General features: G+C 41.4%; 2 protein-coding genes across 6 annotated transcripts; one reads left to right on the forward strand and one right to left on the reverse strand.

Moving 5' to 3' along the window:
- The first annotated feature begins 19,054 nt into the window (after nucleotides 1–19,054).
- Nucleotides 19,055–91,176, forward strand: FAF2 (Fas associated factor family member 2). The gene is made up of 11 exons (XM_063085895.1): nucleotides 19,055–19,142; nucleotides 67,294–67,362; nucleotides 75,371–75,505; nucleotides 77,027–77,103; nucleotides 79,594–79,732; nucleotides 81,311–81,396; nucleotides 81,496–81,587; nucleotides 82,949–83,126; nucleotides 85,081–85,252; nucleotides 85,773–85,916; nucleotides 90,360–91,176. The coding sequence occupies exons 1-11, from the start codon at nucleotides 19,080–19,082 to the stop codon at nucleotides 90,540–90,542; spliced, it is 1,338 nt and encodes a 445-aa protein (XP_062941965.1). The 5' UTR covers nucleotides 19,055–19,079; the 3' UTR covers nucleotides 90,543–91,176.
- A 14,772-nt stretch (nucleotides 91,177–105,948) lies between these two features.
- On the reverse strand, nucleotides 105,949–122,300 carry RNF44 (ring finger protein 44). Of its 5 annotated transcripts, none has more exons than XM_063087124.1 (11): nucleotides 122,167–122,300; nucleotides 111,380–111,531; nucleotides 110,999–111,188; nucleotides 110,420–110,587; nucleotides 109,763–109,891; nucleotides 109,494–109,655; nucleotides 109,278–109,402; nucleotides 108,890–108,977; nucleotides 108,681–108,802; nucleotides 108,471–108,570; nucleotides 105,949–108,281 (listed from the first exon to the last, which is right to left on the reverse strand). In XM_063087124.1, the coding sequence occupies exons 2-11, from the start codon at nucleotides 111,484–111,486 to the stop codon at nucleotides 108,219–108,221; spliced, it is 1,254 nt and encodes a 417-aa protein (XP_062943194.1). In that variant the 5' UTR covers nucleotides 111,487–111,531; nucleotides 122,167–122,300; the 3' UTR covers nucleotides 105,949–108,218. The 5 variants fall into 5 exon arrangements, with proteins under 5 accessions (XP_062943194.1, XP_062943190.1, XP_062943192.1 ...); XM_063087120.1 differs by having other exon boundaries at nucleotides 109,763–109,936; XM_063087122.1 differs by lacking the exon at nucleotides 122,167–122,300 and adding an exon at nucleotides 116,779–116,869 and having other exon boundaries at nucleotides 109,763–109,936.
- Between the last annotated feature and the right edge of the window lie 8,853 nt (nucleotides 122,301–131,153).

Raw genomic sequence — 131,153 nt, forward strand, 5'->3', positions numbered from 1 at the left:
ATAAGGCTGCGCTCTAATCAACTGAGATAACCGGCTGGCCAAGATAATGTGTTTGTAATTTATTATTTAGAATTTTGTTGGTTCTCTATTTTAGAGTTTTGTTTCCCAGATTTAAGAAAATTGTTTTCTTAAGCTATCTATAGATTACAGCAATTCTTTATAAAAGCATACTTTTATAAACAAAATTGAAACATTTATTTTTTATTGCTACCTGATCCCACCAGAATTTGGAAGCTATTTGTGCATATTCTTATTTTATGGCAATATAGTTATCTGCATATGTTCGATAAGAATCTGTTCTCTTTAGATCAGGATACAATTTAAAACATCGGTTGTATTACCAGGGTTTTTACTGGGATATCATATTTAAATTGTCTACAGGTACTGCAGGCAAATTCTGAAGTCTGCCTTGGTTTGAATTTCTAGATTCCAGAGGTTTTAAAATCTAAGGTCCCTGTGTAGTCAGTCACAATTCTTGCTGCACTTATATAAATAATTAGACCATGTTTGATGAGACTAAATTTATTGCACAAACCTATTGGTCTTATTTTTATTATCTTTGGTAAAAATAGAGATAACTAAAGAGAAAAATTATGTTTCAGAAGAAAACTATACTACCCTTCTTATTAGATTGTAGCCCTACCTATTGTTTTTGAGTTTTTATTGTTTTCCTGCAATCTAAAGTGAATCCTTCTAGTTTCCTATAACATCTGGCTGCAACAGGTCTCACTCAATCTCCCATGGTATTTTGATTTGTTTAATTTGTTTCCTTCAGGCTTGGGTTTGTGATTTAAAACTATCACGCACATTGGGTTTGTCATATCACTGTCATTTTTACTCTGTATTATGATTTTTAAACTTTGTACTTGTTACCTGTCAAATTTCTGCAGAAGTACAACTGCCAACGGGATAATGCTGGCCCAGCATTTCAAAATGATAGCCAATACCTATGAAATTGACAAAATTGAACTTAACTATTAACTCTGGGCTGACTTAGCCTGACAACCACTCCTCCCAAACCTTGTTGCTTAAATGTAGCTAAAAGTTTCTTAACACTGACTTCCAGTTGCTAACCACTTCCCTCTGAAGTGGGACCAGATCAACTGGGACAAGTCCATCCCAGCACCAATGAAGAATCAAAACCTAACTAAAGGATAATTGATCAGTGATGCTTTCAGAGAAAGATCTTGATCAAAAGGGGAAAATGTGAAAGTTTTCAGGTCAAACTGGAGTCACTTAGGCCAAACCCTAACAAAATGAAGTCAGGAGGCCATAACAGAGGGTCTCTCATGGACATATGTCTATGATAAACTATTACAAAGACTCTCTGGAAACCACCACAATCTCACACAAAGGCAAAAAAATACTTGCCCAAAAAATACTCCTTCAAGGATGCCTGTCCAGCAACTAACTAACTGCCTGCCTGTTCAAGCTTGGACAGATGCCACCCTTGTTATTGATCCTTGTAGCCAAGGATAGTTATTTTGAACCAATCTATGTAACCTAACTCATTTTGCCTTTAAAAACCCTTACTTTCCTTTGCTTCCTTGGGTATGCCTATGGGTTCCCACGGTTTGCTGTGGCTCGTGTATTCCCAGATTGCAATCTCTCATTTAATCCGGAATAAACTTATTTTTTTGTAGAGTCACTCTCTCTGTTGTTATGTTGGGTTGACACTTGCCTTGTTCTTGATCTTAGAGAAAAGGCTTTCAGTCTTCCACCATTGAGTATGATGTTCATTTTGGATTTTTCATACGTAGCTTTTATTATGTTAATGTAGTTACCTTCTATTATTCCTAGTTTGTTGGGTGTTTTTACCATGAAACAATGTTAAATTTTCCAAATGCTTTGTATGCATCAATTGAGATGATCATGTGGTGGTTTTTTTCCTTAATTCTGTTAATGTAGTATATAACTGTGATTGATTTTTGTATGTTGAACTATCTTTGCATTCCAGGAATAAACCCCACTTGGTCATGGTGTATAATAATTTCATTGTGCTGCTAATTCTCTTTGCTAGTATTTTGTTGAGGATTTTTGCATCAGTATTCACAAAGTATATGGGTCTGTAGTTTTCTCGTAGTATCTGTACCTTTGGTATCAGGGTAACGCTGGTCTCACAGAATGAGTAAGAAAGTATTCCCTCCTCCTCAATTATTTTGAAAAGTTTTAGAAGGATTGATATTAGTTATTCTTTAAGTAATTTGTAGAATTCACCAGTGTAGTCACAAGGTTCTGAGTTTTTCTTTACTGGGAAGTTTTTGGTTACTGATTTAATCTCCTTATAGGTTTATTCAGCTTTTCTATTCCTTCATGGTTTACTCTTGATAGGTTTTGTGTTTGGGGGAATTTGTCCATTTCATCTGGGCTGGCATGCAATTTCTCTTATAATCCTTTTTATTTCTGAAGAATTGGCAGTAATGTCCCCACTTTTATTTCTGATTTTAGTAATTTGAGTATTCTCTCTTTCTAAAAGTTTGTCCATTTTGTTGATCTTTTCAAATGATCAACTTTCTATCCTCATAAATTATTTTTGCCCAGACTAGTGGGTTTTCGTTCTATGCATGCACAGATTATTATTTGGCCAATGACTCAAAAGCAATCCCTATGTATATTTCTGTAATTCTTACCCCGCCTAGCTCCCTCCTCTCCAGTACTTACTCTGCAAATCCTAGCCACTTTAACCTCCCCAAACTCCCATCTCTGTCCCTTTGATCCTGTGAGACTATTGGCTCTGTTTGGGTTCCCCTTCCCCACTTAGCAGTTTAGAGATTTCATCAGGCAAAAGGCCTAGAAGATCATAGTTCTCACCTTGTTTGTTTCTTTTCTCTCAGGGATCACAGCCCTGTGCTGCTTATTATCGATGTCTTGAAACAGTTATATCATATATTTTATCCAGTTTCTAGTTGTTTACAGTGGGAGAGTAATTCTGAACCATGTTACTGCTTCATGGTCAGAATAGAAAAATAGAAATTTCCTCTTAAGTCTCTCTTTTTCCCCCCCTGAAAAAAATATGTTCATGAAGGATAAATATTATTGGTTACAAAAAGCAAAGTTTATCCCCATCAGAAGATGTGCTCCTATGAGAATTAATGGAGTTGCTAAAACTGGACAGAGACATTTCTTTGAACAAAATTTTCTTTCCAGAAGGGATTGAAAAAGGACTTTCTGGCTAACAATGAAACACACATCTCCAAAGAGGGAGATGGTGTTCAGAATTTCCTAGCACCCTTGATATATCCCAGTTGGTGCTGAACGGGGCAGAGTCTCCCTGTGATGCGTGGAAGGAGGGTGCTTCCACCATCGTTGTTGATCCTGGAATTTCACAACTTTCCTAGTATGTCTGTCTCTGTCTCTGATCTGCCCGTCTCTGCCTAGAACATTTGGGCCCTCTGAGGCCACATGAAGGTTGCCAGGAAATCCAACTAAAACTCCTACTGTGCCTCGACTCTCTCCTTCTCCCAACCTGATACCCAATCATGAAGTTAACATTTTCTTCTCTAAGATCTACTTGTGTTAGGGTTCTCCAGAGAGACAGAATCAATAGGCTATGTTATAATTATGTGAAAGGGATTTATTAGGGGAATTAACTCACGTAACTATGAAGAAAAGTGCCACTATAGGCTGTCTGTAAACAGGATGCCAGTAGCATAGCTCAGTCCAAGTCCAAAGGCCTCAAAACCAGGGAGGTCAATGGTGTCCTTGGTGTAAGTCCTGGAACCCAAAAGCTGAAGAGTCTCGAGTTCTGATGTCCATGGACAGGAGAGAAGAGTGTATCCCAGCTCCAGTAGATCGAGAGAACTTCTCCTCTTTTCTCTGTCTTTTGTTCTCTCCGGACCCCCAGCGAATTGGATGGTTCCCACCCACATTGAGGGGTGGGTCTTTCTCACCCAGGCTATTCAGACTGTCATACTAATCTCTGCTGGAAACACCCTCATGGACACACCTAAAAAGATAGCTTTACCAGGTTTCTCAGCATTCCTGCGTCTAACCAAATTGACACCTAGAATTAACCTTCACACTACTTAATGGCTTTCTTCTCCTTACTTTCAGCACCTTTACTGCCCATAAAGGTAGTCCTGCTAACTGGGCCTATGCTAGACCTGCACTGTTTGTACAAGTTACCCTGACATGCCTTATAGCAGGGGATTTCCTGCCCTTTGATAGGGTTAAAGCCAGTGAGACTGAAAGGACGAGTTGACACCAGTTGATGATCCACCGGAGAGAGCTCGTTTATTAGGCGGCACACACACATATATATAGGGCTTTTAGGGAAGGCTGATTGGCTTAAAATACAATCCCTACTTAGAGGGCAACCAGCGCCACGATGGGGTGTGGCCGAGACGGACTTATGTGATCAGGGTGTGATCCCTTGGGGCATTTGGGTTCTTACATTCCTCGGTGTGATCCCTTGGGGCATTTGGGTTCTTACAGAGACAAACTCTGAATCCTAGTTCTAAATTAGATTTTCAGAGAAGCCTGTCCTTCTGTGGGAACTGGGGTGTTACCCTCACAGTGGTCTCTGTTAATCCCTGTCCTGGGCAGGTAGCTGGTCCTTATGGTATGGAAGGTCCCCAATCTTACTTCCCCTTTTTAAAGTTCTTCTGGTTTAGAGTCTCTTGAGCCCTTACTCTCCACAGACAGGGTGAAAGTTCATTTCAGAGAGTTTCCCAGCTTACGGGCTTTCAGACTAATCCTTTCTTAAATCTTCTTTAATTGACATTTTCCTCTTCTTTTTCCTTGCAATTTATTACTGCTTTTGAAGAAACCATATTGTCTGTAAATTGATCTCAGTGTGGATCTTTCTGTTCACATTCTTGTGGTGGCATTTAACATAGTCTTCTGAACTTTCAATTTCCTGCAAATATGCAGTCAGATCTCGAATGGTGGTTCTCAACCAGATTTTGCCACCCAGGAACCATTTGGCAATATCTACAGAACTTTTTTATTGTCATGACTTTCAGGGGTGCTACTAACATCCAGCAGGTAGAGAGGCTAGGGATACTTCCAAACATCTTACAATACACAGGACAACCTCTGACAAAAAAGAATCAACCACCCCAAAATGTCAGCAGTGCCCAGGTTGAAAAACCCTGTTATAGAGGCTTGATCAGAGTCCTGATTAGCTTTTTTGCAAGAATATTTGACACATGGTGTTCATCATATATCACACGATGTCTTGTTTCCTCTGAATGACATTAAGATAGATCAGCAGGTTTAGGTGTTGTCAACTTGATCCATCTATACTAAGTTTCCAGGTCAGCCTTTCACTCAGGTTTTAACAGCCTTTGTGATCATTATCTAAATCATTTACTTTGTTTGGGGTTGAAAAATTGTGGTGATTTTATTTCTTTCAATCTTTCTGCATTAGCTGGAAATCCTTAAAGAACTTTCACTTGTCTATTTGGTTACCCAGAGGTGGAATTGATAGGTAAGGTAAATGTTTGTTATTCTTCATTCCCCAGCTTTCAGAAAAATGGATTGATGTGCTGGCAATCTCCAAAAGTGATTATCAGCACCGTGCTCTAACGAGCTGAGCTAACCAACCAGTCATCCAAAAGTGATTAATCAGCCATTTGTTTGTGGGGTGCTTTCTTTCTGATATTACAATGAACCCCTGGATTTATATGTATTTGATGTATTTCAGTTCTCTGTGGACATTGTACTTTTTAAGGATCTTTATTTAGGTATAATTGACATGCAATAAACCACACATATTTAAAGTTTACAACCAAATTAATTTTGACTTATGTGTACACCCAGGAAATCATCATCACAATAAAGTAATGAACATGTCCACTACCTTGAAAATTTTGTGCCCTTCGGAATTCTTCTTTTACCTCCCAGCCTCCATACAATCCCTAGGCAACCACTGATTGGCTTTATGCATTTTATTCAGTTTTATATAAATGAAATTATACATTATTTACTCTTTTTTGTCTGGCTTTTTTTATTCAGCATAATTATTTTGAGATTTATCTATGTTGTTGCATATAACTATAGTTTATTTCTTTTTATTGCTGAGTATCACGCAATTTCTTTTTCTTTTTCTTTCTTTTTTTTTTTTTTTTTTTTGCAGCTCCTCAGTAGTGGGCTTGAACCCTGGACCTTGGTGTTATCAGCACCATGCTCTAGCCAACTGAGCTAACCAGCCAGCCTGAGCAACACAATTTGTTCATCGATTCACCTGTTGATAGACATTTGGGCTGTTTCCAGTTTCTGGATATTACAAATAAAGCTGCTATGCTCTGGACATTTGTATACAATTCTTTGTATGGATATGTATTTCCCTTTTTCTTGGGTAAATACCTAGGAGAGGAATGACTGGATCTTGGGGCAGGTGCAGATGAAGAGTTTTAGATATACAAAAAAATTATGAAGGTTGTACAGAGAGTTCCCATATACCCCATACCTGGTTTCTCCTGTTAACATTTTACATTAGTTTGGTATATTTGTCACAATTAATAAACCAATACTGATATATTATTAACTAAGGTTAGTATAGTATTATATTATATTTTGATTGGTAAAGTATCTGTTTAAATCTTTTACCCAGTTTTTTATTGGATTGTTTGTTTTCTTATTATTGAGTTTTGATAGTTCCTTATATTTGCTGACTAAAGTCACTTATCAGATATATAATTTGCAAATATTTTCTCCCAGCCTGTCTTTATATCTCGTAAAAGTCTTTTAAAGAGCAGAAGTTTTAATAAATATGCAAACAAATGATGGGGGGGGGCAGAGAAGAAGACACAACAATCACAATTCCTTGAGCTTGTTAAGACAAATGAACAGATATGATGTAGTTGGGGGGGAGGGAAGAAAGGGAGGAAGGAAAGAGGAACGGGTAAAGGGACACGAAAATCAGCTACAATGTATACTGAGAAGTTAAAATAAAATAAATAAATAAAGATCAGAAGTTTTGAATTTTGATGAAGTATAAGAATATTTACCAATTTGTTCTTTTATGGATCATGCTTTTATATCATATCCAAGACATTTTTGCCTAACCCAAAGTCACAAAGATTTTTTGCTTAATGTTTCTCCCAGAAATTTTATAGTTTTATGTTTTACATTTAGGTCTATGATCTGTTTCCTTGAAAGACACAAACTACCTGAAAACCCATGTATCTATTAAAGAAATAGAATTTGTAGTTAAAGGCCTTCTTATACAAGAATGCTCGCTTTTGCCACTTCTCTTCAAAATCATACTGGGAATTCTAATCAGAGCCATAGGCAAGAAAGAGAATAAAAGGCAGTCAAATTGGAAAAGAGGAAGTAAAGTTATCTCTATTCACAGATGAAATGATCTCATATATAGAAAGTCCTCAAAAATACACACACACACACGCACACAAAATCAGAGCTAATAAATTTATCAAAGTTGTGGGATAGAAGATCAACACAAAAATTAGTTGTATTTCCATATACTAGCAATGAACAATCCAAAAATCAAATTAAAAAACACTTTCATTTACAATAGGATCAAAAAGAGTAAAGTACTTTGGAAAAAATTAATAAAAGAAGTGTAGGACTTGTACACTGAAAACTATAAAACATTGCTGAAAGAAAGAAGGCCTACATAAGTAGAAAAAAAAATCTCATGTCTATGGATTAAAAGACTTAATATTGTTCAGATGGCAAAAACCCAAAGAGGTCTACAGATTCAATGCAACCCCTATTAAAATGCCAATGACTATATTTGCAGAAATGAAAATAATGATCCTAAAATCCATATGGAATCACAAGGAACCTCAAATACCCAAATCATCTTGAAAAAGAAAAAAAAAGCTAGAGGACTAACACTTCCCAATTTTAAAACTTATTACAAAGCTACAGTAATCAAGACAGTGTGGTACATGCATAAGGACAGACATAGATTAATGGAATAGTACTGAGAGTCAGCAAGAAACCCATATATCTATGGTTGATTGATTTTTGACAGGGATGTCACAGAATATTCAATGAGGAAAAGACTAGTCTCTTCAAAAAATGGTGCTGGAAAAATTGGATATCCATATACAAAAGAATGAAGCTGGACACTTACTTCACACCATATACAAAATTAAAATCAAAATAAATAGTGCTGATAACACCAAGGTCAAGGGTTTGGATCCCTGTACTGGCCAACCACAAAAAATAAAAATAAAAAAAGATCAAAGATTTATTTATTTATTTATTTATTTTTTCGTGACCGGCACTCAGCCAGTGAGTGCACCGGTCAGTCCCATATAGGATCCGAACCCGCGGCGGGAGCGCCGCCGCGCTCCCAGCGCAGCACTCTACCAAGTGCGCCACGGGCTCGGCCCAGATCAAAGATTTAAATGTAAGACCTAAAACTACAAAACACTTAAAACATATGTGACCTTGGATTTGGCAATAGACTCCGAGATGATAGCAAAAGCACAAGAAACAATAACAAAAAATAGATAAATTAGGCTTCATTAAAATTAAAAAATTTGTAGGGCCGGCCTGTGGCTCACTCAGGAGAGTGTGGTGCTGATAACACTAAGGCCACGGGTTCGGATCCTATATAGGGATGGCCAGTTAGCTCACTGGCTGAGCATGGTCCTGACAACACCAAGCCAAGGGTTAAGATCCCCTTACTGGTCATCTTAAAAAAAAATAAAATTAAAAAATTTGTGTCTCAAAGGACATTATCAAGAAGGTGAAAACAGAAGAAAAAAGACAGAAAGAAAAAAAGTGAAAAGACAACCTGCAGAATGGGAGAAAACATTTGCAAATTATATGTCTGATAAGGGTCTGGAATCCAGAATATACAAAGAACCCTTACAACTCAACAACAAAAAGACAAACAATCCAATAAAAAAATGAGCAAAGGACTTGAATAGATATTTTTCTAAAGAAGATATACAGATGGCCAGCAATCACATGAAAAGATGCTCAACATCATTAGTCATTAGGGAAATGCATATCAAAACCACAATGACACCACTGCCCCACATCTGGGCCAGGGACAGAGCCAGCCCAGCCAGGCCAGCTCCGCCCCCCTCTGCAGCCAGATCTTAGAATGTACTTATTAACCACCCGTGTTTCTCTGGAGTGTATGACTTATCTGCTCATGTCCTTCACCAACTTTCTGCTTAGATTTTTCTAATTCATTTTTAAGAGTTTTTCTTGCAATAAGGATGTTAATCTTTATGTGTTTTGTTTTGTTTTGTTAAGGTATAGAGTAGAATAATGGTTGGGCCGGCCCGTGGCTCACTCGGGAGAGTGCGGTGCTGATGACACCAAGGCCCCGGGTTCGGATCCCATATAGGGATGGCTGGTTGGCTCACTGGCTGAGCATGGTGCTGACAACACCAAGTCAAGGGTTAAGATCCCCTTACCGGTCATCTTTTTAAAAAAAAAAAAAAAAAAAAAGAGTAGAATAATGGTTACCAGAGGCTGGGAGGGGTTGGGGGGAAGAATAAGGGGTGAACTAAGGAGGACAAAACTATGCTCTCTATCCTAAGTGAATCATTGTGCAAGATATGCATGTATTGAAACAACACACTATACCTCACAAAAATATAAATAAAAATTTTTTTAAAAAACCACACAAACAATGAGATATCAAGATACTAATTTTCACCCAATAAGGTTGGCTATAATTTTTTTTTTTTTTTTTTTTTTTTTTTTTTTTTTTTTTTTTTGTGACTGGCCAGTACAGGGATTGAACCCTGGACACCTTGGTATTATCAGCACTAAGCTCTAACCAACTGAACTAACTGGTTATAATTTTTTAAAAGAAAAAATAAGTGTTGACCAGAATGTTGAAAATCGGAACCCTTGTACCTTGCTGGTAGATTGTAAAATGGTAACACTGTTGTGGAAAACAGTTTAGTGTTTATTCAAAAAGTTAAAAATAGAATTACCATATGACCCAAATATTCCACTTTTAGATATATATTCATAGAGACAGAACACAGATTAGTGGTTGCTTGTGGTTGGGGAAGGAAAAATGGGGAGTAACTACTTACGGGTACAGGGTTTCCTTTTGAGGTGATATAAATGTTTTGGAACTAGATAGTGGTGATGATTGCATAGCATTGAACTAAATGCCACTGAATCGTACAGTATAAAATGATTAAAATGGTAAATTTTATGTTATATATATTACTACAATATTTAAAGAATCGATAAATATAATTCCCCATGTTGGCAAACCAAAAGAGAAAATCATGTGATCATCTCAATAACGCAGAAAAAGCATTTGACTAAATCCGACATTGATTCCTAATAAAAACTCTCAGCAAACTAAAAATTGATAGCAACTTCCTCGACCTGATAAAGGACAGCTATGAAAAAGTTTCAGGTAACATTAAATTTAATGGTGAAAGAGTGAATGCTTTCCTTCTAAGATCAGGAATGAGACAAGGATGTCTGCTTTCACCACTTCTATTTAACATTGTACTGGAGGTCCTAGCCAGTGCAATAAGAAAAGGGAAGGAAGGGAGGGAGGAAGGAAGGAAGGTGGGGATGGAAGGAAAGAGGGAGGAAGAAAGGAAGATAAGAAAAAGATGGAACCCAGATTTGAAAGGAAGAAGTAAAACTATATGCACACTACATGATCATCTATGTAGAAAAAGTGAATTCTACAAGAAAGCTACTAGAACTAATGTGCATTTAGCAAGGTGGCAAGATACAAGATCAACAGATGAATGGTATCTTTATATACTAGCGATGACCAAGAAGAAATTGAAAATTTTTAAATACCATTAGCAATAGCATCAAAAATATTAAATATTTAGAAGTAAATCTAACAAATGATATGAAAGACCTGTACTACAAAATATTGCTGAGAGAAGTTAGAGCAGATCTAAGTAAATGGAAAGATATACCCTTTATGGATCAGAAGTCTCAATATGAAGATGTAAATCCTCCTCATATCGATGTATAGATTCAATGCAATCGCAATAAAACTCCCAACAGGTTTTTGTTTTTTTTTTTAAAGAAATTGACAGACCGATCCTAAAGTTTTCATGAAAATGCAAAGGACCTAAAATAGCCAAAAGAACTTCAGAAGAGAACAAAGTTGGAGAACTAACACTATCTGATTTCAAGATTTCTTATATAGCTACAGTAATCAAGACAGTGGTATTGGCATCAAGATAAACAAATAGATAAATAGAAGAAAATGGAGTCTAGAAGAAGACAACAAATGTACAGACAACTGATTCCTGACAAGGCTGCAAAGGCAATTCAGTGAAGGGATCATTGCTATATTTTTGATGCTTAAATTTTCCCATCTTTGGCCAGTGGGAGCCTCTTCAGATTTGTTCCTGAGTCTTAATGTTTGATGTAACAATTTGATTGCCTTCTGGTACAGCAAGGAGTTCCTGGCTCATCCTGTACATTTCCTGCTCCAGACTGGAATCAGTCATTTCTTCAAAGAGTTCTGGAACATATTAGTGGGAAATGATACTTAGAAACCATTATGTGTGTGTTTCAGGAGTTATTTCCCTTCAGTCTACAGAATTAGGAAATACATTTTCTGTTTCAAGGAGAAAAACATTGTGTTCTTACTGATATTTCTAATTCAAATTTAAGATAACAATGTTTTTACTTAATCTCTTTGATTTTAGAAGTATATATTTTCCCTTTCACTGAAAACCTTGGTTTTAATGCATAACATAGTTACTCTTTTTTACTCTATAATAACAATATCAATATTGTTATTGACACTATGATTACTGAAAACCGTTTAAGATTTCTTTGCTGTTCTTTTTATTCTTAGATTATAACCTATAGGGAATATATAGACATTATGGTGTTTTAAATTCACTTGAATTTGTTATCTTCTCTGTGGTTGAGCCACTAACTTGATACACAGTGTCATAGCTTAGGTTCCATAGAAAATATAGCCTGGCACAAAAGCATACATGTTTATAATTTACTGGGGAGTGTGGTCGCAGGAAATCAGGCATGAGGGAACAGGAGTGAGGCAGGGAAAAGAGGAGGGCAAACACAAGGGGCTAGCTACTGCTTGGTAGTAAGTGCATTGATTGGTCCCATAGGACCGTCCTCAGAGAGGCCATATGAACTACTGCATCTCTGCGTCTCAAGACATCTCATCATGAGGCAGGAAATGAGAAGATTTCATTTGGTGGCTCCCATGTCTTATTGGGCAAGGGTTTGCCCTATGGGGTATTAATTCCCTTGCACTTGTGGGTTACGTATGTGTACACATTGTGCTGGTCCATGGTGTCTCATGCTTCAGTAGCAATAGTGATACAGGACATGCTCAGTTTCCCTGGGCTTGGGTTTCAGGACGTGCCTCTAGATTTCCACCTACTTCTTAAGGTCTCAGGCTCCCTCCTCTGAGATCTCCCCTGGAGGAAAGCTACTGTTGCCTGTTAGACCTATTTTTAGCACCAACATGGGGAAAATGAGACAACAGGGGCCTGACATCAATAGGAAAGCTCGAGGGTGGGAGGCAGGAGGCTTGCCGTGCATGCATGAGGTGAGGTGCTGTTGCATTGGGTCTGTGTAAGTTGGTCACCATGATGGTGGATAGGCAGAACCCATCCACGTAGAGCGGTCACCATAGAAGTAGCTGGGGGTGAAATAAATGTTGAAGGGCCTTGGAGATAGGTAAGACTGCAAAGATCTGAGGCAAAACATAAGGCATGTTTGATACAGTACCTCCATTGCGCTGTTCAGTGGTGCTCATTCCTTCCCGTTATATCTGGTTCCATACTGTAAGGTGGGTCCTCCATTATTGTGGGAACAAAATGCCCTCAGTCCTTCCAAGAGAGAACGTACAAGTCTGATCATTCACAAAAATTCCCTTTAATGTCGCAGTCAGCCACAATTTCTGTAAAGACAAGTGAGTTAGTGAAACAAGCTACAGTTCTCTGCAGCTGCAACTAGTCCCAAGGCTATAAGTGATAATCACATCATCTCCTTCCTCCACTACTCATTCTAGATTTCCCTCACCTGTGGCTAATACTTTGGTTGTCCTGTTTGCTTTCCGACAGGGTGATCCAGATTTTCACTTCTGAAGGGTCTGAGCCTTTAGGTACCTTGCCCTTGACGGGTTGTGGTTGTTGCAATTGCTTACTTTCTGTTTTCATTGGGTATGGAAGCATCAAGAGATGTCCCAGTGAGTTCTCTGGGCTCCAGACATACTCCCCCTGACTCTGCGGTGTGAAACCAGCAACCCTGACCCCTCGTTGTCATCAGGGGGATTTCCCTGCCAGTATGGTAACCCTCCCACCTACAGATTCACTGGCATAAGGAGTCCAAAGTGTCCAGATGTAAGTACAGCACCCACTTTAGTGGAATCCATAATACATCCCCTGGGAAACATGCCCCCCCCAACCAGGCAGTGTCTAAGATAGTGGGGACAAGTTAAATGCAAATGGGTTACTTAAATCATCCATAAATAGGTCTCCTGCTTTTCCTTCCTTTCCCATTCTGCCAAGGTGTTGTTTAAACTTGTTCTGGGCTGGCTTGTTAGCTCACTTGGGAGAGCAGGGGTCTGGTAACACCAAGGTCGTGGGTTCAGATCCCATGTATTGGCCAGCTGCCAAAAACCAGACAAAATAAACTTTTTTACAAATCACGTAATTTTTATGAATAGGATTTTTCTTTTTTAAAGAGCAATAAAATACCTGTACCTTAAAGGTCACCTATATCAGCAATCCTTGCCCCATCACCCAAAATTAAGGTGGTTCTTTTTTTATCTTCTGAGTTGAGATGCTCTAATTAAAGCCCATTTCTCTGTCTCCCCCAGGCAATAGCTTTATTTCCTGATTCAGTTCCCACGGCTTTGTTCCCATAAGTCACCCATGTTCATGAGGCACTTCCTCTAAGGATCTAGCCTGAGCCAAATACTTATAGGCCTTGTTCTCTGTGCCCATCACAGTCCTAGGCACTGTGAATTTAGTGGCAGCTAAAGCCAACTTGGTCTCTGTAACTCTCATGAAATACAAAGTGGGGAGATGAACGATAAATGGGTGAGCAAGATAATGTCATCTAGGGATAAGTGCTTTGTAGAAAACACAACATGTTTAGGTCCTCTGTGAAAATGCATCGTTCTTGTGCTAAGATCTAAATGTCAAAAAGGGCCAGCTGTGTGAGGACTCGGGGAAAGAGTGCTCCAGGCAGAGGGTACTGCAAACACAAAGTCCCTGAGGTATGAATGAGAATAACGGGGTGAAGGCTTGAAAGGAATGAGTTAGCACTAATGGGGTCAGAAAAGCAGTAGGGGCCAGATCACATAGAGCATTTTAGGCCATGGTAAGGAGCTTGGTTTCTATTCTAAGGACGATGGGAAGCCAATAGAGGGTTTTGAGCAGAGGCATAATGATCTGATTCACTTTCTGGCAGGTGCAATGAGACAGAACTAGAGAGGGACAAGAGTAAAATCAGGGAGATCAGTAGCAGGTAACTGCAATGACCCAGGTGTTCCTTGGCTATCTGACTCTAGTATAAAGGACAATGGCTCTGACCTACTGGGGGGGCTGAGCTCGCATCCAAATAAAGCATGTTAACCTTGCCAACGGCTCCCAGGATCTTTCCAATTACCTAGCTCACGACCTGCATATGAGGGATCTTGACCCAGTCCGTACAATGCGTTTGAAGTGTCTGTGACCCAACCCAACAAACGGGGAGCTAAGGGACCTGTGTTACTGACACAGTCTATTACTGACATACCTCTGTGTCTGTCACTTTCTTCCTGGTACTACAGGTGACTTTCTGATAAAGTAGGTGATTCCTGAGGCTTAGTCACCTCCAGAATAAATTAGTGGATAGTAACAAACACATGTTGAATGATTCTATAGCAAAAGCTAACTTCTGTAAAGGGCTTTAGCCCTTTTTTTTTTTGCAGCTGGCCGGTACAGGAATTGAATTGAACCCTAGACCTCAGTGTTATTAGCACCATGCTCTAACCAACTAGGCTAACTGGCCAGACCCAGGGCTTTGGCCTTTTTAATTAAGAAAATTAAGAAAAACCAAATGAAGAAAACTTGTTTTTTAAATATTTAACAAAGAAAATTAAGAAAAGACAGAGCCTTCCTTAATTCGTTATTTCATTTGACCCTCCCAATAAGTCTGAAAGGTAGCTATGATTAGGACATAATCTTTTTGTATCTTCTCTGATTTAATCCTTGCCATGATCTTGTGAGATAGGTATAATCTTAGGACATTTACAGCTGAGAGATGAGCAAACAAAACTTAGAAACTTAGAAACGAACTTGCTAAAGTCACACAGTCAGTTAAAGGTAGCATCAGCATTTGTACTCCAGTCTCCCTGAAGAGCATGAGATATACTTTATGACTCAAATAAAGCAAACCTTTGCCTCCAAGCCTAACTTGTTTCATCAATCCAAATACCCTTAATAGAAGCCTGAGGATCTATAATCAACTACTGAGTACAGGCATTCCTTTTATCACTCCTTCTCTTACTTTTTGACTAAATCTAGTTGAGATTCCTATTGGTTCCACTCAATCTATAATGAATAATTTGATGGGGCAGGAGGTCAAAAACAAACAAATAAACAAAAACTGTTGCTGACATCTCAATGGTATGCTTTACTCAGCAGTCAAGATACTGTGTTCCCAACTGGTAGAAAAGATAGTATTTCCAGCTACTCAGTAATTGAGGCCTTGTTCTAGGATTTGCATGACTCAGCAGAACAGAATTTGTCCTTTATCAGAAACAAAACAGTAAGACATCAGCAAAACCTTATTACTAGGATTAGGAAACATCACTTATTAGCTCTGTGAGAGAAAAAAAGAGAGAGGGAGAAACAAATACTCATTAGGTTCTCTGAGATAGCTCTCAGTCATAAGTCCCAGTGTCTTATAGGCATAAGATTGGGACTCAAAAACCTATCATACACACACACACACACACACACACACACACACACACACACACACACACACAAATCCTTCCAGAGAAGTGATGAAATCCATTTAATTTTTCATTAAACTTTGTGTTCTTAGAGGGCAGCAGCTGTGTATTGTTTATCTTAGTAGCATTTGGTCTAGAGCACAGCTCAGAATAAGCACTCAAATCTGTAGACAAATAGAATTAACAAATCTATTAAAAAGATCTCCAGAATGCCTTAGAACTGCATCATCAAATACAAGCGGTCTTCAAAAAATTCATGGATATATTTATATTGTCTTTTAATTCTATTTTTCCACAAAATTTTTGAAGTAGCTTCATATAATTGCCATTATCCACATGTGACAATTGGGCTCTTGAAATGGGGCTAGTCCAAATTGAATGTAGTGTAAGTGTAAAATTCACAACAGATTTGGAAGACTTAATATGAAAATAGTAATCATTAATATTTTGGATGTACAAATATTGGGTTAAATAAATTATATTACTAAAATTAATTTCACCTATTTTCAATGTGGCTACTAGAGTATTTAAAATTCTACATGTTGCTCACAGTATATTTTGATTGAACAATGCTGTTCTAGGAGACAAAATAAAGATCAGGAAAAAAGCCGTTTTTAAAGGAAAGGTCAAACCAATAAATAATGACACTTTCCACACTCTTCCCCTTGAATTTATCAAGAAAAAGCTTAAGTTTCTTCCAAGATCTGCTTCTCATGGCAAACAGAGGCCATGAGAATTCTGCCTAGGTCAGAGTGGGCAGAGTCGCAGCTCATGAGCTGAAATGTGGTTTGCAATTGTGGTTGACTAGCAGAGTAACAAGCACATTTGATTTATTTTTTAAGGTGTTGTGAGGAAAATGGAGACAGAATAGTCAGGCTCCCTCACCTCATATCCAGCTGAGCATGATTCAGCTTGTCTGTTGTAAATACATTATATGAGTAATATAACTGTGCATGTGCACCCTTGTGTTCCTTGGCTATCTGATTCTACTATAAAAGACAATGGCTCTGATCCACTGGGGATGGGGTGGGGGGCTGAGCTCACATCCAAATAAAGCATGCCAACCTTGCCAACAGATCCCAGAACCTTTTTCCAACTACCTAGCTCATGACCTGCACAGGACGAGTGTGAAGGGTCTGCTACCCAGCCCGACAGGTGTACAACGTGATTTTTTTTTTTTTTGCAAATAAAAATTGTATATATTTATTGCATACAACATGGTGTTTCGAAATATGTATACATTGTCAAATGGCTAAATCAAGCTAATTAACATATACATTATCTCACACATCTTTTTTTGTGGTGAATGTAGGTGCTCTTAAAAAAAAAAAAAGCAAAGTTCTGGCAATGCTGATCTTACATGGAAGCCATCAGCTACAGTTAAAAAGCAGAAACCACCTTTGGACAGGGAATGGACTCTGACAGTTTGCCATATTGTATCCCTGCACTGAGGGAAATTCATATGATAGAGTTAAAAAAAAAAAGTGGAATATTTCTTGTAACCAAATCTTCATTGAAAGAAGAAAACAGGAACAATAGATGAAGAGGATGTATGTTTCTCTGAAGAAGTGAAGAACATTCAGTGCTGTTTAATATAACTACAAAGGATGTCTATAGAAAGAATAAATGAGAATTATGCAACGACTTCAGAGGACATTTGACTTTGCAATCCCTCTCCTGGTTCATCTGGACCCAACATTATAGGTGATGTTGAACAGCCTGAGTCTCCTTTAAGCTTTGAGTTACTGTAATAAACTCTCTGTAGTTGCAGCTGTTTGCTCCCAATTTTACCTTAGGGATCTAAGAAAAATTCCAGGACATGTTATGAAGTTTGTGCAGACCTGGTAAGATTTGATAAAGGCCTGAAAGAAAATTCCCAAAATTTAAGTCCTTCCATCCCTTAATGTACTCTTCAGAGAACGTCAGCTTTCAAAGCACTTCCTGTCTTGTGTCTCACCTGATCAACACTAGGAAGTGGTCAGGGGTGGGATTCCATAGATGGAGACTACACTGGATAGTGGGGACAAGGAATCCAAGTGCCTTGCTGGGAATCACACACAGAGTCGGTGAGAAAGTGTGTACCAGACCCAGACCGCTCTGCCTCCCCAAGATCTTCTGGAGGGTGGATAGAGGAGGCAGATGGCGGGAGAAAAAAAAGTGGAAATGAAAAAGGGAGATCTAAAGAGAAGGAGCAGACTAGAAGGGGAAGTGAAGTGCAGAGGAAGGTAGAGATTGAGGGGTGGGGATAAGACAGTGGAAATAGCATAAGGGAAATGTGAGGGTCTTGTCTCCAAGTGGGATAAGCAGAGGCGGCATGTCAGAGGCTCTTGAGGAATCTCATTCAACCGAAGGCAAAATGAAGCCCAAGTAGTTTGCCCGCGATGTCCAGCACTAGTGGTAACTAGAGCCAGAACCTCAGTCTCTTGATCCCAACCCAGGGATCTTTCTTTGGCCTGACCCAGGGACTAGGAGCCAGTGGGATAGGCACGCGGTGCGAAGGGCCGAGAGACAGACACGAAAAGGCTTGAGGCAGGGAAGAGCAGAGGCCAACCACCGTACAACGCGGGTGGACGGAAGCTATGCCGAAGGCTGGGAGCGCCATGAACTGTCAACGACTCAAAGCCGGGTCCAAGCACTCCTGACAAATGACATTGAAAGGCAACTTAACCGTTTCCAAACTCATCCCACAGCTTCCGGTTCGAAGGCGGTGTCGGAAATGCCCCTCCAATACTCGGGGCATGGCATGGACGTCAAGGCATGGATCAAACATCAAATGGCCGATGTAACGGAAGGGCCACAATTTGCTGAGGAATTTCAGAAATAGCGGAGATTACCGGAAAATGGTTAGGGAGCAGCCGAAATCAGCCGAGTGCCATTCGGGACTTTCCGGACCTTTTCGAGGCACATTCGGGGCCTCTCGGCTGTCTGCGATCTATTCAGGGGTCTTAGGTTTCTAGCAGATCCGTTCGTCGCCTAAATCATAAGGGCGACTCGTACGGACAGTCCCTCGGCAGTTTCCGGAAGTTCTCGGAACGAGCCCGAGAGTGGCGCCCTCTGGCGGCAGGCTTTGGTGGGGGGGGAAACGGTGTGGGACCGGGCGCGCAGATGCAGTTGTGTGCCAGCGGCCGTTCAGACCGGATGTGGTTACGGCTGAGGTCATTTCCGGCGGGTGACGGTGCGGACGGGTCAGGAGCGTAGAGGCGGCGGCAAAATGGCGGCGCCTGAGGAGCGGGATCTAACCCAGGAGCAGACAGAGAAGCTGCTACAGTTTCAGGTAGCAGCGAGTACTCGGTGCAGCAAATGCCGCCGTGGGATAGGGAATGGGCCCCTAGAGAAGCGTAGAAGCCTCCTCAGATTGAGCCCGGGATTCCTCTTAGACCAGCTTGCGGCCCCCTCCCCCCAGACGCCAACTGCTCTGATTCCCTCAGACCCTGAGATTCTGTCAGTCCCCGGCCTTCCAGCCATCGCTGCGGCCAAACCCGCCTCTTCTTTGCCCCTCAGCGGGTCAGCATTCATGGTTTCCCTAGCAGCGCCAGCCGTCAACCATTTTTCCCAGCCATGTAACCTACCGGTCGGACCCTTTCCGCGCAGCCACTGTAGGTCTGTCTGAGACGCTTAATACCCAACGCGGAATTGGCTTCAGTTCAGGTCTCTGGAAAATCTTCTACCAGCATCCCATGCCATTTCCACAAACATTTTTTGAGGGTCTCTTGGGTCCCAGGTGTTGTCTTGGGGTCTGGTGGGGCAGGGGCCACCTACACACAGGCCTGGCCCACGCCCTAGAGGTATGGGAGGACACCACGTAAGGAAACAATGCAGTAGTATAAGTATCATCAATGGCTTGTGACGGGTTTATTATTTTGGGCTTATTCTTGGACTCTTGTGATTAACTATACTTGAGGAGGATGGTAACTTGCAGGAATCTGCCTCCTTTTAGTGGATGTTGTGTTAAGAACATTTGGCACTAAGTACTTACCTCTGCGCTGGTGATTCTGTTGGAGGAGACCGCTAGGGTGGGTAACCTTGGCTTTTTGTTATCAGTTTCCTTATTTCTAAAATGCACATCTTAAAAATGTTTACCCCCCGAGGATGTTGTGGAGATCAGATGAGCTTATGGATGATAAAAGGGTTTTTGTGAACTGTAAAGTGCTCCCAAACAGTATTGCTGCTATTAATCATTATTTAACTTACGTAGAACTAAAGTTAGTGATACATTTATTTTTTAATATAAAATGTGCTTACTATTCATTTATTCACCAGTATTTATAAAGAACCTTAGTGCTCAGGCACTGGTAGCTAGAATACCATTTACTGAGTATTTAAGATGTTGTAAGTACTTTAATAAACACTTAGTATACATTATCATTTAATACAACTACTCTACGAGGCTCATACTGTTACAGTCCCTATTTTACAGATGAAGGATATGAGACTTAAATAACATACTCATGTTACCCGGCTAGTAAGTGATGGTGTCCTTTAAAGCTGGGTCCACCTTTCCATAACCTTTCTCAGGGTTTTGACTTCTGTGCTGTACAACTGATATAAGTATCAGTTGTACAGCTGAGAGTGGGAAGCAAATGCTGCAATATTAAATCTTTTTTTGTGTGTGTGAATTCTCACTTTTCTATAATTTCCTTGATTAGATTTCACTATAATTAATTTTGAAGTGTTTACTTTCCCTCAAATTGAGCAATAGGTTGGAAGTTTAAATGGGAAAATGCTATCACAGACGTAGTTGACATTTGGTTGGAGTTTTTAGTGGAGAAACTGATAGCACAGCAGATTAGAGTTAGAGATTGAATAAACAGCAGACAAGCAGCTTCCACTTACTGGCAGACCACCAATTTCAGAGTTTTGTTTAACTTCAGCAGAGAATTTTACACCTTACAACTCTTCAGGAATAGGCCCCCATGTTGTTTAAGTGTAATAATGAGGTGATACGAGTTAGAAATCATGACGTACTTAATTTGGTACTGAAAGAACATGAACATGAATATATGGTAGCATTTCTGAGGTAAAGTGCATAAGAGTCTCCATTTTGTCTTCATTGGACATCTATATCAGAGGAGAGGTGGGTAGCAGGTTAAAGTTATATTAAGATTGTTTTATGAAGTTGGATTTATGGAGGAGAATGCATTTTACATTTATGTGTTCTATAAGCAGTCACTGGATCAGATTTATTATCCAGATTGCCATTAAATGTTCTTTGAACCTTTCTAGTGTCAAGCATTATACCAGGTAGATGATGTACGTTAACCCTTTGAAACCTCTTTTTTTTTTCTTTTTTTTTTTTTGGTGGCTGGCCAGATATGGGGATCTGAACCCTTGACCTTGGTGCAGTTCCACCTCATTCTAACCAATTAGCCAACTGGCCAGCCCCTTAAACCTCTTAATAACACTGCAAAGGTTAGCCCCAATTCATTGTATTAATGAAGAAGCAGGTTCTGAGAGGTCAAATAACTTGCATAAGTAATAAGTGGCAGAGAGTTAGAAATTCATATTTATAAGAATCTTGTCATATTTATAACCATCTTCTCCATTAACCCAATGGTGAAGCCAGGTACATATATGAATAATAATTATCCTGCAAGGTGTTAGTGCTCATAGTGTAATATGATATAACAAAAAGTGCTGTGGGAGCTTAGAGAAGGGTAGGAGTATTGGTGGGGATGGCTTAGTAGTTACCATTTATTAAGTATCTACTATGCCTTGGCCATGGTATTAGATAATTTATAACCACGATTCTTAATCCTCATAGTAGCCTTGTAAAAGTACTATAAGTTGTATGCTCCCAGGTGAGGAAACAGATCTATTGATGTATTTGCTCAAAGTCATTAAGCGGCTAACTAGTGGAATTCTGGTAGGCCTGAATCTGGACTTAAAGGCTGGTCTGTTACCGCTGCACCTTGCTACTTTGAAGGAGAAATAGAATTTCAACAGGTGGTGGGCAGGAGGATGTTCAAAGCTGAGGAAACATCTAGCACAAGATATGGAGATGAAGATGGAAAAGTGTGGAGTGTGTCTGTTGTGGTGGATTTAGAGAATTCGGAGTGGAAAATGAGGCTGGAAAGGTAAATTAGAGTCAGATTTTGGAGGCCTTTCAAAGCTGTGCCCAATGGTTTAAGCTTTAATCTGTAGGCATGAGGAGCCATCAAAGGATTTTTCAACTAGGGAGTGACACAACACTAGGTTTCAAGTTTGCTTCACTAACAGAATGAAGCATGTGCTTGGAAATCTCCATAGGGGTCAAGACAGAATGAGGTGATACTGCTAGAAGCTGGTTCTTATTATTTTTCCTCATTCAATATATCAAAATTAGTGAAAGTAAAATATTTTGGAAATCTTAAGTTTCCTCTGTTTCAGTTTTTTTGGTGATGTGATTTGACTGGAACTCCTGAAGGCATACTTACCATGTTTCTCAGTCCATTTGATGTCTTCTAAGATTTTTCTATAGATATTTATTTCTTTTGTTTATTTTGGAACCAGTTGAGTATGAATAACTAATACAGACATTTGTTTTAAGCTATTTCAAATAAGAAAGAATAGGGATATAGGTTTTAAGAAGACCTAATGCAGGTATGTGGAAGGTTACTTTTATTGGAGTCTTGTTTTTCCAAATTTCCAAATTCAGTAGACTCTAGTGCCTTGGTTTACTCTCACTAGGTTGCTGTTTGAACACCTGGAGAAGGATGACATAGACAGAGAATGTGGGGACTAAAGGAGCTAGTCACAGCCAGTGGAGGAGCAAAATTATCCCTTTTCTGCTTATACAGGACTAAGAGATTTCTTTCCTTTTAAATGGGTGTTAGGGTATGACCCTCATTCTCTTAAATTATGGAAACTAAAGTATGAACTATAGGCTGTAGAATCAAGTTTATAACTCATTTTGAAAATCTTCCTTTTGACTGTTACCTAAAGGAAAAAAAAAAATACATGGTGCTTTAAGTTCAGGTTGCTTTTTTTTTAAATCGTAGAGTGATCTGTTTGAGTTTTTTTGCCAGGAAATTTGGCACTGTAGAGAAAACATGAACTTTGAAACTCCGGGCAAACATGAATGAGCTTTTCAGCTTCTGGTGAGCATCTGCAGTCTTGGGGCAAGTTCTCACTTCTTTGAATCTCTTTGTCTTCTATAAAATGGAGATACTATTATCTAATTCACAGCATTCTTTTCTTTTTACTTTTTAAAAAATCTACCAAGTAATATGTGCTTGTTGCAAATCAGCAGCATACAATTGTATTTTTAAAAAGCAATTAAACCTCATTTTATTTCTCTCATCCTAATTCCAAGCTTGTTGTGTTTCTTTGTATACTTTTTTCCTGCATATACATATTAAAAAACGCTTTAAGTAGAAGCTCTCTTACTCTAATTTCCACTTGACTGATTAGTTGGAACAGATATTCTCCATTTCCTAAGGTCCACTCTCTAATATGCTCAAGTGCTGCTCTCACCAGTTGAGTTGTGCTCTTCACAAGAGTCAATTATTTTTGCCCCAAACCAGTGTGTGCTGGTTATGTTTGTCATATAAATTTAATTGTTACATAAATCAATAAAATACCAGTTCTAAAAGAGTGTTCATTTACATGAAAACTAAATGAAATGCTTTACAGAGGTTCTAGAGAGTCAAATTGTTGGGGGAAAAAATGCCACTCGGGTGTGGGCAAGATAACTGTAAATGACTTTGGGAAAAATCATTGAGATATAGGATTGTACACTTACTGCTTGGCAAGTGTTTAAGGTTGCACTTCACTTAAAGAAATAGAATTAGTGTGGTTTATGATAGATCTAAGGAATGCCAGTGGACCTATTCCTAAAGAAAAGAGTAGGCTTTTATCAAAAGATTGCTGCATAAATGTGTATACTTTATGTTAAAATAAAATATTGAAGTAATGTATAGAATATTTTTATTCTGTACTTTGTCACTTTAATTAATTGGCTACTTACAGGTCTCATTCTCATTAGGTAAGAGAACTTCTGCTGTATTTGTCTTATAGAAATATGATCATATTATAATTATGTAAGTCAGCATAGCATAGTAAGTGATTATGAAGATTGACTCGGGAGTACGACTGCCTGCATTTGAATCCTGACTTCTCAGGGCTGGCCAGTTACCTCAGCTGGTTAGAGTATGGTGTTATAACACCAAGGTCAAGGGTTTGGATCCCCATACTAGCCAACCACCAAAAAAAAAGGACTGAATCCTGGATTCTCAAGTTACTAACTTTGTAACTTTGGGCATAATTAAGCTTCTCTGTGCCTTATTTTCTTTATCTATGGACTAATAATATTACCCACTTCATGGGTAGTTTCAGTGATTAAATGAAACTTCATTGTTTCAACAATTAAATGTTAATATACCTAAAGCACTAGCAAATATTAAGCACTTGAGTTTTAAACATTATTATTATTCCTTTGTAGCCTTTTAAAACTGATGGATAATCAGGTTGTTTTCATTTTTTGCTTTCATACAAATAATGATGCAGTTAATATTCTTGTACATATAGATTTATCCATTCTCAGTCAACTCTTATTTATTTGGCATCTGCTATGTGCTAAAGTTCTGTTCACTGGAATAGAAGTCCATTAAACATAATTTCCACCCTGGAGGAGCTCACATTCTAGTGGGAGGAGAGAGAGAAGAGTTAAAATAAGTAATTGAAAAGTATATGTTAGGTGGTGGTTAGTGCTGTGGAGAAAAATAAATAAGGAATTTTGAGGAGGGGGTTTAATTTTAAATAGGGTAATTAAAGGAAGGTCTCACTGAGAAAGTATCATTTGTGTGAAAACCTGAAGGAGGTATGGAAACAAACCATGTAGATAGCTGAGAGAAGAGGATTCCAGATACAGGGAATAAGGCCTATAAAAGCCTTAAGGCATGGTGTTGTCCATGGTCTCAAAGGACCTCTCCAGGAATGGCAAGGAGGCCAGTGTAGCTAGAATCCGGAGAGGAAGGAGGAAGACAGTAGAAGATGAAGTCAAAGACATGGCTGTAGGACCAGATCATGATTTTGACTTGAACTCTGAAGTAAGGTGGATAGCCTTGGGAGGGTTTTGAGTAGAATGATAACAGGATTTTATGATTTAACAGGGTCACTGTGGCTGTTCTCCAAGATAGCCTGAGAGGAAGGTAAAGGAGGAAGTAGAGACCAATTAGAAGGTTTTCGCAATGATCCGGGAACTCTTGGACCAGGATGAAGGAGGTAGTAAAGATGAGTTGTTAAATTCCAAATCTATTTTGGAGGTAAAGTGAATGGGATTTTCTAAGGAATTGTATGTGGGGTGAGAAAGAAAGGGAGAAATTAAGGCTATCTAAGATTTTTGACCTAAGTAACAGAAAAAAATGTCATTAACTGAAATAAGGAAGGCTACTGGAAGGAACAAATTTGGGTATGGGGGTGGGGTAGAGATGAGGAACTGAGTTTTGGTACTGTAAAGTATGAGATTTCAATTAGACATCCAATTAGAAGCTATTAAGTGGACAGTTGGAATCTTGAGTGCAGGAGAATTATCTGGGCTGGCAGTTCAAATTTGGGAACCATCTGCCTATAGATAATATTTAAAGGCAGGAAACTGTTTCAGATCACCTGGGGAGCCAGTATAAGATAAAAAGAGAAAAGATTAGGTCTAAGCCCTGGGGCACTTAATCTTCAGCATTCTGAGGATGTGTGGAGTACCTAGCAAAGGAGAATTAAGTGGCAAGTGAGGTAGGAGGAAACCAGTGTAGTGTCTTAGAAGTCAAGTGAAGTAACTTGAGGAATGAGAACAGATTTTGAATTTACATTGTGGGGGTCTTTGATGACCTTGACTAGAAGTGTTGTTGGAATGTTGCAGGGTGAAGGCTTGAGTGGAGTGAGACAAAGAGGGAATGGCATGGGTTTTGCTCTAAAGAGGAAAGAGAATAGGCAGAAGCTGAAGTAGGAAAGAGGGTTTCTCTTTTTGTTTGTTTGTTCGTTTGTTTGTTTTTTAATTGGGAAGAAAAATCAGCATATTTGTATGCTGGTGAGGAAGATACATCAGAAAGAGAAAACTTGATGTGCAGAAAGAACAGTTGCTATTGTGATATCAATGAGTAGGTAAGGGGGATAGAATCAGGCACAAAAGAGGAGGAATTGGCCTTTGTCAGGAACATGGATAAATTTGTCCATAGTAGAAGGAGAAAAGATGAATGTATTTGCAGGTTAAGTAGGTTGATGTGTTGATTGGAGCTTGTGATTATTTTCTCTGTGATATAGAAAACAAGGTCATGAACCAAGAATAAGGGTGGAAGAAGTGGTGTTGGAGGTTTGAGGAGAGAGAAGGTGTGCTCATGTAGGAGAGTGGGAGAGTGAATGGACTAGGCAACTGATATATAGGCAAGGCAGTATTACAGGTCCGTTCGAGGTTAGTGATCATAAATTGATTTAAAGTAAGACCAGTCAGTCTTGTTCAACTGTGAGGGTACAGGTGCAGAGCAGTCAGAGATTTGGAATTTTTAGAAAATTGTGGTTTAGCCAACGGAATATGATTGTGCTGGGGGGGGCAAAAGAGTTGATATGTGCAAGAGAGTGATTATGATATTTGACTATGGAATTTATGATGGGTAAAATGGGGAAGAAGGGCATTGAGATACAGTGGAAAGGTAGTAGTGTTACTGGGCAGCATATCCAGGTTCTTGGTCCATGAAAGAAGAATCTTTAGTGGGACCAGCAAAAGGAAAGGAAGAGAAAGAGAAATGGTACAAGATAGGGCTTTATCACCAAGCGAAGATACACGCTAAGGAATTGCGCAGTTATCTCCACCAGAGGGAGACACATGCACACACACACACACCCCCCCCCCCCCCCCGACCTCCTTCCTCTCTGTTCCCTGTGGAAACTCCTATTCCCCAGTTCTCTGCCCCTCCTGTTCTGCCTACTGCACAGGCGCTGGCGGATCCAGTCTGAGTATTAATGAACACCCTCCCTGGGGCATGTCCCTACTCTATTTCCTGCCTCAATTACCCCCTGAGAGAGTTTGCTCCCATAAATTTTGTAGGGGTTGCTGAAGGCCATAGAGCCTGTCAGTTTCCTACCACTGCTTCCTGCTGGGTCAGAGCAGTTGTCCCTACCTGTCCCTGGGAGCACAACTCTCTACCTAGATTGTGGAGCGTCCATAGAGAAGGCTCACATTTGTAAAAGTGCAAGAGTTTGTATCCTTGAAGCACCATGATTATTTTTTTGGATGGCAGTCACTCTTTGAGAACTCGGAGAAGGAGAGCTAATGCCCCCTCAGAGACTGAGCCTGAACCACTTGGCTCTGGTGCAAGGTCTTGCCAAGACTATTTGGTGCTTGCTCCCATCCTTGTTGTCACCTCAGGGTCTTGCTGGAGGGGTGAAATCAGCATAGCTTTATTGATGTCTTCCTTGGTTTCCCAGAGTCTGCAAGTCTGCAGCCTCAGGCTGGCTGGAAAACAACTTTACATTCATGTAAATAATGTCATCTTGCCACAGGAAAGACGGAACTCGGAACTCGGAGAAATGCACGCTAAGATAAAAAGAAACTGTATCCTTTTAATATTTTTCCTACAGCCCATATGGTTTTAGGTTCCAACATGGCTTCAGTCCTGCCCACTGCAGCAATTTCTTGCTGTCAATACTTAGAGTTAACAAGCTGTATATTAATTGGTACATCGACAGTCTCAAGAATTTACATCAGTCCTTTTGCTTAAGAACAGGATGTCTCATCCAAGCCATGATCCTCCCCCCTTTCAAGACTGTGATTACTTTTCAAGAACTGCTTGGGTAGAGACCCTTTTTTGATCAACGCATTCCTCATGAAAGCGTTGATTATCAATTTTCTGATTGAAAAGGTCTTACTTTTCTTTGTATTTGTCCCTTGGTGCTGGGAAGGCTCACTCCAAGGTACACTGATCCCTCAGAGGTGGGAAAGCTTATTCCCAGGAACTTATGGCCCACGTTGCGGGGAAAGATGAGACAGCAGTTAGACCAACTTAGGGCAACATGAAGTGCGGTCAGGAACTTAGAAGAGACATGCTATATTATAACCAGTGTTTCCAATTATATCTTGTTATAAAGCGAAAATAGGTTCCATTGATTCTATGCAAATAACTATATTGCCATAAAAATCATAAATATACTCACAAAAAGTTTTTAAATTTTAGAGGAATCAAATAAGGAAAAAGCAAATGCTTCCATCTTTGTTCATAAATTATATTTTACCAAATTGCTTTAAATTATAGATAGCTTAAGAGAAGTTTCCTTAAATCTGGAACACAAAACTTTTAAGTAAAGAGCCAAAAAATGAAATGTACAAAACATTATGTTTATCAGTTACTCAACTTCATGTGATTACTTTTTGCTTTGTTTGATCTTGTTAGCAGTTTCATAAACTGATTGGATTTCTTAGTAAAATTCTGAAAAACTTTTATTCTGTCCATTGATCTTAAATGAAACCTGTGTTTAAGAGTTTTTTTCGTTTTCACTGACTATGGGCAATGAGACCTAAAATGACCGTGACAACAAAATTTGGTTATTTCTGTGGCATAGAACTGAAAGGAAAAAAACCTGGCCTGAGCGCAAAAGAAACACACCGGGAGACAGGGACTCAACCAAAGTGTATTAGGCAGGCAAAGTGAACAAGCAGGCTGCCCTCTCGGAAGTGGGAGCAGCAGCTGCCAGGGTCGGGCTGGGCCTTTTATATCCAGTTAGGCTGAGTTGGACTGTTCCTATTGGCTAAGAAGGAAGGGGAGGGAAGCAAGCAGGGTTTAAGCTGAGTTGGGGTTTTTCTATAGGTGGAGAAATTCACGCGCAGGGGAAGGGGATGTGGTGGTGAAGAAGGGGGAGGGTTTTTTTTGTGATTCTGGGAAAACGTGCTGTTCTAGGGACCTGAAACTCTCTGCAGCCATTTTGGGTGTTCCCTTCATCCGCCCGCCACCATCTTAGACATCAGCTAAAACATAATTGCCTAACAAGAACAATTTCAGATTACCAAAATTATGACTTATAGCATTTATACCTAGACACACCAATTTTCTAGGAACCTTATATGATTTTGGAACACATATTAATAACATCTTCATATAACACAAAGAAGGCCAAACATTATTTCTTGTTCTGACAGTGCTTCCCATGTAGTTTAATCTATCAAATAAGCCCACTGCTTTTAATACCTCTCTTTTATACATATCCTTTGAGAAGTTCCAGGGCCCTAGGAACCGTTCAAAGTTAGTTCAAGTCAAAAGACTGAATTTTCAGAATTTGGTTTTGGGAAGTTTGTCAAATAACAAAGAATTGAAACACTTAAACAATTAAACAGGATCATAAATTACTGTAAGATAAAACCAAAGTGGCAAAGGATTTCAAAGACACAGAGCACAAGAAATTTTCTTGACTAACATGTTTCCTATACTCGTTTCCTAAAAGATTTTTTAAAAAAACCTTTCATAGTTTTCTATTAAGTGCAGTTCGGTGCTACCAGAAAACCTTTTTGGTCCAACATAGGAGAGCAAAGTCTAGCCTTGCATCCGAGTATTTTTGATGTTAATGCCCAATTTTTAGAAAAACTTATACATAATTCACTTTTAATTATAGCCAATTTTAAAATTTCTTTTATAAATCTACCCTTCACAAATCATTATTGTGACTTACTCAGACTTTCTGTTTTTGTCCTATACTTTCTACTTCCTAAATAGCCGGTCATTTTACTCCAGGACAAAAATTCGTTGCACCAGATGCTTTCTCACACAAAACTATTCTCTTTTCTTTTTAACCTTCCTGACCATAACTACATCTTCATATTCATAGCTTTCTTCATATCTCCTCTTCTCCTACATACTTGTTTCTTTTCTTATCAATACTAAATTAACATCATTTACCTAAAAATTGCGTACAGAATGATCTTTCTGTTTTAGGCTGGGTTCACAACTTTAACCTTAAAAGTGCCTAGCAAAGACAATGTAATTCTCTGTCTGATTGGTAAACCCAGACAAAGATGTATGCTGATAATTCTAGAAACATTTTTTATAGCAGTCTGATTTTAAACTTTTTACTCTTTTTTTAGTTTCTTTAGTTTTAAACAGCATGATTCTTTCCTTAACAGGTTTCTGCTTTAACACTTGCAGAACTTTGTGTACAGACAGGTGTATTTTGTCCAGAGACATAGCCAATTGTAACAATTTCTTTTTCTCTAAAGAAGCTCAGAGAAACTAAAGAAACTCAGAAAGAGAGAGAAAAAAAATTTTTTTTTTCTTTTTGATCATCACTAAGGCACAAACCTTAGTTACTCAAACCCAAGCATGCAGAGCTTTCTCAAACATACAAAATGCTGGCTTTTTTTCATCCTTGAGTCATTTTTCATACCCAAATGCTACTTTTTAACAAGGAAACAGCATAGAAAGAATGTTATAGAAAAGATACATGAAAAGGTTTAGGACAGAAAAAGTGAGGAAGGCTGCAAAGCACATGAGATTCAGTATACGAGGAGGTGAACATATAGCAAGGGAACGTAGAAAGGACAGGCCATCCCTCATGTCCCCATCAATTTGCCGTTGTTACTCTTTCAAGCAATTAGACTGTGTCTTAGCTACTGAGTTTCATTGTAGGTTGTAAGTTGATACTGTTTCAGTCACTGCAAGAAATATTCCACCTTTCATCTTTAGCTCAGAATGCTAAACAACGTTTCTAAATGAGCCCTGCAGCTCTGTTTAGGAGTGTGGTCATCAAGGATGTCAGTGTTAGGGGGAGGCTTTGCTTTGATTCCCGCCTAGCAAATCAGACAGTTTCCTTTTAGTTTTGGATCCTGATGTAAGGCTGTAAAGGCCTGGATATATGGGACCTCAGCCCACTTATGGGCCCTGTGACATACGAGATCCAGTTGTAGGATGGTGGTGTAATTTAGAGAACCATTTTGGGGCCATTGTTCTCCATTTATCGAACTTACATTGGGGCCAAGCCACAATAGAAAAATGTGAACTTTTTCCTTTTCAAACCATCTAGTTTGAAGTAGCCACAGTTCTTTAATATGCACCAAAAGGGTTACTGTTCAAGGATTGTTGGAATATTTCCCATCTTGTCTCTATGGGCACGAGAAAAAGAGACTTGGGTGGAAAAAAAGAAAGAAAAATCACTCACCAAGCAAGTGTCCTTCTGGTGCTCTCCACTCAAGTAGCTGGGCAGGCATCCCTCTGCCCTCTACTACTGGGGCCCATTGGAAGGCGTCCCTCTCCGATAAGGCCATTTGTATTTGGACGTCTCCAAGTCAAGGAGTTTGATGCTCTGTCCCCTCATACCAAAAGGGGTATCCCTCCCTGTAAACTCTTTTTTTCTCACAATAAAGCTGGTGCCCAACAATAAGATTAGGTGTGGGACTAGGATGCAGACCATTTGACTGGGCATCTGCCTAGAAGACAAAATGGGCTAACTGCCAGTTGGCTCTTTTACCAAAGATTTCAGGACAGTATTGAAAGTAAGAGGAACGAGTGGTGGGTGGGCCAGTTTGTCAGAGTAGATTACACAAGGCTTCTATTGTGGCTTGGCCCCAATGTAAGTTCGATAAATGGAGAACAATGGCCCCAAAGTGGTTCTCTAAATTACATCACCATCCTACAACTGGATCTCTTATGTCACAGGGCCCCCACCATTTCTACCAAATATATGTATGGTTTCACAACTAAGAAACTTCTACTTCCTCTCTGTTCCACATAGAAACTCCTAATCCCATCTAGTGTGCAGGTGCTGGCTGATGCAGTCTGAATATTTATGAGCATCCTCCCTGGGTCATGTCCCTATCTTTTCCTGCCTCAGTAGGATCAATGGATTGTAGGTTCCAGGAGGTTGAAAAATTGTTAGAGACAAGGCATTAGGAGGAAGGAAGCTGAAAAGGTAGGAGTGTGGTAGGAGACTGTTGGGGGCTTGCTGTTATTGATAATGGGGAAGTCTAGGGTTTGACCCCAGGATTGAATGGCTGAGGTAGAGTAGAGATCACTGGAAGAGCTATAGATAAGGAATGGAGAGACCAAAGTTTTCGAACAATTATGCAAATAGTAAAATCACCAGGACGCTAATAGAGTTGGAGAGAATGACCGAGATCCAGGAGCTAAAATTTTAGAAAACTAAAGGCAGTGATTTGGAGTGAGCAAATTACCCCAACATGGGACGGATATTGAATGGTGTAGTCTGATGAAACTTTGAGATTTGAAGTTTTTTTGTGATGTTGTTTAAACATGTATTGAGCACTTACTTTGACCCAGGTGCTCTAGATCCATTGTATCAGTGAATCCTCCCAATAAACTAATTGGCTAAACCACAGTTTTTTAGATATTCCAAGTCTCTGTCTCCTCTGTACCTATACCCTCACAGCTGAACAAGACTGGTCTTTAAATCAATTTATGATCGCTAACCTCACATGAACTTGTAATACTGCCTTTCCTTCATACTAGTTGCCTAGTCCATTCACTCTTTCCCTCTCCTGGTACTGGTTAGTTAACTAGCATCAGTAGGTAACTTACTCAAGTTTAGTAATGAACTGAGAGTTGATCGAGAACTCTGGATTCCCTTTCGTCCTTTTTCCTACCGCCTAACACCACCTCTCTGGCTCTAAGTGTTAATTTGTTTTCAGCTACAGGTACGTAAGTAGGACCAATAGAAACAGCTATGTGGTAATTTAAAGAAAGAGAACACAGCAAAGGAAGTCCAAAAGTGTGTTCTTATCATGGACATCATCACTCATGGTTAGTTCTCTCAATCTCTACATGAGGGTGGACTTCTTAAGGAGAAGGGAAGAAGTAGTACCCAAAAATGGGAATGAACAATAAGCAGGGCAGTTATCTTGCTTCCATGCATGGGAGAGAAAATGTGGGAGAGAGAGGACTTCAAGAGAAGGAGTGTCCTCAGGGAAAAGCCAAGTTTCAGTTAAACCAGGAATATGAAGGAAGTGTTCAGAGAAGTTAAGAATAGAGGGAATGTTGTTAATATAGTAGGGCTTTTATTTTTGTGGTGTTACTGAGTCAAAACAAATGTACTTCATTTTTTTTTTTTTCTTTTTTTTTTGTGGCTGGCCCTTATGTGGATCTGAACCCTTGACCTTGGTGTTATCAACACTGTGCTCTAACCAGCTGAGGTAACGGACCAGCTCTGTACTTGATAATTTTAACAGCTACTGTTAGACTACTTTCCAGAAGGGTTTTGGTAGCTTACACTCCCACTAAGAGAACCTATTTACCTGTACCCTTGCTAGCACTGGATAATCTTTTTCAATTTTTATCAATCTGATGGAATAAAAAAGATCCCATTTTAATTTGCATTTCTGGTGGTGGTGGTCATAGTTTTTGGTTTTGTTTTGCAATCAATTGAGTTTAAAGAGCAATTGCAGACACTTTTTAAGCTACTTCATATAGGAAAGAATAGAGACATAAGAGTTAGAGATAGCTTATCGGCTTCCAGCTTATCGGCTTCCATTTTTTAAGACATGATACAGGTGTCCCATGGTGTATGGAAGGTTTGCTTTCTAGCCAAGTATGTTGCAGAATAAAGGTGTGCTAATTTTGCATCTCATTATTCCATAAATTTACAACTACAGATGATATTGTGCTTCTTTTGGCTATTTATGGTTAGTTATTGTGTAAATTTCCAGTCTGTCCTCTTCATTTTCTGTGGGGTTGTTTGACATTTTCTTACCTTTTTGAGGGGAGATCCAAACCCTTGACGTTAGTGCTAGCAGCACCTTGCTCTGCAGAGTGAGCTAACCTGCCAGTCCTCTTACCAATTTTAGTTCTTTTTATAAAGAGGGATATTGATTAGGTATAGCAAATATTTTCTCCTGTGATATCATTTATCTTTAACTTTATCTTTTCTCATATTTTTTTACAATTTTTATATCATATAAAATTGGTACTTTTTTTCTTTTTGGCTCTTGGATTTTCTGTTTTGTCTAAGAAGCCTTTGACTTAATGAGTCTATACATAACATGTTCTCTTTTGTTTTCTTCAAATATTTTATAGTTTTCTTTTTTCGTTTAGTTTTTTGTGGGTTTTTTGGTGGCTAGCCAGTATAGGAATCCAAACCCTTGCCTTGAGTGTTATTACACTGCGCTCTAACCAACTGAGCTAACCAGACAGCCCTATAGTTTTTCTTTTTGAAATCAGATCTTTAATTCATGTAGCATTTTATTTTTTGTGTAGCATATGATAAGAACCTAACTTCACCTTTTCCAGGAAAAAAAACTCTAAAGGTTTGCTGATTTTGAGTAGGCCTCTTTTATCCTACTTTATTCCATTTCATTAACCTGTCTGCTGGTACCAATACTGATTTAATAACTTTAATTTTATACTAAGTTTTTGTCTGATAGAACATACCTCTTTCACTATTCTGTTTTTTTCTTCTTGAAAAATTTTTGGTAATTCTTATAAGTTCTTTCATTTACATTTAAAAATCATTTTGTGCAATTGTGGGATCATTGAAATTGCATAAAATACGTACAGTTGGCCTTCTGTATCCACAGGTTCTGCCTCTGTGGATTTGCCCAACCACGGATTGAAACTATTTGGAGGGGGAAGAAAGCAGTAAAAAATAACAATACAACAATAAGAAAACAAATTTAAAAAACAATACAGTATAACAACTATTTACATAGCATTTACTATTAGGTATTATAAGTAATCTAGAGATGATTTAAAGTATACAGAGGATGTGCATAGATTATATGCAAATACCACATACTGTTTTATATAAAGGACTTTAAGCATCAGTGAATGTATGGGATGGGGATGTCATGCTGGAACTAATCCTCTGTAAAGTATGTTAATTTGGGACTGGTTGAAGTTCAGAAACATGTACATCTCTTTTTATTCAGCTATGTCATATTCCCTTTAAAATGTTTTATAACTTCACCTAGATTTTTTACCTTCCTTATTAAACTTATTCCCAGGTATTTTGTAGTTTTGGTCACCCTTGTGAATGGGATATTTCTTTATTTCTAAACGGTTACTATTAGAAATGCTGTTGATTTTTGTACATTTAACTTGATTCTTGACTACGTTCTAACCAGTTTCTTATCATATTTGCTGATTATTACTAATAGTTTTCTAGCTTGGTATCTTGGTTTTTTAAAATAACTGTTGAGATATTATTAATATCCCATAACATTAATTAAGTAATCCTTTTGACATATACAATTCAGTGTTTTTTAGTATATTTACTGAATAATTACAGAGTTATGCAGCCATCACCACTATTTAATTCCAGAATATTTTCATTACTCCCAAAAGAAACTAGGTTTCTAGCAGTCACTCCCCATTCTCCTTTCCCTCAACCTTTATATCTATATTCTGTCTCTATGGATTTGCCTATTCTGAGCATTTCATATGAATGAAATCATTATTTCATATGAATGGAATCATACACTCCATGTGTCTTCTTTCACTCAACATCATGTTTTCAAGGTTCATCTGTATTGTAGTGTGTACTAATACTTCATTTCTTTTTATAGTCAAGTAATATATTCAATTGTGTGGGTAAACTATATTTGTTTCTCTCTTCATCAGTTGGTGGCCATTTGGGTTGTTTCTGCTTTTTGGTTATTAATAATGCTGATATAAATATTTGTGTACAAACTTTTGTGTGGATATATTTTTATTTCTCCTGGGTATATACTGAGGAGCAGGATTGCGGGGTCACATGGTAATCCTGTTTAACTTCTTGAGAAATTGCCAACTTTTCCAAAGTAGCTGCAACATTTAACATTCCTGTCAGTAGTGTATGCAGGTTCCAGTTTTTCCATGTCCTTGCCAAAGTTTATTGTCATTCATCTTTAGTTGTAGCCATCCCAGTGAGTGTGAGGTTGTATCTCATTGTGGTTTTGATTTGCATTTCCCTAAAACCAAAATGATGTTGAGCATCTTTTTTCTCCCATTCTTCAGTTTGTCTTTTCACTTTCTTGACAGTATCCTTTGAAGTTTTAAATTCTTTTGAAGTCCAGTTTATCTGTTTTATCTTTTGTTGCTTGTGCTTTTGGTGTCATATCTAAGAAACCATGACCTAATCCAAGGTTACAAAGATTTACTATGCTTTATTTTAAGAGTTTTGTAGTTTTAGCTCTTATATTTAGATCTGTCATCCATTTTTAGTTTAATGAATGAATGTGAGTTAGGGGTCTGACTTCTTTTTGCATGTGGATGTACATTTTCCCCAGCACTGTTGAAAAGATGATTCTTACCCCACTGAATGACTTTGGAACTGTTGTCAAAAATCAGTTGGCCATAACTAAGGGTTTATTTCTGGATTCTCATTTCTATTCCACTGATATGTTTTTATCCTTGTGCCAGTATCACACTATCTGACTATTGCAGCTGTGTAATAAGTTTGAAATCAGAAAGTGTGAGTCCTCCAACTTTGTTCTGTTTTCAAAATTGTTTTGGCTATTCTGGGTACCTTACATCTCCAAATGAATTTTAGGATCACCTGTTGTTTTCTTTCTTTTCTTTTCTTTTCTTTTTTTTTTTGGCAACTGGCCAGTATGGGGATCTGAACCGTTGACCTTGGTGCTATTAACACCATGCTGTAACCAACTGAGCTAACTGGCCAACCCCTAGAATCACCTTTTCAATTTCTGGGAGTGAAGGGGAAAAAGCCAGCTGGGATTGACTCTGTAGATCAATATGGGGAGTATTGCCATCTTAACGATATAGTCTTCCATTCCATTAACATGGGAAGTCTTTTCATTTATTTAAGTCATCTGTAACCTCTTTTATTATGTTTTGCAGCTTTCAGTGTATAGGTCTTGCACTTCTTTTGTTAAATTTATTCCTAAAATTTTCATTCTTTTTGATGGTGTTGTGAATGTAATTGTTTTCTTAATTTTATTTTCAAATTTTTCATTGCTTGTACATAGAAATACAACTGATTTTTGTATATTGCTCTTGTACCCTGCAGCCTTACTGAATTCGTTTGTTAGTTCCAATGGTTTGCGGGGGGGCTCTATCACAAAGTGGGCAGTACTGGAGAATGTTCAATTGTACACGTTTTCTTATATTTCTCTTTATTTTTCTGAGGAATGTTTAACAGAGGGTGAAACCGAGAATTTGTACAAAAATATTGCCCCCCTCCTTTTTTTGGCTGCTGGCCAGGGATCTGAAGGGCTCCTCCCCACCCACCTTTTTAATTGCGATTTGGGAGATAAACATGTACCACATAGCCTAAAATATACTTGAGAGAATGCAAGTTCTTTTCAAAAAGGATGTGTAAAAGATTTTACATGTGGAAGACTTACCTAATATTGTTCACGCATACAGAATTAAACCTGTGATCTGAGAATTAAAAGTGTGGACAATTATAGAGTTTTTTCACATAAAAATTCAAATATAATTTAACACATTTCCCACAAGCTTAATATTAATACATTATGCTTCATTAGCTTCTACACATAACATATGTGGCTTGCCTTTCATGTAACATTACCTTCTTAGTGGCTCATAGGTAACTCTGAGGGTATTTCAACACACCATTTTATTTATTTGTCTACTTTTATTTACTTATTCTTCTTTCAACACCCCATTTTAGTAGGTAAGGAAACAGCAGGTATAGGAGTAGTTATGAGCAGTATAATGTAGTGATGAGAGCATAAACTTTGGAGTCAGAGTACTCCCAGTTCAAATTCCCGACTCTACAACTTGCCTTCCATTTGCTAATGGGAATGTTAGTTCATTCTCTAAGTCTTAGGTTTCATATCTATAAAAATAAAAAGATACTACTTATGTCATAGGGTTGGTAGAATTAGATAGCATATTTTGAACTGTCCAGTGGGTGTGTATCCTGATACATAATAATTATTGGGTAAATGTAAATTATTGAAGAATCCTTATCATCTTACTTTTAGTATATTTGTCCTCTGCCCCAAGGGAGACAGAGGACATGCTACCTCTGTAAAATCTGTGTATCTTGACAAGTGCTAAATGAGTGAATGCCCAAGTATTTACTTTGAATAAAACTTTTAAATTGGTATTATTTTATTGATAGATAAAGATGAATTTTGTTTTAATTAATAAACTTTATTTTTTAGAGCAGTTCTAGTTTCACTGCAAAATTAAGTGAAAGGTACAGAGAATTCCCATATATGCTCTGTCACCACACAGACACACAGCCTCCCCCACTATCAATATCCTGTACATGAGTGGTACGTTTGTTATAATTGATCAACCTATTTTGACATATCATCACTCAAAATCCATAGTTAACATTAGGGTTCGCTCTTGGTGTTGTATATTCTGTGGGTTTTGATAAATGTATAATGACGTGTATACACTATTATGGTATCATACAGAGTAGTTTCATCGCCCCAGAAATCCTCTATGCTCTGCCTATTTATCCCTCCCCTCAATCCCTGGCAGCCACTTATCTTTTTACTGTTTCCTTAATTTTCCCTTTTCCAGAATGTCACATGGTTGGAATCATATACTGTGTTGCCTTTTTATTTTTTATTTTATTTTATTATTTTGGGGGGGGGGGTTTGGCTTTTTTTTTTTTTTTTTTTTAATTTTTATTTTGTCGATATACATTGTGGCTGATTATTGCTCCCCATCACCAAAACCAACCTCCCTTCTCCCTCCCCCCCTCCCCCCGAACAATGTCCTTTCTGTTTGCTTGTTGTATCAACTTCAAATAATTGTGGTTGTTATATCTTCTTCCCCCCCCCCCGGTTTTGTGTGTGTGTGTGTGTGTGTGTGTGTGAATTTATATATTAATTTTTAGCTCCCACCCATAAGTGAGAACATGTGGTATTTCTCTTTCTGTGCCTGACTTGTTTCACTTAATATAATTCTCTCGAGGTCCATCCATGTTGTTGCAAATGGCAGTATTTCATTCGTTTTTATAGCTGAGTAGTATTCCATTGTGTAGATGTACCACATTTTCCATATCCACTCATCTGATGATGGACATTTGGGCTGGTTCCAACTCTTGGCTATTGTAAAGAGTGCTGCGATGAACATTGGGGAACAGGTATACCTTCGACTTGATGATTTCCATTCCTCTGGGTATATTCCCAACAGTGGGATAGCTGGGTTGTATGGTAGATCTATCTGCAATTGTTTGAGGAACCTCCATACCATTTTCCATAGAGGCTGCACCATTTTGCAGTCCCACCAACAATGTATGAGAGTTCCCTTTTCTCCGCAGCCTCGCCAGCATTTATCGTTCAGAGTCTTTTGGATTTTAGCCATCCTAACTGGGGTTAGATGGTATCTCGATGTGGTTTTGATTTGCATTTCCCGGATGCTGAGTGATGTGGAGCATTTTTTCATATGTCTGTTGGCCATTTGTATATCTTCCTTAGAGAAATGCCTACTTAGCTCTTTTGCCCATTTTTTAATTGGGTTGCTTGTTTTCTTCTTGTAAAGTTGTTTGAGTTCCTTATATATTCTGGATATTAATCCTTTGTCAGATGTATATTTTGCAAATATTTTGTCCCACTCTGTTGGTTGTCTTTTAACTCTTTTAATTGTTTCTTTTGCTGTGCAGAAGCTTTTTAGTTTGATATAATCCCATTTGTTTATTTTTCCTTTGGTTGCCCGTGCTTTTGGGGTCGTATTCATGAAGTCTGTGCTCAGTCCTATTTCCTGAAGTGTTTCTCCTATGTTTTCTTTAAGAAGTTTTATTGTTTCAGGGTGTATATTTAAATCCTTAATCCATTTTGAGTTGATTTTAGTATATGGTGAGAGGTATGGATCTAGTTTCATTCTCCTGCATATGGATATCCAGTTATCCCAGCACCATTTGCTGAAGAGGCAGCCCCTTCGCCAGTGAATAGGCTTGGTGCCTTTGTCAAAGATCAGCTGGCAGTAAGTGTGTGGGTTGATTTCTGGATTCTCTGTTCTATTCCATTGGTCATTGTGTCTGTTTTTATGCCAGTACCATACTGTTTTGGTTATTATAGCTTTGTAGTAGAGCTTAAAGTCAGGTAGTGTTATGCCTCCAGCTTTATTTTTTTTGCTCAGCATTGCTTTGGCTATGCGTGGTCTTTTATTGTTCCATATAAATGTCTGAATAGTTTTTTCCATTTCTGAGAAAAATGTCTTTGGAATTTTGATGGGGATTGCATTGAATTTGTATATCACTTTGGGTAGTATGGACATTTTCACTATGTTGAGTCTTCCAATCCAAGAGCATGGGATATCTTTCCATCTTCTTGTATCCTCTCTAATTTCTCTCAGCAGTGGTTTGTAGTTCACGTTATAGAGATTTTTCACCTCCTTGGTTAACTCAATTCCTAAGTATTTTAATTTTTTGGTGGCTATTGTAAATGGGCAGGCTTTCTTGATTTCTCTTTCTGCATGTTCACTATTGGAGAAAAGAAATGCTACTGATTTTTGTGTGTTGATTTTGTATCCTGCTACTGTGCTGAAATCATTTATCAATTCCAACAGTTTTTTTGTAGAGGCTTTAGGCTGTTCGATATATAGGATCATGTCATCTGCAAACAGGGACAGTTTGACTTCATCTTTTCCAATCTGGATGCCCTTTATTTCCTTCTCTTCTCTGATTGCTCTGGCTAGTACTTCCAACACTATGTTGAATAGGAGTGGTGAGAGTGGGCATCCTTGTCTAGTTCCTGTTCTTAAAGGAAAAGCTTTCAGCTTTTCCCCATTCAGGATGACATTGGCAGTGGGCTTGGCATATATGGCTTTAATTATGTTGAGATACTTTCCCTCTATACCTAACTTATTGAGGATCTTTGTCATGAATGAGTGCTGAACTTTATCAAATGCTTTTTCAGCATCTATAGAGATGATCATATGGTCCTTGTGTTTGAGTTTATTAATATGGTGTATCACATTTATTGATTTGCGTATGTTGAACCAACCTTGCATCCCTGGGATGAATCCCACTTGATCGTGATGAATAATTTTACGTATGTGTTGCTGTATTCTGTTTGCTAGTATTTTAGTGAGGATTTTTGCATCTATATTCATCAAGGATATCGGCCTGTAGTTTTCTTTTTTGGTTATATCTTTACCTGGTTTTGGTATCAGGATAATGTTTGCTTCATAGAATGAGTTTGGGAGATTTGCGTCCGTTTCAATCTTTTGGAATAGTTTGTAAAGAATCGGTGTCAATTGCTCTTTGAATGTTTGGTAAAATTCTGCTGTGAATCCATCTGGTCCTGGGCTTTTCTTTGTTGGGAGCCTTCTGATAACAGCTTCAATCTCCTTTATTGTTATTGGTCTGTTCAAATTTTCTACGTCTTCATGGTTCAGTTTTGGGAGCTTGTGTGTGTCCAGAAATTTATCCATTTCCTCCAGATTTTCAAATTTGTTGGCGTATAGTTGTTTATAGTAGTCTCGAATGATTCCTTGTATTTCAGATGAATCAGTTGTAATATCGCCTTTTTCATTTCTAATTTTGGTTATTTGAGTCTTCTCTCTTCTTTTTTTTGTTAGCCATGCTAATGGTTTGTCAATTTTATTTATCTTTTCAAAAAACCAACTTTTTGATTCGTTGATCTTTTGAATTGTTTTTTGGTTTTCAATTTCATTCAGTTCTGCTCTGATCTTAATGATTTCTTTCCGTCTGCTAACTTTAGGTTTGGATTGTTCTTGTTTTTCTAGTTCTTTAAGGTGAAGTGTTAGGTTGTTCACTTGCCATCTTTCCATTCTTCTGAAGTGAGCGTTTAATGCAATAAATTTCCCCCTCAATACTGCTTTTGCAGTATCCCACAGGTTTTGGTATGATGTATCATTGTTTTCATTAGTTTCAATAAACTTTTTGATTTCCTGCTTGATTTCTTCTTGGACCCATATGTCATTAAGTAGAATGCTGTTTAATTTCCATGTGTTTGTATAGTTTCCAGAGTTTTGCTTGTTATTAATTTCTAGTTTTAATCCATTGTGGTCTCAGAAGATACATGGGATAATTCCAATTTTTTTGAATTTGTTGAGACTTGTTTTGTGACCTAATATGTGATCTATCCTGGAGAATGATCCATGTGCTGATGAGAAGAATGAATATTCTGAGGTTGTTGGGTGGAATGTTCTGTAGATATCTGCCAATTCCAATTGGTCTAGAGTCTTGTTTAGATCTTGTGTTTCTCTACTGATTCTTTGCCTAGATGATCTGTCTAATATTGACAGTGGGGTGTTCAGGTCCCCTGCTATTATGGTATTAGTGTCTATTTCCTTCTTTAGGTCTAATAGAGTTTGTTTTATAAATCTGGCTGCTCCAACATTGGGTGTGTACATATTTATGATTGTTATGTCTTCTTGATGGATCAGTCCTTTTATCATTAAGTAGTGTCCCTCATTGTCTCTTTTTATGGTTTTTAGTTTAAAGTCTATTTTGTCAGATATAAGAATAGCTACTCCAGCTCGTTTTTCTTTTCTGTTTGCATGGTAAATCTTTTTCCATCCTTTCACTCTTAGTCTGTGTGAATCTTTATGGGTGAGGTGGGTCTCTTGTAGGCAGCAAATAGTTGGGTCCTGCTTTTTGATCCATTCAGCCAGTCTGTGTCTTTTAATTGGGGAATTTAAGCCTTTTACATTAAGAGTTGCTATTGAAAGGTGTTGATTTATTCCTAGCATTTTATTGGTTGTTTGGTTGTCTTAGGTGTCTTTTGTTCCTTGCTTTCTGATTTACTTTTTGGTTTCTGTGTTTGTTGGTTCCTTGGGTTGTAGATAGTGTTTTTGTTAGCTTGTTTTCTCTTCATGAATGCCATTTTTATTATACTAGCAGGTTTAGATTTTTCTTGGGTTTTTATGGCAGTGGTAGTTATTTTTCAGGAACCAAACCCAGTACTCCCTTGAGGATTTCTTGTAAGGGTGGTCGTGTGGTAGTGAACTCCCACAGTTTTTGTATGTCTGAGAAATATACTATTTGCCCCTCATTTCGGAAGGATAGCCTTGCAGGGTAGAGTGTTCTTGGCTGGCAATCTTTGTCTTTTAGTATTTTGAAAATATCATCCCATTCCTTTCTAGCTTTTTAGGGTTTGTGATGAAAAGTCTGATGTTAACCTGATTGGGGCTCCCTTATAGGTGATTTGACGCTTCTCTCTTGCAGCTGTTAAGATTCTCTCTTTGTCTCTGAGTTTTGCCAATTTGACTATGACATGTCTTGGAGAAGGTCTTTTTGGGTTGAATACATTTGGAGATCGTTGAGCTTCCTGGATCTGAAGATCTGCGATTTTTCCTATACCTGGGAAGTTTTCTGCCACTATTTTGTTGAATATGTTTTCAATGGAATCTCCATTTTCCTCCCCTTCTGGAATACCCATGACTCGGATATTTGATCGCTTAAGGTTGTCTGATATCTCTCTCAGATTTTCTTCCATGTCCTTGTTTCTTTTTTCTTTCTTTTTGTCTGCTTGTGTTATTTCAAACAGCCCATCTTCAAGTTCAGAGGTTCTCTCTTCAACTTCGACAAGCCTGCTGGTTAAACTCTCCATTGTGTTTTTTATTTCGTTGAATAACTTCTTCAGTTCAGCAAGTTCTGCTACATTTTTTTTCAGGACATTGATTTCCTTGTACATTTCCTCTTTTAGAACCTGTATACTTTTCCTCATTTCATCATGATGTCTAGCTGAGTTTTCTTGTATCTCATTCAGTTTCCTTAGAATTATCACTCGAAATTTCTTGTCAGTCATTTCAAGGGCTTCTTGTTCTATAGGATCTAGAGTTTGAGATTTATTAACTTTTGGTGGTGTACTTTCTTGATTTTTTGTATTTCTGGTATCTTTTTTTTGATGTTTATTCATTGTGGCTGGGGGTTTCACAGTCCACTGGTTTGAGACTAATGACTAACTAGGATGTTGCTGTGGTTGCCAATTTCATATGGCTGCCTCCGTGACTGCTCAGTTGGCCTCTAGTGCCTTGTGTGTGTGATTGCCTCGGGTCTTGGGCTTCTCCAGGGAGCCACTTTTCTGGTCAGCTTGGACTCTGCTGGGCTGGTGGATCACATACCACAGGGTGTGTGATCTCTGTTGAGCTTTCACTTCCTGTGCAGGACTTCTCCCTGTTCCGTGTGCTCTGGCCCAGGCTGTTAGATCGTGCAGTGGCGACCCCACAGGGTGTGTGGTTTCTGTCGAGTCTCCGCCTCCCTGGCCACACGTCTCCCCACTCTGTGCGCACTGTGCTGGGCTGGGGTGTGTCTTCTGCACCCCTCGTCTATCAGCTGGGCCTTCAAGACCTTGCTCGGCACCGCCTCGCCCAGGAAGTCTACCAGGTTTCTGCTAGGCACAGACGACCGGTCTCTCTGGGTGCCTTTGTAGCACTATGTAGATCTTTCTCGGGTCTTGTTCACCTTTGTATCACTGCCGGTATAAACCGAGTCTAGCGCCCACCTGCAGCCTGCTCTCCAGCACGTTCAAGCGGACCTGGGAACGCTCCTACCACACTATTCCCAACCAGAAATTCGTTAGGCTTTTTTCCAAACTGGTGGCCGCAGAGATGGTATCTGCCTCCCAGTAACAGGGAGTTTACCTGGGGCCAGAGTCCAGGGTGTGGTGGAGTGACAGTCAGCCCGCCCGTACTTCCTTGCCCTCCCGACACTGGTCTGGGATGCCCCCCGCCACCAGCCCCGCCAGAGAACCGCGGAGGGAGTAGGAGGGGAGGCTGGTCCGCAGGCTCCAGAAAGCCCCGCGCCAGGCCAAGCAAGTGGGAAGGCTCAGTGATGGCCGAGCCGGGCGGGGCTGCCCGCACCTGGGAAAATGGAGGCAGCCCTGGGGCGGTGAGTGGCCTGGTGGTGCAGGCGGGAGCCTGGTGGGCATCCGCCCCCCGAACAGAGCTGTGCCAGGGGTCACTCACAGTGCTGTGCCAGGTCGGGCGCTCACTCTGTCTCTGGTTTGCCGCCTTCCCCGATCTCGGCCGCTGCCGCCTCGGGCTGTTCAGTCACGGCGCGGCTCGGGCGCTCCCAGGAATCTTCTTTAATGCCGGCCTGAAACCTCGAATCCTGAATAGGGCCGCTGGCCTCCTTCAGCGCGGCCCCGGCCTCCGGGATCCTGGCTGCACCCACAGCAGCCCTGGCGCCGTGTTCCCTGTTTCGAGACTCGCTTTTGCAGCTAAGAAACAGTTCTTTTCCTGCTCCACACTTCAAAGCTGTTGCCTGTAAGTGAGGCAGCCTCTCCTGCCGGGGGCAAAGTGGTGGTCACCCCCCACGACCGGCCAGCAGCAGCAGTCCTCCCCTAAGAGATGGCGAGAGGAATGTCAACAAGTTTCCCGGCTGCCTGAGGCCCAGTGGCCACCTTTTCCACCTCAGCTACTCCGCGCCAGCCGCCGCCGCCATCTTGAACCGCCCTCAATCAGATGTCTTATTTTTTAAAAAGATGACCGGTGAGGGGATCTTAACCCTTAACTTGGTGTTGTCAGCACCACACGCTCCCAAGTGAGCCAACCGGCCATCCCTATATAGGGATCCGAACCTGTGGCCTTGGTGTTACCAGCACCACACTCTCCCAAGTGAGCCGAGGGGCGGCCCCATATGTTGCCTTTTTAGATAGGCATCTTTTGCTTAGTAATACTCATTTAAGTTTCCTCCATGTCTTTTTATAGCTTGATAGCTCATTTCTTACTAGCTTTGAATAATATTTCATTTTCTAGATGTGCCATAGTTTATCCATTCACTTACTGAAGGACAGCTTAGTTGCTTCCAAGCTTTGGCAGTTATGAATAAAGCTGCTATAATCATCTATGTACAGGTTTTGTGTGAAATAAGTTTTCCCTTTTTTTTTTTTTTTTAAAGATGACTGGTAAGGGGATCTCAACCCTTGACTTGGTGCTGTCAGCACCACGCTCTCCTAAGTGAGCTAATCGGCCATCCCTATATAGTGAGTAATCTGAACCCACGGCCTTGGTGTTATCAGCACCACACTCTTCCAAGTGAGCCACGGGCCAGCCCATCTCTTATGTTATCTTGTAAGAATTTTATAGTTTTGTGTTTTACATTTATGTCCGTGACCCATTTTGAGTTAATTTTTCTGAAGGGTGTAAGGTCTGTCAAGAATCCCTTTTTTTTTTTTTTTTTTTGCATGTGGATGATCATTTATTCCAGCATCATTAGTTGTTTTGTTTTGGGTTTTGTTTGTTTGTTTTGGGTTTTTTGTTTGTTTGACTGCTGGCCAGTAAGGGGAACTGAACCCTTGACTTTTGTGTTATAGGTCTGTGGTCTAACGAGCTGAGCTAATCAGCCATCCCATCATTTGTTGAAAAGATTATCTTTTTGTGTTGCTTTTTTGCTCCTTTGTCCACAATCAGTTGACTATATGGGTCTATTTTTGTGCTCTCTATGATTTTGTTCTCCTTTAATACTGAGTTGGCTATTCTGTCTCTCCATGTAAACTTTAGAATCAGTTTGTTAATATCCACAGAATAACTTGCTGGGTTTTTAATTGGGATTGCCTTGAATCAGTAGATCAAGTTGGGAAGAACTGATGTCTTGACAATATTGATTCTTCATATCCATGAACGTGGAATCTTTCCATTTGTTTCTTTGATATCTTTCATCAGAGTTTTGTAGTTTTCCTTATATAGATCTTGTGTATATTTTGTTAGATTTATACCTAAATATTTTATTTTGGGGATGCTATTGTAAATGGTTATACATTTTTTATTTCAAATTTCACTTTTTTATGGCTGGTATATAGGAAAGTGATTAACTTTTGTATATTAACCTTATTCCTTGTAACCATGCTATACTTGCTTATTAGTTCTAGGAGGTTTTTTTGGTCAGTTCTTTCCGATTTTCGACATGGATGATCATGTCATCTACTGTTTTCTTCTCAATCTGTATACTTCTTGTTCCTTTTCTTGTCTTAATCACATTAGTTATGACTTCAGGTATGGTGTTTTTTGTGGTTTTTTTGGTGGCTGGACAGTAAGGGGATTTGAACGCTTGACCTTAGTGTTTTAAGGTTGCACTCTAACCAACTGAGCTAACTAGCCAGCCATCCTGTACAATGTTGAAAAGCATTGATGAGAGAGGATACATCCTTACATTGTTCCTGATCTTAGCAGGAAAATTTTTTAAAAGTTTCTAACCATTAAGTGTGATATTAGCTGTAGGTTTTTTGTAGATGTTCTTTATCAAGTTGAGGAATGTCCTCCCTATTCCTAGTTTGTTGAGAATTTTTATCATGAATGGGTGTTGTGTTTTGTCAAATGTTTCTTCATCATATATTGATATAATCATGTGATTTTTCTTCGTTAGCCTGTTGATGTGATGAATTACATTTATTGATTTTTGAATGTTGAAACAGCCTTGCATACCTGGTATAAATCCCACTGGTTGTGGTGTATAATTCTTTTTTATGTTTTTGAATTTGATTTTGTAATATCTTGTTGAGGATTTTTTCATCTATGTTTATGAGAGATGTTGGTCTGTAGTTTTTTCTTGTAATGTCTTTGTCTGGTTTTAGTATTAGGGTAATGCTGGCCTCATAGAATGAGGAAGTAGTTCTGTCTTCTGTAAGAGACTGTAGAGAATTGACATAATTTCTTCCTTAAATGTTTGATAAAACTTGCCAGAGAATCCATCTGGGCCTAGTGCTTTCTGTTTTATGAGGTTATAAATTATTGATTCAGTTTCTTTAATAAATATAGGCCTATTCAGATTGTTTCGGTGAATTTTTTTTTTAATTCCTTCAATTTATTACTAGATGGAAGCTCCACAAAGGCAGAAATTTTCTGTTTTGCTTATTAGGAACTTCAGTGTCTATCTTGGTGCCTATTACATACAAATTTAATAGACACTTGTTGGGTGAATAGATTATAGTTTAAGTTTTTAGAAAAAGTCTGTAAAGGGGGGAAGCCAAATTTTATTTATCACTGAAACAGTTTTTGATTGGGGCTAAGGTTTCTTATCCAGGGCTTGATGCCCATTATAACACTTGAGGCCCATTCTCAGCCAGTATAACTTTATTTTATTTTATTAATATTATTTTCTTACATTCTGTGATGTTGCTGCAGAGCAGTTGGGAGGGAGGGGGAGAGGGGAAAGGGGAAGGAAATGTGATGGAAGGAGGAGGGGCGGGATTGAGGCCTGTGGCAGCCCCCACATTCCCACAGTGGAGGAGGGGGGGCTTCCAGCAGTGGTTTGGTTATTGCCGGGCTGGGTGCAGGTGTCAGGGGTGTGTGGCAAAAACCTTCACCTCATACCTCCTCAGCTTGGGAACCCAGGGTCCTTCTTGCTGCAGCTTGGTGGTCGTCACTGGGCTGGTTGCTTGTGTTGTGGGGGCATGACTGAGGCCTGAGGCCCCCCACCACCCCAGCTCGGGAGAGCCTGGGGCACTTCCTGCAGCAGCTCAGTGGTCATAGCTGGGGTGGTTGCACTTGGTGGAGTGTGGCTGAGACCTGAGGCCCCCACCCTCAGGACTGGTTGCAGGTGTGTATGGGGGGGGGGCATGGCTGAGGCCCCCGACCCTCCCTACTTTCTGGTTTGGTAGCCCAGGGGACTTCCTGTCCTTCTAGATGTTACAGGTGTTCTTTGGTGAAATGAGATCTTTACTAGTTAATATCAAACTTTGTCTCTGGTTGTAGGTACTTTGTTTTTTCTTTCAGTTCTGTGTTGTATTATTTGCTGTTCCCACCACTCTAACTCTGTGCTGGAACTAATTTGCTGTCCTTTGCTTACTTCTAAAATGGGGGAACTTCCTGTGAGGACCAGTACTTGAGCTCTGTGGTTGAGCTAAATTGCTGTTTTGCTGCTGATGCCCTAGGGAAAGCTTTTTGTGCAGCTCAGGTTTTAATGGTTGACTTTATAGGTGTTTCTGGTTCTAGTGAAATCCAGTGCACCTGGGTTGTGTAGAAACACTTGTCTGGGCCTGAGTCTTTTCATCAAACTGCACCCCATGCAATTCTGTATTCTTGACCAGTCTCCTCTGAGTGATCCTACACTGATTGGGGAACAGATCAGCTGTCCTTGCTGTGCTCCAGTGTTCCCCTGGTAGGCCCATTTCCCCCACTGCCCATGCTCCAAACACTTCCCATGGGATGGGCCGTGCTCTGGTCCCTTGCAATGACTCACTGGCCTCTGAGTGCCTCCTTTTTTTCAGTTGTTGTGGCTCCTTGGTCCTATGTGGGTCCACAGAAACCTTATTAGTGGTATTGCTGGCCTGGGGGCCACCAAGGCCCTCTTTTCCCCTGCTGCCTCCAAGCAACTTCATCCGAAAGACACAACGGTGGGTTTTTGCCAGCAGGAGCTCCAGCCTGGAAACAGACAGGATTTGAAAGGGTCAGAAGGGTTTTTTCTTTGTCTCATCATGGCTTCTCCCTCCCACCTTTGTGCATTCCATAGGTCTCTCCTCCTCTTCCCTTGAGCTCTAGTGGCCCCAGCTTGGCTGTGGTTGCTTTTTTATAGTTGTAAATTGGTTGATTTGTGGGAGAGAGTGACGTTGGGGACCGTCTATTCCACTGTCTTGACGGGAACTCCCAGTATAACTTTAAACTATCTGTTAAAGTCAAATAGTACAGAATTCAGACTGGCCAGTTAGCTCAGCTGGTTAGAGTACAGTATTATAACACCAAGGTCAAGGGTTCGGATCCCAATACTGGCCAGCCGCTGGGGGAAAAATAGTACAGAATTAAAATTCAGGTAAAGTCCATAAATTGAAATTAGTTGATGTGTCTCTTAAATATTTTTTCATCCATTGTTTCTCCCTCTTTTTCACCTTCCGATTTGTTTTTTGAAGAAATGGGTTGTTTATGTCACAGTTTTTCCACAGACTGGATATGAGGGATTGCATCCCAAAGATGGTGTGTACTTTATTTCTTTTTCGCTTTGTGTTTCTCCTAAATTGGCAATTGATCAAGAGGCTTGATTCAATTCAGGGCTTTTGTTGTTTGGTGTGGGGAAGGAGGTGAGAATGCTTTATATGTGCAGTGTTTTGTTCATCTCCTAAGAGGTGCAAACTGCCTTTTTTTGCACTGTTAACACTGCCTATGGTTAGCACTGGTGACCATTACCTAGACCTGTGGTTTTATTAGGCATTGCAAAATGATGGCATTCTAATTCTCTCATTCCTTCTGTATTTATGAAAAAGGATTCCTCCAGAAAATGTTCCGTCACATGTTTAGTTACACTGTATAGTATGTACGGGAAAGGTGGGATAAACTGTTAATTCTTTCAGTATTTACTAGTATTTAAATAACGAGTTGGTTTCCCAGCATCCTCTGAAGTGACCAGTGAGGTTTTTAAAAGTTTGAGTATTGCTGTGAACTCATGAATTTAAATATATTAATGTTTTGCAATTCATTACTATTATGCTTATTGAGGCTCAGCTTGTGCCATCTTTGACAACTGTCTCTTTAGATTGGCTCCTAAGGATTTTTTTGAAAAGAAATCCAGTTGTTACACAATTAATTTTTTAGAGATATAGAAAAGATTTTTCTTTTAAATTTATAAAAGCCTTACATTATTGATCCTCAAGGCTTTTGTTGTATTGTCATGGCCCCAGTAATCTTTGATAGCTTTTTAGCTTTCTGATAATGACGAGGTGTTTTAAACTCATCTCATACATTTTTACCTAGATCCAGAAAGCCATTTCTCCAAGGAACCTTGTTTCTTTTTGGTGAAAAATGATTATTTCGAGGCCACAGGTATGGGAGCTATGAGAGCTAGTTGCTCCTGTATTGTTCTAGAACTTTTTAGTTGTCAGAGGTAGGAAATACATGTATACACAGACACACATATATTTGTATTTATTTTCATTATATATCAATTCAATATTTTCATTTCAAATTCATGACTACCAATTCAAATTTAGTAGTGCATCTTTTAATCTCTATCTTCTTTCTCTTATGCCAAAAACTTGGTTCTTAATAAAGCTAACATAATTATTCATTTGCTTTATCATGTAATTAACACATAGCTGTCTCAAAACAGCAATACCCATACTGTTATCAACAATACAATTATTTAATACAATTTAAGCCCCCTTTTTTGCAGGGTGTATAATCAATTCACCATGTTTTAAAGTAATTTGGGAAATCATTTCTCTGTGTTGATATGCCACAAACTCATTTATATATTATTTATACATTTATTTGACTTTTGCTTCTGATGGTTAGGAATTGCCCGTGTTGCTTTTTTTTGAATTTTGTTTTATAAAATGATCACATGATTCCAAAGTTAAATCTACATGCAACAGGATATTTAGAGAAATGTAGCTTCTAAAAATTCCTCTCCCCTATATTCTGTTCCCTCTCTTCCCCTACAGATGAGCTGAAAATTTTTTTAAATTTGCCCTTTCATTTTTAAATATAATTAATATGTATATATATTTATGGCCCTCTTCCTTTTTAAAAGAGAAACAGTACTAATATATACCATACTTTTTTCCAACTTATTTTTATACCTAATATCTCCTGGTGGTCATTCCATAGTAGCATAGGTTGAGTATTTCTTATCCTAAATGCTTGAGACCAGAAGTATTTCAGATTTTGGATTTTTTTCAGATTTTGTGATACATACTTAACGGTTCAGCGTCCCTAATTTGATACCTGAAATGCTCCAATAAGCATTTCCTTTGAGTGTCATGTTGGTACTCAAAATGTTTTGGATTTTGGAGCATTTCAGATTTCAGATTTTCACATTAGGGATGCTAAAACTGTATAAAGAATTATTCCTCTTTCATTTTTATAGCTGTATAATTCCCATTGTATGAATGTACCATAATTCCCCATTGATGGACATTTGTGTTATTTGTTATCTTTTTGCTGTAACAAATAGATTAGCAATAAGTAGAATTGTGCATATGTCTTTTTTATTTTTTGCTAGTATACCTTTGAGACAGATTCCTAGAAGGATTTCTGGTTCAAAGAATTAAATACTTATGTATATGCATATGAATATGTAACTTTGCTAGATTTCCAGGGATTGTACCATTTTGTATTCCCACAGTCACCAAAAGTGTGTTTTCAAATTCATTATAGTTTTAATTTACTTTTTAATCTTGAGTTAAGTTGATCAATTTCTTATATATTTAAGGACCACTGAAGTTTATGTTTCTATGAATTAACTGTTTTTCTTGCCCACTTTTCTGTTAGATTAGTGGCCTTTTTCTCTATCCTAGAAATTCTTTATAAAGAATATTCAAGAGTTTTTTTGTAGAGGCTTTAGGCTGTTCGATATATAGGATCATGTCATCTGCAAACAGGGACAGTTTGAATTCATCTTTTCCAATCCAGATGCCTTTTATTTCCTTCTCTTCTCTGATTGCTCTGACTAGCACTTCCAACACTATGTTGAATAGGAGTGGTGAGAGTGGGCATCCTTGTCTAGTTCCTGTTCTTAAAGGAAGAGCTTTCAGCTTTTCCCCATTCAGGATGATATCGGCAATGCAACTTTACAACAAAAAAACAAGTAACCCAATTAAAAAATGGGCAAAAGAGCTAAATAGGCATTTCTCAAAGGAAGATATACGAATGGCCAACAGACACATGAAAAAAATGCTCAACATCACTCAGCATTCGGGAAATGCAAATCAAAACCACACTGAGATACCATCTCACCCCAGTTAGGATGGCTAATATCCAAAAGACTCTGAAAAATAAATGCTGGCGAGGTTGCGGAGGAAAAGGAACTCTCATAAATTGTTGGTGGGACTGCAAAATGGTGCAGCCTCTATGGAAAATGGTATGGAGGTTCCTCAAACAATTGCAGATAGATCTACCATATGATCCAGCTATCCCACTGCTGGGAATATACCCAGAGGAATGGAAATCATCAAGTTGAAGGTATATCTGTTTGTTCTCCAATGTAGCAGCACTCTTTACAATAGCTAAGAGTTGGAACCAGCCCAAATGTCCATCATCAGATGAGTGGATACAGAAAATGTGGTATATCCACACAATGGAATACTACTCAGCTATGAAAAAGAATGAAATACTGCCATTTGCAACAACATGGATGGACCTCGAGAGAATTATATTACGTGAAACAAGTCAGGCACAGAAAGAGAAATATCACATGTTCTCACTTATTTGTGGGAGCCAAAAATAAATAAATAAATACACAGATAAACGGGGGGGGAGAAGACACAATAATTACAATTCCTTGAAGTTGATACGACAAGCAAACAGATATGAGGTTGTTGGGAGGGAGGGGGGAGAGGGAGGGGGAGGGAGGTTTCGGTAATGGGCCACAATAATCAACCACATTGTATATTGACAAAATAAAATTTAAATTAAAAAAAAAAAAAAGGAATATTAACCCTTTGTCTTTGAAGTAAGTTCTGAATATTATTCCCAGGTCTTTTACTTTGCATGTGTTTGTTTGTTTGCCTTTCAAAAGTGTTTTTTTTTAAACTTTTATATGCTCAGAATTTTATTTGTATATGATAAAATCTTTTTCTTTATTGCTTATGAATTTTGAGTCATGGTTAAAATCTTTCCAATTTCCAGGTTATAGAAGAATTCACCTGTTTTATTCTAATATCTGTATGCTTTCTTTCTTTCTTTTTTCTTTTTTTTTTAAAAAATATTTAAACCTCTGATCCATTTGAAATTTATCTTGGTATAAGAAGAGATAGATTCCATTTTTTTCTTAGTGACTATCCAGTTGTCCCAACACCACTTATTAAAAAGCCTGTTAAGAGAATGAAAAGACGAGCCCCAAGACTGGGAGAAAATACTTGCAAAACACATATTTGGAAAAGGACTGGTATCCAAACTGTTGACAAAAACTCTTAAAACTCAACAATAAAGAAACAACCCAATTAAAAAGTGGGCAAAAGGTCTGAACAGACAACTCACCAAAGAAGATATACAGATGGCAAATAAAAGCATGTGAAAATAAGCCCAAATCATCTGTCATTAGGGAATTGCAAATTAAAACAACAGTGAAATACCACCACACACCTATTGGAATGGCTAAGATCCAAAACACTGACAATACCAAATGCTGACAAGAATATGGAATAACAGAAACTCTCATCCATTGGTGGTGGGAGTGCAAAATGGTACAGCCATTTTGGGATAGGTTAGCAAACATAGCTTTACTGTACGATCTAACATGTCGTGTTCCTAGGTATTTAAATGAGTTGAAAACTTGCATCCACACAAAAACCTGCACACAAATATTTATAGCAGCTTTAGTCATAATTGCCAAAACTTGGAAGCAACCAAAATGTCTTTCTTCAGGTGAACAGGTAAACAAACTGGTATGTCCATGCAATGGAAAATTATTTAGCAAAAAAAGAAATGACCCATTAAGCCATAAAAAGTCATGGAGGAACCTTAAATGCCTCTTGTTGAGTGAAAGAAGCCAGTCTGTGTGACATTCTGAAAAAGGCAGAACTATAGAGAGTGTAAAGATCAGTGGTTGCCAGGGATGGGGTCCCAAGGGAAGGAGGAAGAGATGGAGCACAGAGGATTTTTAGGCAGTGGAACTATGCCCTGTAACTGTTTATGACACCGTAATGGTAGAAGCATGACATGCATTTGGCAAAATGCACAGAATGTATAACACGAAGAATAAACCCTAATGTAAACTATGGACTTTAAGTTAATACTAGTGTATAATTGTAACACATGTACCATAGAAATGCAAGAAATTAATAGTGGATACTGGGGGTGGGGAGTGGACAAAGGACTAAACAGGACCTCTGTGTACTTGCTGTTGAATTTTTCTGTAAACCTAAAATTGCTCTAAGAAATAGTCCATTAATTAAAAAAAACAAATGAACACACACCTTTTCCCCATTGCTTTGAGATGCTTCCTGTATCAATACTAGCTTTCTATAGGTAGTTAGTTGGGTCTGTTTATATATATTTTTTTCTGTTCCATTGGTCTTTCCATATATATGCCAATATTACTCTTAATTATAGAGGCTTATATTTTAATCTGGAGGCCTGCTCCCCCTCATTACTCTTTTTCAGGGTTTTCCTGGATTTTCTTGCTTATTTGCTCTTCCAAAAGAACTTTATAATCAACTATTTAAAATTGAAATTTTATGAAATTTGTAAAAGAACTTCAGGGGTGTGATCGACATCTTTGTGTTGTTGAATATTCCCGTCCAAAGACATGATTATATCTTCTTTTTTTTTTTTTTTTTTTTTTTTAAAGATGACCGGTAAGGGGATCTTAACCCTTGACTTGGTGTTGTGAGCACCACACTCAGCCAGTGAGCGAACCGGCCATCCGTATATGGGATCCGAACCTGGGGCCTTGGTGTTCTCAGCACCACACTCTCCCGAGTGAGCCACGGGCCGGCCCGATTATATCTTCTTAGAAACTTTTTCACATACATACTGATTCAATATCGCTTGCTGGCCTTTTTTTTTTTTTTTTTTTTGGTACATCTTTATGTCTTTATGTGACAATTATGTACAGACATTTATGATGGAGTTGGTTCAAGATTTTCCTCTAAGTATTTTTAGGAAAATTTCTGTATTTGGCAGAGTAATATAAATTCAAATTACTTTGAATGGGGGATTACTTGTACCACAGATATTCTTTTAGAAGTAGGTCGTTGAGATGGGTATTAATAAAGGTTTATTTACTTTTGTCAGTTTTCTATTGGGTCATCTGAGTATCATTTCACTTTAATTGTCATTTCTCCAACATTATATTTTTGCTCAAAATGAGTAGCAAAAAATGAAATAACAAAGTAATAAAACTGAAGATTTAATGTTAACTGCTTTCAGTTGTGTGTATATGTCTTTAATACTACCTTTGCCAAGAGTGCCAGAAGTGATAAATAGCAGAAATCACTATGAACACCTCAGGGGACTGTGGGCTTTGGACTTTGAAAATCTGAAAATTTTCTCATAGTCCTGGAATATATTTAGAAGAGAAAAACTTTTCGTGCCAAGTATCTGGGAAATTTTTTAGAGGTGTTTTGTAAGTTCTTATTGGGGTTAAAGAAATAAAAGTCAAAAAATCCACTACCCTCAATTAACTCTCCTCTGTCTGCAGTACCACTGCTCTAGTTTATACTTCATTTCTCCTCTGGACTATTCCAATAACTTTTAGTCCTAGTGCTCCAACTTAAAAGTCTCTCTCCTCTTCAGTTACAGCCTTCCTACTTTTCCCAGAATAATCTTTCTAACAAAAATGATAGGAATGGCATTGATTAGAGCAGCATGTAACTTTTCTTTGACCCTCATGATCTGATCCATACTTCACTGTCAAACCCCCTACTTCTAACCTTTCCATTTTTAGTCCAGTGATACTTTTTGGTTCCCCTAACATGTCATTCTCTCTCATGCCTCCATACATGCTCTTCCTTTTTCCCCAAACATCTCCTTCTATTAGTTTTCAGCTCAGAACCTTGATATCTTCCATGAAAAATTCCCTGAAAGACTTATTTATTGCTGACGTATGGTGCTTGTCATAATAATATAATTATTTACATGTCTTTTTACTTCACAGAGTTATTGGGGATCTGTACTGTGATTTCTTTGTTTTGTACTTGGTGCACAATAGATACTCAGTCAGTTTTTGTTGAATGAATTGAACAATTCACTAGAAATCTCACTTTACCAGAGGGTTGTTATTGTATTATTAATTTTTTTTCTCTCTTGCTTTGTTAAAAGTTTCCAACAACCTTAAGTATCCCATTTTTAGGAGAAAGGGGAAAGCAAAAATGCAGTTAACCATAATCTCATCTTTGCAGCATGATATATGGGAAACAGCTCCATGTTAGGAACTTGGCAATTTAAGATCTGTGAAAGTTGCTTAATCTTTCTAGGCCTCAGTTTCCATATTTGCAAAAAGGATGATACTTTTAACTTTACAAAGTTGTATGAATGGATGAGAAAGTATATATATACAACTGTGCTTAGCTCATAGACGTTTTATAAATAGTTGAATCTAAATCCTAGATCATTCTATAATATCAAGTTTTGAGATTAAAAAGTGATAATTATTAATATTTTGCAACTTGACATTAAATTATGCTCATATACATCTTATGCATGTCAAATTTTAGGGATATGATTTCAAGCTTTTTTGAAACATATACTAGTATAGTGGCAGATTTTGTCAAGCTGGGGGGGGTAGGGGGTGGGATGAGAAGGCCAAATTCTGGAATTACTTCTGGAAGACCAGTAAGATTTGCTGCCCTGTAGTATTTTTTATAAAGAGGAAAACAAAAATACCTTAATATCTCCCTAAATGAGTTTTCTGCTTGGTTCTGAGCAGTGAAGTCACATTTAGGAAAAGTTTAATAAGGCCACAGTGTTTTTTGTTTTTGTTGTAGTGGAATAAGTGTTAAATCAAAGAATAGATACTGGAACATGAATTTAATGAAAGATAATTTATTTGATTACTAGAAAATAATTGTAGTACTTCAGAACCTTTTAAGCAAGCTCAAGCTCATCTCATTTATACTTTGCAAATGTCTTTTTAATACATCCTTCATGTTTCTAAATAATAGCTAACCTGTATTGAGACTGTACGCTTAACCTTCACAACCCAAGGGATTAAGCGTTATTTTTATTTCGAACTTTCCAGCAAAGCTCATCCACTTATTTCATCTATTCTTAACTGCTTGGATAAAAAATATTGTGGGTTTGGGCCGGCCCCATGGCTCACTCGGGAGAGTGTGGCGCTGGTACTGCCAAGGCCGCGGGTTTGGATCCTATACAGGGATGGCTGGTGCACTCACTGGCTGAGCGTGGTGCTGACAACACCAAGCCGGGGGTTGTGATCCCCTTACCGGTCAAAAAAAAAAATATATTGTGGGTTTCATTTTGGAAATGTTCATTCATGTGGTCTTTTAATGTAAGTTCAAATATTTGCACATAAAATATCCACACCTTGTGTACTATCATTTGGGTCCACATAGTCATCAAATATTTAAGAATTTACTATGTGGGTATGGTTCTGTCTTGATTCACACAGGCCTTTTGGTTTGACATCCAGTAATGGTCTAAACCATTGGTTTCTAAGCTGATTCTAAATGAAAACTCTTCAAGGCATGTTAATAGTGTTCTTTTTAAAAAGTCCTTCCCCTATATGAAATTGTGAGGTTAAGATTTCTTTTTTTCTAAAAGTAGGATCTTACAGAGCTTTTAAAAGATTGTATTGCAAATTTCCAAAAAAAAGGGTTTGGTGTGTAACATTTTCCAGTCTTATTTGACCCCAAACGCTTTGTCCATAGAACAAAACTCAATGGAATGAGGGTTTTAATACTTAGTAAATGGTAAGTGCTGGTATTTAATTTTGAAATCAGTAATTAAATGTGAATAGTAGAGAACTGAATGTAAGAGTTTTAGTTACAGATCAGAGCCTAGCCTTAACTTCCTGAACAGACTTCAAATTCCATTTCTCCTGCCACTGTCAGAAAAGGCATACTGCCTATTGCATAAAGCAAAGCAAAACTGTGTGTGTGGTAGGAAGGAAAGAACAAAGATCCCCTAGTTTTTATTGGGTTTCTCCCTGGGAATAACTGAAAACAATACTTAAAACATTTATCCTCCATAAGCTAGAACCAACAAGCCAGTTGGAATTTAGAGAGTACGTATTTAGCTCTCAACTAAGATTTTATACCAACCCCCTGCAGCGTTTGTTAGTATAAACATGAGATATGTAAAGAGAAATACTTCTCAGGAAAGCAAAGTAATTACATCCTAGTTACCCAGTACCTATCTAAATAGTTGGATGAGACATCTGGTTGAAATACTATACTCCATCTATTGTTTGTGATACCTTCCTTAAGTCATACGTTAGCAAGAGATAGATCAGGGATCACAATATTTCAAAAGCTGGTTACACAAGTGATCAACATCCTCTTGTTTTCTGATTTAGAAGAGGAGGAAGTTAGACCAAGGCTGGAGTGGAAGAGGAGTATAGAATAGTTCACACACTCTCCCAATCTCCCCTATGTATTTTACTAGAGATTGATTGGGATTGGGGTATTTTTTTGCCGCAAAGGTAAATACTACCCTTCTCCCACTAATGCTGTCAGTCAATTACACTTTTGTGTAAATTGCAGTACTCTCCTAAATCTTTGGGAGGTCAATTCATGGTAGGGGAGTTATCTCTGAGGGGACAAGGAAGGAGGCAAAAGATGGAGCAAGGAATATTTCTCAGTAAGACAGATTTGGATGGACCTGCTCAGTGGGCCATTTGTGGTAGCAGTTGATGACATGAGACACTTGGTCCTGAGAGGTTAGAGGGAGAAGGAGGTGCCAAAGTTAATCTTTATATCCATTGCATCTATTTTGTCCAGTGCCATTTTAAGTCGCTTCAGATATCAGTAGCTCTGAATGTAAACTAGAGTTCTAAAGAGCAAGCCAGGACTGGCCGGTTATTAGCTCAGTTGGTTAGAGTGCTGCCTTATAACCCCAAGTTCATGGATTCAGATCCTTATACCAGCTGCTGAAAAAAAATTTTTTTAAATGCCTGTTTAAAGAGCAAGCTAGTTAGGAGAGATTGCAGATTTTGCTAACCTTTATTAATAAACACTGTGTACCTGAATTGGTGTGGGGGGCTTTCACATAATTCTTTTAAAGACTCAATATTCTCAACTGATAAATGGGTATGATGGCAATACCTGTCTCACGGGATTGTTGAAGAAAGTGCAGTGAAGATAGTTAGCATAGTTCTTGACACAGTGTAGGAATAAATGAGTAATAAACAGAAGTTGATTGTTAAGGTAAGGAGGAGCTAATTTATTCATTCAAAAGTTTCCTTCTGTATGCCAAGGCATTGCACTGGGTATTGGGAATATAGAAGTAAATAGGTTCTCTCCTCAAAAGAAAGTTGTTTTCTTTTAAAAAGAATTACAACCAGTTGAGTGCTAAAGAAATTACTTTGTGAGGAGCCTGAAACCTGACTGAGGTTGTTAAGGCTAACATTTTGTCTACTTCTCTGTTTTACCTCTTTCAGAAGTGCTGAGAGCCAAACATCATGTTATTGCTGAGGAAAAAATTAGTAGCAAAGCTAATGGAGTGTTTCCAGCCAAAAACTGCAATATTCTTTTTTTCTGCACAAAGCTGGCATTGCAGAACTCACACTGGCAATGAAATGGGAATGAACATTGGCTTGAGACATGCTTAGCTTTTGACTCACATTGAAACTACCCCTATCCAATGTAAATTGGAATAGTCCTTCCAAAATGCATTTTGGCACTAAGTATCGTTTGGCACTTTAAAAATATGCATATTCCTTGGCCCAGAATTTTAACTGAATCCTAAGGAAAAAATCCTAAATACAGAGATGCTCTATAAACAGAGAGATGTTCATCAAAATACTGTTTTACAACAATCACAATAGTACGTTGAACTTTAAAAAAAAAAAGAACTGGGGTTATTAGAGGTGGGAAATGGGGAGGGAGAGGGGAGTTATGGAGAAATCGGTCAGGAGTCACAAAGATTGATTATGTCTTGTAAACACAAGTATACTAATTATCCTGATTGATCACATGTTGTACACAGGTATTGATATTCAAATCTATACCCCACAAATGTGTATAATCAATTGTTTCAATTTTTAAAAACTGTCAAAAAATAAAAATATTTTTAAAATTACTATTTTAATAGTGAAAAATTGGAAAAATTTTTCCAGTCTCCAATTGGGATATTGTATGACCATTGAAATGGTTATGAAGACTAATGCATAAAGGAATATTTGATAATAAGGGTACAAAATTGTACATATCTAGGAGAGAGGAGTCTCACAGAGAAAATAGAGAATTTTCCCCAAACCTTGACTGTATGTAGTGATGTGGGAGGTGGGGTGGAAAAATTGTTTCCCAAGCTAGGAAAGAAAACACTAGAAGAGTCCTACAGAGATCAAAAGGCAAAGATGAATGGATTCTTCTCAAGATGCTTACAGTCTAGAAAAGAAAAGCAAAGACCATTAACCAGTTCCCCCTGTAATTAAAAAAAAAATTTTTTTTTAAGTATTTGGAAAGGAGATTGAATCTAAACCCTAAACCTTTCATGGAGTAGGGAATTGGAAGGACATATACTAAAGTGTAAACCATTTGTATTAATAATGATTGGGACCACAGAGAAGCACACACACACACCCCTGCACCACCACAACCCAATTCCCATTCATACAAAAACATGAGAGAAAACCCAAATAGTCAACCCTGTGTGGGTTACAAATGCAACTGTTTTCAGACAGTGCTCAATGAGTTCAGCATACTAGTCCATTTGACCATTTGGACAGATCACTAGAAGCCATCCTGCTGACTAGCACTGAGGTCAGGCAGTCTGTTTTCACATGATACATTTCACATGATGAAATAAATAAGAGTGTATTTGCTTGGCAGTGTTTCCACTTTTTCCCTGTTCTTTTTAAACACTTTTATTTTACCATAAATAAATTTTTCTCACAAAGATAAATAAAATAATTTCAACGGTTCTTCTCATTCTTAGTAAGTGACATTATCATCCCATTTGCTTAAGCTTGTGAGTTTACCTTAATATTTCTCTTCCACCCCACATATTTAATCTATCATCCATTCCTTTGGTTCTACCTCTCTCTAAAACATATGCCAAATGTATCTACTTCTTTACTTCTTCACTGCTATTACCCTAATCTAAGCCACGATTCTTTTCCCCTTAGACTTCTATATGGTCTCCTTGCTGGTGTCTTGCACTCTTTCATGCCCTCCACAATTAATTCTTCATATGCAGCTAGAATGACTTTTTAAAAAATGTACATATGGTCATGTCACTCTCACTGAATTTAGAATTAATGCTGTGATTTAGTGATTCTTAGCCCTTAGCTGTACATTAGAGTCACCTGGAAGTTCCTCTCCCCTACAGGAAAAAAATTACCACCTTCAGAGAATCTGATTAAATTGTAGGGGTGGAGGTCTAGATATCTGTAGGGTTGTTTTTGTTTTGTTTTGTTTTGTTTTTAAGTCCCCTCAAGTGCATCTGATACGCAGGTAAGATTGAGAAACACTGCTCTAGATGAATGATCTGTCCCCTGTGTACTTCTCAGACATGATCTGCCAACTTGCCAAGCTTGTTCTGCCTCAGAGGTTTCCTTCCTCCCCCAGTTATGTTTTGTTTTACTTTTTAAATAAACTTTTTATTTTAGAATAGATTTAGATTTAAAGAAAGTTGTGAATATAGTACAGAAAATTCCCGTATACCTCACACTCAGTCTTCCCAATAAACACCTTATGTTATTAGTATGGTACATTTGTCACAATTAATGAACCAATATTGATACATTACTATTAACTGAAGTCCATGCTTTATTTTGATTTTTTTAGTTTTTACCTAATGTCCTTTTTCTGTTCCAGGATCTCATGTAGGATACCACTTTACATTTAGTAGTCATGTCTTAGGTTCCTCTTGGCTATGGCAGTTTCTCAGACATTCCTTTTATTTATTTATTTATTTATTTTTTGGTGGCTGGCTGGTAAGGGGAACCAAACCTTTGACTTTTTTGTTACAATACTGCACTCTAACCAACTGAGCTAACCAGCCAGTCTCTTTTCCTTCATTTTGATGACCTTGACAGTTGTCAGGAATACTAGTCAGGTATTTTGTAGACCATCCCTCAATTGAGATTTGCCTGATGTTTTTCTCATGATTGGGCTAGGGTTATGAGTTTTTAGGAGGAAGACCACAGAGGCAAAGCACTGTTTTTATTCATGTGAAGGGTAAATAATGTTGACGTGATTTTTATCACTGTTGATGTTGACCTTGATCACCTGGCTGAGGTAGTGTTTGTGAAGTTTCTCCACTATAAAGTTAATCTTCCCCCACTCCCTTTTCCATACCATATTCTTTGGGAGAAAATCACTATGCCTAGCCCACATCAGAAAGAAGTAGGGAGTTATGCTCCACTTCCTTTAAGGTAAAGTGTCTACATAAATTATTTTGAATTCTTCTACACAGGATATTGGTCTGTTCTCCCCCTTTTACATATTCTATAATATATTTATATCATGGATGTTTGTTTTGTACTTTGGTTCATTACTACTTTATTTCTCAAATTGTTCCAGCTTTGGCCACTGGGATCTTTTTCAGTTGACTCTTGTATCTCTTTGCCATATTCCCATCATCATGAGGTTTTTTACTTTGCTTTTTTAGCACTTCCTTCTTGGCACTACAAGATTCTCATGCTCATTTTGTATATTTCCTGTCCCAGTCATAGAATCAGCTGTTTCTCCGGGAAGCCCTGGTTCCTTTTATTGGAGAGTGGTATTAGAAACCAAGATCTGGGGCTGAGCCCGTGGCGCACTCGGTAGCGTGCTGCGCTAGCAGCGCGGCGACGCTCCCGCCGCCGCGGGTTCAGATCCTATATAAGGATGATCAGTGCACTCCCTGGCTGAGCGCCGGTCACCGGAAAAAAAAAAAAAAAAAAAAAAAAAAAAAAAAAAGAAACCAAGATCTGGGCGTTAGGTGTGCTTGCTACTGGGATGTTGTTCCTTGTAGGCCCTCTTAGCTGACAGAGCATGGACCTATATGTGTGTATACTAAACTAAATTTTTCTTTATGTAACATCTGTGTCTATAGTAAGCTAAACATGAGGTGATATACATATCTTCAACTCTAATCTACTGTCACATGGATCATTCTAGCTTTCTTGGTTATCTGTAACCACCCATTTCAACAGTGGGAAAACTAGCTTCCACCATCTATGAGGGTACTTCAAAAAAGTTCATGGAAAAATAGAGTTAAAAGATAACATGAATCTTTCCGTGAACTTTTGAAGTACCTTCGTATTTACTTAATTGCTCAATTTCAGTATACAAATACAGCTATAGTGGCTTCAAAATTAACATATACTCCCATGAGAAGCAATTTTGTCAGCTAGAGGACAGTGCTTATGTGCACTTCCTTTTAGTCTTACAGACTACTCATTTCCAGTTATGTAGGTCATCACCTTTTTCCCCCCACTTCCTTCAGTGAGGTTGTTTCATATATTTGTAATACAATTGGATTTTTTCATCGTAGTCTGTATTCCCCCCAGGGATCCTCTGACCTTCTAAATAATATTTAAAATTTACATACATTAAGGTTCACTCTGCTATAAAGTTCTGTGGGCTTTGATAAATGCATAATGTCACGTATCCACCTATCTCACAGTTTTTGCATTCCTTTCTGCCTGGAATCACATTTTGAGAATACTCATGGTTGGTCCCTTATCTTTCATTCAGATCTCTGCTCAAATGTTATCTCCTTGGGGTGGCCTTCCTTGAGCACCCAATCTAAAGGAATCTCCTAGAATAAAATGAAAATTTTGTTCATTTATTTTCAGTGGGGTATGGGGGTGTGGTCAGTCTCCCTCTCTTAGCATATAGATTTAATGAAAGCAGGGACTATATCTTTATCCTGGATATCTAGAATACTGGGTCAATGAATATATGTTGATGTATGAATGTATAATCCTGTCCTGGGTGTGTCCCGCATTGCATTTCCTTGTGCATGGTTTTAACACTGATCAGTAGTGATTGCAAGCAGACTTGTTTAGTTGAGATTCCAGCTCCCCCTGCTTCATGCTTTGCAAAAGGGTTTTGCTTGCAAATTAGGTTAAGTATTTCAGTATATTGAAGATGTGCAAATACTCTGATTGTTTTCTCCTATAATATTTATAAGCCTTCTTAAAGAAGTTATTTTAATAAGGGTCTTACAAGTTCTGTTTCTACTTAGAACTGTACATTAATACCATGGATTTCCCAGCCTGGCTGTACATTAAAATTAGCTGAAGATCTTTTAAAAAAAAATTCTACTAATTTGTATTTTAACAACCAGCCTGGCTTGTGGTCAGAATATTTGGAGTTTAAAAACTGCACTGTATTTATGTATAGTGAGGTTTTGTGATAATGTATAGAAGCTTATACAAAAAGTCTTTTTTACTTGGGCTAACTTTCTACAACTGTCTAAGCCCTTAGTATGTGCTAGGTACTAGCGAATAATGTAGATACCACAGACACTGTTCTCAAGGAACGTACACATTCTCAGAAAGCAATAAAATGAATGTAAATAATAATAATAGAAGTTAGAAAACAAGGCTGGCTGGTTAGCTCAGTTGGTCACAGCGTAGTGCTGATATCACCAAAGTCCAGGGTTTGATTCCTGTACTGGCCAGTCACCAGAAAAAAAAAAAGAAGAAGAAGGTAGAAAACAATAGGCACATAAGAGAGGTAGAAAACAATTTTGACATTTAAAGGAGGGAGTGGTCACTGGTACCTGAGAAGAAGGTAAGATTAGAGGCCAGTTCTTAAAGAGAATCCACAGTAAGAAAGAGGAACCTGGATATCACAGTCCCCTAGTGGGCTGTAATGTAGGAAATTGAAAGTTAATTGGGGACTATTACAAGCCAAAAGGCAATAGTCAAAATGAGAACAGGCCTGGAACGGTCAGGAACTAAAATCCAGATTGTCCGAGCTGTCAAAGCAAATGGTTCTTAACAGTTATAGAGTTCTTAACAGAGCTTTTCAACTTCAGTATTGACAATTTTACAGTATTTTATTTATATGTTCTTTTGGGTTTTTTGCTGCTGGCTGGTATGAGAATTTGAACCCAGGACCTTAGTGTTAAAAAGCTGAACTCTAACCAACTGAGCTGACCAGCCAGCCTTTAAACTATTTTAAACATTGAAAAAATTTTATTAGAAAGTTTATGTACTACTTGTGTAATTTTTAAAAATAAACAATTGCATACCTAAAAAATCCAAACTTCAGCTTTTGGATTTTGTTTTTTAAGCTCTGGAAAGGATAGCCAGTCCAAATTAAACCCCTCATGTTGCACATAAGAGAAGTTAAATTCGGAGTTAAAATGTCCCTCTCCATGGTCACAGGGTGCAGAATTAAGGCAAGAATTTCAGTCTTCTGACTCATGAATTTATACTACCACATTCTTGTCACGTTGAGATCAATCTCTTTGTCTCAGCAGCTTGCTAGCTGTTTGTTGAGAGGAGTTTCTTGAGGATAGGGACTATATCTTATTCATCTTTATATTCCTTATATAGACATAGTAAGTAATATACAGAATAGGCATGCAATAGACATTTGTTGAATGAGAGGATGAGTGGATTTGGCTTTTGTATTGAGCCTTGAAGGAAGGCTAAGGTTTAGCTCTGTAGAAATTTTGGTCATGAAATGTACACATGAACTGTTAGATTTGCTGAGTATTAGACACTTGAAGGGAGATAATAAGAAAATAACCTAGAAAGCCAGGTTGAGGCCACCTACCTTATAGAAACACTTGAATGCCAGGCTAAGGATTTTGGAATTTGCTATCCAGTCAACTGAAAGGTTTTGAGCAGAGGAGTAACTCACACAAAAAAATAAATGGAGGAAGAGTCAAAATAAGGGAGAGAAATTAAATTATTAACAGTTTACTCGAGGCGTTATGAAAGCTCGATTAAAGATTCTGGCTGTGGGAATGGAAGTGTGGTTACAGATGTAAGGTAAAATAGAAAATGAACTATCAGCACTTGATTACTGATGAAGTGTGGAGTTCCAGGGGTAGAGTACTCAAAGATGAGGTTGATATTTTGGAGGGTGGTGGTGGTGGTAACAGATACAGTGTTTTTAAATGATGGCCTTGAAATACTGGTGGCACATCTAGGTGGAAATGCTGAATAGGCTATTGGAAATGTGCTGCTAAACTTTAGAAGAGGTGGCAGGTCCAGAGATTAAATTAGGAGTCGTATGCAGAAAGGGTAAATTGAAGGTTGAGGATGGAATGAGATTTCCAGGGAGGTAGCTGGAGAGAGACAAAAATCAAATACACATCCTTAGGGAAATTCCTGCACTTAAAGGGATGGAAGATCCTCTTCTGGTTTAAAACTCTTGTAGAAGAGGCAGAGAACGAGCTTTGGTCAGAGACAAGGTGAAAACTGAGAACAATCTGAGGAGAAAGGGATGGGAAAAATACTTGTCATAGGAAAATATCTGAATTATAGACTCTTAATTTTTTAAAAATAATTTTATTTGGTTTCTTAATTCTTTTGCTTTTAATTTAATTTAATTTTATTTTATTTTTTGGCAGTTGGCCTGTACAGGGATCTGAACCCTTGACCGTGGTGTTATCAGCACCATGCTCTACCGAGAGAGCTAACCAGCCAGCCCCAGACTCTTAATAAAAAGTGTTCATGTTATAAGCTAAGTTATATACCAATAGATAAAATGACATGTTAATGAAAGACATGACATTAAAGACATGATACTTTACAGAAAAGTGACATTATGTCATTATGTATTATGAACAGAATAGTTTAACATTAAAGAATATTTTGCTAGACCCAAAGGTTGAAGAAATCTTTAACTTTAAACTTGACAGGAGAATATGACTTTTAATCAATATTCCTCTTAATTAAAAGCCTTTGAGTTTTAAAAGGAATTATTTATTCTATTAGTCTAGAATAGTTAGCTGACCTAATAAATTCTGAGTCAGTGAAGTTTTACCATACTTTAACATCTACCTTCAACACTTTTTAGTGTATTTTTCTACAAGTATTCATTACTTAATGAATTAGAGGTAAAAATACCCACATATGTACTATTGGTTTTTCCCTAAGTAACTTTTTGTTTTTATCCTTCTTTTCAGGATCTGACTGGCATAGAATCTATGGATCAATGTCGCCATACCTTGGAACAGCATAACTGGAACATAGAGGTACAATAGGATTCATCCTGAGCTTATTTGCTGTGGTCTATTAAAGAATGAAAATCATATTTTTCCATAGGAAGAATCTTTTTCCTCAATAAGTATTTTTTTTTTTTTCCCCATAATTACAAGTCTTTAGTCTTTAAAAATAAAGGTGTGGGAAAGGTAGAGAATGTGATGAAAGTTTATAAAATCAGGAAAACTGCTGACCAAATCCCTCAGTGTAGTGCCCCCACCCTTTATTTTTCCTTAATGACTCTTTGGGAAAATTATTGGGTTTTGTATAATTAGTTTTTAACCAGATAACTAATGTGAACCTTCTTATTACATGTTTTATAGTTTATTCTTTTGCGTTTTCTAGGTAGTCATGTCATCTGTAGTTACATGATTTTTTTCAGTATATGCATCTTTTGTTTCTTTTACTTGACCATTGAATTATCTAAAACTTTAGAACAGTGTTAGTTAATAACGGTAATAGCCAACATCTTGTCCTCACTGTAATGCCTCTGATGTTTTATTATCAAGTATGATGTTGGTTGTTGCTTTAAAATAGATCTACTAGTATGTAAGCTCCATGAGAGCAGAGGATTGTTTGTTTTTTTTTTTCTGTTTTGTTAACTGCTGTATCCCCAGCATGTAACACTGCATCTGGTACCATCATAAACTCTAAAAAAAGATCTGTTGTCTTTTCTTCTGTTCTTAGTTTATATCAAGATTGAATGTTGAATTTTATCAAATGCTCTTTTGATCTCTCAAATAACTATGTTTTAATTATGGTATGTTATTTGAATAGGGTGCTGGATTTCTGAAAACATATTTCTATGTGATGCTTAGTTGTTCAGCACATAGTTTTGCCATATTTCTATGTGATGCTTAGTTAGTTGTTCAGCACATAGTTTTGAGCAATTAAATTCAAGACTCTGGCATTATACCAGTGAACAAGAGTAAGTCCTGACTCTTTCTGGAGCTTAATTTAGATAATTTCAGTTTGTAATAAATGACAAGTAAGATGAGTGTTGGAAATGTAACAGAGGATCTGGGGAATTATTGTAAATAGGGTGGTTGGTAATGTTGCTTTTGCCTCCCACGGATTTGTCATTCCTTTTTCCCTGGGTGACGGAGCCACAAAGAATTACTCAAAGCCCATGTCTTCTGAGCAGTGAGAAGCCCCGAAGGGGTTAATCTCCCAGAACCCTCAAGAGAGGCATTCCTTCCATTTGGGAAATTAACCACGAATTGGTGTTCTCTTCCCACATTTACTCTCCAGACCGGGAAGTTACAGGAAGAGAACACAGATGGGGTTATAGTTTAACAATATAGGCTGGTAACATTCAGTAAAACAAGCAAGGTGACATTCCATAATGCAGTTTGCAAGAGTCGATCCACCAACAAAAGCTTGATCTTAGCAAGCATCGTCTCTCCCCACACAATTTCCCAGTATCTTTACATATCAGTCAGTAAATTGTCCTTTAGCCAGAAACCTTGCTGTGTTACAATTCTTTATCTTACAACAGGGACGATAGCCTGGGGAAAATTTCCTGTCTTTTGCAAGGTCAACATTTTAAATGTACTTTTAAGAAGTTAGGCTAAACCTGAAACTACAGGGAACTAGACTCTGTGAAATATATTTGCTTTATAAATGTAAGTATACTCCACAAGGGTAAGACCTCTCTGAGAAGGTTACATTTGAGCCAGCACCTGAATGATGAAGAGGAATGATGAATGTGAACATTTTGGGAGAAATGCATTTTGGACAGAAGGAATGGTGTTGCTCTGCATGATATTGTGCTTTCCTTGTTAGATTTTGATTTCAAGCATTTGTTGCCTTCATAAAATGATGCACTTGATAAAATGAATTGAGAAGCTTAAAAAACATAGGAATTCCTTAAAGATTTTAAACAAAGCATCTGAAAACATGTTTCTGCCCGTTCTTTCTTAACTTTTTCCAGTTTCCCCCCATAATTTATAATGTTTTCTATGACTTTCTTGATATGTTTTCTTAGAAAATGCTCTTTTCTTTGAGATTTCAAGTTTTTTAGCATAGAGCTATACAAAGCATATCTTGAGCTCTCTGTATCTGAGCTATTCTAATTATTATAATATTTATTTTCTCTTTTTACAATTGAGATTTGCTGGAGACTGGTTTATTTAATTGTTTTGCTTATAAAAATCTCTTATATTTGTCTTTTTCTGTTTTCTTAGAAAATAACTTTAATACATTTTCACACTTTTTTAGATTTATGTTCATTTCTTTAACATCTCAATTTCTTACACCTTGATCAATTTATTTGTACTCTTTCTTGCCCTTAAGACTGTGAATTTTCTTCTGAAAACATTTTAAAATTTGATTTTCTTCTTTGGCCCAAGAGTTATTTAGAAACATATTTAGAATTCCTAGTAGTTTGCTTTTTGTTTTTGTTTATCCTTTTCATATTAATCTTTCATTTTATTTCATATAGGTATCTATTAAAGTCTCGGTGATTTAATGTTTCATTAACATTGTAAAATGTATGTACATATATAAGGGTACTTCAAAAAGTTCATGGAAAAATATTTTTGTGTTTCTTTTGTTGTTGTTTTGGCAGCTGGCCAGTAAGGGGATCTGAACCAATGACATACAACTCCATGTTTTAACCAACTAAGCTAACTGGCCAGCCCCATAACCTGGTATTTTTTTAATTAAATATTTCAACATATGGAAAAATATTGAGATAGAGGGGACAACGAGGTACCTGTCATCCAGTTCCTGAAAGCCAAACATTTTGCAATACTTATTTCAAATTGTTTTTAAAAACGTGGGTAAGATGGAAACCTCCTATGAAGTTGCTTGCCTGTCGTTTCCCCCACCTTCTCTCTCTCTTTTCCTTCTTTCCTGGAAGTGACCTCTGTTGACACTTAAGTGTTTGTCAGGGTGTGTTCTTTGTGGGATAAAGGTTTGGTGTCTGTATTGAATAAACTCATTAAACCTGCAATTAAAATTTGCTATTTTTTTTTTTCTGTTTATTTGATGAGCCTACTTGACATAATGACTTGGATGCGGTTTTACTTTATTTCCCAGTGGTAATTTCTTTATTTTTTTCTGATTACAAAAACAATGTATGTCTGTGAAAAAATTTAAAACACAAGAGTTTATGAAATTGGAAATGAAAGTTCTTGACAATCAATACTTTCTTGAAATAACCAGATTTGATATTTTAGTATATTACACTTCCTTCCAGACTTTCTTACATATATAACCCTGCTTAGGTAGTTGTCAGTAATATTTATACACCTTTCTGATATTATTAACAAGCACATCAAGAGAACATTTTTTGTACATGCTGTGGAAAAAGCAGTACATGATGCAAATGAAATACACTAGTAAATTCTGTGTCTATTTTGGGAGGCGTCACTTTCTTTTATATAGTTTGACACACTTTTATTTGACACATACAGACAGCTGGCTGTTAGAACTTTCTTATAATAATACCTTTTGTTAATATCAGATGATGTTATTTGCTTAGAATTCTAATTTGGTTTCTTAATATTGCTGCCCCTACCTTACTTATTTTTGGTTTGGAATTATCTGGTATAATGCATCAACATCCTTTAACATGAAATAACTTATAGTATTACAAGTATTGTAAGTATTACAAGCTTGGTTGCAAAAATACCCATGCACACACGCACCTGCATAGGCAAAGGATTCCAAGAAGAATAAAGAAGAAAATGATCACCTTTAATCCTACCACCTCATGGATAGTTAGTGTTATATTTTGGTGTGTGTCTTTTTGGACTTTTTCTGCTTGTTTATATGACTATATAGATTTATATAGAAATTTCTTCTTATACAAATGTGATTATGCTGTATTTATAGTTTTTTTCACCTTAGTCTATGTTAGTAACTCATGAAAATAATACATAAAGTATGTAAAAATTATTTTAGTTTTAAGAAACTTCAAAGAAAGCCTAAAATGAAATATGAAAAAAATCCCACCCAAATCACTTTGCTACTATTATCTCTCAGTACTACTCCCCCAATGTAGCCATATTAACTTTCTTTTAGTTCCTTCCACATTTTTTTATGCCTATCTAAAAAATATATGTATGTATATTTTCTCCCATATACACCAGAGGCTTCTCCCAAATAAACCAGATGTTCTCAAACTTTTTGATCTTAGAATTTCTTTGTACTCCTAAGAATTATTGATGCCTTCCAAAGAGCTTCTATTTATATGGGTTATAATCTATTGATATTTATTATCATATTACAAATTAAAACTGATAAAAATTCTTAAAGTTTATTCATTTTAAAAATGTATTGCATGTTAACAAAAATAACATTTTTATGAAAAATAACTGTGAATCTCTGTAATGTCTGACTTAATAGAAGACAACTGGACTTTCACATCTGCTTTTGCCTTTAGTTTATTTTGATATGTATGTAGTTTTTTGATTATTTTTTGGCAACTGGCCAGTGCAGGGATCCAGACCCGTGACCTTGGTGTTACAAGGCTGTGCTCTAACCAACTTAGCTAACCTGCCAGCCCCCGATATGTAGTTTTAGTTGAAGTATGTGAAGAAAATCCAGCTTCATTCAGATATGTAGTTGGAAATGGGAGAAGTATTTCAACAGCTTTTTTTTTAGGTAACTCTGGATATTCTTTGATACTATGGTAGTTTCTTAAAAGTTAGTTGTAATATGGAATTTAAAACTATATCAGTGAACTTTTCATTTTCTATTATATTAAAATCTATTGGTCTGTCTTGCACTTTGAAAGAATCTTCTACCAATGCATGATTTTGTAACTTCATGCATTGGTTATTTGGAAAATATTGGTTCACTGAAACAATACTGGTCATACAAATGTTGACACATTTTACTATATGATATAATTTTCTAGTAGCACCATCAAATGCATCAGAGAAGCCTTTAAGTATTGGGAAGCTGTTAAGCTTACAGTGGCAAATACAAGTTTAACAAAATTCTAATTTTTGCTTGAAAGCTCTAATTTTATAATTGGCACCAAGCACTATCAGATGTGGTTTTCAAATAACAACTTTCTTGATACATAATTCACGTACTAAGCAATTCACCCATTTAAAATGTGAAATTCAATGGTTTTTAATATATTCAGTTTAGTATGTTCAGTGGTTTTTAGTATATTTGCACAGCCATCACTACAATCAATTTTAAAACATTTTCCCCAAAATATTGTAGAATGTTTAGAACATTACCCCACCAAGAAACCCTATACCCTTTAGCTATTACCCTTCTACTTCTACATCTCCCACCTCTAAACACAACCATTAGTCTACCTTCTGATTTCCTTATCCCGGACTTTCATATGAATGGAATCATATAGCATGTAGTCTTTTGTGACTAGCTTCCTTTCATTAACTTAATGTTTTCAAGGTTCATCATGTTATGGCATGTATCAATACTTCATTCCTTTTTATTATCAAATAATATTCCCTTGTATGGATATACCATATCTTATTCTATTCAGGCTGCTGTAACAAAATACCATTAACAGGATGGCAACAAATTCATTTCTCACTGTTCTGGAGGCTGGGAAGTCCAAGATCAAGGTGCCAGCAGATTCAGTTTCTAGTGAGGGCCCACTCTCTGGTTTATGGATGGTGCCTTTTAGTTGTGTCCTCACATGATGGAAGAGAGAAAGCAGCTCTCTGCAGCCTCTTTTATAAGGGCACTAATCCCATTCATGAAGGTTTTGCCCACAAGACCTAATCACTTCCCAAAGGCTTGACTTTCTAACACCATCACATTGATGATTAGGTTTCAACATAGGAATTTTGGGGGGACACAAACATGCAGACCATAGCACCCCACAGTGTCTTTAGCCATCCATCAGTTGAGAGACATTTAGATTGTTTCCACTTTGGGCTATTATCAGTAATGTCACAATGAACATTAGTGTCCTCATTTTTGTGTGGATGTATCTTTTCATTTCTCTTGGGTATATACCTAGCAGTGGATTATATACCTAGTAGTGCTGAGTCTATGATTAACCTTTTGAAGAACTGTCAGACTGTTTTCAAAGTGATTACACCATTTTACATTCCCTACAGTAGTGTATGAAGATCCCAATTCTCCATGCCCTTGCCAACATTTGTTAATATCTCTCTTTTCAATTATAGCCATCTTGTTGGATGTGAATTATTTCATTATGGTTTTGACGTGCATTTCCCTAATGACTGAAATGATGTTGAGCATCTTTTCCATTTCTTTTGTGTTCTTTTTATATGCTGGACTAGACCTCCATCAGATATATATTTGCAAATATTTTTTCCCATTTGGTGAGTTGTATTTTTACTTTCTTGATAGTATCCTTTGATACACCAACTTTTTCATTTTGATGAAGTCCGGTCTATCTGTTTTTTAAATTTGTTGCTTGTGCTTTTGGTGTCATATCCAAGACACCATTGCCTAGTCCAAGGTCATGAAGGTTTACACCCTTGTTTCCTTTTTAAGAGTTTTATAATTTCAGCTCTTACGTCTAGGTCTTTGATGTGTTTTGAGTTAATTTTTGTGTATAGTGCGATTTAGGAGTTTAACTTTTGTTTTTGCATCTGGATATCCAGTTATCCCAGCACCATTTGTTGAAAGATTATTCTTTCTTCATTGAATTTTAAAACTAGGGGACTACCTGGAATTAGTCCCCTAGTTTTAAAAACCGCAAAGTTTAGAGCCAGCTATGAAGTTTAAAGGGCATGTAACCCTTCCAAAAACCACATTCACTTCTGACACCAACTTTAAGTACAAAGAGTTCTAAAAACGACCCTCAGATCTGATAGTTCACTTGAAGAACTCACTGAAAGCTGTTATACTCATGGTTACAGTTTATTACAGGGAACAGATACAGATTAAAACCAACTAAAGGAAGAGACACATAGAGCAAAGTCTCTCACAAGTTTCCAAACATGAAGCTTGTTTATTCCTCTCCCGTAGAGTCAGGACACATTATGCTCCTGGCACATCTGTGTGACAAGTATGGATGAAGTATTGCCAACCAGAGAAGCTCTGGTTGAAGCACTGAAACCTGAGTTTCACTGTCCAGAATTTTTATTCAGGCTTCATTACATAGACATGATTGATTTCATTAGTTGCCCACATGGCTGAACTCAGTCTCCAAGTCAACTGAGACTGAGTTACCCAAAGTCCCTATCATAAATCACATAGCTGATCTATCTGGCAAGGCCAGCCTTCACCCTAAGACTATTGGGTATGGCAGCTCCTAAACCTTGTAACAAAGACACTCCTATCAGGTATGACATAGATTTAACTCCCAGATGCCAAAGGCAAAAGGCCAGACATCTCTTTGGGTAAGGCTAAATGTTTTACTGCACTGGGACAAATGTCCATTTTCAGGGGCAGAGTTAAGGGAATAAGGTTTTTTGTTTTTTTGTTTTTCTGAAAATCAGCTGTCTTCCAATAATCATATTAGGATATTTATGTATGGCCATCGCTTTAAATTTTCAGATTAACTCTGAGAAATATTATTCTTTCATTTTGCACATGAGGAAACTGAGACTCATAAGTTAAGCAGCTTTTTGAGTGATGGAGCTAAGATTGAGATGGCAGTTTCTCTACTCCAGTGCCCTCTATCAGACACCACTCATCAAGACTGCTCCATTGCACAACTCCAGGGGCACTGTCCATGTTGTATTCTCTGTGGACGACTTTTCTTGGGATTATACCAGTGAAGCACCTTATATCCCAGCCACCCTAAATAATATATACCATCTAAATAAAAAGCAGTATGTTTGCTGCATAAATGAAGCTTCCAGGCAGGTTCCCTGGTCTCCTCTACCATGCATGAATTCTCGAGCCATCACCCCACATTGCCTCCCAGTACAGCAGGGTAAAGGGTCCTTGAAGATACACTCCTTGGATGACCTTTTAGTGTATTAATGATCATCCTGTTTTGAAACACCAAGCAATAATTGCCTCATCTCTTCTTCTGGGTTGATTTGAGCATCACTGAAACTCTTGCTACTATATTTTCCTTCTCAGGCTGCTGTACAGGACAGACTAAATGAGCAAGAGGGTGTACCAAGTGTTTTCAACCCGCCTCCATCCCGACCCCTGCAGGTTAATACAGCTGACCACAGGATCTACAGCTATGTCGTCTCAAGACCGCAACCAAGGGCAAGTTATTTTGTACTGAAATTTCCCCCTTTTTTATTTTATAAGTGTATTCACTTGGTTATATTGATCTCTGTATAATAGAAGCAAAGGAAATATTCAGAATGTAAACCTGTTAGGTAGACCTGGCTCCTTGGTAGATTTAGTCTATATTATCATTTTGCCTTGATTTCTTAATGAATTGATATAGAAACTATCCATTTTCTGTTCTTTACTAGTTTGGAGAGTGTTTTCTATGCCTTGTTTTGAGTACATGGGTAGGTTTATTTACACGACTAAATGTTTAAGAAGTCTCCCACTTTTAAGTTAGAATTTATTTACCGAGTTCTTTGTTGCTACAATTTACTTAATTTTAATCTACTTTTGAGGAAGTACTTGGAATCTTTGTGGGGGCCTTGACCGCATCTTTGAAATTGGTCTTAAAGTTCTGTAGCAAGGTGATTAACTGAGATTTAACAAGCATTTAAGAGTGTTCAGATAACCTGGTATTTTGCTGTTGGGGATTCAGAGATGAATAAAAAGCCAGTCTTCTCATTTCACATTCAGTTTCTCGCAGTCCAGTTAGAGAAATCAGATTTGTATACTAATAATGAACTCTGAAGGACTTCTTGGAGTTTTCCTTTCTTATCCTTGGGGTTGTATTCACCTCTTATATTTGCATTTAGAATCCTAAGAGAGCACTTTCTTTAACCATGCAGCAGTTACAATTTACTCCATCATAATACCTTTTTGTGCAGTACTTGTTATTTTAGAAATGGGGTTTCTAATTAGTCATTTTGGGGCATTCTGAAGGAGAAGGGCACAGATTTCTAGAGCAATTGTACAGCTCAAAGAGTAGTTCTGTATATGCCCAGTGTTTCCTCAGCTTGCTTTGGTCTTGACTTGGTGTTTGGGACCCTAATGTCAGCCATGAGGCTCCAGAGCTCCCTGGCCATAGACACAGAAAGGGTCCCAGGTTAACACAATATAATGTCTAAGAAATGCTTTGTAAACTGTAAAGTCCTGTATGTATACTAGTTAATAATTAATAACAGCAGTAATAATCAATATTGTTAATAAATAGCATTATTACTAAGATTAGCAGCTACATGGGGATTTATCATTGTGGTTAAATTTATTATTTATATACAGATGTCCAAGGTAGTAATAATGGTTATCTTTCTTGCTATTTTTATATACTGTATTTTGATGTAGAAATCTGAAAAGGAAAGAATGAATATTTATCATCTGGGGATATGAACTTCCAATTGAATTTGGCAACTAATATAAGTTAGCTGCAGAAAAAGTATTAAAGCAGATTTAATACAAAAATTACGTGAGAAAAAGAAAAACAATAATATTAGATGAAATGAGATCAAAGGCAGTATCATTTAAGAAGGATGAGGTGGCCAGGAAGAGGAAACTGTATTACAGAGGGAGAAGTTACGTGGAAGGACAGAAAAGAGTGTAAAAATCTTAACTAGCCATTTTGTAAAGTACTAGAGATTGAGAGAATGGTCTCTAACTTTGTTTTTGGAATTTCAGGGACTGCTTGGATGGGGTTATTACTTGATAATGCTTCCATTCCGGTTTACCTATTACACAATACTTGATATATTTAGGTATGTACCTCTGTGTTTATGTATTAGTAGCAACAGGGTAGACTTTGGTGCTGAAACTTGAATCAGAATAAGTTTTGTGCTCTATCAATTTTGACTTGCCAGTTTGTTATCAGATTGAATACTCTTCCTGAACTATCTTTTAATATAGTATAAAAGTATTTTGAATTGTTCAGACTTAAGGGCAGGAGTTATGAAATGAAATTGTTTTAAATTAGTCTTGCCTATTGTTTGCAAGGATCAATCTGCCTACATTTATTGTTCCCCACCACCATGTTTGTCACCTCTACATTCCCTAGTTAATCTCCACACCCTTTCCTTTCTAACCACCATTATCTCCTAGCTTCACACTCCTTAGAACTTTTACCCTAAACCACTTCTCCATCTGACTACTGACAATCTCAACAAATTCCCTTGCTCTAAGATTACCCACTTTGTGCTAGATTCCTCCCACAATAATTGTACCTGTCTAGACACTCCTTCTGTACATTTTACTCTTCCCTGGCAACCCCGAGGTTGCTGACACTGGAACTCTTTTATATATACACCCACTTGCTTCTTACCTTCACCTGCTAGCTTTGTTCATGTACCATTCAAAGAGCTCATCATTGGAAACTACATAGGCTCTAAGACTAGAAAATGTTGAGTGGGGCCCAACTTCCTCACACATCAGGTTTGGGTTATCTAGTCTAGAGCCACACTTAGGCTTGGTTAGAAACTAAAATGTTTATGGGCATCCAGGTCAGCAGATGGAGCTAGATTATGTGGTCTGGGCCTTACATACAAGGCAACCTGTACCTCCCTTCAAATATGGTGGGGCAGGGAGCAAGGCTGGAGGTGAGGACCCAGCTGCAGAAGTGCAAGTATCGGATAATACTTTTTTTTACCTTGGCACCTTGGTGTTTTATGAGACTGCCTGCTTAATGGCTTCCTTGCTTTAGCAAAGTTCTTAATGGTTACCAATTAACTATTTTAGTACTCTTTCCATCCCTATTTTATTTACAAATGGGCATGTGAAAACTTTAAAAATCATAATGTAGACTGAGTTGACCTTTCTATTTTTTAAAAAAGCTGATTGCCCAGAGTTGTGTAGGCCATGGGAATATGTTGTAATGAGAAACAAAAAAGTTAAAGCCTTTATCCATTCATCAAAATTTGAAAACTTTAAGGAGATAATCCTAAAATACTTCAGAGAAAGTAGTCAAAGCATCAGTCTTCTGAAGGACTTCTAATCACTGCCCCACACACATAACTTCTTACATTTTGTGTTTTTAATTTGCTCTGGAATGATAGTGCCGGTGAATTTTATTTGATTACTCAGGAGAAATTCCAAGTGGAGTTGTATATACACAGGGAATTTGTTGAGGGGGTAAGGTATTGGCTCAAGATTTGGTAAGGAAAGTGTCCTAACCTAGTCACCTTTTCTGTGCTGAAAATTCTTCAAGAAAATGAATATTGTTTGCTTTTCTTAGGAAAATATGCATGGCATGTGTTACTAATTTTAATGCAGCTGTATCATCCAAGCAACTTGTTTAATGTTATGTACCACGTTGGCCTCTGCCCCATTGCCTTCTGTGGAAATCCAAGGGAAAAATAAATGGTGCTATACAAATATAATAGGATGGATTCTTTAGAAACAGATGTGTGGTAGCATCAGGTAATGCATCCTTAACTTTACAATAGCTACCAGTACTCCACATCTGCCCATGTACTCTGGGTTACTCTTAATAACTTCCTGCATGGATGCCATCAACCATAAATCATCAAGTGAAATGTACTTGCCCCCCCTTTGAAAAGCATGTAAATCATGACTACAAGTTCAGGTTTGAAGTTCCTATCTATAATTTGAATAGCTTGCGAGTAAGAACTAAAACTTTGAAATCCCAGGAGAACAAAAAGGAGAGGGAGAGGCAAGTAGGACAACCAGAAAGAGATCTCTGTTTGAGAGCAGTGCTGTCTAATAGAACTTCCTGTGATGATGGAAATGTTCTGTATCTGCACTGTTCAATATGGAAGCCACTAACCAAAAGTGTCTAGTGTGACTAAGGAACTGAATTTTTAATTGTATTTCATTTAATAAAATTAAATTTAGAATAGCCACATGTGGCTAGTGGCAGCTGTATTACACAGTGACATTCTAGAGAGTCTTGGGGCATAGCCTGACCCATGATCTTTTTGAGTATTGTGTCTTCCTTTTCCAACCCTTCTAGCCCTAAATTTTTCTTTAAGAAGCACTCAGGATATGTTTAGGCCAGTGTTAGAAAGTATAATCCTAGTAGTTTGCATTCTTCTCAAACAGGCACTGGAACAACACTGCTGCTTTGCAGCTGTTGAGCCAGACTCTACTCTCAGGTTTGATGGTCTGCTCGTAGACCATTTGACTCCTTTTGCTGCCATGCCTCTGGCTCTGTTATAGGAATATGTACAAAATGGCCCACTCCATGTGCACTACAGTAAGCTGGATTTATGTAATATTTATTCCTTCTTCCCCAGGTTTGCTCTTCGTTTTATACGGCCTGACCCTCGCAGCCGGGTCACTGACCCTGTTGGGGACATTGTTTCATTTATGCACTCTTTTGAAGAGAAATATGGGAGGGCACACCCTGTCTTCTACCAGGGAACGTACAGCCAGGTCAGTGCCACAAACAATATAGGTACCAAATTACATCTGATATGATTCTATCCTCAAAGGAAAGTGTAGCCTAGCACTGAACATGTCATTCTTTTTCTTAAAAACCTCAAATCGTTCTTTACTGCTTACAAAAAAAAAGACCAAACTCTTTAGCAGGGCCCCTCTTGATCTAACCCCAACCTTCTTTTGAGGCCTTTTCTGCATAACTTGTTTCCCCATACTATAGGTTCCAGCTAAACCATTTCCCTGAACATGCTCTGTACTTTCCTACTCCTGTGCCTTTGCTTTTGCTGGAATGCCTTCCTCATATTTTTGCTAATTGTAATCTTGCCCATCCTTCAACCAACTCATGTCACCCCCCTCTTATAACAATTTCTGATTGTTGTGCCCTATCCTGCTCTACCTTGCGATCTAAACTATTAATCTTTCCTTGTGTTCTTTCATAGTTTTTTTTAAGTTTATATTTATTTCACATTCTTTCTTATATTATAGTTATTTGTGTTCATTTCTCATCTTCTCTATTAGACTGTAAGCCTCTTGAAAGCAAAGCCTAAATCTTCTTTGATTCCTCACAGAGTTGAATAAGGGAATTGACCATAGACTCAATCACACATCTCATTCAACCTAAGGCACACAGACTTTTGACTGTCTCCTCTCGGGGGAGGAAAAATTAGAGTTCTGTGGGTACTAGGCATATCTCTAGTTTGCCAGAGAAAAATATAGAATGAACACCGTATCAAAATGCAAAAGGGTGGTTCTATTCTGCAACTTCCAGGATTCCTGAATATATCTGGAGAAAGAAAAATGCTTACTGTTGCTTCCTGCTTTGATTTTCCCACATCTGCTTTTTCTCATAGTCAGTCTCCTCACTGGCTGCTGCCACCTTACTCAACAAACATTGCTGTACACCTGGAACTGTGCTCAGTGCTAGAGATACAGAAATGAATAAGATGAGCACCTCTCATATACCCTTTTTGCTATGATCCTGAGGGTGGACCACCATTGGCCTTTCAGGAAATCTTAAGTGAAGTGTGCTCAGGAGCATGCACATGCAACAGCACACATAGAAGTCTTGGACACTAGCCTTGTCTTTGAAAATCTTGAGAATGCCTTTAGGTCCCACAGTCCCTCACTCCTGCTTGGAATGTAGCCTGGGAGCAGGCTCATCTTCGCAGTTATTTTTTAGTTACAAGGATGTTGTAGCTGTGAAGTTGCAAAATTCTCACCTCACTTTCTACATGGTCAGATTCTCCTGTTTTTTCTTCCTTTAGACTGTGGGAACAGCTGACTTTCCTCTGATTCGTTGGGAGCCTGTATTTGTCAGCCTGTTTACTCTCATGTGCCTGATTCAATTTAAATTCTAACAACACTAAAACCTTTTCATTAAAGCTTGTTAGCATGGACTAATGCCAGGGGTGTGAAGGTAGGATGTTAGGAATTTTCTAGTTTCTTGCTCACCTTTTTTCCTTATTTCTCTTGTTATTCCTAAATATGTAGCTGTATCTATAGGACCCTTAGCCTGATTAAAATCTCAATGCACAGTATTCATAATAATTAGTGATCTTCTGTTTCTCACAGGCACTTAACGATGCAAAGCGGGAGCTTCGCTTTCTTTTGGTGTATCTTCATGGAGATGATCACCAGGACTCTGATGAGTTCTGTCGGTAGGTAGATTGATAGTTTTCTTTCTCTTTTCTGACCCTTTGTGCTGACAATTTGTAGTCAGTGAGTAGTTCTCATGTCCTTTTCATCCCTTTCCACAGCAACACACTCTGTGCGCCAGAAGTTATTTCACTAATAAATACTAGAATGCTCTTCTGGGCATGCTCTACAAACAAACCTGAGGGATATAGGGGTAAGTTGTGTTTCTTTTGCCTCATTGAGATTGTCAGAGTATCTTTGGAATGGTCTGGAAAAACATGCTACGCCATTTGTTACATGACTATTCCGCAGTAGACAGAATTCCAGTTGCTGGTTTTTATATTTTCTTGTTTAATCCTCTCAGCAGTCCTGAGAGATGAGGGTTTTATTATCTCTACTTTATGTTTTAGGAAACAGGCTCAAAGATTTGTCAGTGGCCCATGATCACCCATTTAGCAAGTTTTGGAGTGAGATCAGATCTGTCAGAATATAAGGCCCATTCTTTATAGCTTAACCATTGCCAGAGCCTGTTTTATTTTTTTAAATCCCCAGTCCTGGCCAGCAGCTTGCCTTTAATTTAATGGGCTTTTTACTGAAGAGTGTATTCTCTTCCTCAGCAATTTTAACAGAGGTTCTTGAGCAAGGACTTAGTTGTCTGAATACCTTGAGTGTTAATATGGATTCTGAAAGTTTAGAAGTTGAAGACATGAAGTAGTAGAAGATATGAAGGCATCCAGTGAAGAAAAGTGCAGTCATTTTGCAGCTGCTTCTATCCAGCTACCTTTGAGTGTATACTAACATGCCAGGCACTACAACAGATCTTGAGAACCAAAGATGCAGCAGATGTTTTTCCTGCATCCTGGATCTGAATCTTTATTCCTAATTGTTTTTTAAACATCTTTCAAGTACCTGCACCATGCATTTTGCTCCTCTAGTATGGCAGGTCAGGGTGGGGGAAGCAATGAATAGGAGGAGACTAAAGATAAAATCTTTTCATTCAGACCATAAGGAAAACATAGGTGTAAAACTCCATTATGGTAAAATGTTGGTTATTTGGAGACCAACTTTCTAAACTTCTTTGGAGCAGGAAAGCTAACTTTTTTAGGGGTGGAAAAAAAAGACATGGGAAAAGGGGAAAAGGAAAAGATTAGTCAAGAGGAAGAAAAGACATAGAGAAGATGATGATGAAGATTATCACCAGTAGCATTATGCTGAGACTTATCACCTTATAGGTTTCTCCCCCTCACACAGGGAAGAACTGTGCTAAGCAGAAACCAGATTCTTTAATAGACCCCTTTTCTACCATCAAGTAAGCATTATCCTTGAACTCTGCAGCCTTCTCCAGCATCATCACAACAGCCTCACCTCCACCAGAAAAGCCTGTTCTATTCTAATCAAGCACCTAGGGATAGGGACACAAATGTATAACAAAAATAAAAGATTAAGAAACTAGGAGGAAAAAAAGGTAGGCAGAGAATAGATGACATTTAAGTTAAAACAGCTCATTGTGGAAAGTCTGAGTTGATCTGCTTCATCCCCAAGTCCTGCCTTTGATCTGCTGGGTTTTGCTGTCAGTCTCGCAGGCTTTACGAGAGAACACCTATCCATTCTTGGCCATGATTATGCTGAAGGATCGGAGGATGACTGTAGTGGGACGGCTAGAAGGCCTCATTCAACCTGATGACCTTATTAACCAACTGACATTTATTATGGACGCGAACCAGACTTACCTGGTGTCAGAACGCCTAGAAAGGTACAAGGGAGTTCCGTTCTGGAAGAGAGAGACCAGTAGTAAATCTGGAGGGCTGACCTGGGGCTCCGTAAATCCTGATTTCCTCCCTGTCTTAAGCAACTTTAAAAGCCGTACTCATTTAGCGTCAAAATATTTATGTACTTTGACCTAAAATCCTCAACATCAGATCATCCATTTTTAGAGATATGATTCAAAATAAAGACAGGTCTTTATGTTCAAACATGTCATTTAAATAGCAGAACATGATATAAAAAACTTAAATGTAAAAAATGTGGAATGGTACATTTTTCTTCCCCCCAGCCCATTACCTAAGTTTGGTACATTATAGAAAATTTGAAAAACACAGAAAAGCACAAGAAGAAATTAATAATCACTCATAATCCTACCACCACTTTTAACATTCTGGTATACTTCCTTTTAATTTTATAGACACTACACACACCCCTATATACATACGCATTTTTTGTAAAATTGGGATAATACTATCTTATAAGTCTTTTCATGCAATAATATATCACAGCATTTTCCCTCATCATTAGATATTATTCTGCCACATTTTAAAAATTACTCCATAGCTTTCCCATTGTCTAAATGCATTATAATTTAACCAGGCCACTCTTGCTGGATTTATAGATTATTTTCAGTTTTTTACTAATATAAATAGCATACTGGAAGATAATTTTTTACAATTTGTGATGATTTCCTTAGATTAGAATTTAAATTCCTGAAAGTGTAATTTGGGATCAGACAATATAAATGTATTTAAGGTTTTTAATTTGTAATGCCAAAATGCCCTCAAGAAAGTTATACAAACTTAAATTTATGGAAAGCTTTTAATAACATGGGGGAAAGCTTGTTAGAAAAATGTTAGCAAAATGCAGGACTAAAAACTTTACAATATAGTATGATTTTAACCATATAAAAAATAAAATGTATAGGAGAGGAAACAGGGGTGATGGAAATGTTCTGTCTTGGAGTGGTGGTTACATGGTTACATTTATCTAAATTTATTGAATTGTACATTTAAGATCTGTGCATTTCGATGCCTGTAGATTTTATCTTTTTTTTTTTGGTCTTTTTTGTAACCTGTAAGGGGATTGCAACCCTTGGCTTGGTGTCGCCTGCACCGCGCTCAGCCAGTGAGCACACCAGCCATCCCTATATAGGATCCGAACCCACAGCGGGAGCACCGCTGCACTCCCAGTGCTGCACTCTCCCGAGTGAGCCATGGGGTCGGCCCAATTTTATCTTAATTTTTAAGGAAGTATAAAACAAGAATGTCTGTTCAACCATTTCGATCAACTAAATATTGTTCTTGCTAAGATAAAACAAAACTGTAGGAGAGAAAATAGGAAATACATCAAAATGTTAGTGTTTTGCCTTTTTTTAGTGGAATTCTGAATAACATGTTTTTTATATTTTTCAAATCTTCTACAACATGTGTGTGAATGTGGATGTGTAGTTTTTTGGTTTTATGAAAGCAACATACAAGGCTGGCCAGTTAGCTCAGTTAACGTTTATAGTGTGGTACTGATAACACTAAGGTCCAGGGTTCAATCCCTGTACTGGCCAGCTGCCAAAAAAGAAAGAAAGCAAAATACAAAAATGCAGTAACCCAGAAGGATATTTACCTATAAAATAGGATGTTGATGATCACTTCATAACAATAATACTCCGTTAATTTTGTTAGAATTGGGGGGAAAAGACAGTTTTATTTTAAAAGTTAAAAGAGGAGAGGAAAGCTTGCCATTTCTTTTTCTACCTAATTAAACTGGGAAAAGAGATGACTCTTTCAGATTCTGCCATGCTCTGCTGTTGGAATTTCTTAGGGTAGTGTGAAATAGTCATCTGCCAAGATTATCAACATTTTTACACACGATCCCCCCCATTTCAGTATAAGAAAACAGCTTTGTGAGATTGCTGTTTTCTTTCTTTGCTTTTGATCTGTCCACAGAGAAGAAAGAAACCAGACCCAGGTGCTGAGACAACAGCAGGATGAGGCCTACCTGGCCTCTCTCAGGGCTGACCAAGAGAAAGAAAGAAAGAAACGAGAGGAGCGGGAGCGGAAACGGAGGAAGGAGGAAGAGGTGCAACAGCAAAAGCTGGCAGAGGAGAGACGACGACGGGTAATGTACTTGTGTCTTGGCTCCCTGTGATTCCCAAGTTGCCGAGACTGTATCATCTTGGTTTTTTCTTTAGTGTTAAAGGAAAAAAACTAGACAATGTTGGGATTGTGGGTGATTTAAATTTTTATTAGCATTTAAATATTCATTTTTAGTGTTAGCTGATTTGGCTTTTCATTCATGATCTTGTTTCATTATGTGTTACCACTTGCTTATATCCAGTGTCTTTTAGCCATTCCTTTTTTCTTTTTTCGGCAGCTGGCCAGTGCAGGGATCCAATCTTTTTCCTCAAATAGTTAAATACCTAAACACAGCCAATAAATAATGCATGTGGTGCGATAGTACTTTGAATTAGGTTGTTTCTGACTCTTGCCAAGAGGATTTCCTTATAATTAGTAATATATAATTAGTAATTAGTCATTAATATTTCTTATGACTGCACAATAAGCCTACACAGTCATTGTATTTGTTTTCTGTTTCCCTGTTTGAGCCCTAGCCTCACCTGTGCTTTGTGTCTTTGCAGAATTTACAGGAGGAAAAGGAAAGGAAGTTGGAGTGCCTGCCCCCTGAACCTTCCCCAGATGACCCTGAAAGTGTCAAGATCATTTTCAAATTACCCAATGATTCTCGAGTAGAGAGACGATTCCACTTTTCACAGTCTCTAACAGTAAGGACTACCTAAGTTGTGTGAAGTGTATGTAGGCTGTAGATTTGGAAACTTTTATGGACTCTTGAGAGTGCTATTGGTGAATCTCCTGCTCTTATGAGCAGGAGAGGAACAGAGAGAGAGATGGATATGACATCAGTGGATGCCAGGTAGAGTGCTATGATATTGTAGGTTCCTTCAGTGCCAGCTGCCAACTCGAAGCAATTTTTAAGATTTTCTGTCATCATAATGTTTGAGCTTTGCTAAGAAAAAAGTCTCTCACAAGACATGTGTGAGGGTGGGCGGTACTTTCATGCTCTCTTCTTATATTGGCTTCAGAATCCCATCAAAATGCCTTGCTCTGTAGAGAAAGCTCTGTCTCCAATGACCTAGAAGCCCTGGAATTACAAATCTGAATATAAGTGCATGTGCAGTTTGGATGCAGTTGTCTCTCCCTTTCTACCCACTTAGCCCATAAGAAGTCCCACTTACTGAGGCTACCTTGTATGTTTGGTATCCACACAGTGGTGTTTGTCATTTCCATAGAGAAGTAGTTAAAGCAGAGACTCTTAGAGGATCAAGTACTCATTCTTCCAGAATTATTAGATGTGTTTCCTTGGTCAGTTTACTTAATCTCTAAGCCTCAATTTCTTCATCTGTAAAATGGTTGTAATAATAGACGCTCCCTAATAGGATTATTGTTAGGATAAAATTCATAGAAACAGTTCAACATTGTGCCTGGCTTATGGTAAACACTCAAATAGTAACTATTGTTTTTTGATTTATAACCAAAAGAAAATTTCTGTTGAGATTAGTATGTTGCCTTCAGAAATTTACAGCTATTGTAGATTCTGCCATTTTCTCAATCACTCAGAATAATCAAGAATAAACTTCATAATAGGAATGAGGATGCACTGTAGTCAAGTGAGGTAGGGTAGTACATTCATTGCTTCTTCTTATTTAACTGGAGAACATTGGATAAGTTACAGAATCTTACAGAGCCTCAGATTTCCCATCTGTAAAATGGAAATATAATCTGCTCTCTAATAACTTTAAACTGAAGATATGTCATGCACTGAGCTAGACAGTCTAGGGATGATACAGATGAGTGAGATGTGGTTGTGGAATTCATGGAGCTTACTGCCAGCAGGGAACGTTAAGACTGAAAGAACTAGTACTTAATAAACATTATGAGCCATACTGGTGAGAAAGACACAAATGGCTTCCTCATTTTATTTGTGTATCTCATGTTTGTGCATTTATTTATATTGGGGGAAGCACTCACATCTCTAACTTTGGATTTTTAAATTGAGATAACATGAATGTGTCTCACACAGTACCTACCATGTAGTAGGTCATTACTAAGTATTAATTCCTTTCCCTTGGATTCCCCTGTGTATGCTAACTATGCAGATTTGCATATGGATTTTAGTTTGCATGTTTACCAGGAATTTTGCTGATGTACCCTTGACCTCTGGAACTTCAAGAAGTTTCTACCTCCAAAACTCTGATAGATAAAACTGTATGTGAAAAACCTAACCAAAATTTACTTTCCTGAGAGTTTCGGAGGTAAAATCTATTCAAATTTTGGAACAGAATAGTCTTGTAGCCAAGGGGGAACCAATCATTCATTAACTACTTAATCCTTGAAGTCTTAAATAGTTTCCTCCCTCAAAGCTATTTTTTAAAAAAAAGAATATCATGACCACCTGATGCAGAAAAAAAAGCTTGGTCATAAATTGGGCTTGAGGTGAGAAAAAAGTGTGAAGGAGGAAAAGTGCAGTGGTAGTGCAAGCCTGGATTCAACATCCACAGAGACAATAACATGTAGCCAAGTAATGGTTTAGTGTTTAAATGTACATAAGAGACATCCAAATTATACTCAACCCAGAACTAATTTTTCGGTCCATTACAAACCAAAAAGGATCTCTAATCGTGATGTAATCTGTTTCCTGATGGTGTCAGCCCTTTGTTAATAGTAAACAAAAAATGCCAGTTTTGTACCAATGTCAGGTATTCTTAAGCAGGGATTGAAAAGGAAACAGTGTTATTTCATCTTTGTATAAAATCATGTAAGAATTATTTTATACAAGATTTCATACTTTATATAAAGTCATATAAGAGTGATTTATACAATGATGGGTTCATACAAGAATAGTTGGTGCAAGTCTAATGATGCATCTCAATAAAAAAAAGAGTGAACATTAATGGAAATTGCAAAGAGAGAAGGGAACTGAAAATGATTAAGGTTGACAGACTAAAATATGAGAAGTTTATAAAATCATGAATGGATTAGATAAAAGGAACATGGATTTACTCTTCAAGTTCTAGAACTGTAGCGCTTTAAAAATCTCTGACGGAAGGACTGCTTCACACAGGGGAATAAACCCAAAGAACTCATGGTTCTGAGAAGTGAACAAAAAGAAAATAAAATTAGATTCACCCAGAACAGAAGGAGAACTTCAGTGGTGTGTTCCTCATCTTTTGGGTTGACCTGAAAGCGGTCCCTTAGAATCCCTGTTGGAAGTAGAATGCTACCAGGGCCATAGAGTGTGTTTGTTTCTTATCATGTGGCATTAAGAAACAGGGAGAGATACTAGTGACCTGTTTCACTAGTATCTCACTCACATTTTAAGTTTTAGCAATATGAGTTCTTCTGATGTTGCCTCACTTCTTGCTAAGAATTTCCCTGTACCTTGTCAGAGCCACAGCAGGGGGAGGAGGGCATTCCCACAGAGGGGTGGTCTTTGTAATGGTGGTAGGTCTTGATCAGCTTAAAGAATGTGTCCAAATGTGGGGGCAGCCCAGTACAGGAATGTCAGAGCCCAAGTGCCCCAGGGAAGGGTGTCAAAGCCAGAGCAGGGTGAGGAGGGTATACATAGGAAGGCGGGAGTTTGCATAGGGTAGGGGAATGAAGACAACCAGTTATATACGTATGGTTTTATATATATATGTGTATATATATATGTGTGTATTAGATTGGGGGGCGTGTATACACACACACACACCCATATTCTCTAGCTCTATCCATAAAGAGTACCTAGGAGCAACAATTTCCCAGTAGCAATGAGCATACTAGCACCTTGGCTTTTAAATACCAGTGTTCATTAAGAACAACATGAGTTCCTTGGAGAAATGGCTAATTCCAGAGCTGGGGCAGAGACAATACAAGATCAGACTGGAACACCTTGTGCCAGAAAGCAAGGAATTGTTCAGAGAATGATGGGAACATGTCAGAAAGCCATTCAGGCTGACTCCATCTGGAACAGTTTGAACATTAAATAATGATTATAAAATTATAACTTATTGAATAAAATACGAAATCTTGAATCTATATTGGTATAAATAAATTAGAAAAGTTTGAGGAACAGAATATCTCCATAGTTTAAGTACCTCCCACAAAATACTCATCAATTACAAAGAGAAAAAGAATAACTTAGAGTGAAGAGGCCTGGCAGGCACCACCTTAATCAAGTGATCAAATTGAATATTGTAGATAATTAAGCAAATTGAAATTGTGCTCCACGTGAATAGGATGCATTACATGAATAGGATGCATTGAGTAGAACGCAGCGTCATTTCTGTAACATTCCTACCAGTGATGCAGAACCTGAATCTAATCATGAGTAAACAAGCATCAAACAAATTGAGAGACATTCTACAAAATAAAAGTGTCAAGGTCATGAAAGTGAAGGAGAGGCTGAGGATTTGTTCCAGACTAAAGGAGGAGACTTACAAGAGGTGACAGATAGGTCTGGCCAGTTAGCTCAGCTACTTAGAGCATGGTGTTACAACACCAAGGTCAAGGATGTGGATCCCCATACTGGCCAGTTGCCAAAAAAAACCAAAAAACAACCAGTAGATGAGACAAATAAATGCAACACATTTATTTAAATAGTTTTAATTTAAAACTTGATTCTTTTGCCATAAAAGACAACTGGCAAAATTGAATGGGGCCTGAATAATAATGTAATATATATTATATTCTGGTAATAATGTATCAATTAAATTTCCTGATTTTGAGGGCCATGTTGTGATTAGGTAGAAGATTTTCTTGTTTGTAAGACATACACCCTCAAGTATTCTGGGGTGATGGGACATCAGGTTGGCAGCTTACTCTCAACTGGTTCAAAGAAAAATATTCTATATCCTATACTTTCAACTTTTCTGTAACTTTGTGATTACTTCTAAGTAAAAATATTTTAGCTTTTTATCAAGACAAGTTGTCAGAGAAGAAACAGGTAAATCAGTTCAGAGAAGGGCTAGCGTTGGGCTTGTGTAATTTCTTTTAAAAGGACTGCCCCATGTATTTGCCCTGGGAGATGGAAAAGTCCTCTAAGTAAAACTCCAATGTAATATGATTACTTCATATCTCAGAATCATCCTGGGGATAGTTGGGAGACATTTGACTTCATTGTGTGTGTCTCTTTTTCTCACTGCCCTTTTCCTATATGACCTCTGCAGGTAATCCATGACTTCTTATTCTCCTTGAAGGAAAGCCCTGAAAAGTTTCAGATTGAAGCCAATTTTCCCAGGCGGGTACTGCCCTGTATCCCTTCAGAGGAGTGGCCCAATCCCCCCACGCTGCAGGAGGCCGGACTCAGCCACACAGAAGTTCTCTTTGTTCAGGACCTAACAGACGAATGACATTTATTCTTCCTCTCCCTTCCCACCCCAATCCCTAAAAGAAATGGAGAAAAACAAGAAAAAAAAAGAAAGAGAAATTCATATTATTATTATTATAATACAATATTTTTTTTAAAAGACTGCTGCATCCTATGGAAGGATCAGAAACCATGCTGCCTGCAAGAATCACAGCCTGTGTGTGCGCAAGGTTAGCAATGGAAGTACCCACTCAGCAAGCCCACCCTTCCCTACAGCCTCTGCACACGCACCTTCCAGCAGACGGGGACTCTTCACCTCCACCCATCGTTGTCCCATCTGGGGAAGGGGACATTCCCACTAGTTCTCATCCATTCTTGCTTTTATGGAAAATAAAAGTGAAAAACCTCCATCAACCAGCTACTGCAGCATCTCCTGAGGACTTGCTTCTCCCACCTCTGGAGAAGAGAGGCACAGAACAGAGATGTTCCTTGAACTGCCCACAATTTATGAATAACTTGTTTCTGTTGCTTTGTAATGACCAAAGGAATGAAGCTGACATAGGTGTATTTTTTTCCTTTATTTGATAAAGAGCCAATGCTTAAACCCATGAATTCATGCCCTGGGCTCCTTAGCCCACAATAGTGTAATAAAGGTGCCCCAGGCCAGTCTGTGCTTATTTCTGCCATTGTCCCTCTCATGCTCCCAGAAAGGTCATTTTTTTTGGTCCAACTCTTGCTGTCCTTATCACCTGTGCACCCCACTTGGAGCAGTGGGAGGAAATCTGGGTTTGTAGCCCCCAAAAGGCTGCATGTGTACGGACATACCCATGTATGTGTTGTGAACTCACCTTCAGACACAACTGCAGCTTTTCCTTGGAATCTGTACGTGGTGGTTGTTATGGGGTCTAAACCAAAGGATAGCAGCTCTTCATTCCTCTTCTGACATGTGCATGCTGTTTTTCCCAGCCCTGAGCTTTCCTGAATTGCCAAGCTAGGTGCCTTTACAGAGGACTAGTAGGGCCTGTGGTGGAGCCAGCAGAACCACATGAGAGTGCCCTGTCTATCTCAGTGGAAATATGTTGTTGCTGTTGTTTTAAGGACAGGAAAAAAAAAAAAAAAGGCCTTGAAGTGAGCCAAGACAGAACTCCTAGCATGTGTAAACTTTTAGAAGGCACGTTTCAATTTGTGATGTAGCCACCTGCTGGAGGCAGTTTTTAGTTTTTATCCTTTCCCTCTATTGCTGTGTTGAAGTAATAGAGTTTTTTTTAACCTCTGGATGTCTCATCTGTAGTTGAGTTTATGGTAATGGGTACATGGGTCAGGCCATGTATTAACAGATGCCTGTGTGCACTGACAAGTATTCCAAAGCAATCTATAGCTAGACTGGTGTGGACTCATAACACTGCAACCTACTGAAGTTACTTACTGTAGTTCCTAGCATGCTGTGATGGCAGGGGGTTCAGATCAAAATAAAGCGTAACTTGCTAGATTTGTACTTCCCAAAGGCTTTCTCTCTTGCTTACCTAAAACCTAAGGACCACTCTTTTTGATAGCAGTAATATGGTCACTGTTTTCTGCAGCCCTCAGTTGTTGGGGTAAACACCATGGGGCAGGGTAAGGTGCCTCACAGATACCACCTGGAGAATCTGAGAATTTCCCAGTGGCCTTGGCACGTGTCTAGAACATCATCTCTAGGAATATTTAAATCTGTTTCTGGCTGCCTGTTCTTCCACTTTGTTTTCTGCTGTCCCAAGGCCAGATAAGTAGGAAATCACCATCTGACTGCTGTCATAAAATATATATGGAGTGAATAGGATAAACCGTGTTCTTCACTTACCTTTATGTGAAATCTGCTTCCCACTGACAGCCATGCAAAGAGGAATTTTTCCACTTAACTCAGAGCCTCTCTCCCTTTCTAGAATTTACACCTTTTTTCCCTGGCAGCACACAGGAGGGTATTAAGGACCTTTGTTAGACTGGTTGTACTGTATAAGTATCTTGCCCACACCTCTGGGAGGTTGTAATTTTTTGTTCTTAGTAATTCAATCTTATTCTACAACGTGCACTTTATGCCTCTTGCCTTTTGATAAATGTTGTTCAGTGAAGGAGGTCAGATGCCAGAATATTAAGGAAAGTTCTCTTTATGTCACTACAACTCTTAGGACAACCTACCCATTTACTTTAGGTTTCAAGAGGCTTCACCTGAAGTACATGCCCATTTCTTGTCCCTTTTGAAACAGTTCTGCTTTAATTAGACTATGTGCCTGTCTCCTTGCTGACCCTAGTGCTGCTGCCTAGGCACCGTTTCCTTTCCTCCTAAGTAAAATATGGGCTGCACGTTTTGTCACTTAATGCCAGTACAATCTATGTTACTCCAAACGATCTCTGGGAGCTTGATGGGACCTGCAAGGGAGAAAACGCTGAGAAGCCGGTGATCTGCAAGCTTTTGCTCTTGTTTCCGTATCACCTCAGATTTTCAGCTGTTGTTTCCAAATGGCAAATTGTCAACCAAAACACTTGTTTCAAGTTTTGTTCTGCACTCCCAAGACTGAAGTTGTAGATTCAGCTGAATAACCATGGGAAATGACCATGCAAAGACACCTGATTGGAGTCAGTTGAATTTTCGCAGCCTCAATGGGGCCCTTCTGGTCTTTTCTTCCACTTCTGCAGAATTTCCTGCAGCAAATATTTCTTCCTCCTTGCTTTCCTCCACCGTGATATTTGGATAAGAGATCGCCAGAGGATATTTATCTCTTTAAAAAACTAAAAAACTAGAATCTTCAATGAGCAGTTATTATGAAAATTGCTAATGGTGCCAAGGCCAAGGAAAGAGTTTCAGAAAATGACTATGAGGAGTGATAACCCCCAGAATGCAAAATCAGGGGAGTATTATAATCTGGTGCTTGAACAAGAAGCTCCACTTTACAACTGGTTTTTTTAGGACTTGTGAGGAACGCAGCAACAGGAAATCCATCCACAAAGGATGCAGTGCCCCAACTTGTACTGCACCTGAATAGTTATGTGATAATTTACTGAAGAAATCTAGTGTACTTTAAATTTTTTTCATAAAAGTTTACATTGTATTGTAGGTTAACATTAAATGTTTTATAACAAATTTCATACAAGCTGTGGGTCTTTCTGTCTAGGAGAGGTGCAGTTGATATCTTTCTATGTGTGAATGAAAGGTTGAAAAGCCTTGGGGAGGGAACAGGGCATTGCATTGCCAAGAAGCAAGGGAGAATCAAAGAGAAGCAAGGAGTTAAAATAGGTCTTCTGGGGGGCTGGCCAGTTCTCACGTGGTTAGAAGGTGTTGTAACAACAGGGTCAGGGGTTCGGATCAAGGTTTTGGCCAGCTACCAAAAATAAATAAAGGTAGGTCTTCTGTATTGGATTCCTGTGAAAAATAGCAACACTTAGGCAGTATGGTATAGTAGAAAGAGCAGACAGATCTGGGTTCAAATTCGGGCTTTGTCATTTGTCAGCTTTGTGACCTCAGGTAAGTTCCTTAGCTTCCATGAGTTTTAGTTTCTCCAACTCTAAGTGAAAATAATGCCACCTGCCTCAGGATTGGTTTGTAGATTAAATCAAATAAAGGTATATGAAGCACCTGACACATAGTACAGGCCATTAAGTATTTTTTCCCCTTCTCCCAAGGGACAGTTTTGCAGCAATATTTTCTTGCAATAATAATTTCTTAAGTAATTTGTCATTTCTCCTGTTAGAACAGACCTATGTCCTTATGTCCTTGCAAAGGAGTAACTAGAGAAGAGTTACTTCTGATCTAACAGACTATTGGAATTCCCCTCCTACGGTATTTTTCCTCATGTTTTCATTTCTGAAGGGAAACAAGCCTCAGTTTTCCACCTTTCTCTTCCCCACTATCCTTATGCAAAGAACTCATTCCTTGAATTAGTTGTTACCTGCATTGTTTGCCCTGTTGTGTATTCAAAGATGTGGGGCCTTCGTTTTTGAAATGAGTATGTTGAGTATAAACTAGAATATGTACTCAGTCTAGTAAGTCTGAAAGAAGAGTTTATTCACCTAAAGTCAGAAGCCACTAAAAATGAACATTTCACAATTGATTGTGAAGCTTAAGTATAAAAATTTTACCATCAATTAACAAAGTCAAAGAGGATTCAAACTCTGATGCCAGAGTCTCCTTTTTTTTTTTTTTTTTTTTTGTCGTTTTCGTGATGGGCACTCAGCCAGTGAGTGCACCGGTCGTTCCTATATAGGATCCGAACCCGGCAGGAGCATCGCTGCGCTCCCAGCGCTGCACTCTACTGAGTGCGCCACAGGCTCGGCCCGAGTCTCCTTGTTCTAAATCCTGGCTGTGGCCATGATTTTGGCCAAGTGACAACTCATTAGGTCTAAGTTTCATCATCTATAAATAGGGCTGATTTGTAGCATTGCTGTGAAGATGAAGAGAATTGCCGTTACAGAGTGCCTAACATGCAGTAGGTGTTTGGTAAGTAATACCACCTATTCCTGTTTTCAAAACAGTTTGTAGTTTACTCACTACTAAAGGTTTACCCTAGCTGTGGATAAGGCAAGGAGAGAGAGCAGAGGCAGTGAGGTTTAGGTATTGCATATTGGCAGATAGTGCTTGCCACTTTTTTTCTGGACACACTTTTCTGGCATTGCAATTGGAACTCCATGTGCACTTTTACCCTGATGGAGCCTTGATCTCCCAGAGTCCCTTCCTCATTCCTGTGAGCTCAGCTACCATACATGCTGAGCTTCTCACAGACCTCTCCCCTTCAGTATTTGTCCCTATTGCTAACTGATGATGCCCCCAAACTCCCAGATTTCTTCCCCTTAAACTGAAATTTGGTTTTCCCTTGAAGGTGACCCTTACTTCAAAAATCCCTTAAGCAGAGGCCACTTATTTTTCCACGAATCTCAGCACCAGGAAACAGGATCTGTATTTCTCTTCTGCCAGTTTGATACAAGGTCCTGCAGGACGGTGCTGATGCACATGCCATCTGCTTGGCCTACTTTGTCCTATTCTGGTTGTTACTAGCCATTTTCCATTGTTGGTCACTGATATTTTCACCTCTACCAGCAAACTAAGTGACTCCCACACCTACATATGTGGATTCCTTAAAATTTGGTATTACTATTTGTGATTTAACTTGTATGGCAGCTGAGTATGGTGGAAAGAGGCTTTGAAGTCCAATCTGGATTTGAAATTGTTCTGCTTGCTGACTGTGGTCTAGGGCAAATCATTGACATCAGAATCTGTTTCCTCATCTATAAATATTGTAGTAGATCCCTGCCATGTTTAGATGAGCTGGTGTCCTTTGGATAGGTGGGTGCTTAGTAAACATTAGCTTCCTTTGCTCCTATCCCTCTCCCAGCATTGCCATGCTTCACTTGGAACTGCTTCACTCTCAGGTCCTCAACACCAGTCCCTCTCACCACAGCCTTTATCTCTCCAACTGCCACTGTCCTTGCTCTTCCCGCAAAGCTTTTCTCTACCTCTCCACTCATCTCAGTTCTCCCTTCTAGGACTTTTTTGGCTTCATTCCCCTCTCCACTACAAGCCAGTACTGATTCAATTCCCGAAGTAAACTCAACTATTTGATTTCTCTCTTGCTCCTTCAGCTGTAGGATCCTAGTGTACATCAGAGCAAACTGAGGAGCCCTGGGTTTTGGTGCCCATTCTTCAATCCAGCTTTAGGAAACCTGTGCCTTTCTGACACATATGGACTGCTCCAATGTGTCCACCTTTCTCAGTTCAACCCTTCCCACTTCCACTTCATCCTACGCCCATTACTACAACAGCCTACCTCCTGGGAGAAACAGGTTTTGTCACAGAACTTCGTCATCTTCCTTTTTCTCCTCAAAATTGTTTCGATGTCACCTGCTTCCTCTTCCCCTTCCATCTTGTGGCTCTATTTTTTTTAATGAGATGTACTTTGCATACAGTAAAATGCTCAAATCTTAAATCCATAGCTTGATAAATTTTTAACTATATAAACACCAAAATCAAGATCCAGAATACTCCCTTCAACCCAGAAAGTTCCCTTTTGTGTCTTCTCAGTCAATAGCCCTTTCAGAGATAACCACTATTCTGACTTCTTTCACCACAGAAGTTTTGCGTGTTTTTAAGCACTTTTTTTTTTGGTGGCCTGTGGGTACAGGTATCCGAACCCGTGACCTTGGTGTTATAAGGCTGCATTCTAACCAAATGAACTAAGCAGCCAGCCCCTGTTTTTAAACTGTGTGTGTGTGTTTGTGTATGAGAAAGAGAAAGATTTTATAATTTCCTGATTGAAGTTTAGTTCCTTATATCTTTTTAAATGGCTGCACAGCATTTCACTGAATGGAAGAAACATAAATGGATCAAAATCCAAATCCTCATGACATTTATGTTAAACTTTTTATTTTCTAAATAGATTGATAAACATCCCTGTAGCTAAATGTGCACATCCATGCTAGTTTTCTCGAGAGACAAAAAAAAAAAAAAAAAAAAAAAATCCTAGAAGTGAAGTTGCTAAGTCTAAAAGGGATAGAAATTTTTACCTTTTTTAATGTTTGTGTTATGTGCAAATTGTAGTCCAGAAAGGCATTTATATTCCTACCAGCAGTGTATGAGTGTGTGCTCAGTCTCCCATTTGTCAACATCTCCAGAATCTTTACCAGTGGTCCCTTTTGGATTGATTATCTTCCCTCTAAAAATGTGTGGTATCTCCTCCCTTACAAAACTTCAATCTTGCTTTAAGTACAAGTCACCTCCCTGTCTCCTTCCCTGCCGGGATAGCTTGCACAACCAGCCTCCACTTCCTTCTTAACTTCCTGTAATTGAACTTTCATCTTCACTGACCACCTCTTATGGTCACCTGTGACCTCCTAATTACCATCCTCACTGGACTCTTAACCATACCTTTCTGAATATACAAATTCCCCAGCTGGTACCAGCCATAGAGTAAGTGTCCCCTTGTCTCTTCCCACAAGTTGGAGGTCAGATTATGTAAACTAGGTAAAGCAATTCACACTTTGTCCCGAGGGCAATTGAAGGGCTTTAAGCAAGAGACACACATCAGATTTGAGTTTTAGAAAGATAATTTTGTCATGGTGGGGAGACTGGATGTGAGGGGGCAAGACAGCAGGCAAGGCTAAAAGGTGACATGATGGAGTCTTGGATTAGAAGTGGCATGGGGATGGAAAGAGGTTGATAAAGGACACGAGAACTACTGAGAAGGTACAATGACCAAGTCTTGGATGCTGATTAGATTGGGTGAGGGGGTGGCAGAGAATGAGAAATGGAGGATGCTGCCCAGGTTTCTGACCAGGACAACTGGATTTAAGAACAAAGAGGGTCACTGGTGACATTGACAGGTGCTAGTTCAGTGGAGTATAGTGTCAGAAGGCAGAAATAACAAATGGGAGGTAAGGAAGTAGAAAGATTAAATAGAGGTAACTCTCACAAAATTTGTGGGTGAAAGAGATGGAGGGGAATAGGACAGAATCCAGACAGAAGCCAGGATTGAGGAAAGGTTGTTTATTTGTTCCAAGATAGGAGAGACTTTATTATGCTTAAATGCTAAAAGCAATGAGAGAGATTTTAGAGGAAGAGATTGAAGATACTCCGAAAAAGGAAGATAAAGATGTCACTGGGAGTGGCCTTAGGAGGAAGGATATGAGAAGCTGGTGTTTTTGTTTGTAGGTTCGAAGGCAGCAGTTGAGGGTTCTATTCTCTGTCAGATCAGGGGAGCTGATAGGGTCAGAGGTCTAAGAGGGAGGGGAAGACTTGCAATAGCTGCTTCAGAGATTAAAAGATTAGGAAGATATAGGAGGCTTTCTGGGCAATACTGAGGACCTAGGTGAGACTGAGGTGTAGTGGGGGCAGATAGAAAAACTCAGGCACATGTCACCACTCTACCTCTGTCACTGCTGCCAATTTCTGAAAGCAGATTGCATGTGGACATTCAGAAGCTCTCAGTGCCCCCTTTGTCCAAGGTGAAAGTCCAGCTCCCCAGATAGATGTTGGGGGGCCTCAACACTAGAGCCATTGCTGAACTTCACAGCTTTGTTCTTCCCTGTTCCTCCACATGGTCACACTAATTAGCCCCATGGATCTCCTGATTGTTCCCTAGACACCATGCACTTTCCTGCCTGAAGCTTGACTGAGACAACTGGTAATAAAGAGGAGTGGTTTAAAGGACATGCTGCCAATTTCTCAAGCTCCTCTGATGGCCAGCAAGGCAAGTGCCCACACCTCATGACTCTGGTTGTCCCAGAATCACATTTAGAAGACTCTGGCTTAATTCTGGATTCAATATAACCCAGGTACTGGCAAGGAGAGTAGATATAAATCATAACTGCCATGGTATACTAATTTAGACACACAGAAACTCTGCACACACCTGGCTGTTCTCTCACACACACAGCTGTTAAATTTTGGTGCCTATATTAGAGTTTTTTAGTTGTAAGCAACAAACAGGAAACCCACTCTAGCTAATTCAAGGTAACTGATGCATTAGAAGATGTGGGTCCCAGAATTTAATGTCAGACCTCAGAAAAGAAGGGTTGCCACAGGTTGAGGATAACATTGTCAGAGTCCACCTTTGGGAAGAAGGAGCATAGTTGGCAAGCAGGTTGGGATTTCTGTGCTTGGTTGCACTCCGTGCCATCAAGTAGATCCTTGTAAGAAATTGCAGCAAACAAAGAAGAAAATAACCATGTTTACATTCCCACCACCCAAAATGATCAACATTAATATTCTGGCATATTTGCTTCCAGCTTTTTTCTGTAGCTATACTGTGGTTAAAAATCACAGAAAATATTTATATATATGCTAAAATAAACCCATATATGCTCAGCAGATGTAGCTAACATCTAGCTGAGCTGGACTCTGGTGCCAGCTCCTGAGGCAGACCTGCCATTTGTATAGTAATGTGTCCTCTGTTATTACAGTTTTTCCCAGAATGCAGTCTCTATCAGAGCCTTCATCTGAGGTAGAAACAGCTGCAGAGGCTGACGGATTTGTCTCAGCTTGTCAGAACATCAGAGGACAAGGAATCATCATCGTACAAAAAAAAAATTGGAAATGAGACAGATAACAGTTAATTCCACTGTTCTGGGACACCAGGACAAAAGGGCAGGGCCTATATAAGATCACCGGGATCCCAGGGCTGGTGTCAACTTCCCACACACTCTGTCTCAGCAGCTCACTCATTTGTTTGCTTATTCAATCATCCATTCAGAAAATACTGATATCTGTGTCCTTGCCCTTTTGCTTGGATGTGGAAATATGACGAATGTGATGGTTCTGAGCCTAATGAAGCAGAGACATGGGCAACCAGCAAGATCAATCAAGACAGGTGAGAAGCATGAAGAGCTGTCTGCAGAGCATGCTGTGGAAGCCCAGAGTGGAAATGTGGCCAGCTCTGGCTTGAGGGAGGGGTCAGGGGAAACTCAAATGGGGAGGGGACATTTGAGCTGAGCTTTGGAAAAGGAGCATGCTTACCAGGAGGGTAAGTTAAAGCATTTGAAGCAACGTCATATGATTCAAAGGCAAAAGGGTACAGCAGACAGACCTGGGTCTGAATCCCAACTCTGCCGCTTGTTGGCTCTGTGATCTTGGGCAAGTCATCTTCCCTCTGTGAGCTTCCGTTTCCTCAGTGGGAACTACAGAAAGAAAACAGAAGAAGGGATGCATGAGGGATAACTTGGCAGCACGGTAGGCACTCATGAATGTGAGTGGTCTTCCAAGCAGAGGGAACAACACGCACAACACAGGGGTGAAAACAGGCATGTTGGGGAAACCATGAGAATTTGGGGGTGGCTGGGAGAAGGAAGAAGTGGGAGCTGACAAAAGTGAGACTAGATTGGGATACTCGTTCTTCCATGCCTCCGTGCCCTCCCACAGGGAAGCCGAGAAGACAGGGAGAGGGAAAGACTAGCATAGAAACCTATTTCTTTGACATTCTCCATCTTCCTCTATGACAAAGGTTTATATTCAGGGCGGAAATCAGTCTGACTTCAGTCTCCCCATTCAAAAAAGGAAGAGAAAAAACCAAAATTCCTTCTTTTTCTGCTGGCCCCCCAAGAACTCTTCCAAGGGACAGAGGCCTTCCACTTCCTGTTGTGCTGGGAAGTTGTAGGTGGTAGGTAGAGGAACGCATACCTGGAGTTTGGAGGAGGCAGGGAGAACAGACTGAAGAGAGGCCTCGGTTTCCGAGGCCACCCAAACCTAGAGGTCTCCGTTCTGTCTTTTCAAAAGTAGATTCTCTGACTTGGAGAATGTGAGAGTGGGGACTGCAAGTCTATCCTGATTTTCCCATCTTCTAGCTGGGCCTAGGCCCAGGGCTTCCTGAGCCTCAATTCCTCCAAATGGAAATGGAAGATAATACTACTCCAATTCAGGATTTGAAGAGCAAATAAAATACCACGGTTTAAAGATCCCCCAGGACCTGGCCTCCTGCTCTCCTCTGCAACTTCATCTGGCTCCCTATGCTCCTGCTCAAGCTCATCCTTGCCTCTGTGCCTTGGCACATTCTGCATGCTCTTCTCCTGACTGACTCCTCCTCATCATTCAGGTCTCACTAATCTCAATGTCACCTCTGTTGAAAGGCCAACCCTATGTCAGGGTTTCCCTGCCCTAGCCCCTCTGACTTATCACTGTCTTTTCCTTCATGGCCCTTGTTATAATATGAAATAAGTGTTTACTTGCATATTGTCTCTCTCTCTTCTGGAATGCCAACTTTCTGGAGGCAAAAACTTTGTCCTGTTCAGTGGGGTATGCCAGATTCCTAGAACAGTGCCTGGCTTGGGGCAGAAGCACTCAGCCAGTTTTGTTGAATGAATTTATTTGGCACAAATGATGTGCCAAGTACTCAACCAGGGCCTGAGTATCCAATGGCAATTAAACTGCCCTTATAGAGTGTCTAGGCTTTTGCATCCTCTTTGTGCCCAGAGAAGAACTATGAATGTTCTTCCTGTCAACATGCAGGCCGAACTCAAAGATGATGAGAAAGCATCCAGTCCTGGATTCCAGCCTCTTCCCTCTGAGGACAGATTGTGGTGTTTACCCAGGGGAAACATGTTGCCAATTATGCCAATTGTTATTAAAACAAAGATGCATTTTACTGCAAATTCATTTGTTCAAAAATGCCCCCCCCCCAAAAAAAAATGCCCACCAAGGGCCAGACACTGCTGTAGTTGCTGGCAGGCAGATCTTCTGATAGGACGGAAGTAATCAGAATGACCTCCTACTCCCCACCAATGCCACATCTTAAAATAACAGAATTTTAGCCCAAAGACACTAGGATTTTAATCTGATTAGTAATATTGGGTCTTTATACAATTTTCCACAAGTTTTGGAAAATTATTTTGAAATAATTTTAGATTCATAGGAAGTTGTAAAATTATTATAGAAAGGTCCTATGTATCCTCAGATTCCCTCAATGATAACATTTTGTATAAAACCAGAAAGTTGGCATTGAGATCTACAGATTTCACCAGTTTATGTGTGCATGTGTGTGTGTAGTTCTATCAATTTCATCATGTTTGAATGTGACCACACCATGATCAAGATACAGAACTATTTCATCACCACAAAGATCTTTCTCTTGCTACCTGCCTTGGGTTGAATGTCCCCTCAAAACTTAATCCCCACTGTAACTGTTCAGAGGGTGGGAAATCCTATTATTGAAATATTGAAAGGTAATTGAAAGGTGGGGTCTTGAAGAGGTGATTAGATTCTGAGGATCGTGCCTAGTGAATGGATTAAGAGTGAGGGTCAGGGCATGGTTCTGAGGGCTTTAAAAGGAGAGTGCATGAGGAGCTCTCTCTCTCTTTCTGCTCCGCCATTTTCTGCCGTCTGAGATTCCTGGGTCACTGTTGCCACCACCAAGATCCTCACCAGATGTGTTCCCTGGACTTTGGACTTCCCAGCCTCCTAAATTGTAAGCAATGAATTTTGTTTTCTTGTGAATCACCCAGTTCAGGTATTTCTGTTTTAAACAACAGAAACGGACTAATTACACTACCCTATTATAGCCACACCATGCCCCTTACTTCCCCATTCCTAGCCCCCAGCAACCACTAATCTGTTCTCAATCTCTCTGATGTTGTTATTTTAATGTTATATAAGTGGGGTCATATGTAACCTTTGTGACTGGCTTTTTTAACTCAGCATAACTCCCTTGAGATTCATCCAGGCTTTTGTATGTATCTATAGTTTGTTCCTTTTTATTGCTGAGTGGTAACCCAGGGTCTGGAGGTACCACACGCAGTTTCTTTAGCCATTCACCCATCGAAGGTCATCTGGGTTGTTCCCAGTTTGGGGCTACTACAAATAAAACAGCTATGAATATTTATGTACATGTTTTTGTGTGGAATTTTTCATTTTCTTGGAATAAATGTCCAGAAGTTTAACTGCTGAGTTTTATAAAAAATGTATGTTTAGTTTTATAAGAAACTGCCAACTTGGGCCGAGCCGTGGCGCACTCGGGAGAGTGCGGCGCTGGGAGCGCGGCGACGCTCCCGCCGCGGGTTCGGATGCTATATGGGACTGGCCGGTGCACTCACTGGCTGTGTGCCGGTCACGAAAAAGACAAAAAAAAAAAAAGAAAAGAAAAGAAACTGCCAACTACATTCCAGAGTGGCTGTACCATTTTTCATTCCCACCAGCAATGTATGAGAAATGTAGTTTCTGTACATTCTCAGGAGAATTTGATAGTCACTATTTTTTATTTTGGTTCTTTTAATAGGTGTGTAATATGTCGTAGTTTAATTTGCATTTCCCTAGTGGCTAAAGGTGCTGAACATTTTTTCATCAGCACATGAAATATTCTGTATGTCTGGTAAAATGTGTGCTAATCTTTTGGTTTTCATTGAGTCTTGAAAGTTCTTTATATATCTAAGATATGAGTCCTTTGTCATATGTGGCTTGCAAATTAAAAGTTTTTAATTTTGATGAAGTCCAATTATTGATTTTTTTCTCCTATGGATTGTTTTTGGAGTCATGTCAAAGAACTCTTCACCTAGTCCTAGGTCCTGAAGATTTTCATCTGTTTTCTTTTAAAAGTTTTCTAGTTTTATGTTTTACTTTTAAATCTGTGGTCCATTTTGGGTTCATTTTTATATAAATAGTGAGATTTATTTGTTGAAATCACTATCCTTCATCAAATGTTCAAAATCAGTTGGTTGTACTTGTGTGGGTCTATTTCTGGGTTATTCTGTTCCACTGATCTATTTGTCTCTCTCTTTGCAATTACCACATTGTCTTGATTAACACAGCTACACGGAAAGAATTAAAATTAGGTATAGTGATTCTTCCCACTTTATTATTATTATTCACAGCTGGCCGGTACAGGGATTGAACCCTGGACCTTGGTGTTTTCAGCACAACACTCTGACTAACTGAGCTAACCGGCTAGTGCCTCCCACTTTATTCTTGTTTTTCAAAATTGTTTTTGGTGGGCCGAGCCCGCGGCGCACTCGGGAGAGTGCGGCGCTGGGAGCGCGGCAACGCTCCTGCCGCGGGTTCGGATCCTATATGGGAATGGCCGGTGCACTCACTGCCTGATTGCCGGTCACGAAAAAGACAAAAAAAAAAAAAAAATTATTTTTGGGACCCTTGCTCCTTTGCCTTTTTCATATACATGTTAGAATAAGAATGTCTGTGTCTCAAAAAATAATAATAAACCTTGCTGGAATTTTGATAGAAATTGCATTAAACCTACAGGTCAACTTGGGAAGAAATAACATCTTTACTATGTTGAATATTCCAATCCAAGAACACTTAATGTTTCCATTTATTTAGGTCTGATTTCTTTCATAAGTGTTTTGTAGTTTTCAACATACAAGACTTGTACACGTTTTGTTGGATTTATACCTAAGTATTTCATTTTTCAGTGATTAGAAATAGTATTATTGTTTTTAATTTTGATTACCATGTGTTCATTGCTAGTATATAGAAACAATTTTTGTGTATTGATTTTTTTATCCTATGACCTGCTAAACTCATTTAGTTCTAGGAGGTTTTTTGTAGATTTTTTTGGAAGATTTTCTACATAGATTTTCACCATATCAGCTGCAAATTGGGATAGTTTTATTTCTTCCTTTCCAATCTGTATGCCTGATTTTGTTTTTTTCTTGCCTTATTGCACTGGCTGGACTTCCAGTATGATGTTGAATAGTAGTGGTGAGAGTGGACGTTCTTGCTCTGTACTGATCCCAGGGGCTGTAGGGTTTTTCTGTAGATGCTCTTGATCTAGTTAAGGAAGTTACCCTCTATTCCTAGCTTGCTGAAAATTTTTATGAATGTTGAATTTTGTCACAAATTTTTTTTGCATCAATTGATATGATTGTGTGATATTTCTTTAGGCTTTTTGAAATACGGCAAAGAGCTCAGAGACTTCCCCACCTTACAATTTTCTCAGACCTCTAGGCTAGAGCCCTGGGAACTCTACCACTGTTCTAGTCTGCCATGTCCCAATGTGTTCAAAGGAATGCAATTTAAGTCCTACACATGGCCATACAAGCCAAATGTAGATGTTGCCCACAGTATCTACTCTTGGAGATTCACAATACACATCAGCATAGCCAAGGCTCAGAGAAACCCTAAAAAATAGACTGTTACCTTCAACGTGGTTTCTGAAACATATTTGACCAGAGAGCCCTTTTTTGTACAAACCCTGTTATTCAGGCTTGTACGAAAAAGGACTGGGTTCCCACTGGACTTTCTCTGAAACACCTGTAGGGAACCACTGAACCAATCCTGTCCCTTAATTTGCAGATGATCCAAAAACCAAAAGAGAAGTGCTCTGACCAAGGCTCTGGTTGGTGGTGCCATAGACACAGGGTCCCCAGCCACGTTGCTTTGACATGCTAACAAAGTCAGCCAGTATTCCTACAGCACCAGATACCATCGTGGAAAAGAGGAATGCAACTACATCACCAGCCTGATCCTTTTGGTGCCTCTTGCTTGGGTCTTTCATCCCTGCTGAGCCTGGATATGAGGGGTGCAAGTTCCGGCAGGGTCTGTGGGTGGTGGTAGGTAGTATAATAAGCCTGGCCAGTCATGTGGCCATCCTGTCACTTGCCAACAGAAACCTGCCTAATTTACATGTGAAGCAGATGGCCCAGAATAAGTAATCACTGAACTGAATCATAGACCCCCCCACCCCCGATCAGGGGTGCTGACTGCCCCAGGGTTCCATGGCAGGGAATGATCTTTTTTTTTTTTTTTTTTTTTAAATTTTATTTTACCAATATACAATGTAGTTGATTTTCCAAATCCTTCCTCCCTGGTTCCCTTTCCTGGGAATGATCTTTTCTGCTTCCCCCTTCCCGTCCCCTCCCCCATTCCCCCACTTCCCACCTAAACAACACAGGCAGCCAAAGACAGCTTGGGCAATACTTGGTATACATCATACATTTATTAGTGAATATCCCTCTGAAATCAGCAACAATATTAAAAAAAATAATGATTGCACTACTTGGTCAAGCAGAACTAGCAACTTTCATTTTAAAAAAAGTACAAATCTGTTAAAAATTTCAATCAGTATACACATATATATAATACAACATACTAGTTATGTTAAATGCTACAAACCAATGTGAATCCAATGGAATGGAAAAAACCACACATTTAAGCTTTAAGAACCATTTTTTTCTCTCTATATATTAGCATTTTCTCAAATACATACATGGGAAAAATGAGGTAACTGTAAAATGTGCAAGGAACAGGGCCCCCAAATTACATATATTTATATATATATGTAATTATATATATATATATATGAGATATATATATATATATATGTATGACCTTTCTAACACAGAACACAGGCGTTGGGCCCAGCCAGGGCTGGGGGAAGGTGCCCACTGTCATGCCTAGGCCAGAAGTTGGTAAATAAAAGAGTAAACAATGACAAGCCCCCACCACAGGAAATCATTGGTAACATGGCATCTATAGCAAGGTCGGCAAATCACAAACATCCTAAAGTAATCGTTTCGTATCTTTTTTTAATGATGATTTTATTTTTTAATGTTGTGTTTCCCTCTCCCCCCATAGCTGCTTATTGGAATCATTGCTACAGCCAACACAGAATCCATGAGCCTGTTTCTGCCTGCCCCAGGAACCTTAGGGTTTTGAAAACCTTTTGTTGGGGTGGGGAACGGAAGGGGGGTGGAGAGGGTGGTTCTCTGTGTAAAACACATGGGTTTCCAACACTGCTATAAATATAGAAATGTCACCTGGAGTTATATACAGTAAGACTTTGGGTTCTCCATGGGGGTGGGACCAGGCTGATGGGCCCCCTGGCAGACTTGGGGGGCAAGGAGAGGGGGAGGTGGGGAGCCAGGGCTGCTGCGGGGAGAACGAGGGTGGTTGGAGCATCCCTGAGGCAGCAGGCGCCAGGGGCTGCCTGCTAGGATGTGCCGGCCCCACACGCGGTTCGTTCAGGGCAGCAACCCCAGCTGGGGGTTGGAAAGGAAAGGAATGGGAGGGAGGGAGGGTGGGGACTCAGCCAGACCCTACAGGGGCCTCCTCCAGACCCTGGAGGGCAGGGGTCAGGCTGGGAGGCACCCCCCCGCCACCGACCCTGTCCTCCTGGGACTTCCTTGGAGGAAACTCACCAGGCAGGTGGGAGACGGGCCCTGACTGGAGAGGGAGAAATGCCCTGAAAAGCGTACGGTCCCAGTAGGCTCTAGGGACATGTGCAGTACAGTGCATGGCAGTTATCAGCTGAGCACAGACCCCCCAACCCTGCCCCATGACCGCCAGCTGCCCAGCCCAGCCCCAGCCGCACACATGCATGCAGACCAGGCGGCCCCACCGGGCAGTTCTCTGCCCCCTGGGCACTCAGTCCTGGTTGGTCCCTATAACCCCCATTAAAATAAAAGAAAAAAATTCTCTTAAATATCCACCCCCCCGAATCCTACACGTGACTTTGGGCCAAATGAATAAACAAAAACTACTGCTCCTCACATTCATGCAAAACAACAGAGAGGGGAAACTGGGCATGGGTCTGGCCCTGTCACTTGTGGAATGGTCGCCACCAGGAATACAGGGGCTCACTCTCCCCAGCACAGCTCAGGCCCCCTCAGGATACAGGTGCCCCAGCTTGAGGCCTGTCTCCCATTTGCTCAAGAGGCCTGCCTAGGATGCCCTCCAGCCTGTGGGGCTGGAATGTTGTGCCTCGAGTGAGGGTCCTCTAGGGAGCCAGACCCACCCCTCACAACAGACTAGGCAGAGCTGGCTGACTGAGGCTATGTGGGGTCAAGGCTGAAGTACTCAGCCCTGGAGCTCAGGAAATGGCTTCATGCCACCATCTGTCCACGCACCACTTGGACAGAGGACACACCATTTCAGTGCAAGAGACCAGATGACCCAGAATGGTGCCTCCCTTGCCCATGCTGGGGCCAAGGACCTCCACCAGCCACACTGGGGGAAGGGATCCCTGGCTCCCGGTGCCAGCAGGAAAACGGAGAAGGAACCAAGGGCCAACAGGCGGGAGACCGAGTTAGGGACACTCAGGGAGCTCCACGGCAGGCGGACAGGCAGGCAGATCAGGGAAGGAGTCTTTGGAGCTTGGCAAATGCAGGGGCTTATTGCAAGGGCTTCTCGCAGGGCCAACCCTGGCACCAGCTCTGGAAATGCAGGTGGGAACGACCAGGCAGGCCTGGGCTACTCCCTCCCCAGGTCCCCCCTCAAGTTTCCAGAGCTTCAAGCAGGGTTCTCCTGGGCAGCTGTGGGGCTTCACTCAGTCTCCCTGGGCACCTCCGAGGCGTCGGCCCGGCAAATGGGACATGTCCGGTTGGCCTGAGGGGAATAGCCGCACATCAGGCTTCACTCTCACCTGTGCCCCATCCCATCTGTGTCTGTTCAGCTGCTTGGCAGGGACTTGGCCCCCTGGAGCCAGAACTTCTGGTTGATGGCAAGGATGGGGAGATCTTCCAAGCCTGGCCCCCCCCCACCACATGAGGAACACCTGGGCTCGGGCTGTGTTACCTTCAACCACTTGTCAACACACTTGGTGTGGAACTCATGGTTGCAGGGGAGGACTCGGAGCAGCTGCCGCGCCTCAAAATCACTGAAGCAGACCACACACCTGAGGGGAGGCACAGAGCATCCACACCGATGGCTGCGGGAAGGCTCATCGCAGAGCATGATTCCCCTGAAGTGGGGGGGGGCACACTCACAGAGGGGCACAGAACTCACAGTGTCTGCTCTGACTGATGGCTGTCCGGGTTAAAGCGGTATGATGGGAGCTGCTCTATGTCTGCTTTGGTGAGGCCTCGGGGCTTGGCATCTCCCAGCCGCTCGGCCAGATTCAGAAGGGCCTGGATACAGGCAAGAGGGGAGGGTCAGCAGCACCCAGGCCTGGAGGTCCCCCTAACCCCACCTCCCAGCATGGGGCTCCACGGGACCTCGTAGTTCTCCATCTCTACATCATCCACATCCAGATCCAGGCTGATGGTGGGCCCCATCGCTGTTGGTGACATTGGCAGCATCGAGCTAGAGAGAGCCAGGTATGGGGGCCAGGGTCAAGGTCAGTAGGGATAGGGGGCACAGAGCCACTCCCTTGACTCCCTCCATGCAAACACAGCCCAGGACTCTGCACAGTTCACACTGGGGACCCCAGTATTTGTCCCAGGACCTTGTAGGAGGGGCAGGGAGCCCAACTGGTGTGTGTGTGTCAGGCTTGGTGGGGATGCCAGATGGTTCTGGAGGCCCTGTGGCTGTGTTTGGGTCTAACCAGTGCAGGCCCCAGGAGAACAGGCATCACAGTTCCGAGGCAGATGTGCTAGTACTTACAGGAAGTAGGGCAGGAAGCTGGGGTAATAAGGTGGTGGAGGTGGGGGTGGGGGTGGTGGGGGCAGCGGCTGTTGCAGGCGGTATCTCTGGGTGCTCAGTCTCCGCGGCATCATGTGCGAATATGGCTGTGAGAGGGGGCCAGGTGCAGGTCAGCCCAGCAGGCCGGCCTCCCGATCTCCCTAGAACCTGCGAGGGGGGTGAAGGGGCAGCACTCACCACACCGAAAGACAGCTCCTGGTGCAGCGGATCGTGGGGCAAGTAGTGCAGGGGCACTGACGTGGACAGGGTTGGGCCAGGAGCAGAGGAGGAATAGGTGAAACTACCCAAAGGGTGCTGGTCCCCCCGCAGGTCCACGTCATTGTCAAGCCGCTGTAGGGGCTGAAAGAGTAGGACTGGGTCAGCCACAGTCAGTGACAAGGGAAGTCCCCACCTCACCTCCCCCCATGCCAGTCCCCTCTAGCATCAGACCCACCCCCCTGACTCACCATACGTGGGTGCTGGGTCTGCAGCGATACAAACTGCCCAAGAGGCGCCATGTGGGTAGGCTGGGGGGGTGGAGCTGGCGGTGGGGGGTGCAGGATGTAGTGGTCACTGGAGATGAGGTGGGGGTAGGCCTGATAGGGCACAGGGAGCTGCTGCATGGTGCATGCCTGGATCAGCTGCCGAGAGAGGGGGCGGGGGGCTGGAGAACATTCTTCTGGGCTTTGGGCTGAGCCTATGCTTGTGATGAGAGCAGGGGCCATTCCATTCAGCATACACATATCCAGCAGCTCCAGGGTCTGCACAAGATACCCTCTGGAAGTCCCATCCCTGCCCTAGGCCACCCAGGCAGGACACTCTTAAGGCTCATAGCCTCAACTCCAGGGCCTAAGACAATTTATAAGGCAGGCACTGGAGTGCAGAGAGGTCCCTGGACCCTGAAGTGCTCCACCACTGTATGTGAACACACATATGCTTTTCAGGGGAGGGCTATGGCCTGGAGGCCAGGTAGGCACTCTTGACAGCCTGATGGGCACCACTAGCTCAGCACAGTTCAAGGCTGCCCTTTGCCTGCTGAGTTGTCCTGCTGTGACAGAGAGCTGCTGATCTATGCCTGGGGCTTGCAGCTGTGGGTAGGGCAGGAGGTGGAGGCACTCACTCACCGGGGGTGGGAGGCAGCAGAGGGGGTAGTGCTGCCCACTGAACATCACGGAGCATGCTGGGAGCTGCTGGGCACTGCAGCCAGGGATGTGTTGGCCTGTAGGCAAGGGGAAGCCTTGGGTCGTCACTGTGGTGACTGTGTAGGACAGAGGGACAGGTCCCTGGTGCACCTGTGGGTAGAGAGAGCCAGGCAACTGTAGGGAAGAAGCTTGGCCATGTGGGCTACCCTCAGGAGAAAAAGTCCTGTCAGGCCCAACTCCCTGCCCTTCTCCAGTTGCGGGGCCTACCTAGGTATAGACCAGACTGTCCCCCTGTGCCAGGCCCCCCAGGGCAGAGAGAGAACATTCTGGGAAGCTGGGAGGGGCTTCCAGTTCTGCCAGTCATCCACTGTGTGGCCCCAGGGATGGCCTTCCCCTTCTCTGGGCCTCAGTTTACCTACTTGTTAAACAGGGCTAATAATGCCTCCCTTGAACATGCAATGAGTTACACAAGGTGAAATCAGGGTTTTGCTGCCTTAGCTTCTGAGATTGGCTTGCCAGAGGTAGGTGGGCAGCAAGGATGGGGGGAGGTGTTCTGCATACCTGTTCATGGAGATCAACCATGAACGGGCTCTGCTGAGTAGCTGGGTGCAGCATTCGGGGGCTCCCGCCGGCAGGAGCCGAGGCTCGGTGCTCCTCTACAGGGAGGTGTGGTGGTCGGGGCGGCGGCTGCTGGGAGGGTAAGCGCTCATCCTGGGCAGGTGCGCTGGCCAGGAGGCCCTCGTGGCTGGGGCTGCACCATAGAGAGGAGGCCCCGGTAGAACTGAGGAGGGGCCACTCATCATAGAGCAGGAAGAGAAGCCAGGGTCACTACCCCCGCTACGGAGGGAAGATAGCTCAGGGCCCTGTGCCCAGCCCCTCCCACCCCCTGTGCCCCAGCCAAGCTGGCAGTCCAAGCACCAGGACTGAAAGGCTCCTTCCTACCTTCCCCAGAGCTGACCCGGAGTGCTACTGGGTCCGGCAGAGAATCGCCGCTGGCCCACTGGGACAGAGCGTGGCCACCTAGTCGCTGCCAGAGCCCATGGTTGCATCAGGGGGGCAAGGGGGTGGAGCAGCTGGGCCGGGGCCTCACAACCCTAGGAGGAAAGCAGACAAAGAGACTGAGGCAGAGAGAAGTCCAGTCACTTGCTCCATTAGGGGTTGGGGAGAAAGAATCAAACCCCTGCAGTGTGATTCCAGGGGCCACACTGATGTTTGCCATGCCCCTGGGGTCCAACGCTCACAAACCAGGGACAAGCTCAGCCTGCAGGGAGACCACAACTCAGCTTTCTGCTCTGTGAAATGGGATCAAGTTCCCTCACAATTGTGGCGAGTTCGGAGAGCTGGCCAGCAGCTTCTGGGCCAGTTCTGGTAAGACTCCTGCTTGTGGTGGGGGGGTACAGAGAGTATCCAGGGAACCCTGTCCTGGTACGGTGGTTGGGGCAAGGACCTTCCTCTGCCTTATGCTGGGGCTACGATTTGGCCTCCAAGCAGCTGGGGGTTCCTGGGAGGACTACTTCAATTTCCTCCCTTCTATCTGGTTGACTCCAGAGGGATTCCAAACAGGTCTGGGACCCAGTTCTCTCCCCACTGTTGCCAGGCAAGAGGTTCTGACCTGGTTCCTGCTCTCGGGGGCTTCTAGTCCAAGTCAAAACAGTATTTTTTCTTTCCTTAACCCATTTCCAAAGTGCCTACCCAAGTGTGACTTCATCTGTTCTGCAAGGAAGTTACTTTTAGCCCATTTTACAGAGGAGAAAACTGAGGCGCAGCAAGAGGAAGAGACTTGCCGAGGGCCCCACAGTAAGTGTGAAAGCTGGAAGGTGGGCAGACTACAAGCCTCTCCCTGCATCTTGCTGCCAATGAGGAGGAAGACCAGCCCAAGGCTTCACAGGAGGTGATAAAGGAAGCCGCCCTTCCTCTAGGGGCCCCAACATAGCCCCCGAAGAGGGACATGAGGCCTGCTAGGAAAAAAAAAAAAGGAGAAGCAAGAACCTAAGAGGAAGTTGAATACAAATGGGTTTGGGCAGAGTCTCCTCCCTCAGGTCAGAGCTGGGGGTCCAGTTGTGGGAAGTTGGGGCACCTGGCTCAACCCTAGGCTTCCATTCACTAACTCCAGAGTCTGGGATGAGGCCCTGGCAGGGAAAGCTCTGTAACCTATCAGGCCCTGCCAAGTTGAAGGGTACATCAAACAGGACCAACCCTTTGCTGGTCCTGCCATGGGGAGGCTCCCTCCACCCTTTCCCCATCTAACCAAAACTCCTATGCATCCTTGATACCCAGCTTTAAATGTTGCCTCCCTGCTGACACAGCCAGGGAGCCACTGGAACTGTCAGCTCAAGTCCTTGTTCCTTCCTGCCAGCAGTGGCAAGAACCATTTCCTCTGTGCCAGGCTTTTCAAGCTTGGGCCCTAATTCCCAAAACACATACGCCTGCATGGGAGTATCTTCTCCACTTTAAATTGCACCAAAGAGAGCCCATCACACAGGTTCAAGGCCACACAGACTGGCAGCGATGCCGTTAGTGCCAATGATTAAAAACTGCAAGATTACAAAAAAACCTGGCCTCTCACAGGAGGGGGAATAAAGTGGAAAATCTGGTCTCACTGGGCCTCATTTCTGTTGCCCCTCTCATTCAGAGCATGAGCTTTCTCTCCAGGTCCATCCTCTGCCTGCCCACCCTAGGTGACTGGGTTGTGATCCTGCCATGCGCCAAGTGCACATCTTTACACATGTGTGTAAACACACAGTCTCTGCAATTTCTGCTGACAATCCAGCCAAGCAAATAAGAGACAAGACAGACTCAGAGGAAATCCCCCCAAAATGACAGACTCCAGGCCTACCTCAGACCTTCTGGATCAGAACCTGTAGGGTTGGGGAATAAGGGCACCTAGACTTTTATCAAATTCCCCAAAAGTTTCTAAATTCTTTGTTTTTGACGGCTGGCTGGTACAGATCCAACCCTGGATCTTGGTGCTATCCAGCACTGCACTCTAACCAACTGAGCTAACGGGCCAGTCCTCCCCAGCAGCTTTTACGGTACAGCCAGGTTTGGGAACCTCTCCCAGCTGACTTCAGAGATCCCAGGAACCCACGGTTCTGCCAATGAAGAACAGGAATATTAAGAAAACTAAGGTTCAGAGATGTGAGGTCCAAGGCCAGCCAGCTGGAGATTGAGTGCACTGGACATGACCCAGGCAGCCTGACCATAGAGCACCCATGATTAACCACCCAGCCAGTAGCCTCAACTGCTCCTGTTGTGCCAGGCTGTCTTGCTGATTGGCTGGGCAGTGCCAAGGCTCAGGGAACTGATCCCAGTGGCCCAGGCCTGTGGGCAGCCACCTACAAAGGTACCCATTCCTCAGGGAAAGGAAGATGGTCAAGGAGCTGAGAAACCAAAGCAGCAGACAGAAGGGCCTCCAGCATGGGTGATGGTACCAAAGGTGACAGCATCAACCCTCACAGTCCCTCACAGTCCACACGATATCCCCGACTGGCCAGTCTTGGCTGAAGATCTTGAGCACACGGCTTCCCCTCTCACTCTCAGCTTCCTCATCTGTAAAAAGGGAACAGCCCAACAACTTCTTTGCAGTGCATCATCAAGGACTGCTCCAAGGCAAAAGCAAACACAATTTGTAGAGTCTGAACTCAGCTTGAGTGTGAACAATCATTACTAGAAAATATGATATGCTGGGGCCGGCCCGTGGCTCACTTGGGAGAGTGGGGTGCTGATAACACCAAGGCCACAGGTTTAGATCCCTATATAGGGATGGCCGGTTAACCAAGTCAAGGGTTAAGATCTCCTTACTGATCATCTTTTTAAAAAGAAAAAGAAAATACGATATGCTGACCTCTATTCCCAGCCCACAAGCAGGAATAGGGTGCCACTTCAAGCTCCGCAGGAGGCAGCACAGAAATATGCTGCCCTAGGAGAAAACCCCAGTTGGCAGGGGAGGGGCTCCTGGTTCTTGTTTGTCTTTTGTTTTTTAGTTTTTGGTGGCTGGCCGGTATGGGGATGCTAACGCTTGACCTTGTTGTTATAACACCATGCTCTAACCAATCCCGGTTCTTTAAGTCCTGCCAGAAACAGAGGTAGCATAGAGGGGACACACCAACTTCACAGGTGAGAAAACTGAGGCCCAGAGAAAGGAAGTAACTTGCTCTAGGCCACAAAGCCAGACAGAAACTGAACCAGTCCAGACTTTCCCAACCCCTAACACTCTCATAGGCATCAGTAGACCAGGGAAAAGAACCACCTAATCCCAACTCTCTATTCCAAGACATAACAAAGGTAGGGAGAGCATTCTCTTTCAGGCTCATGTGATTAGCTCTGTACAGAGAAAAGCAAGGCCCAGAGCTGGAGCTAGCAACTTGCTCAAGGTCAAACAGCAAGGGTGGCCAGGTGGCCACCCCCTCATTGCTCTGCCTTTCCACATCTCTTTTGTGCTTTGCTTTCAATGAAGGCCGTGTGAATGGGTCTTGAGAGTACCATCGTTAAACCCAATTTTGCCTGGAGGTAGGCACCAACCTACCCCCCCAACCCTCAGGGAGGTCCAGTGTCCCAAGCAGCTCCCCTTACCCTGGTCTAGGGAGCCCCTGCCATGTCATTTGGTCCTGGGGTCTGTTAGCGAGAAGAGGTACTCACTTTTGCAGATAAGCAAAGTCAGAACCTGAGAGCATAAGCAGACCCAGGCAGGAAGAGAAACTCCCCCTCCCTACTCCTCCCACCCCACCTCACCCCAATGAGGCAGGCTCGGTCCAGCCCAAGCAGAACTCGGCAAAGTGTGGTTCCTTGGGACGGACCACCAGATTTGGAACGAGGAGTCCTGAGCCAGCCCAGACTCCGTGTGACCTTGGTCAAAGAAATCTCTTCGCTTCCGTGAGCCTCGACGGCCACAACTGTAAAATGGGGGTGTTAATCTCTTCTACCCAGAGCGCCCAAATAAAACCAGAAAAGACAAGCAGCAAGAAACCTGGGGGTCACATTAGTGGAGGGGGAAACCAGTGTCCCTGAAGGGCAGGCTCCTCACCAACACCGCCGGGCAGGTTGTGGAGCTCCAAGAAGCTTCCCCAGCCACCCCTCCCCAGGGATGGGGATGGGCCGAGACGTGGACACCTGTTCGGAGAGGGATCCCTCCCGTGCCCCTCCCACTCATTTGTACGGCGCTCGGAGGGACACTGGGAGCGGGAGGCCAGACTGCAGCGCCGGGGCCGGAGCGCTGTGACTTTAAGAGCCGAGGATCCCGGACCATGTGCTCGGCGTGAGACAAAAGCAACAACAAAGGAAGTGGCGGCCGCAGAGGGAGGGGGCGGCTCCTTCCTCTCCAACCGCAGCGCTCAGCCTCCCGAGAGGGGAGACCCGGCCCGGCCTTGAGGGGCGCTGCGGGGGGAGGCGAATTCCCTGATTCCAGAGGTCTCGCCGCCCCCAGGCCGGACCGCCCGTGATTAACCCCTGCGGAGCCAGCTAAATCACAGCCCCCATTCCCAGGGGAGGGGAACAGGAGTTTCTGGGGTGCGAGAATAAGGAGTTGGGGACCCTGGCCCCGACTCACCTTCGGCCTCCCGGCCACAAGTTGACTCCTTTGTTCCCGATCTAGGACGGCCAAGCTGAGCAGGGGGGCGGGGGGGGCGCTGCCTGGACCCTTTAAGAGCCCCGCCCTTCCGAACAATGTGCTCCCCTCCCCACCCCCCGGTCCGGGGGCAGCCCGGCTCCTTCCGGGGCCCTCTCTCTTTGTTGTCCGCCCGACGGCGTCTGCTTCGCGAGGCCCACGCGCGGCCAGTCTCGCTCGGCCCAGCCCCTCGGGAAAAGGAAGGCGGCGCAGGACGCTGCTCGGTTTGCGCGGCTGCAGGAGGCTGGCCCTTTAAGAACTGTCCACGGCGGCAGCGGAATGTAACAAACCCCACATTTGATTCACAACATTCGAAGCGGCGGGGTCGCGCGCCAGGCGGGAGGGGGGCTCGCGGGGGCGCGCCGGGAGGCTGTGGCAAACAGTAGCAGGAGGCAAGCCCAAGGCGGCCCCGCCCCGCGCCAAGAGCTCCGCCCCGCGGGGGCCCCGAGAGCCAATGAGCCGCCACGGCCATGCACGTGATTACTGGGCCGCCATCTTGAGAGACTTTTTTTTTTTAAACCTTCTCCCGGCCCCTACCTTTACACTTAAAGTGCCGCAGTCTAGTCAAAGACAAGGGGCGGGGACACATGGACTGACCTAAAGATGGGGAGACCCCGGGGTAGGCAAGACCGATCGGCTGCAACTCGAAATTGCTATGCAAATTTGAGAACTAGTAGCGCCTCTGAGGTTCAGTTTCCCTGCAGAAGATATGGGTCCTGCCGGTAGAGCCGGGACTTACTGTGTCATGGTCTCCCCCAGGGACGGGGCACCTCCAGGTACACTGAAGTGCAATGAGGCTGACCTCCGACAGGACAGGGCGGCCTCTTAAGCCTGCCCGAATGGTTAGGATGGCCCTAACAGCTCTGGGCAGGCAACATTCCCGGAGATGACGTCACCGCCAAGAGCTGCAGCACCCCGATGACATCACGGCCCGGCCGCCCCACATCTCCTTGTTTATAGTACGCGGTGTCTTTAAAAAGCTGGGACGGCCTGGATTGCCCAACACACCAATGGCGGGTGGGCCATGCAAATGAGCTAACGTCTGCCGGGCAGAGGGATTGGTCCTGTTCGCGCTGACGACACAGACACATTTAACCGCCCCGCCCCCAGGGTGGCCGCGGAAAAGGGCGAGGAACCTGCGGTCGCGGGGCGACCTAGTTGCTCAAGAGAGAGTTTTGTGTCCCCACGAAGAGCTCCCTACGCAGGGGAACTGGGCAACTAAGCCCAATGAAGCCTCTATACTTTAGTTTTCTACTTCTCCCAGCAGCTACGAGACGGAGGTATTACTACAGCTAATCCATTTTACAGATGTGGAAAGTGAGGATCAAGGGGGCCTTCACTCACCCCCACTCACATAAGCCTGGAAATGTGGCGACAGAGGACTATGAACCCGAGCCAAAGCCGAGCCTCATTCTCCTTTGCCTCGATGCCTCCCCGGGCAGATATTATACAGGGTAGGGTATTACCTCCACATAGATTATATAAGCAAAAAGTTATCAATACCCTAGATATCCAAGAGCTGGGGACAGGCCTAATAAAGAATGGTGGGTGCGTCCAAATAATTAGTAACTAGACTCCTAGCTGCTACCACAAAGAGGCAGCTAACGTTACGCTGACACTGACGTGGGGCTACCTCGAAGGCAGCCCAAAACAAACAAGGCACCAGTGCAAAATGTAAACAAATGTTAAACGTGTGGTGGGCTACTGAGGGGAAGGGGGCTCATTTTCTATGCTTTGATATATTTCATAATCCCAAATTTAAAAGTAAGAATTGAAACCAAGATGCTGAACGGGGTGTACCACTATGTATCAATTTTTTAAATTGGATATATACCACAACTGCATAGAATGTTTCTGGAAGGATATTCAGGAAACTGATTAACAACTGTCCTCAGGGAAAACTGGAAGGGAGAACTCGGTTAGGATGATAGACTTTTTATTGTATATGATATTGTACATTTGCTCTTTTTATTTTGACAGCTGGCCAATACAGGATCTGAATCCTTGACCTTGGTGCCTTGGTGTTATGAGCACTGTGCTCTAACCAAGTGAGCTAACCAGCCAACCCCTGCTTCTTTTTAAAAACCCTAAACAGTATGACCTACTGAAAAATTTAAAGAAAATTACTGTGTGGGGGGAGAAGTGGTGGACTAACTGGTACAAAACTATGCTATTACCCTAAGTGAATCAGCATGCATTGAAACAACACACTGTACCCCACAAAAAATGTACAAGTAAATGTTAAAACAACAACAACAACAACAAAAAAAAAGAAAATTACTATAAAAGAGTACATTTTAAGCCTTTTAACCAAAAAAGCCTTCTGTTCCCTTAGAGTCAGAAATCCCCCTTTAGGAAAAGTATCCAATGGAAACGATCTAGAAGGAAGTTTGGGGAACAGACATGCTGATCACAATGTTGTTTAGACTAGCAACTATCAGTATTACTGTGGATGTGCAGCCAGCAACACAATGACTGAAGACATTACCTAACAGGCTGTTTGCAGATATCTAAGAAACATGAGATCAAGTTCATAATGTAGTGCTACAGATGTCACCACCCGAACTTTTCAGGCTCACCTCTATCCACCGCCTCTCCCACAACCATGGTGGTGTGCCCTCTGGCCTTCCCTACCTGCCACCTTCCTGCCTTTGTTCAGGTTGGGCTGCCTACCTGGGATGTCCTCTCTCTTCCTTTCTACTAATTAATTCCCCTTTTCTGCCTTTTGAGGCTCTGCTCCCATCTCACTTCTTACAGGAAGATGTTTGTGATGTCTCCAGCTTGAACTGAACTCCCCACCCCTGAATGCAGGGTAGGCTAGATGCACCTCAACCTTGACCTCATGCCATTGATTTGCACATGGCCCTGTCACAATCGCTGCATATCTCACTCAATAATCCTCCTCCTTACTGAGGGGATTCAGCATTTTTAAGTGCACTGATAGCCAGCCATCACTTGAAGTTAGACATCATAAGGGTAACCCAGCCTCATTTTACTGATAAGGATCCTCAGTAAAGGATCCTCGTGGAGCTATTTGTCCAAGGCCACACACACAGTGAGAATACCTTAACCACATCCCAGAAAGTGACCCTCCAGCCACAAGCCAATTATTTTTCAGCCACCAAGACTCTGTGCCATTCTCTCTGCCTAATATGTCCTCAACACCCCCTACTCACCTCTGGTAAAATCCTTAGCTCAAAGACCACCCTTCTGAACCTTCCCTAACCTGTGGGCCTACTCCAGCTTCCTCAATACAGTAGAATTTTCATGTTGCATCACAACAGCTGACAGCTACCTCCATGTGACTGCTGCCCCCTGCTCTCAGCAGGGCCCACAATACCCATTCCAAGGCCTGGCTCATACTGGATGGTGGATGCCCAAGGAAGGGGCTATGGGTTTGCCCCTGATCCTACAAGGACCAGGAAATCCTTGCTCTGTTTTCTCTCAGGCATGACCCTTACTTCCCTTAGCCTGGGCCTGGCCCCAAGGAAGCCCTCAGTAAATCCCCACAGTGCCTCAGGGTTCCCCACAGGGCTGGAGGCCAATAACACATCTCCCCCTAACTTGAAAAACCTTCCTGGCACATACAGAAACATTCTGGAGCAAGTGGGAAGGGGCGCACAATTTTACCAGATTTCACAGTTTTTCAAGGCAAGCCAGAAATCTGCGCTTTTCTTCCAAAACCCCCTAGGTTCACCAATGAGTCTTATGCTTTGTAACCCCAAAGTGTGGATGTGGCCTGCACACCTACTGTGTGCCTCATTCTCATCACATCCCAACCCCTTTGAAGACAGGTACTGTTTACTTTTCATCTTACATAGAGGAGAGTGGTTCACAGTCAGGAAGTGACTGCCCTTGCCACAGAACCCAGAAGTGTGGCCCTATGGGCTTCAGAAACCACAGGTAGGGATGACCCACCTGTGCCCTGGCATCTGCTGTGAGGGTCTGTGGAGAAATGCGGTCCTAGGGTCTCCTGCAAAGTTTGGGCAAGTCCCATCCTAATCATCTCACAATGACCTAAGAGTTAGGTACCAGTGTTTGCCCCATTTTGCAAATGAGGAAACTGAGGTGCGAGGTAATATGACTCATCCAGTGTCACACAGCCATCAAGGGGCAATCCTGGGATCACATTCTAATTTCACATTGTTTGGTTCATGCAATGCAAATACCAACACAGGATCCCCAATGATTGCTCAATAATCAAAGACACAGATGTCCACAAGAGAGACCACAGAAGCTCAGCACTAGTGGATGGCTCCAGATGACAAAATAGATGACAGCTGGAAAGAGATTCAAATCCTGATCCTTCCAAGTGCAAAGCAGTAGATGCTACATTCCCGCTTCCTCCCCCAGGCCTCCTCCGCAGATGGGAGGGACTTGGACAGGCTGAGGCAGGAAGGGGAGGGCGTGGTCTTCATTTCCTGCTGAGGCCTGCCCAGCCAGGGTTCCCCCCTACTCAAGAGCCTGGACGGCTGGCTGCCTCCCTTCCTTAGGGTCAGAAAGTACTACACTCCTTTCCAACATGGCCCCTCAAACCCTCCTCCAAAGAGGCAGGGTTTGAGGAGAGATGAAAGTAACCCTCCCAGGATGGAGCTGGTGGAACACTGAGGTGCCACCCAGAGACACAGCATAGCCTGGTGGAGCCAGTCCAGGACTTAGACCTCCAGACACCACAGAGCATCAGACCCAGGCCCAGAGCTTCACACACCAGGGTAGGGGGTTGACAGGCCCCCTGCTAAGTCCTCTCCCCTCAGCGCAGCCGTAACACACTTGAGCCCCAAGCTGTGACTCTCCCCTAAAAAGAAGTGACCGTGTTTATGCAGATGGGGGGGGCTGGGTGTCTGTGGGGATGTTCCTGGTCTGGGGCTTAGGTCTGCAGCACTCTGGTTCCAGCTTTGAGCCCTTGGGTAAGTTGATTTCTCTCCAACTCAGAATTGGATGCAAAATCGGGACAAGGATAATAAACTCGGGGCAAGGATAGTAATACTGGTGACAGATGACATTTACTGGGCACTTACTATGTCTCCAGCAGTGATGTTCATCTCCTACAGGCTATGAGGGGGCAGGACTACATTGATGGTCAAATACAGTCTCTGAAGCCGGCCTGCCCTGCCTCTCATAAGCTCTGTGAGCTTGAGGAAGTCACTAACCTCTGGGAGGCTGGCTGTGCAGGTGTAAAATGGGGATGAGAGTACCACCTCAGTGAGTCAATAGTGGTTCTCTCTGTGTGTGCATCTCCGGTGGTACCTGCCCGGCTTTCTGGGTCTGGTCTGCATTTGGATGTGTGAGCTTTGTGACTGTGGTGTGTGTTGGAGGGCTCCCCTTTTGACTCATCACCCCTCCACAGCTCTCACCACTGGAACCACCAGGGTCTGCAAAGGGAGCAGGAGCCATCACCACACTGTCCAGAGAAGAAAACTGGGGGCTGTAGGAGTGCGGTGCCTGGCAGACCCAGGGAGATGAATCCAACCGAATTCCCCATTTTCGCTCCATCTTAGGTCTCCCCTCTTGTCCTCCCCCTCTCCGGCCCCAGGCACCAGCCCAACTTGAGTTTAGTGGCTCACAGCAAGGGAAGTTGTGTGACCCTGGGCAAGACACAGACCCCCTGTGGACCCCTTGACGTTCCGACATCCTGAATGCAGTAACGACTAGGCTAGGGTGCAGTAGTCTGTTCCCTGGATCCGCAGCCGTTCCAGGACACGGTCCGGGCCGCTCTGGTTCCCCAGCGGCTAGCACAGTGGGTGTCGGTAAAATGTTTAGGCCAATCATGACGAGGCCAAAGGACTGCACAGTCTCCCCAGCTCTCAGTCGCGGACGCCTGGGTCCCAGCTGAAGCCCTGAACTGACGGGGGTTGCTATCGGGGCGTGCGCAGGCCGCGGGGCACGCTGGGACTTGTAGTCCCCCGGGGCTCCCCCGAACTCGGGCACTTGGACCTAGCGGGCGGGCAGAAGAGCGGCGCGGCTCTGGCTTCCAGAGCCGGGACAGCGAGCTCTGACCGCGGGCGCAGGCAGAGGCCGCGCTGCACGGCCCTGCGCTACTGTGCCAGCTCGCGGTTGCCCCCTATCGCTGCGTCCTTGATGGTCTAGCACCTGGGGCGCTCGGCGCAGGGTCCGAGCCGGGGGTTACCTGGGGCCGCGGCGGGGCTCCACCCCCACCCGGCGGCCGGCGCGTCGCTCCCGCTTCAGCCCGGGGGACCGGTCCTGCTGCGACCCGCGCGCCGCCTGCCGCAGTCCCCCCTCTGGCCCCACGCAGTGGAGCCGTCCGCGGACCTCACCACCTGGGCGCGTGCGCGGGGCCCACGCCGGCTGCGCAGCTTCAGGTCTCCCACCCCAGCTCCCGCGCGAATGGAACTGCCTGGACTGCATTACGAGCGCGCGGGAGCAGGACTGGCAGGCGGGAGAGGGTGGAGCGTCTTTCGGCCACGCTCACCCGGCGTCAGGTTGCAAAGGGCGTGCAAGGGCAGAGCGCCCAGGGCCCGGCATCCCCGCTGCCCACTTACTGCCTCCATGACCTTGGATGAGTGACTGCTTCCTCGTATGTGAAATAAGGAAAATAGTACGATTCCGTGGCCGTTCTAAGAATCTTCCTTTCCCGGAGAGTTTGTCCTCGTCCCCTAGCCTCAACATGGAGAGGGGAATGAGGGTAGATATACCAAGAACAAGCCCTGGGGTCAGCAGGTCTTGGTTTTCCCCTTTGGGCCATTATCTGAGCCTCAATCTTCTCGTCTGCGAAATGGGAGCGATGATACTTTCTTCAGAAGGAGGTCGGGAGACTACAGTGACAAGAAGACAAGGTGGCCGGCCGAGACATCGGGAGGGATTATTAGCTCCCCTTCCCCACATCCTCCGTATGCCCATCGCTAGAGCCAACCTGGACCAGAGCATAGCCTGCACCAGAGGGGAGCCCCGCCGCCCTTTATCCCGGGCTTATTGGGCTAGCGAGGACTACAACTGCCAGCGTGCTGCGCTCCGGCGGGTCATGCCGGTAGTTGTAGTCCTTGCAGGCCACGCCTCCCAGAGGCTGACCCACCAGGACCCCTTTTCTCAGCCTGGGACTTGGCTCTTCGGCGGAGTGTTAATTAGACAGGAGAGCGGCTGGCTCAAGGCAGACTTAGTTTTTAAAGCTTCCTTTTTTATTGGCAGACCAACCACTTTTAAGGGGCGCTTGAGAAGGAATGAGTGCCCTGGAAGGGGGTTCAGGGGTCTCTGGGGCGCGGGTCTGTGGGGAGGAGTTGGTCTCATGGGTCTCTAAGTTCTTCCTGAGGTGAAGGTTATGAATCTCTAACGCCAAGGGTTGTTCCTGGGCTTGTCCCTTGACTAAAACAGCAATTAAGGGACTTTGTACCCTGCAAAGCTCGACACTGAGGGGATGACTGAGAAGTTGAGGAGGGATGAAAGCGTTCACACCGAAGAGCCACCTTCAGCACAGACTCTCCCGGCCACCTATGAGAGTGGAGGGCGGAGTGTTAGGGGCTGTCTCCGTGTTGCAGATTAAGAAATGGCCACTCAGAGACAAGGAGTGACTTGCGCAATGTCATACAGCCAGTCAGGGGCATTCTAGCACTTGATTTCAACTTGATTAATTTCTTAGTACATACTGGGTGCACAAAGCAAAGACAGGAAATGAGATTTTCTGATCGAGTTTTTTAAAAAGCACATACTTAAGATAGTGGCTATAAAGGAACCCTGATAGGTATCTAAATTTTTACCTCATGCGCACATCCCTCTGTTTCTTGCCCTGTGCTTTCTTGTATTACATGATCAATCCTTATAACGAACCTATGAATTGGAATCTGCCCTTATGCCCATTTCATAGATGAGGACATTGAGGCTCAGGGAGATGAAGTAACTTGCCCAAGGTCACCTGCTGGTAAGAGGCTAGGAAGAGATTAGGACCCAGGTCATCTGAGTCTATATCCTAGGTTCTTAACCCCACTTTCTGGTGGCTGCCCGATGTTCCCTGAAGCTGATGTTGGACCTTGATTTGTTACTCAGACCTGGATCATCACATCCCAGAGCCCAGTGAGCTTCCCAGAAAGCCTCGTGGCAGGTTGAGATGGGCAGGATGCCACCTGGTCACATCTGGCTCATCCAGATGCTGTCCAAAGGTCTGGGCAGGCCAAGTCACACCTGACAACTGGAGCAGAGACTCAGAGCTGTTGGCCCCAGCCATAAGAGCAAGGAGGAAAGGCAGGGGCTTGGGTCTGGAGTCTGGCTTGTCTGGGTCTAGGCAGAGGGACCAGGCCAACTCCCTTGGTCTGTGGCAGAACTGGAGCCTGGAGCCTTGGGTGAGGCCACCTGCTTCTCCTACCAGTTAAGTCACCAGCAATGTTTAGTGCCTACTTCCTTTGGAGAGGAATCTGATAGCTAAGGCAGGAAAGTCAGGGGGCAAGAATGGTTGTACAGATATGTGTTAATATCCCAGTTCCACTGCCTGTGGACACTGTAGTCTTGGGTGGTGACCTAACCTATCCGGGCCTTTATTTTCCCATCTGTAATAGGGAAAAAAAATCCCGGAAGTTTCTGGGAAGATTAAATGAGATATTAGTAATAATAACACAATAACCACCACACCACAATAAAAACTAACATTCATTGAGACATTGCTCTGTGTTGGGCACTGTGCTCAGGACTTTAAATGCATAACTTCATTTCATCCTCACCACCACCTTTTGAGATAGGTGTCACATATTACCCACAATTTACAGATGAGGAAACTGAGGCTTAGGGAGGTAATGTCACTTTTTTGCCAAAATTGAACCCAGCAGTCTGACCCCTAAGCCTGATCTCTTAACCACTACATTGTAATAGTCATGTCAAGTGCTATCCAACCTTCTGCAGCATTCTGTCCTAGGGAACACATCTCAGAAAGAGCAAACGCCTTTTGGGTATCAAAACTTAAAATTGCATCATAGCTCTCAGAGCCTGGCTATTATGTTTTTAAATGGATGGATGCTGGACTTAATGGATCCCATTTCCCTTTTTGCCTGGCCCACTAGGAAGCTCAGAACCTGATCATGGCCTACCTTTGCAATTACTGACAACCTCACAGCAAATATTCAAGCCTAGATTCCCCTTGGTTTTTTTTTTTTTTTTCACTTGTTTTTCCTTCATCCAGGTTTCTTCACCTTTTAAGCTTGTTATAGCATATATGTTTGATAATCTGCTTTAAATTTGGTGGACTGGGAAACAAACTACCCTGTTAAAATACCTTGTACCTTGGATTGAGTGTCCCCCCCCAAACTTGATCCCAAGTGTCACAGTGTTAAGATGGTGGGAAATCCTTTTACAATAATTGAAAGGTGGGGCCTTGAAGAGGTGATTGGATTGTAGGACCATGCTGAAGGGAATGGGTTAAAAATGGTGGTTGGGGCATGGTTTTGAGGGCTTTAAAAAGAAAGTGAATGAGGAAGTTAGTCTCCGCTCTCTCTGCTCCGCCATTTTCACAATGTGAAATTCTGCCATCACTGTCGTCACCACCACCAAGGGCTTCACCAGCTGGGTACCCTGGACTTTGGACTTCCCAGCATTGGAAACTGTAAACAATGAATTTCATTTTCTTATAAATTACCCAGTTCCATGTATTTTGTTATAAGCAACAGAAACAGACTAATAAAGAAAATTGGTACCAGAGAAGTGGGGTGTTGCTTGTAACAAATCCTTGAAAATGTAGAAGAGGCTTTGGAATTGGGTGTTGAGGAGAGTCTGGAAGAACTTGGAGGAACAGGCTAGAAAAAGCCTAGCTTCTGGGGGTAGTTCAGAAAACAAGAAAACCAGGGAAAGTTTGGACCTTCTTAGAAACTGGTTAAATGGTGGTGAGCAGAATGCTGATAGAAATATGGACAGTAAAGGCCATTCTGAGAAAATCTCAGATGTAAATGAGAAGGAGACTTTTTGGAAACTGGGGCAAAGATCAACCTTGCTATGAATTGGCGAGGAATTTGGCTAATTGTGTCCATGCCCTAGGACTTTGTGGAAGTTGGAACCTAAGAGCTATGAACCACAGTATTTAGCGGAAGAAATTTCTAAGCAGCAAAGCATTCAGGAAGCTGCATGGCTACTTGTAATAGCCTGCTCTGAGTTATGGTGGCAAAGGCACGACATAAAGGCAGAATTTAAAAGGGAAGCAGAGTGTAAAGATTTGGAAAATTTGCAGCCTGGCAATGTGGTAGAGAAGCAGAGAGCATTTTAAGAAGAAAAATTCAATCAATGGTACTAAGAAGATTAATACAAAAGAAAGGGACACCTTTGGTGCCAGCTCTTCCATTTCAGGCCCAAAGACCTAGGGAGACAAAATGATCTTGGGGAACAGGCCTGAGACACCCTCCATGGGCTCACTGCCCAGGACCACCTCAGGATGCTGCTTCCTGCACCCCTGCTGCTCCAACCATGGCTAAAGTGGCCCTAGGTATGTCTGGACCCACAGCTTTGAAAGATATAAGCCAGAAGTCTTGGTGGTGGCCACGTATTAGGTCTGCAGGCTTGTGGAATGCTAGAGCTGTGAAGGCTTGGGACCCTCCACCCCAATTTCAAAGGATGTATGAAAAAGCCTGGGGTGGGGGTGGGGGGTCAGGAAAAGATTTGTAGCAGGGGCAGCTTCACCACATACAGTCTTGGCTAGAGCAATGCCGAGCGGAAACGTGGGGTCAGAGTTGCAGCAGAGAAACCCCAACAGTGCCATGCCTAGTGGAGCTGTGAGAGCAGGACCGCCGTTGAACCCCAGACCTGTGGAGCTACCAGAGTGGAACATCAGCCTGGGAGAGCCAAAGTGTGGCCTGAGACCAGGAAAGGCATAGGAGCGGAGTTGCCTGAGGACATGGGGACCCAATCCCCACACCAGTGTGCAGGGGACGTGGAATATGGAGTCAAGGTACATGATTCACCAACTTTGAGATTTAATGCCTGGCCTGCTGAGTTTTGGACTTGTTTGGGACCTGTTACCCCTTTGTTTTGGCCTGTTTCTCCCTTTTTAAATGGGAATATGCACCCTATGCTTGTCCCACCATTGTATCTTGGAAGTAGATAACTTGTACTGATTTCACAGATGGAACTTTGAACTTTGGACTTCTGAGTTGAAACAAGATAAGACTTTAGGGCAATAGGAATGAAATGAATGTATTTGTATGTGAAAAGACATGAGTTTTGGGGGTCGGGGGGGAATGCCTTGGATTGAGTGTGCCTCCAAAACTTGACCCCCACTGTGACAGTGTTAAGAGGGTGGGAAATCCTATTATGGTTAGGTGGGGCCTTGAAGAGATGATTAGATTGCAGGACCATGCTATAATGAATGAATTAAAAGTGGTGGTCATGGGCATGGTTCTGAGGGCTTTAAAAAGAAAGTGAATGAGGAGGTTAGTTTCTGATCTTTCTGCTCCACCGTTTTCACAATGTGATACTCTGCCGTCACTGTCGCCACCAGCAAGGCCTTCACCAGCTGTGTTCCCTGTACTTTGGACTTCCCAAAGTCAGAAACTGTAAGCAATGTATTTCATTTTCTTACAAATTACCCAGTTCCGTGCATTTAGTTATAAGCAACAGAAACAGACTAATACACCTGGTTATAGTAACTACCTGATATATATCAACTGAGTGTGAATTAGACATGGCCCCTGTCCATGAAGAGAGGACCACTCAGTAGCGATGACAAGACAGTGCGTACATGCCTTAAGAAAGGTGTGGATTCAATGCTGTGGGAGCCCAGATAAGTGGTAGTGGTGGGGTCCATGCTGAATGCCAGGCCCCATGTCAGGAGTGGTACCTCAATTTCCTGATTTTATCCTCGCAAGAATCCCATTAAATAGATAATATTTTCTTCAAGTTACAAATGGGGGAGTCTGATATCATGCTACAGGGAGGAGTCCAAGAGTCTAAACAGCTGGGAGACGGCCAAACCTGGTTGGAACTCTGACCTCTCTTACCTCAACTCTGTCTTGCCCCTTCCTGAGCATCTGGGTGGGGTATTGTAGGGACAGGGGACTTACTGCCTAAAGGGGGTTGTAGTCAGAGCAGAAACTAACTCAACCAGGTCTAGCAGGAAGGGGAATGTATTTGTTCAGTAACTGAAGAACTTGTTGATGGATGGCTTCAGGCATGGTTACGTCCAGGAGCTCACACAAAGTCACAAGGAATCCAGGTATTTCCATTTCTCAGCTTTGCTTTACTCAGTCTTAGATTATTTCTCAGTCAGACTAGATTCTGTTTTTCCATCTGTGGGCACTCTATTCAGGCCCAGATTCCCCTTGTTTTTCATTTTTTTTCCGGCAGCTGTCTGGGACAGAGATCCAAAAGCTTGACCTTGGTGTTATCAGCATCACACTGTAAACGACTGAGCTAACCAGCCAGCCCCAGATTCCCCTTATTTTTTATGGTAGTGAAACAGCTGTTGGAAGTCCCAGAGTCACTTTCTTACAACTCAGACATCCCAGCAGGGAAGAAGGAGGTTCCTGCTCTCAATGGTTCTAACAAAAGTCCTTCACTTGAGTCCCATTTATTCTTATTGGCCCAGCTTTGGTCATGTGCCCAAACCCAATCCAAGCACTGTGGCCAGTGGGATGCTGTGATCTGAGTGGCCAGGCCTCCATCACATGCCCCCCAGGGAGTGAGGGGAGGGAGGTGTGTGGAGGTTCCCCAAAGGAAAACTAAGGCATTGTTACCAGGGGGAGGAGAAGGGCAGTTGGACAACTGGAACACCAGGTGCCCACTGCTAGGGGACAGGGAAGGGCTTCTGTGGGGTGGGGAGGGGGAGACAGGAAGAGAAGAGTAGAGGAAGGTGACCCATCCCTGCCAGGGAGCCATGGGGAGGGCTCAAGCCAGGGAGAGGAGGGCGGGGGGCGGCCACTCCCCTGACCTTCTCACATCCAGAGCCTTGGCTTTGTGGTAAGAGTTGGCTCCTGGCTGAGCCATTTGTTTTCTGGGGGGCATGGACACGGTCACTTCCCCTCTCTGAGCCTCAGGTTCCTCCTTTGTAGAGCAGGCATGATAACAGTCCCCACCTGGCCAGGGTGACATCAGGCACGAGTGGGAGTGTGATGTAAGGCACGCAGTAGGCGCTCAGCAAATGCTGATTCCGCCCCTCATGGGAGGCACAAAGACAGCCTTCCCTAGGACTTCCTGGATCATAAGACACAAATTCCTGGGATTTGCATCTCATAATCACTTCTGGCAGATCTGGGGCTTACTAAGTCCCCATCCACCCTCACAAGTTCCCAGCAGGCACAGAAGGAACCGACGCCTCACAGTCCAGATGCAGGCAGCACAGTGCAGAGAGGGCAGTGACTTTCCTAAGCCACCCAGCTAGAAGGAGGCAGTGATCTTGTGACCAGGGCTCCCTTTCTCCTGTGTCAGCACCGGGATGGTTGGTCCTGTGTTGCTGGATGAGGAGCTGGAGGTTCAGTCCCTGCTGGGAGGCCACCTGAATCAGCATTCAAAGGCAGCCTGGTGGTGGATGAAGCCCCTGGGTAAGGACAGATGCCCTCTGAGGAGATAAATAACAACAGACTCGAGAGCGCATCGTCCAGCTCAAGGGCAGCCCTCGCTTCTCTGTGTTTGCTTCACTATAGATGCTCCTCGACTTACGATGGGGTTACATCCAGATAAGCCCATCCTAAGTTTGGAAATAGTGTAAGTTGAAAGTGCATTTAATATACCTACCTACTGAACACCAGCCTAGCCTACCTTAAACGTGCTCAGAACGCTTACATTAGCCCACAGTTGGGCAAAATCATCTGACACAAAGCCTTTTCTATATAATAAACTGTGGAATACCTCATGTAATTTATTGAATATTATACTGAAAGTGAAAAACAGAATGGTTGTATGGGTGTTTGAAGGATGGTCACTACTGAATGCATGTGGCTTTCATACCATGGTAAAGCCAAAAAAATCATGTCAAACCATTATAAGTTGGGGACCGTCTGTATTTTACTAGTTTCCTGTCCTGACCTCAGTCCCCTCTTCTCCATAGGTCTCCATCACTGAAGACTCTTGTAGTGGGGAGGGGACGGAGGACTCTGAAGTCATTCTCCAGCTTTCATCCTCCTGGCTGCTTCCGGCCTGCCCCAGGGCTGAGCCTTGTTCTCAGGTCCTCTGGGCTCAGGGTCTGCCAGGCCCCTTCTCCTGTGGCCTGGGCCTCCAATCCCAGGAGCACCGAGAGCCCTGTCGTCTTGGTCCCTTCCTTCTCCCGCCCCAATTCCCTCCCCTCGTCAGCTGTTGTCAGTTCCTACTGAGGAGTCAGCCCCATCTCCGAAGGTGTGGCCTCTGGCAGGGTTAATGATTTGCTCAGGGGAGGCAGAGATGGTGCTAAAGTCTGCCGGCTGCATTGCTACAGGCCCCAGACGGGGTCCACCGGTGCCCTTCCGTGCACATCTGCCACCTCTGTGGCCCCTGCCGGGGCACAGGTAGGGACCACCCAGCTCAGCTGTGGAAGGGGCAGGGGTCTCCTGGCCTGGGATAATAGACGACGAGGGTAGGGTGGGGTCCCTCGGGCCAGAGGAAGCTTGGGGATCTTTAAAGCTTCCCCCTGCAGTTGGGTGGGAGCACTAGGCAGAGGATCAGCCAGGCACTGGGCTGGGCAGACACGGGGATCCCAACCAGCTGCCAGGTCTCAGTCTCTTCTGTAATGTGGGTATAGTAATATCTAATCCCAGGGTTCTGGTGGCCCCATTCCCTTCCAAGTCCCTGGGTAATTTGGACCCACTGAGGATTCTTCACACAGAAGGGAGGCAGTCTCCACCAGGGAAATGAGTTGATCTGCCTGGGCCCCTTTAATAGGAATCTGGAAGGTTTGAGGACAGGGTGGCTGAACCAGCAGGCCTCAGAGCTTGAGGAGAAAGAGCTGGACTCCTACCCCAACCGCTTTGTTCAGATTCCAGCTCTACCCTGACTTTGGGTATGCTATTTAACTCTTCTGGGACTCAGTTTCCTCATTTGTAGAATGGGGATGTTCTGGAAAAACCCTGGAGATCCCCTGAGACAGAGTTGGGTGTGTGGTCAATGATTGATTCCGGTGCTACCTCAACCACTACTAGGAAGTGTCAGGAAGGGACTAACCCCAGTCTGGACCCCAGCTGTGGCTCATTCCAAGCCCTGGCACATCTTGCCCTGGTGTAGGAGGAG

This window comes from Cynocephalus volans, chromosome 2 (assembly GCF_027409185.1).
Source record: "Cynocephalus volans isolate mCynVol1 chromosome 2, mCynVol1.pri, whole genome shotgun sequence".
Taxonomy (NCBI): domain Eukaryota; kingdom Metazoa; phylum Chordata; class Mammalia; order Dermoptera; family Cynocephalidae; genus Cynocephalus; species Cynocephalus volans.

Excerpts from the sequence above, each read along its gene's own strand:
- FAF2 (XM_063085895.1), top strand. The coding sequence starts at position 19,080 with ATGGCGGCGCCTGAGGAGCGGGATCTAACCCAGGAGCAGACAGAGAAG. Across the intron at positions 81,397-81,495 it reads GACTCTGATGAGTTCTGTCG|CAACACACTCTGTGCGCCAG; the intron begins GTAGGTAGATTG and ends CCCTTTCCACAG. Across the intron at positions 85,253-85,772 it reads CAGAGGAGAGACGACGACGG|AATTTACAGGAGGAAAAGGA; the intron begins GTAATGTACTTG and ends GTGTCTTTGCAG.
- RNF44 (XM_063087120.1), bottom strand. The coding sequence starts at position 111,486 with ATGCAACCATGGGCTCTGGCAGCGACTAGGTGGCCACGCTCTGTCCCA. Across the intron at positions 110,588-110,998 it reads TGGTTGATCTCCATGAACAG|GTGCACCAGGGACCTGTCCC; the intron begins GTATGCAGAACA and ends CTCTACCCACAG. Across the intron at positions 108,978-109,277 it reads AGCTTCCTGCCCTACTTCCT|CTCGATGCTGCCAATGTCAC; the intron begins GTAAGTACTAGC and ends GGCTCTCTCTAG.